A 140823-nucleotide genomic window follows, 5' to 3' on the forward strand; every position below is an offset into this window, starting at 1 on the left:
TAAGTTCTGTGCGTTTGGGATGCTTTTTCCTAGAGAGGCAAGGGAATAGCAGAGTGTGCTACCCCAGTGCCCACCAAGCAGCTTCAGCTCTGCCCCAGAGGCCCTCCTGGAGGAGAATGTGTGATTGTTTACCCTCAACCAGAGCTATCAAATCTGTTAGCATGGACCTTGCAGAGCCTGAGGGATTTGGGCACCCAACCACTAGGGAGTAAAATGTGCTGCTTTGACTTCAGTGGAAAAGGTCACGCATCACAGGCTACTGCCAGCTAATGAGAAATGAGTCTGGACAATTAATCAATACACAATCTCCTCCGCTAATCATATTGATGGAAGATGAGCTCCATCCCCCAGGAAGGGCAAAGGCCATTGAGCTAAGCCATTTAGCAGCATTTATTTATATCCTTGGTTCAATAATTTGAGTCTTGCCCAAAAGCATCAGGCTCCTGAGGGCTGGGTAATATTGTCCAGCTGGAAAAAAAACCACAACACAACAGGTATTAGCAGAAAAATAGCCTTTTAATGGAAATGAACACCTTTAAGGGAAAATGCATTCCTTTTCTCTACATTTCAACCACACATGTACATACCAAAGAAATTCTGAAATATTCTATGTAAATGGTCATAAAAATATTTTCTAGGGGGAATACTTAAAAGAGTTCTCAAGGTCTCAGGACATATATTACTCTCAGTTGCACCAGCATGCCTTTCTGTAGAAGCCTACCTATTCTATTAAAATAGAATTTGTCCCCCACTCATGAATCCTAAAACCTTTCTTCTGGCAGGCACAACCCATTTTGTAAGAATGCTGGCCCCGTAGGTAAGGTGAGTTCACACTTGTGTAACTAAAGCCTATGTTGAAACACACATACACACCGAGGGACAAAGATGATGTCACGGCACAGCTGTTTCTGCAACACAGCTGGTTGTCTGGCTTCCCTATACAAATCCTGCTCCTTCTGAGCTGCACTGAAGCCGGTGGTAAAACTGTCAATTGGAAGTTGCAGCTTGTCCCTGCCTGGTGTGTGGTGCTTAGGCTGTCCCTGCAAAAGCTGACAGAGCCCTTCCGCTGCACTACGTAAACTGTGGAGAAAGGCACTGGTGCTCCCAAAGAAGCTGTTTACTTACACAGTTGCCTGCTGGTACTTATTTACAGAGTCCTACTGACAGCCACCAAGTCTGCTTGTATAGCTCTGGAGACAGTTCAAACTCTCTGTTCCCAGGCAAGTGATTAATGGTGTATGGAGAGAAATTGTGACTGAGGATAAAACTGAGCTTTCAAAACAAGAGCCTCTGATCTCAAACTGAACAAACATTTCCCCTTGCCTGTGTCAGCTAGTTTGATTTCCAACAAAAGAGCAGATTGCTTGGGAAACCACAGTCACGCCAGTGAATTACTTTCCTACAAGCCAGAGAATTCTCTCAAGCACCCTGCCCGGCTCTCTCAAATCAGGTTGAAGGCAGAGCTCCCTCTGCAAGCAGCTAGTGCAAATGACGCTCAGAGGAAGGTGTCCCAGCTCAGATCTTGTAAGGAACAAGACAAAACTCTTCAGAGCCCCACCTCCTTATTAACCCTTAACTTATAAATAGCCATAGGGCAAACTCATGCTTGGAAGATGCACCCAATCCTGCCAGCAGCAGATCCAAACATGAAGGCGTCAAGGGAACAGTTAAATCACCCTCTGAAAGGACTGCAGAAGCCAGAACAGTATTTTCTCACAGTTTCAAAACATCTCTGAACAGGAAAGAATTACTGGCATTGGCAAAGAGGTGCTCCATACAAACAGGTCTGTGGCAGCAAAACAGAGAGCGCTGCGATAGCAGGAGCCCAAGGCACAGTGTCTGGATGGCTTGGTCAGATAAGGCCAGCCTTGCCCTGTGCCCCATCCACAGAAAGTATGAAATGTGCTGGGTGATTAAAAACAGCTCTGAAAGCCCGTGGGTTTTAGCCTACATGTACAGAGCACACATGCAATATAGACTCATATATGTGCACGCACACACACACACACACACACACACACCATTACTCGTGCTGTGGAAAGTGCATCCAGCCCGAAGCCATTGCTCAGGCTCTGCCAGTAACTGATGGGATCTTGCTGAAAAGTGCTCTAAGCACAGGTTTAACTCTGTGTGAGCCTCTTCCAGCTGAGCCCATGGAGAACGCCGCTATTGTGAGGGCCAGAGCTTCCTGCCATGCCAGCACACGCAAAGGCTGACGTTTCATAAGCCGCCTGCCATGGGGAGGACAAAGTCCCGTTGAGTGGGCATTGGCTCTGCCTCCCCTAGCAGATAGCAAGGGATCAGCTGAACTCGAGTTTGGCAGCCTCCCATGGTATGGCACAAAGCTAGCCAAGCATGTGAGGCAGAGCCATTATCAGTGCCCTGTTCCTAACAAAGTGAAGACATTCTCTTTCATCTCAAACTAATATTTGTCCCTGTTCTTTCCAAGTAGAGGAAAAAAGACAAACGCTGTGCCAGATCCCCTGCTGTGATACATATCTCCTAATCTCTGGCTTGTATGGTTACAGGGAGGCTGCAGGCATGGGAAAACACTTAAACATCCGAATCCAGAATAACATCCTGAAATCAAGGTGTACAGTAGAAACAATAAATAAAGGTTCTTTGGGAAGGAGGGAAGACAAAATTACTAAATTCCTTGTGTTTTCCCACCACAATGGCTAAGGAAGTTAAAGTTTACAGAGGACAAGTGAAGAAGGCTGGTCCAGTCCCTTTTGGGAGAAAGAAGGTCCTGACTGCCCAGATTCCATATCCTGCTATCTCCTCAGTTGCCTTTATTACCAGAGGCAGGAAAGATGAAGTTCTAAGACTTTTCTCAGCACTTTAGTCCTGATTTAGGGGACAGACAAGTCAGCCTCATGAGTTTGCCAAGATACTGAGTGCTGAAGGAACTTATTTCTGCAGAGAGTAATCCTGATTTTGCATGACCATTGTGTATTTTCTTTATAACTTGAACTAGATTCACTTGAATTTCTACTTAAAAATAATCCACCTGTAAACACCGACTTAGAGCTAAGCTGAACCTAAGTGATGTGACATAAACTAGAGACAGACACCCTGTTACTGCTAGGATGCTGAATATTTTACACAGAGCTCTTCTGGGAAGCTGCTTGCATATCTATTGGCCATGATGTAGTGGAGATGCTGAGTCCATAAGCACTGAGTTGCAAGGTCCTGGTTCTAGGCAGGCAAAACAGGATACCTGATTACAGAGGGGTGTCTGTTCCTCTGCAAAGGGTAGACCAAGACTCCAATAAGCAGGGAGGCAGGAGAGAGGCACAGCTCAGGGGGTCACTGGGAACTAGTTCAGAATGACCTGAGGATGATGAGACTGCCCTCATGTCTTCAACCATGTGAGCCCTCAAGGAATCCCAATGGAGAAGGCACTAGAGAAGATTTTGCTCTGTGTGATTGCAGCTCCCTGAGTCAGCCAGTTGTGGAAATAGAGAACTAATGTTCATTCAACACATTTTGCAGTTAGCTCTTGTCCAGAACCAGTTGATGACACATGGCCTCTGAACTGTGCAGAGTGGCAGAGAGAAAAAGAGATGAAAGCTCCTGTATGGCTCATGCCAGCAGTAAGCATACATAAATGGACTACAGATACCAAGAGACAGGTTTCAAATCAGTCTCAGGTCTTTTGCACCTATGTCTCCCCTGAACTGGAGCTATTTCACATCCAGCCAACTCAGAGCACAGGCAAGGAGGTGGGCTTTGCCCCCACTGCCTGTGGAAGCATGTGCCCTTGCTTGCTTCAGGAAAGAATGAAAGTATGCAGTGAGCCTGAAGCAGGGCAGACTTTCCGCTGTGGTTTTTATTCATGTCCAGGCTTCCCCAGTCTTTGCAGATATGGGCCTCTTCATACCATCTCCCTGTGGTGCTGGCTGGAGGAGGGGATGGGGAGCAGAGTGACAGAGAGCTGGTGATAAAATGGACCATACAGCCCTGGAGTGCCGGGTGCCCTTTACTCACCAGCTTTCCTTTCCCTTAGGAGCCTGCTAAACTTTTGATCTTTGCAGGTTACTACAGACCTGTGACACAGCACCTGCACCCCTGAAGCAAAGGCAGCGTTGGCTGGGTGACTCTGGAGATGTGAGCAGGTTCCTGGTCAAAGGGATACATCAGGAATGCAGAGATACCCAGCACCACACAGGGGACAAAGACCAACATCACAGCCAAGAGGTTACAGGGCAGGCTGGGCAGCTGTGTGCAGCCTGTGGGGTCACTCCTCAGTCTATTCCAGGCACTCCTTCTGCATCCGGGAGACAAGGGTCACTGCAGTCCTTTCGCAGGGTGCCAGTGAAGCAGTAGGGAAAGAGCCAAGGTAAACTCTTGAAGAAAAGCAAAATCCATCACAAACACAACTGACTGAGCCCAGCAGGAGCAGGCGTGTGCTCGCTCTTGTCCTTTTAAACAACATTCAGCGACGTAGTGTTACAAACCAGTGGCTGCCTCCCAGGAGGCAGGAGTCCTGGCTGCTATGGCCAGCCGTGCCAGCCCCTTTGCTTTTTGGCTTTGCCTAGGCCACATGACCTCTATGTTTCTGTTTCCCTGCTATTACAGCATGTGGCAAAGCAGAGGGACTCCTTCCAAAACCTTTGCCCTCTTTGAGAGGACCAGCAAAGGACCAATTCAACTTGGCACTGGCCAGCGAAGACAGGGACAGCAAAACGCCAGTGTCAAGTATGCAGGCTGCCTGCAGAAGTGCTTGGAGCACAGATCCTCAGGAATTAAATCCCCAGGGAAACAGTCACTGTTGCCCATCTATTTACTTCCAGCCACAGAGCTCTGCCTCCACAGGGCCAATATGCCGAGTGCTGAAAGGCAGAGACTTGGGCATCTGTCTCTACATGGTACCTGGACGTGCTGGACACAAGCCAAATATCTAAGATACACCTGAGACCTATGGCCTGACCCACCCTCTGCCAGTATCTCAGCTTCCATCCCTCAGCCAGGGCAATTCTGCAGCTGGTGGAGCCCCATCTGCTGGGGTCTTAGCCCATGCACCCTTTTTATCACAGCACATGCCCTTCATGAGCCTCCTGTGTCTGCCAGGCTGAGCAGCCACAGAGGAGAAACCCTCTGTGTAAGAGAAAAAGCTTCAGAAAGGCTTCACAGCAGAGAAACCAGACTGGCTCTCTTCTACCCCCTCACAGAGCTGAGATGACCAGCTATTTCAGCTAAGGGGACCCTTCCCTGGGTGGCTGGCACCTGGGGATCTCACCTGTAAGTCTTCATTTTTTCCTGTGTGTCAGTCAAGTGAAATTATTCACAGATGTTTTTTAAAGTCCTGGATGCTATCTTACCAGAGACTGTCTTCTTTAATTGTGTTCCTGGTTGACAGCCTGCCAGGGCCTCTGCACCATGTCCAGGAGTCAATATTTTATCTAGAAGTTCAAGGGAAGCTTGGTGAAAATTGTGCTAGCCTTGAAATGCCAAAGGTAACTCGTAAATATTTCCTTCCTCTCCTTCCTGAAATGTTGCTAGTAGAAATGTATTTTCTGAAAGGAAATGGCTCCAGACCTAGGCTAACAGCTGGGGAGATTTTTCATGGAAATCAGTGCCCTGAGGCTCTGTATCACTTTCATCTGTCTTTCCAAAATTCCCCACCTTTATGGAGACCAAATGCATCACTCTTCCAGGGAGGTGAAGGGAGAGCAGCTCTCCAGCAGAGGAAAATGTGCTCATCCTGAAAAGGTTTCTTTGTTCTCATTGCACGGGATCGTTTTTCTCCTGTGCAGCAGACTTATGTGAGGAACAGCAGTGGCACAGGGCATAATGATTCCATTTTGTTTAATAATTAACTCACATGGTCTCCGGGTGCCACGCGTTCCAGCAGACGCTGCAAGGCTGTGCCAGTGAGAGAGCCAAGCAGCAGGTGGGCAATAAGGAAAAACCCATTTCTCCTGCTCACTGATGTTGTGCCCTGAGCAGTTCTGGGGTCGTGTTACCTGAAGTGTGCTGTCCCAACAGCTCTTAGAACTATGCAGGCTCAGAGTATTTTACCAAAACAACCGATACTGCAGTGAATTTTTTCAATGGGGAACATACAGCAACTAATTCAAAGAGCAAAGCCAAACTATGCAGTAGGAGTGAATGGAAGCCAAAATTCATCTCACTGCTTTTTTCCCAATTTTCCAGCTGCCATCAAGAAGCTCTGTCTTTCAACCCATCTCTGCTTGGTTTGCAAATGGCCAGGAAATGCTTTACAGTGAAAAGATACATGCTTCAGGAGAATTTGCTGAAAACTTTTCACCAGACTTTTCTCAAATGTACTGCTGGTTCCTCAGAACCAGATAATTTTCGGAGAAAGATGTTTTCAAAGAACTTGTCAGCTTGAGATACTGCTGAGGGAACCCCTTTTTTAAGTATCATAACATTTAAATTTGTTTTAAAGAAAAGAAATTACTACAGATATACAATACTTAGTTGTCAGTACAATAATACTTAGTTGTTAAAAACCATAAGGCTAGATATAGTAAGATGGTTCTAAAAAGGTTCACTTTAAGGTTACTGAAATGAAATATTGCAAAAAGTGCTTCCTTTCCCCTAAAAATATATCAATTATTTTAAATATTAGAGATCTAAACTTTTTCTCCAAATATAAGGTAGACCTCTTTCCACAATATCTTAAACATTTGGGAAAGGGGAAATCTGTTTCAGCTCAGCTTGGCTTTTAAAAAAACAGAAAACAATAAAGTAGAATGGGCTGGAAAACCCCAAAAATCTCAACCAGAATCCTTTCCTTGAGTGAAAGGAACCCTAAGGTTATGAGACACTCTTGCAGTCAAGGCTGAGGCAGCTGTAGTTTTAGCAGCACTTCCCTTCCTGACCAAACGCCTGAGATGCCATCAAGTCCACATTGCCTGGGACCCGAATTCTGTTCCTTTATCTCTGTCTATTTTAAGGCATATCCCATACACGGTCCTTTCAGCTCCTCACAGTCAGGAATGTGGCTCTTCCTGGAAACCACCTGCTCAGGGAGACAGCTGGGCTTTTCCTGAGGGCCGGATCTACGCCGCAGCCCTCCCGGGTGGGTCAAGGTGTCCTCCTCGCAGGGTTTCACAGCCTCAGCGCTCGGGGCAGACCAACAAATGTGGGAGGCGCTTTGGTTTACACAGTTACAACTTGTCACCAGCCTTCAGGCATGAGATCATGGTACAGGTACAACCTGGCACCCGCATTCTCCCCACCTGCTCAACACGAGTTTCCTTTGCAGGCCTCCTCTGCCCTCTGCACTCATCAGGCTGTGAGTCCTGCTGATCGCTGGTGCCAGGTGACTGCTGCTCCATGGCCTGTGGAGGCTGCCAGCCAAGCTTTGTCACCCTGCCTCTCCAATGGTCTGAAATGACCTTCAAGAGATTGGCTGCAAGGTGAAAGTACACTAGCAGGTTGAAGCTGGTCACTCAACATCCAGGGATTAGCATAAATGAGCAAACAAAGCTGGTTTGATTTGTCTGCAAGACATTCTCATCTAAAATTCAGAGCTGCAAGCCCCAAAGCAGAAGCTAAGAAGAGCCAAAGGCCAAGGTAACTCAAATTCAGAGGGCTGAAGGACTCTTGACTGGGCTACCTGGGACAAGGATGAGAGCCAGTGAGAAGTGGGAGAATATTACTGCAGACCATGTTTAACTGGGTAAACAGGGTACTGAAGTCTGGATGTCAGTCAGTGCCCTATCTTCTCTTCTACAGTCAGCCCCATGGAAATTCTGTATGATGGCATCATCCTTGGTTCAAAGAGGGAGAGAAAAAGTCCAAACCACCTCAGTAATGGACAAGTTCCAGAGCAAATCCTTGAAAATTCTCCCCCAGCTGAATGTCCTAGTAATGTTCCAGTGGTTCCTGAGAGCCCTCATACAGATTTTATCTGCCCCGTGACTGCTGAATTGGATCATGTTACTTACCCTCTGAGTACCCAGCCAAGAACAGACTCGCTGGGGGGATGCACAAATGCACATTGGCACCACAAGATCAGGTAGTTTCTTAATTCCTTCAGAGGAGGGTTGAGTGATCTGGGAAGAGGAAAGTGTGGAGGATCTCAAGAAACTTCAAATCCCTGCTTTTTTGCTCAGCAGCACCACATACCTCCTGTGATGCCAGGTCTGTAAAGCTGGTGCCCAAGCTCAGGGCATAGTGAGGAATTATAGCTAAAGTTCTCCCTCTTCAGTCCTTGAACATGCAAAGGGTGGCTCCACAATTCCTCCCAGGGCCATCCAGCTCAATGATGTGTGACTAACTCTTTCATTGACCAAAGACCAACCACTTCCCTCATGTGACCTTACATAACTGTTCATCTATTCCGTTAATGAATGGAGCTTGAGAAAATTTCCATTGCCCAAGGCCCTTAGGGGAAAATGCGTGAGCACTGTCTCCACCTTTTGTGTGCCGATGTGGGATTTTCCTATGGATTAACTGAGTACAGTAGTATTATTTTTTGGTTGCTGTCATTGGTGACTGAAATGGTAAGCTAACTGTTGAGTGCCAAGGGGGTGGGGGAAAAAAAAAAAAAAAGGAGTCTCTGCCTGAGCCAGAGGAAACAGGAGACTCCCCCTGCTAGGAGGAGCAACAGGGACGTCATTGCATCACCAGTGTGGTCAGGGACTGCAGCTATTCCCAGGCAAAAGCTGCTCTGTTTATTCAGCCCTGAACGGAGCCAAAACACTTCCCAGCTTCTCCTCACTCCCTGCAGAGATCCAGCAGCGCCAGCCTGCTGGCATCCTAGGGGCCAGACCCAGTCCTGGGGCTGGCAAACATTCTCCCTGGCCTGCCATAGTCAGGATGCAGCAGTCTGATGCTGGTAGCAGCAGAGAGATCCTCATGGGTATATTGGCATGTCAGAGGTACCCACCCCAGCATTTACAGCAGGTAGGAACCGGCAGGGAGATGGGAATACTCCAGTATTTCTAAAAGCCCCTACCAATGCTTCAGATTTCCCCATTTTTACCACATCACTGTGGTGCTGCCTAAGATAGAAATTATTTCTACATAAAAGTCCTTCTGCCAGTGGAAGACTGGGTAGGGGAGAGCTCAATCTCTCCCCAAGCAGTGTCATGCATGCAAAAGTGCTTGCAAGTGCTAGCGACACATGATTTTCAGAAATAGGATTCATGTTTTTCTTCAGAAATAGGATTCATGTTTTTCTCTGAGGATGTACTTTGGAACCAAGGAATATTTTGGATGTGCAGTGTGGCCTCCCCATGGTGTGGGCTACAAATTTCAGGTTTTAGGAATGTTGCTGAAGCTAACAAAGGTGGCTAGCTTGAGCAGGACATGACTGGACTACCATGATGGATGGGAGTGGCAGCACTGAAATTATGGAGGATGCTCCTTTTTCAGTTTATGGGGAGAAAATGCAAATGTTGCTCAGGCTCCTGTAATGCCTGGTCCATGCGCAATGGTAAGTAAATATTTAACTGCAGAAAGAACATTGCCTTCCAGAGACTGAAGCACTCAAGTTAATCAGTTCCAGACTATATTCAAGTCATGGGTGTCAAGAGGACAATGCAGGTTCAAAAGCCTTGAGGATGTTCAAAGTCTGCTATTACACCTCAGCAATTGCCATATCTTCCCTGGGATGCTAAAAAGGAGGATATTTTCACCTGCTGAGAAGGCAGGATGATGAACTCACTCAAAGACATGCTTCATAGGGTGGGGGAAGGGCTGAAGATATGGCAAACAGGAGTTTGATGATCGTCTTGTTGCATCCAGATGGTGCTTCAGAAGCTTGGGAGAGGAGGCTGCTGCAGCAGCTGGACTGGGAAAGCCCTCAGGCAGGTCTGGAGACATTCCCTGCCCTGGCAGCCCATGGGATGTTCACCATCAGAAATTACAGAAGTTGCCACTGGTAGGAGTTCTCAGGCTTTGGAAAGTGCTCAGTTTCTGCCAGACCCTCCTCTTACACAACATATTTCCAGTTGTTCTTTTATGCAAGTATAGTTTGTTCTCATCTGTCTTTCCCTTACAAAGCCAGTTCATTTCCTTCAGAGATTATGCACAGAAGGTTGTTAGTACTCATGTCTCTAATAAAACAAGTTTCTACAGATATGATGTAGTTCATATTTTCATATAATGTCTGTAGGGCTTGTGCTTCACTCTTGGAGCATTGGAAAGAGGCTTGGCTTTCAGCACCCTTTGTCCCACCAGTATGACAGTTGATGAGCTGGGATCTTGGCTGCTCTTGGCTGCTAATTCACCTCTGACTTCTGCTGCTGCTTTGGAGTTGAGACATCTCTGTGGAGAAAAAAAAACGCTTCAAGAATATATTTATCTTTGGGTCCATCTGTCCTCTGATGTATTCCCCACAAAACCCCTTGAGGTTCAAGGCACATATTTTCAGTCTCCTGTTCCAGACACTATTCTCTAGAGCCCATTTTGCTTTAAAGGGCCTCATTTAAAGTTGGGAGGAGAAAGGAGGAAAGGGATTCAGTGTCCTAGTCCATTTGGATGACTGTACATCTCTTAAGTGCTTCAGCCAAAGCACTCATCATTTACTATTTGGAGTGCTTTTTTTTAACAGTCAAGAGTCATGTATTTTTTCATGAAATTGCAGTGTTTGTGTATTATTCAAAGCTCAACACCTCCTAGAGAAATGACAAATCAGAATAATGGTAAACTGAATTCAGGTCACAAAACAAAAAAGCAAAAGTCTGTGTTGCTGTTTCTCACTTTGGATTTAAATCCTCTGGACTGAACAGCCCTTACCAGGCACTGTGTAAAGTTTTTTCCTAAAATAAGATGACAGGGGTCAGGGGCCCAAGCTAAGCTGATTAGCACAGCTAAAGCCGTATCACATTGCTACAGTGGGGTCATATGATTGATCACTGGGATAAATATTTAGGAAGCTTCCCAAGGGAAGGGAAGGGACTGGCCACAGAAACCAGACAAAATGGGCAACAGGATGGGTCTGATACCATTCACCTGCCATAAAACAGATCAAAAAAGCAGGGGTAGTTCTGCCATGGGCATTACCCCTGCCCTCAGCTTCTCCTTTGAACACGTGTTCTGCCGCACAGGACTCTGCATCCCCTTCACTGACAGGCAGCTTCTTCAGCAGGCAGGACAGAGAGATGTCACTCTGAGCCACACAGCCCCCATCCCGCCAGGCTTTGGTGGCTCAGGTCCCTCCTGCTCCCCTGTCCCTGCAGCCAGGGACAGCCCAGTGCTCGCTGCGTGCTCCCAGCAGGGCAAGTGGCCTTTCTGTGGGCTCTGACCTTCCGTAGGCAGCAAGGGATCCTCCGTGAAGGGCAGGCGGGCCAGGAAGCTCCAAAGGGGCTCTGGCAGCCCCCAAACCATGACAGTATGTGGACAGTGTGTGGGGGAGAGTGGAACTGAGCTCCACTCAGCCCCTGGCTCCTCCTCTAGGGCCAGGTTGTGCCCCTGGTGGTGCTGGGCCTCTGTTAGGAGCCTGCTGCTGTGCTGGCCTCAGGGACCAGAGAGGCCTCTGGGCCCCCTCTTTCTACCATAAAATGGGCAACATTTTACAGCTTTACAGCAACATTTTACAGCTTACAGCTGAGTCAGACCCTGGCTGTGCTTTTGGAGGCCCAGGCCACCATAAGCGCAGCCAGGGTCTGACTCAGCTGTAAACCTGCTCACCATGAGGCACTCAGAGCCCTGACATGAAAAGTTTCCCAAGCTCCCTCCATAACTCGCAGCAACCAAAATTGTCACTGGGAGGGCTGAGATACAGGAAGGAGGGAGGTGCTGCCCCAGTGACCACCTTGGGGCCCTGCTGCAGCCCCCAGGAAGGCTCCTAAATCCTGCTGAGACCTGGGTGCCTAAAAGACACTGGAGCAAGGCACAGGAATTTAGAAGGATAAACATGAAAACAAGGAGGTTGTGGGCAATGGAAAGTGAGCACACAGCCATCCTGGAGAACCTGTATTATTAAACAGGTGTGAATGCCAGCTGCCAGCTGCTCTGGAGGGGATGGAGGACATTTGTTTTCCATGCATGTGGTGCTTTTACAAAACCTTTCCCCCATCAAACTTAAAAAATGAAGCTGCCAGAAGTTAACCTTCTCCTCTAACCCCAGTTTTACCAGCTCTCATTTCTTCACTGTTTTCCTTTCCTGCCTTGTTGCAGACTGAGGTTGTTTGCCAGAAAATAAGACAAAGGCTTGTTGCTGCCAGAATCTGCCCTTCCAACAACAAGGAATAGCAGTAAGTGAGCAAGTAGGAACACACAGAGCTGTACAGAGAGCAGAAGAGAATGGCTCCTATTATTTTGGTAAGTTGCTGTTGACTTTGAGGCAGGACTCTCAGGGAAAGGTAACAGCTGGTGTTAGATAAATGATACAGCTAGAAAAAACAGAAGAGCTTTTAGACACATAAATCCTTCTTCTGAGTTGAAGCAAAAGGTTGCAAACATCAGCCTAAGCACAGATTGGAAAAGTTTCCTCTAAGTCTCTTTGGGGAAAAAGGAGGCTTCACAGGGAAGGAACTTGCCTTTCTTCAGGGAGCAAAATGGGCTGGATCCTCGATCCCAGCTCTTCTGCATTGGGATGGTGCTTCCCCACCTGTAGAAAGCATGGCTGTTGCTGAATCCACCAAACAAAACCTGTTAAGCTACTCCAATAGCACCCCCAGTACTTGTGCATCATTGGCAGATGCTCTGCCCCATTGCATCGCTGCACACGAGCAGTTTGCAAGTGCCACTCAGGCACAGACTTGTGAAGTTGAGCTGTGATTTACACTGGCCCCAGACATTTCAGGTCAGCTTATGCAATTGCCTAATTCAGTCTTTGGTGCAAACATTCATTGTATTTTACAAAAAAAAACAACAGAAAAGAGCCATTTTTAGGGAGAAGAACCAGGGCTGAGCACAGCTCAGGAACTTTATTTGCACTAGAAGAAGCAGGTGAATTAAGGAGGCTCAGCATAAAAATGCTTTTGAGCTGAGATGTGATGATAGTCAAAGAAGCAAATATGCTCTGCCAGATTGCAGGGTCAAGCAGCAGTAGTAAACTGACTAATGTCAAAATGGCCAAAGGACTGGTCTCAGGAACAGCAGAAAGTTCTGGGATCTGTACATCTGCTTGGTTTAAACTGCAGCACCATTTGTCCTTGGGCACATGCCTTGGCTTTGACACAGTGCAGTGGGGATCACACAGGAGACTGCACTCAAGTATAATCACGTTGTGTGCCACGGGAGAAACCCAGCAGCCTGTGGGTAGCAAACTCTGTCCCTGGTGCTCAGCCACACAATTTTCCTGTTGCACAGCACGGACACTTTCTGACTTGCTGTCTCAGACCTGCCTCACCTTCTGCTTTCCCTCTGTCACAAAACTCTGGAGATGCTTCTCCAGCGACAACACTATTTTGTTCAGGAGGGAAAAACCTAGGTCTGATCCACCCTGCTATCAACAAGCAGGTGTCTCAGATAGTAACAAAAGAACCAGCATCAATAATGGAGAGGGGAGAGAGAGATAGAGGTGCAATGAAGTGGAGAGAGGGAAGCCAATCAACCTAATGAAATAAGGTACAAGGTTAGTGAAGGGCTATTTATAGACTCCAACTGGTTCAGCCTCGTGCACTTAGAGGCTGGTTCAAACTGGCTTCTTAACAGCAGTAATAATCATTACCGAAAGAAAGAGAAAAAAAAAGTGAAAGCTTGGAAAATTCACTGCCGGAGGTAAAGCTTTAGAGCTGGGTCTGGCTGGAGTCAGAAGTAACTGCATTACTGAGAGATTGAAAGGTTAATAGGAAACCAGCTGACACTGAAAGGGAACAATTAGAGAGGTTAAGGGGCTTAATATTAGATTAATGGTTGCCTGGAGGAGCAAAAGCAGAGATTTCAGGAAAATGGGAGAATGGTGTGCAGAAAACTGTTTTTTTTCACAGATGAAGAGCCCCAGGTCTGCTCCTGCCACTCTCTGGATAAACTGGGAGAAGGTGGCTCTGTCATTCCTTGCCTGTCTTGCTCAGACTCCTGTTTCCATCTTTCTTCCTCTTCTCCTATCTATTTGTCTTCTGAAGTCTTTTTGGGTTTGTTCTCCCCAACGTAAGCACCATCTGTGTGGTCTTATCCTAGCATTTTTCTTGTGTTCCTCCTCTGTCCTCACTCTGTCTCCATAATAACATAATGCTTATTATTCCCACAGCCCTTCATTCCTCTCCAGTGTGCTGCTCTCCAGAGGCAGGGGTGCTGTGAACTGACACTTTTATTTGCATTGCCTCTAACCAGGACTCAAGGCTTTATAAGAGAAGAAAAGAAAAAAAAAAGGGTGGACAAAGATCAGATGATATATCTGTTCCCCAGCATATTCTCCATAACTAGAAGGACAATAATAATGCTGGTGAGGTCCCTGATATATAAGGTGAGCTGTTCTCCCCTCCTCTTCATTATGAGATGAGTAGCAAAGGATTTGGGATGGACTCCTTGCACCTGTTCAGTGCAGACTCCCCAGCCGTAACATGTCCTGTCCCATTTCCCCACGGTCACTGCAGGGACACAGTCCCTGTACCTCAGTGCCACGAGAGCCTTGTCACATAGCACCACCATCTGCTGCTTAGGACCATGCTGGGAGCACTGAACTCCCTGCACCACCCTGAGGGACTCCTGTGGCACAGGGAGATTCTTCCCTCCTGCACCTGTGGTGGCTGCTGCACTCAAGGACCTTCCCAAATGCATGTGCTCCTCCCACAGGATAGGGAGAACTTTCCCCAAGTGCCTGGCCTTTGATGGCTGCTTCTGCAGTCAAACAAGTGCAAACTGGCTGGATCCATTTTAATCTTCCACTGCTTCCCAAAGTACAGCCTCCCCTTTGAAAACCTCTGCTGCAAGATTAGAAAGCAATGCTCTCAGGACTTCCTTCTACGGAAGTGTAAAAGCCAGGCTGGCACTCCAACACTTTGCAAGCACCCGACAGAAAAGTTTCCTCATTTGTGGTAATGACAGAAAATGTCCCAGCCTAGAGAAGTTATGGTTATTCATGGAATATTAGCCCCAAAGACTTGAAATGCAATGTTCTGGCTTAATGCAAACCCATGGGGTCCCGAAGAGAAAAGACCAAGGAAGCTCTGGTTGGCATCAGAAGGCAACTCAAGCTGTTTGCTTCTTATATCCATGACAGCTGAGCACTGACTTCTTACCAGCTGGGACACTGCTAATCAACACAGAGACCAGGAAGATGGCTACAGAAGCATTCACTGAATGGGTTTATGCTCAAGTCCCTCTTTCAAGCAGCCTCATCTGCTTAAAAGAAATGAGCCTGAAGGGACAGGTCCTCCTTGTCACCTTCCCATTCTACATAGGAGCACAGCCACATCCCTGGAGATGCATGTCTGCTCCAAAAGATGTGATATACTCTGAGTACTGGCCTCTGCCAGAGCCTGGGGGTACCCATCACCTGCAGCCTGAAATGCCCCAGAGTTCAAAGCAGATTTCAGCTAAGGATCTTGAAGTGCTGTACAAACAGCCATTAATCCTCAAACCATCCCTGGGAACCAGGCCTGTAATTATTTAGCACACCATTTATCTCTGGAACTCTCTGTGCCCGTTCTCCCAGCCTGGGGATGAAGAGAGGTAAAACAATACCTACCATTTCATAACAAACTGCAAATTAAATCGACCGCAGCTCAGCCGTTAAGGGAAATGTTACCTTTTCCATAATCACCTCCTGCAGGCAAGTGCAACAGCTATTCTTTAACAGCTAGGTAAACTTTGACAAAAAAAAAAATGACAAGCTCTGAGTGAGACAGCCAACAAGTGGCAAAAGATTTCCAAGAGCAGAAATCAGGAATCCTATCTCTTGGTTTCTTGATTTATCAACTGAATTGTCTCTGCTCCACCCCTCGCCCCCCTTAAAGATGACCTCCAAAAAAAAAAAAAATGCTGCCTATGCCCTTTATGTGACTTTGTAATAGATTCAGGAGCCTGTAGGATTTCAGTCCAATGGAAAAAGATTAAGAGTTTTTCCACTTGTTTTCTTACATTACAAATGCAGGTCTTCTGGAGCCTAGAAGTCTCCAGTCTGTCTAGATCATGAAAAAACTAGGACCAAACAAAGACAAGAGGGCGAGAACGGGGTGGAGAAGAGGAGAGGGGAGAGGAGATCAAGCCAAACGCACAACGTGCTGTTTGCAAGCAACAACTGCATAAACACAGTAACAAAATGACGCACAAAATATCAGTAAGAAATTACGTGCTATTCAAGAGTTGATTTTCCTGCAGCTCCAGACAGGGTGTGAGAATCCACAGAGGTCAAACTCTGAGTACCCCAGGAGATCTGCAGAGCAACAAGAAGAGGGAAAAAAAGAAACAGATCCTCGCACCTCTGTTTTTCCTTCTCAAGCAGAAGCCTTAAGTGGCCTGAGATTTCAAAGAAGACAGACCTAACATAGAGGAATGAGGAGAACTGGGTAAGAAAAGCAGATCAATGGCTGTCCTTTCTCTGCCTGCTGTGTTGGCCAGATTCATGTAGAGGAATCCCTGGAGAGAAGTTGAAGGGAAGGAGCATGGGCACGGGTGGAGTAAACCAGTAAAACAAAAGGCAATTAAAAAGTGAAGCGGAGATGGAGAAAGCGACAGAAGGACAGGGCTGGAGCAAATGTCAGCACACAGAGGAAATGGTCCCACTTCAATCCAAAAAGCAGAAAGGTCACTCAGATGGTGACAAAGCTGCCTCTTCTCTGCCCTCTTCCTACACAGCTCCCTCCCCTCTCTGTTCCAGGGAGGCAGCAGGATCCCTGCTCTGGTCTAATCCCAGAAGGCAGTAAAGGAAAAATTCAGTCAGTTCCAGCTGTACCTGTTTAAACTACCTCTGCAGATGGGAGGTTTAATTAGAGCTAGTCTGCAGTATTCAGGCTTTGCACTGCTTTAACAGGCTGGGATCAGAACCTGTGTGACCAGAGGATGGAGGGAAGGGCAGTGAGGGGCGGAAGCGGGGCACAGGGTGCTGGGGGATGTTGCTGCTGTATTGAAAGAAGTGCAGTTGAACAGGTCCTGTCTAGATGTGGCTAAGGAGTACACAGACCACGTTTGCACAAGGGCATTTTGTTGTAAGCCACTGAGTATTTCAGGGGCTTAAATCCAATTCAGGAAGCAGAAGCCTTTCCTCAGGAAATCTGTTTTTCCAGTTCTTTGCAGATAGCTCCTCCAGAAACCTCCAAGCACAGAGCATTAAATAATAATCTGTTAAAATTACGTCCCTCTTGTCCAACTACCTGCCAGCAATGCCTAATTGCTATCTCTATGTGTCCTGAAACCCAGAAGTCCAAGAACTGCCTGCAGTAACCAAGTGTAAATCTTGTGGCAACCCCTTCCCTATGTCAGGGAGCAGGTAAATACACTCCAGACTGGTGCCTTGAGCTATCAGGTCCCCCATTAGAGGAACCTGGAAGGGATTGTGACGGCTCTTCGTCGAATGCCACAGCAGCCAAGCAATTGCTGATCTTAGAGCGGTGCCTGCTGGCCAGTCATATCAGAAGCACTTGGAAATATTTCCACAGTGGACAAAATTGCAGTCAAGTTCAGGAAACCATTTCTAGGGAAGAGGAGCATGTCCAGCTCTGCTGTGCTTCTGCCAGAATCTGCCATCCAAGTTCCCACATGCTGCAAACAAGCTGTCCTAATTCACAAAATTAGGTCTGGTATTTACTTCTATCAGATCTCCATCCCCACACTGTTTCTTCTCTTTACAGTTTTATGATTTTCAAGCCAATCACAATGTAATTGATGACTTTTTATTATTTTTTGTATAACTGATGTATCTTGATAATGCAATTCCCCGTAAAAGTTCAGCTTCTCAACAGTGTCATCTCAACAAGATCCTTAACCTGTTTGGTGTTGGATGCTGAGAACAAAAGGCACTTCGCATCACTTAGGCCTTTTGAAAAGGCCAAAATTTTACAGACCATTGCCATACAGAAACATGCTCAAAACAGCAACAATGCCACTTGCGTAGGCTGAGTGAAACAGAAGAAACTGGATGTTATCTGTACATCTGTTTGAGCTCCCCCATGCTGTACATAAACCAAAACTTTCAGCTGAATATGTATTTAAGGTAAACACTGGCCAAATGTCTGTGGTGAATTGACAACTGCACAAATTTGAGCTGTCCTACTGTCTCAGAAGATGAAAGGACCCTCTCGCCACATCCCCACTCCAGCTTGGGAAATGGTCAGAGGCTATGATGTGGACCTTATAACTCAAAAACATCTGAAAGAAAGTGACTTACTTAAAAATGCATCTGGGGTTTGCACAAAAGCTTGTGGGTTACACAAAGTAAATGTAAAAAAATCAAATGAAATCTTGAAGCAGATAATTCTTCTATCAACAACAGGAATCTGCTGAAAATAAAAGTCTATTTTGGGAACTGGAACAATAAGGGAAGACTGCAGAAAATACTGAATTCAGCAATCTCTAGTCTTTCAGTGTTTGACTTCGCCACTGCATCGAACTTCTGTCCTAATTTATTTGGCTTCAGAAAGACAGAAGTGAAAAACAACAGATAATGAATAATTATTAATGTGGAGCATATTACTAGTGATTACAATGTTCCAAATCACCATACGCATGTTACCACTGTGACGCTGTAGTGATTAGAAAAAGCATATTATGAATTCAGGTTAATATATTCCAAAGTTGACCAGAGGGCTTTCATACTTAATCAGTGCCGTTCTGCAAAACTTATAGTTCAGAGCCATGATGGAGCCTGAGAACTGTAGTCTGACTGCATTCCATACGGTTGTTTACTTAGAGATCATGTAACAGTGATCCCAAATTAGGTATTGTTTCCCATGACCTTTTTTGCCTGTTAGGTTGGCCACAGGAACCAAGCAGGTCCACACCACTGGAAGCTAGTGCAGCTTTTCCCAGGACCCTGGCGCACTTCAGAGTAGATATAAAGGGAGATGTGATCTGCTGCATCCCTGAGTCAAAACATCTTTTCAGAGGGAACGAGTCTCCCATCCCTGTGGGCTGGCTCTCAACCTCAAAGTCCCACAGCCAGCTCCTTACAGTTTTCTTATTAAATGCTTTGGCCCATCATGCCTGCTGGCTTTGCTTTACCCTAAATCCTGTTTAGGTTGGTGAGATCAATTCCCCACACATACAGGCCCCTCTTTCAGATGTCCTAAAGATAAGTTAAAATATTGAATGTCTCACCAATTTCTAATTTCTCTAGGAAAAAAACCAACTATATTGGCCCTTGAAAACATCTACAACCAACCATCCCACTTGGCAAATCACCCCCAGTGTCACCAAATGCCCATTGAGTAAGTGGGCAGCAACCTGCCTCCTACAGCTCTTAATGCAAAACAGCTAATCCATAGGTGATTAATCTCAAGGAGCCTTTTTCTCTCCCTCTGAATCAATAGCCTTCCTTGGGAAGCTTCACACTCCACACAGCAGAGGGAAGCTGGGAATAATTTCCTGCACTGCTGGATCTAAGTCCTACCCCAGCAGAGCAATGTCACCCAGACACACAGAACTTCAGGCTGCCATTCTGGCACTTAAATCTTCTTGCCTCTTTTTCAAGCGTTGTCTTTCTGAGACACCACCATCAAGGTGATTAGTTTAGTTAAATTAGTTGTTTAGTTTAGCTTAACATTTACTTAAAACTGAGCACTTGCAACTGGAAGTGAAACATCTGAAAATGTGATTCTCAATTGGACCTAGAGGAAAATGCCGATATCAGTGGAAAATGCCGATATCTGTTGCCAGGACTGCAAGACACAGCTTATTGCAGTACAAGGCCAGCACTAAAAAAGGTTATTCTGGAATTAATTTATGTTTGTAGCCCTAAAATTGTCTATTTTGCGTTACTCTGCACAGAATTTCTGGACCTTTTTTGCACTTACCCCCACCAATCACTGATTGTTCTGTTCACTTACATTCCATCTTTCTGCTCCAACTCTACACTCTCTTCTCCCCTCTCTTCCCCAGGAAGCAAAAGAGAATCCAAACTACATACTTGAAGTGCACTGATACTCCCCAGTGAAAAGCAATATAAAGACAAATGTAACTGGTATATGATAGAAGAGCAAAACACATTTTATATTGGAAAGAAACTTGCCATTTATAAGGCTAGGAATTATTTTTTTTCTAGGTAGAGAGGCACAGCTGATAGAAAAGGTTGATAAGCTTTGTGACCCACAAGCATATTCTCAGATATCCAACAGGGATGAAGAAGCAGCTGCATTTTTCATATGAAACTTCATAGATAAGAAATTTAAATGTGTCCTTGAGCACAGGATACACTGGTTTCTCCCATGACTGTACTTGTTAAGCCACACTGGCCAACATGGTGCCCCACAATTAACCCTACTCACCACCTTTTAAGGAGGAAAATTCCCTTGAGGTCATGCCTAAGGCAAAGTTCCTCAGAATTTTGCTACATGCTCCTTTGGGTCCCTAGAAATGTTTCATGTCCTTGTACCTGCCCCACAGTTCAAACTGCACACAGATGTGGTCAAGCACACATGCCCACCTCGCCCTTTTGCTTTGGGTGTCCCTAAATTAGGCTGCTACTGCTTGAAGATGATTGCAAACCTGTGTTCCAGCAGCAGGATGCCACACATGGCGTGTGTCACCTCCTTGCAGTTTGCCAGGCATAATCAGTCCCTGGATTTAAGGCACAGATACAAGTCAGCTCACAAGGCAGCCACGCTGCCTGCTGGTGTTCCTGCTGTCCCAAGCTTTTGCTGCAGTCCTGCTCCTGGAAGCCAACCCTCTCATCTCTGCTTGTGCAGCTCCATATGAAGCTATCTCTTAGGCACCGATGAAGGCTGTCTCAACTCACAGGACTGCTTTCACACTGGAATCTGTAAGAGATTGTTCCCAACGTTTGCACAGCCAGTCTGATGCATGAGATGCAACTTTTCAACCAGCACAGAGAGATCCAGCACAGTGTGTTTGCAAACAACTGAAAGTTGGGCATGTCAGCACAACACGAAGCTGCCTGCACAACTGTGGCATGCGTTTTGTGACCAAAATCCACACTTCCAGCTCTACAGCAGATATTGAGCTCTGATCTCATTTATTCTGGGATTAATTAGGAACAACATCTCCTGTAGTCACTGCTTTCAAAGGTTAAAGCTGGCATAAAGCAAGGAGAGTCAGGACCAAGGAATCAGTCAGGCTATGACTTATGAGCACAAGTACTTAACAGCAGCCTCTACACACTCTGAGTTTGCTTATTAACAAACACAGGTCTTACTACCAGCATCAAGGATGCTGGAGGGCAGGCTCAGTTCCTGAAATACAGTCAGCATTTCCTGGGTTCAAGTTTTTCACAGGCCAGAAGTAACTGTGTTCCAAGTGAGCTTCTACTCTCTGCTATTGAAAACTGCCTGTTTTTCCATTCACTGTCAAGTAAGATTGGACAGAAGCTTTTCACAGCAAAACAAAGTTTATTCTTCTTTAGTTACTGTGAGGACAATTGAAGAGAACGCAGGAAATGGCACTGCAAATACTGTCACCAAAACCAGCAGGAAATCAGGTGAATTTATTCTCACAAATGTATGACTTCACATCCTTATAGGAAAAAAACCCCAAAATCTACCCCTCATAAAACCAAAGAAACAACAAGAGTAATTAACAAAAAAGCTTCACTGTTGCTTTGAAAACTGTGGTTTGCTGTTCTACCAGAAGTTTCTCATGCACAGAAGAACCTGTGCAAGGTAAAAGGGTGAAAGCTGGCAGTGAGAGACTGTAGGGCCTGTAGTTCTTGGTCTTATGTCAGCCTGCCATGTAAATGGGTTTTTCTACTTCTGATCAAGCTCCAAAATTCCACAAACTATTCTGAAGACTTCCAGCAACTGAGGTTAATTAACCACAACTGCCTACTATTTTTGAAGACTGTTCTTCTTGCTTTGGAAACAATGTCAGTTATACCAGCTGTCAAAGACTTTTCAAAACCACACTATAATGAGACCTTTCTGTGTTGTTTAGTATGAAATTGCATGGGATGAATGGAGACCATGACACAAACTGGTATAGTTTCTGGAACTAGTTTCAGCCAGTTCTACCAACATTTTTTACTATAATTTCTCACATTAATAACAGAAAAGAAGGCTTTGCCCAAGCAGGCAAACAAGCTACAGGTTTTACCATGATAACCACAACAAAGGATATATTTGTGTGGAGACTTGTTAAAAAGTTATTGAGAAGCAGACAGCATTATCCTGATAAATTTATTGAAGGTGGAATGGATAAGGACACTTGGATCAGGAACAGTGATCTCCAAAACCCAGCAATCAAACAAAAAAAAAAAACAAACCTGTATAAAATACATCGTTTTGGTTGTGGATCAGTTAGTAACTTTTAAGGTTAAATAAAAAAATGCATGCATATATTACAAAAAGACAAGACAAGGTTTTTTTACATCTTAAATATTTTTTTATAAATTACATTTACAGAGAACAGTAGACATAAAAGGTCTAGTCCTACCAAAAGAGACTTTTGAACATTTGTACAGTTTACAGTATACAAGCTGTACACTCATGCAGTACAGCTGCAAATAGAAGAAGAAGCTGTGGGAGTGGAAAGGACAAAAGTCAAAACAAGGGGAAAGCTGAAGATTCTGATCTTCAGTTACCAGTGTCAAACCTTCATGATTCTTTACACATACCATGTTCAAAATGAACCAAACTGGCTTTCAAATTTCTTAAACAGTCAGCATGTAAACATAATGAAAAACACTCCATAGCTTGATGTTCTGAAGATACTAATGCATGGCATTTTTCTTTTTGATTCCTTCTAAACTTCATTACATAACACAACTTCAGTTTTCAAGTTTTTGTTCTAGTCTCAAGCAACTTAAAAACATACTATTATTTCCTAGGAGTGAGATGAAATTCTTAGAAAAATATGAAAAGTCCTAAAAGTTCAAAAAATATAAAAAGCTTTAAGAAAAGCCCAAACCTGTTGTTAATAACATCTTTGTTCCAGTGCACCAAGCTGAAATGTAGTTTTATCACAGAATGAACCACTGTCAGGAGATGATCCATTTACCAGGCACCTGGGAAATCTAGGACATAGTTTTGTCCAGAACCAAGACTAGAAAATGCAAACTTCCCAGTGCAAACCCATCTGGCCTGCTGAATGATGAAGTTTTTTTTCTGACTGTAAAAAGGCACTGATAAAAAAAGTGAAAACCAATCATTTTTTGATTTGACAACATTCATGCAAATATATAAAACTTTGTGAATCTCTAAATATTAACTACAAAGAGGTTTTAGTGTGTTAGTAAAAAAAAAAACCATAAAACACACTATATAACAAACCATAACAAAACATATGGCTTGTTAAAACCATACATAAAATAATTCAAAAGATTTTGTCCATGATTTATGCTATTTGTCTTCACATAGTAACACTAGGAAAGGAGGCTGTCTTTCCTGAAGAAGAAAAATAGACACTGGAAACAGTTCAGCCTGTCTTCAAGGGGCTTATTGATGCAGCTCTGACAACTTCATTGCTTGTGGAAGCCCTTCAAGTGAAAAGGTAGCACCTACTTCATCACTGAATTCTACCACTTTTCTTCCATATTTGTTTGAGCAACAAAGCAATTATTTGCTTATGCTTTAAGATCTGAAACAAAAGAATAGGAAAAGCACACGGGTAAATTACTAGGTCTTCTAGAAACTGAACTACATGAGAATACTGCAGGCTTTAGATACTAACGAGGTGTTGTGAAGATGCACCAAGACACTGTCACATGACTCATAACAATCCAGTCAGAGCAGGTACATGACCAATGGTATCTGATGGCCCCTAAACATTTTACCCAAATTACCTCTTTATAATTAGGTACATTCCAACTGGACCACTTTTAGAACATTTATTACTTACTACCAGCCACCTGCTAAGCAGCTGGTAACCTGTGAAGTTGTTCTGACTCCATGACTTTGGATCACATAATCAGGCAATTGAGACACCACTTCCTTTCAAATGTTTTATGTCTATAATCTCAATATCAGCTGTGCATCACGTATGCATATGTTGCTGCTGCTATTTCTTCCACACAATAATTCCAGGTGCTTTTGGAGTTCTCTTTTGAAGATTGAAAATACAGCTCTTATTTGACAGGAATACTGAAGGCCAAGGGAAGTTACAGTGTAGGAAGTTCAAGACTACATGCCCAGCCTAACTCATCACATGAAACATGCATCAGCCTCTAACCAGGCTGGTTTCCAGCAAAGCACCCACAAGCCCACTTACACTGGTGTTGCACACATAGCAACTCTACAAGGGGAGCCACCTGGATGAGCCAGGACACCATGCTCTTTGGTCCCATTTTGATAGCACTTCCTGTCCCTTCAACTAATCTCTAGCTCAGCATCACTCCAGGACAAGATGTCAGGAGATGGTCTAGGAGAGCAGAGTATGGTGACATATGGTACACAACTCTGTAGGTGATAACAAAAAGAAAGCTGTCCCTAGCCTGATTTTCATAAGGTCCCTGGGTAGGCTTGAAGTATTTTTATGATTCATGTGTTTAAAATCCAAGCAGGTTTACTGCTTTACCTTAGTGATGATACTAAAGAACACGATCAAAAAGCCAGTTATGTCTGTGCGTGTTTGTTTGCTATTTTCTCATGTCTGTGCAGTGAGAGGGTCTGAATATGAAATAGGGTTCTGTCACTTTATAGCTTGAGGGATAAGCATCAGTTTTCATTACCCCACCTACCGCCAGAACACACGAAATGTTCTGTTCTCACACAGTTTGCAAACAGAACTGAAGCAAGCACAGCTGCATCTGGTGCCTCCGCATGACATAACAACCAGACCAGCTTCAGATGTTAAACCTTTAAGGGTGATGCAGGAGCACAGTTGGTTAGCCCAGCAAAGCAGCACATCATGTGGCCCAGGAATAATACACTGAGTTACTTCATTTGGCTTTCAGTATTACTCATTGTCAACTAACAGGATCTGACTCAGTTCATACGACACACCACACCTTCCTCTGCAGCTCTGCAGACTGTTCCATGTCCGTTTCCTGGTTTCATGACAGGTTCATCAGCAGTTTTGTCTGCATCACAGAGTCAGGTTTTTTATACTCAGCCCTAACTCTCTCCCACCTTCCCACTCATCCATGTTTTCTCATATTCGGAGATTTTTTCACCCCTCTTTTCAGCATTATCTTCAGCAAATACCAGAATTTATAGACACAATTGCTTGGTTGGTAATTCAACAGAAGTGGCAAACTTGGTAAAACAAAAAACTGCAGCAGTAAGGTGCCACTTGCTTTCACACTGCTGTGCATTTTGAGAACGTTTAAATTGATTATCTGCACCAGCAGACTCGAAAGAGGATGTGCACAAGGCAGTCCATTAAAAACATAATTCTGCAGCAGTAATAAAATTTTAAAAATAAAAGTACTATTTACTTCATCATTATAATTTTTAAATTTTTATTTTATGCATATTTTATAATGTACGCCATACTTGAATAGGGTAATAATTATATATAACTTATAAATACACATAAATTTGGTGTGCATGTTTGAAGTATTTTACTGATGTGGTAGACAATCACAAAAGGATTGGTGACCACTTACCTGCAATACAAAAATCAGAAATTAGTATGGGAGGCCCACAGTTACACCACTCAAGTAAGGACTGTATAACAGACAAAATGACATTTTTCCCTTTTTTTTTCCAAGAAAGGAACATCAATTCAGTCAGCCTCTGTGTCAGTCAGCACACTCTCCCAGGACAGAGAGCTTCACCCTCACATACCTTCTTCAGTGCAGCTAGAAGAGTTGACCGGGTGCCCCCCATTTTCACCTTCTGCCTCCTGGGTCACTTCTGCAAGGACAAAGGCAATACTCAGACAATCCTGGACTTCACAACACTCTGCCTCTCTGCCCCAGATGCATCAAGAACACTGACTGGGATTTGGACCATTTGTTTGGCAACAATAGTAACCCTGACCAACATGCCTCACTCCCATGGGATCACCATCCAACACCTCCCTTCTCTCCTCCACTCCTGATCTGCACTATCTTCACAATCCCTCACCCACCCTGTAAAGGCCAAGCACAGGCTGTGCACAAGCACTCAGTGCCCGGGGTGCCATCCATTAGGTGGCATTAGGCAAAAGTCACACTGAACAAAGAGTGTTCCGCAGTCCAGGCACTTACCTCCTTCATTCATATCATGGCCATCTGCACGGTTACTGCGTGCATACACAATATAGAAAGGCTCCTGGAAAGCATCCAAAGGAGGGCCATGAGGATGGTGAAGGGTCTGGAGGGGAAGCCTTTTTGAGGAGGGGCTGAGGTCACTTGTTCTGTTCAGCCTTGAGGAGACTGGAGAGAGACCTCACCACAGTCCACAACTTCCTCGTGTGGGGAAGAGGAGAGACAGGTACGATCTCCTCATCTCATGACCAGTTACAGTACTAGAGGAAGCTGAGTCAGGGGAGGTTTAGGCCAGATATCAAGAAAAGGTTCTTTCTCCCAGAGGCTGCTTGGGCACTGGAACGGGCTCCCCAGGAAAGTGGTCACAGCACCAAGCCTAACAGAATTCAAGGAGCATTTGAACAACACTCTCAAGGGATATGGTGTGATTTTTCGGGTGTCATCTGAAGGGCAGGAACTGGAGTCAATCCTGATGTGTCCTTTCCAACTCACCAGATTTTATGATTCTATGAAGGGATCATGGCCAGTTTTCCTGCAGGGTCAGTAACACTGACTGCTCCATAGAACAGGCACTTACCTTCCTGATTTACACCATTCTTAACTATCTGCTTGTCTTTCAGGGTCCTGTCATTCTCATTCAATACTCTGTCTGAAAAGAGATCAGAGAACAACTGCAGTCCTCAGGAGCACAGCCCATTGCTTCTGCCCCTCCCCAGCACAGGCCACTGCTCTGTGCAGCCCAGAGCTCAGAGCACACCTTCCCCTCTGCACGTTAAGTACTGCTGTGCTACCAGCAAAAGTCCTGCTTGAAATTGCTTTGCACACACGTTTCAGAGGACATCATAGCCTTGTCTGCTATTTCCCATCCCTAGAGCAGTGGCTGCCTGTTCCCCAGGTGCTGCTGGCTGCCCTGCACAGAGGTGCACTAACTCCCCTGTCTGATGTTCCCATTCTATTCTGCATCTCATGTCCAAATACACAACCTTTATCTATGGACCTGATTTCTCTCTTGCCTGAACTGTGTGTTTCCCTCCTTTCTACTTTAACTCAGGTGAAAAATAAGCCTCCTTTTCCTATACCCATGTCTATGTATATGGAAACAGTTACACAAGTGATGACACAGTCCTGCAGTGCACCACACCTTCTCCATCAGCTACACAATCCCTGTTTCTTCAGATGAAAGAAAGCTGTTCCATACCCATTACAAGCCATGCAGGGAGAATAAACAGCAAACCCTAGGGGCTTCTGATTTTTTTTGAGTTTCTTTTTCCTTATTGTCATAATTGGTGATTTTTTTCCTTTATAGGAAAGACTTCTGCCTTCTCCCATCCCTTATTATTAGCCACTTGTGGAAATGGTGGAAGAGTTAGTGAGTGAATGAATCACTAGTGCAAAAGACTGGAGAAAAAACCGCCATTTGTTCTCGAGTTGAACAATAATGTTGAATTTCACTAGCCCTTTGGAGTTAAAAGAACTTCTAGAAAAAATACAGGTCCCAGAACTTCCTTGAAATTTGCACTGACTGGACTAAGAAAACAAAACTGGAGCTTTGCTTAACTGACTGATGAATGCAGTCAATAGACTTTCCTAAAGCATAAAGCAAATGGAAGATACAGCAGGCTTTGTTCCATAGAGAAGCACATTTCTGAATTAAGTGTCTCCCAAATATGAATTTTGCAAGCTGGTAAGTATCCCATCTCTAAATTGGTGATGAGGCTCTTATCTTTCCTCCATGTTTAGTTTTTTCCCCACAGATGGCAAAAGCAGCATCATTCTCATCATATCAAGAGGGAAGATAAAGCCCCAAGAAGGTGTTGCTCTGGTTGATTACCAAACACAGCCTCCAGGTCTTTCTGATTTGTCCTCTACTGATCTACACATCAACATCTACCGTTCCTAAAGCAACAGGTTCTTCTAGGCCAGCAAGGGAATGGCAAACTCTGTATGCCATGACATGCTAACATGGCCTGGACTACAGAAGGCCATCTGCAAAATTACTTTTCCCCTTCATACTCCTCTGGTTTAGGGCTCCATCTCACTTGTTACCTGCTTCAGGGTTTTCATTCTCACATTGAACAGTGTGTGAAAACGCAGCTGCAAGAAAACAGAAATCCTTTTCCAGAAACATGTATGGACGTGGCACAATAGTCTGCAAAATATGCAACTCAGCCTTAAAGTGATAACTTCATCATAACACTTTTTAAAGATATTCCTGAGAACCACTATGTTATGCCACTTTAAGGACTCACAATTAATTTCAACTTCAACTTCCCTCCAGCAACCACTTAAGGTCCAGACCATGACAACATTGTTTATATTTATGCCTACAACTTTACAAAAGTCTTGCCAATGTAGATCTATTGGTAAAGCTGCACAGATCTGCCATAAAGAGCCAGAGATAGCTGAGAAGAGAATGTGCATCTACTTTTTTTACTTCATCTGTGTTGCACTAACACTGTAACTTTCAACCCTTGCTCTTTGCAGACCTTAAAGAATCTTTAATAGAACCATTCTAAAGCAAATTTAAGTGCAGTATCAAAATTAGGTTTTTTGGGGGATTTAATGGGGTTTTTTTTCCCTACCCATACTCCTAATTTTCTCACTTTCAGATTCACCCATAGTCTCAACTTCAGCAGGCTCTCTGAACCATGGGCTAGAAACCAGAGTTTTAACAAATGTAAGGTACCAGACTGAGCACCCACATGAAGGCACTGTGAGCTCAACACCAGAACAGTCCAAGAGGCCACTGAGCCTCCCACCTGATGGCAGGAGCTCTGGCCATCCCCCACTGAAAAACTGTTTGGTCTGGTAACAGAACATTTCTTAAGAATCTTCCCCTGCTCTCCCCAGTCTGCTTGACTGCCTTGGGGGTTAATTTTGTTTGGTTCCTAAAAACAGACCACAATCTTGGCAAAAAAAATTCATATATGTCAAAGCTAGAATATGATAGCCAAATTCACCCCTATGAAAGGGGCACAGACGAAAGGAGTTGCCCCCTTCCTTAGCTGCTCACTATATGGAGTGATTTCCACACCCCAACACACGAGAAGCCAGAAAACAGCGCAATCTTGCTGCAAATTAAGGAAGTAAAAAAACCTCAAAACACTCCAACAAAATAATAAGAAAAAAACAAGACAAAAAATCCACAGCCAAATAAACAAAAACCCCCAAAAAACAAAACAAACAAACAACCTCCCCCCCCCCCGCCAAAAAAAAACCACCTCAGTACAGATTAGAATGGAGAGCAGAAGCCCAGGTAGAGATCTGGAGAGGAAGAGAGGAACGACAGATTGCCCTACAGTGTGCACTTTTCCAGCCCTCATCCTGAGGCCAGCCCCAGTTCTCCATTGTATTTCTATGTATATATACATAGAAAGGTATTTCACCTCCAAAGACAGCTCCTGACCAGGAAAATCTCAGGCCATTCACTGTCAGTATCTTTGCCAGCCCCACCAACACATTCACTAGGTGCAGGTCCCTATAATCATCCAATACTGGACCTCAAGTGAGATTTTGATTCTGCATGTGCACACTTTGAAAACCAATTCAAAAGCTCAGACCCTGCAAAAAAGGGTCGGAACAAATCAGACTCCCTGCTCCAACCAAGAGCAGGTGTTTAGAAACATTAATACCCCAATACAGGTTTCTTACCTCCCTCTGAATTAGATTGTTGTTGGCTGTTCCCAGGGAAAAGTTGCTCATGTTCTCCTATAAAGAAATTTATTTGTTTTAGAAAGTATGTATTAATGACCTGGAAAAAATAACTACACTCACAGAAAACTTACTCCTTTACCTCTCCAATGAAAGATTACACTGACACAGAATAGAAACTGACAAGCCCAGACCAAGCACCAGCCTGATTTCCACACATTTCTGACACTATCTTACCTGAGCCATTCACTGGACTGTTATTCTGAGCAGTCCTTCTTTTTATTCCACATTTAATTATACCTGCACACAAATAGAATAATTGGAGAAATTACTCAGAAACAGTTTCGCACCTTTGGAAACTTGCTGACAGCCTCCATCCATTCCATCCCCCTCTTCAACCCCCAAACCAAAAAATAATACACTTCACTGAAAACATGAAACTGAATACTTGACTTGGAAGAAGAACAAAAAATGAAATACTTTTTAGGGAAAGACAGTCAGTGAGAGATCAACAGAAAGGGTCTCCTGTGACAGCAAGTCAGAACACATATAATCAAATCTAAGGTGGAGCTTAATAATTTCTGATTATATGTCTTGTACTTAAAACAGCAAACTTCTGCTGTTTGGTTATACCTGTGCCATGTTTATCCTACCACGGTATAACAGGTTTGTTTTCTTGCATGTTCAGACCCTTATTGTTTCAAGGGAATTAACTGAATTGTTTTGATTCTAACTGATGGTCAGTTTTGAGTGACATTCTTTGTGTGTTAATACCAAGAGCAGTGTTGTTTAACACCACCAACTTAAACAAGGACACAGAAGGCACTTTCAGAAAGTTTGCACATGATATCAAACTGGGGAGAGTAAGGGACATGCTGGAAAGCAGGCTTGCCACTCAAACTGACTTCAACAACCTAGAGAAACATGCTGGCAGAAAAGCAAATTCCTGAATCTTTTAAGTCACCCCATGGACCATTACGGGCTGGGCTCTGCCTGGCTAGGAAACAGCTCTGCAGGAAAGGACCTGAAAGCATGAACAAGCTCAACATTACACAGAAAAATGTGCCCTTGCAGTAGAAGGCTTCCAAATACTGGGCTGTGTTAGCAGAATCGCAGTCAGCCCATCAACACAAATAATTCCTCATCTCTATTTGATATTTGGGACACCACATGTGGAGTACTCTCTCCAGTTTTAGTCTGCCAATTAATGTAAAAACACCATCTTTCTGAAGTTAGTCCAGCAAATGTCCACCAAGCTGTCTAGGGGCAGGAGCTGAGCAAGGAGGTGCTGAGAGAACTGGGTTTGTTCAGCCTCAAGAAGAAGGATAAGAGGATGACGGCTGACTGCAGTCTACAACTAACTACAGAAGACAAAGGAAACCCCTCTCAGAAAAAAACAGCAGGCAATGTCTATCAGTTGCCAAAGGGCAATCCCTAACAGAAATAAGGAAAATACCCTTCCCTACAAGAGTGATTCGCATTTAAACACGTGCTGAAACAGGCTGGGAAAATCCCAGCCTTGGAACTATTCAAAGTTTGACTGGACAAGGCCTTAAGCAACCTGATCTAGCTTTGAAGTTGGTCATGCTTTGAGCAGCAAGTTGGATGAAACTTCCAGAGATATCTTCCCACCTAGTTTATTTTATGATTCCATGCCAAAAGAAACTAAATGGACAATGAACAGGAAAGCAAAAGGTCCACATGCAATATGTATCTATTTATGTCCTGATCAGAATATCATCAATTAGTCCTTCCCAGATGGGAGATGTCCCCAGTACTCTTCCCCCTGCAGCCACCTCCAAGTGGTGACCCCATCTGGAAGTCAACATGAATTTTCCATGCGGAGCAGGCATAGGGTGAAGAAATATATTCCTGTTTGGGACTCTCTCCAACACAAGGAGAAAAGTTGTTGTGCCACTCTTTTTCAAATCAGAAGACAATTTAACATAGAAATCCAAAAACGTGGCAGAAAAAGATACAGTGACAGCCTATAATTACTATTTCTGATTAAACGGTCAGATTTACAAAAAAGATACTTGAATTCAGTGTAGGCATGGATCGAAAAACAAATACAGAACTCCAAGATGATGGCAACACAAGCTGTCAGGAGGCACAGAAGGTTCCATTTATCACTTGACCACACTGAGTTGTCAGATTGGACTCAGCAGATGATATTCAGATCTGGTAGAAGCCTGGCCCAACAGTAAATGTGATCTTGAGGCCAGCTTTATAATGCTCTTAAAAAAGGCTGTGAAAACACACTCAGGTAAGAATGGGAGAAGCTACAAATACTTGGTAAGTAGAAACACACTGTAAATCAAACATCCAGTCTGAAGGAGAACTAGGCAAATGCAAACTGCAGTGTTTCCTAGTGATAGAATGTAACAAAGTCCAGTACATTATTTCCTTCAAATCTATTCATTTTTGCCTAAATTGGATTTGTTTCTTCTACTGATTTTACAAAACACTTGATGGTCAGAAATTTTCACACATTCTACAGAACATGAGATGAGTATAATCTGGAAGCACATAAAGCTCAGTTAGGAAGTGTTATGCATACCTTTCCTGCGCAGGAATTCTAGGATTACCACTAGGATAACAAATGCAATAAAGAGGGAAATAAGAATACTTCTGTGTCGTTTGTGAGAACTGTCTCCTTTAAAAAAAAAAAAAAAAAAAAAAAAAAAAGAAATCATACCGGTTAGTTAGAAAGCAACTGTATTATACACTAGTCCAGGAGAGCTACAACCCCAAATATGCTTTATAGCTATTTTTAAAAAAGTAAGCTCAATAAATTAATGCACCAAAGTCAGTTATTAGCAAAACCCTGAGCCATCTCCAGGACAGTTACATGTTAAGTACCTCATTTCAGTGAGGGCACATCACCACTTGAAAGGTAATGGCTATTCCAGTTCTTGGCCTGTGAAAGGCTGAGCCAGATTTCAAACAAATGAAATTTCAGCAAATATCTTGTATCGGGTTTGCACTGAAAGGTTTTGATGGTTTCTGTGTGAAGGTACCAGAAGCTGGCCCCATGTCAGACAGAGCTAATGCCAAGCTGGATCTGCTGCTGGTCAAGGCAGAGCCCATCAGTGACTGCGTGACTAGTGTCTCTGGGATAACACTTCTAAGAAAAGGGAAAAACTGCTGGGCAACAACAGCAAGGGTGAGAGGGGAGTGACAATATGTGAGGGAATCTGCCCAACAGACACCAAGGTCAGTGTGGAAGGAGATGCAGGTGCTGGAGCAAGGATTCCCCTTCAGCCCATGGAGGTCCCCACATCAGAACATGTGGGTGCCCAAAGGAGGCTGTGACCTCATGGGAAGCCCACAGTGGAGCAGCCTCCTGGCAGGACCTGTGGCCTCATGGAGAGAGGAACCCACACTGGACACCTTTTCTGGCAGGACTTGTGACCCTGTGGAGAAGCCACACTGGAACAGCTCATGAAGAACTGTGGGAAGGACTCATATTGGAGAAGTTCATGGAGACTGTCTCCTGTGGGAGGGACCCCACACTGGCTCAGGGGAGAGTGTGAGGAGGCCTGCCCCTGAGGAGGAAGGACACGTATAATGAGCTGACTCAAGCCCCATTCCCCATCCCCCTGTGCTGCTCAGGGAGATCTGCTCAGGTAATGATATTGGGAACGAAGTTGAGTCTGGGAAGAAAGGAGGGGTTTTCAGGGAGGTGTTTTAGATTGGCTCTTGTTTCTCATCATGCTGCTCTAATTTTGACTGGCAATAAATTAAACTCATTTTCCCAAAGTCGAGTCTGTTTTGCCTGCGATGGGAATGGCCAAATGATCTCTCTCTGTCCTTGCCTCCTCAACCTATAAGCCTTTTATCACATTTTATCTTTCCTGCCCCACAGAGGAGGGGAAGTGACAGATTAGTCTGAAGGGCACCTGGCAACCAGCCATGGTCAACCTGCCACATGCCTCACATCTAACAAGTTTCTCCAGTAAAGGAAGAATTCTGCAATAGTAAATCATGACAATTACTTTTGCACAGAAATGAGAACTTTTGTCAGTTAGGGACTGCCTTAGGCACCCTACAAACCAGATGGTTCCAAATATATTCTCACTTTCTGTTTAAAGAAACCCTAAAAATTCAAGCCTCAAGCTGAAGGCTGTCCCAAAGCAATAAGCAACAGGAGGAAAATTGTCTTTTCTATCTTATACCTCTCCATGAAGGAGAAAGGAACTATGCTTATTGACTCACGTACATGCTAGATGAGAAATTATTTGATCTTATGGCTGCTAGATGACTCACTTGAAATGGCTGAACAGTTTCACTCCAATTCATGGAGAGCAGTACAAAAAGGACAAGTTCCTAGCATTAATTACATAAGACCTTCTAATCTTTATTATTACTCAATCAAGTCACGGCTAAAGGTTTTGTTCTGTGGAGATCCCTGCAAAAAGTATCTCTCTGGGGGGATCAAACTGTCATCCTTATACTTTTCATAAACTTTATACACACTTTTAGCTGACAAATCACTTCTGATGCTTTTTACTCTTTAAATTCAATTTCCTGGGAAGTCAGGAGAAACCTTACAAAGGCCATGCTGCTTCCCAAACAAACCTCTCAGACCTGTGTTTGCAATGTGACACATTTGTTACCTTTTTCTTCTGGAAGGCATTGCATCAAAGAGATTTCAGAGCTCCTTTCCGTTTGTGAATATTTAATGATACATGTAGCATTGGTGGTAATATCAACATTCTGCAAAGGGATGGAAAGCTCCTGGTTCGGATAACTCTGTGGATTGTTATTGAGCTTCCAAGTGTAATTCAGAAGCCACGGGAAATTTGCTGTACAGTTTAATACAAGTTTACCATCACTGGTGTTGCAACTTATTTTAGGTTCTGGAAGGGAATCTAGAAAGAGAGAAAACATTCTGTATTACTTTAGTTTCTAAATTCCTTTTACTAGTTTCTAAAACATTCTAATTACTTTAGTTATTACTTTATAAACTATATAGAATTTCAGCACAGGACAAGGGCTGGAGCAACAAAAGCAGCAGGAGAGTGCATAGACAAAAGTGTGGGGGTAAGTGCACACATGCCTGAAGAGAGATAGGTATTTCTGAAAGTGACCTGTAAACCACCTGTTTGTGGTTCTCCCATTCCTAGTCCAAGAGTCCCTGTGGTCCACCATCCACAGGACTAACAGACACACTGGTCACATATATTTCCCAAAGACTACAGGTGAGGTTGAGTAGATCTGCACAGGATGATGCCACGGATGTTCAGGCATGTGTAATACGCCCACAGGAATATCTTTAATAGCCATATAATGCCTGGGATTACCTGGTCAGCTTGCTCAAAAAGTTTCATTGTCTACCTGAAAGTGCAGTTTGCCACCTACACATGTTCTAGAAGCCATCCCAAGGTCAGTAATGATGGGCACACAAATGAGATGCCACCTTTGAAAATTTGTTCACAGTGACTAAGCAACTTAAAAACAAAGAACAGCCCCCTCTGTTTCTGTTTGCTTCCTTGACAAATACACAATGCCCTTTCTAGACATTTTAAAGTGAATAGTGGTTCACATTTTTTATGCAGTTCTTCCAGTACTTACCTAACACATTGAGTTTGAAGTTTAACTGGTGATCTTCCACATTTACTCGGTACACTAACTCATATGTGCCAGCATCATCCTTCTTCAAGTTAACTATAGTCAAGGATCCATTCTCCATAAGTACACTCCTGTCGAGGAGATGACCAAAATATGTCGGTTTGTTATGCTCTTCCCATTCAGCCACTTTATCCTTGTTTTTCTTCCAGACAATTTCCACTATTTTTCGGTCTATTTGTACTGGAAAAGTAAAATTCTCTCCCATGATGCCAACTACTTCCTCACTGTCCTCATGTGCTATAGGGGGTAAAAAAAGAAAAAGTTACTTCAACAATTGTTTTATAAAACACACCTTGATGCCCTATTCAACATCAGATACATTCAAGTTTAGGCTAGAAGCACAACAAAGTCGCAAACTAAGGAACACATCACTTAAGAATTACCCAAACCCAGGCTGTCAACACAATTGTATGACAGGCACAGCAAAGGAATCCAGTTTCCACATTCTGGTCCCAGGCAGAATAATTGCCCCAATGATCTTCCCTATCCTAAGCCACTCTTAGGAGTACTTTCCTCAGTACTTTCCCTCTGTTCACTTGAATTAGGCTTCCTGCCCATGATCTGGTGAAAAATAGTAAAAGAAGAATTGTCACCACCAAAATCTGTTTTAGCATCTTGCTGCAGAACAGCCAGACTGAAGTTCCTGCTGATCAAATAAAGTGTATTTTTTCTAGTATGAATATTCACAGTTAGTAAAAAGCACACTTCTGACGCAAAACTGTTACTGAGTTCAAAGCTCTGAAGTCATGGGGGTATTAGGGATTTCCCTTGAAATGTCACTTAAGCAAGTTTATTTCACAGCCAGTATGTGTGAAACAACATCCCATCCTCTGAGATCTTGCAGAGCTGTCAGCAAGAATGAAGCTGTTCAGAAACCCCCACTGCTCTCAGCTTTGAATCAACTACATTCTGCTAAAAATGCCCAGACATTCAATATAAATAAGTAAACCACAACAGAAGAGAGATAAGAGATTTTCCCTAATTTTCAGTGAAAACAGTTACATTTGAGAGAAAAAACACCTCCTCATACTGATCTAACAGACAAAATCCTGCTGTAAGGAAGGGACCACAACCTTTAAACCATCAGCATCTCTGTGTCTCTGCTTCAGATTTCAGCAATCACCTCCCACTTCTAAACAGCTCCAAATGGCTATAGAACAATTGCAAGGTCACTGATCACTGCCGTGGCAGACAGGAACATAGACAAAAACACTCTGGTATTGAGTTCAAGTTACACTTGCATGTAGGAATCAATTTTGATCCACAGTAGCTGGTTACTTTTATCTTCTATATTGAAGGAAGGGCATGGTTAAGATACACATGAGGTCTCACGTTAAGGCAGGATTCCCAATATGCACATGTAAAACTTCCCTTTAAAGAGCTGCTATGCATGGTGAAACAAATATTTCAGATGTCTACTTCTCAAGCCAACTGTTCCAAGTGACAGCTAGTATTCTGGGTTTTATCTTTTATTTATTCCTAAATGCCATCAGTTTAAGGACCCACCAATTCCTATATCCTGGCAGACAGAATGTCAGCTAGGCCTTCCTTTCCCACTGCCAAAGGACAGTGCTCCTCAGCTCTTCTGCCACACCACAGAAACACAGACTTTCTCTGACAGCACAAATGAACACAAGCAATACAAACGCACTTCCGTGTGCTTGGCTAGAGAACTGCACACACGTCTCCTTCATGCCTTACTTTCTATGGAATTTGTTTGCAATTTACCCATGAAAGCACTCTTCTTAACACCATTCGAGTTGCAACTTCTTGTTGTCTGCACCTACACGGTCACCTTTTCCAGGCACAGGGATTGTAGAAGTAATCAGGGTAAGCTATAAACTCCCACATCTTGTCAATGCAACCTACCTGCTTTCTTTGTATTCTACCCTGTTCAGGTAGAATTTTACTTGAGTATCTCTTTCCTCCTACCTCAATTAATGATTTCCAGGAGAAAAAAGAACTCAGAAACTCCAGACTTTGTGTCTGGAGACCACAAGATTGCAAGGTGCTGGGTAGGGTGGAACACTATTTTGATCCGACAAAGCCTGGAGTCTTGTTTGAGACCTTTGTTTCACAAAGACAATTCCCAGGAGTGCATATTCCTCAAGAAGTCATCCCTTACTGCCTAAGGACCTGTGGTATTCCTAGTATGGAGAAAAACTCCCTGCTCTTCCCACTGGGAAATTCTACCTCTAGTAGCTTTGGCTCACAGACACAACCAGGCTGTGGTGACTTGACATCAGCATAAGCCAAACTATAGTGGCTGTTCATAGGATTCTTCAGCAAGGACAGCAGCTGCTTGCTGAAGCAAGGCCAGCCACCACTGCTCAGCCAACCACTCAAAACCTCCTGCATTTGGGTGTTGATCCAGGTAAATGCTCCATGTCTTTACTTTCTTTCAGTTAGTCATAAGTGCTAGGCTGGAGAGCAAAGTTACTGCTTCTTCAAGCACAGGAGTGAGACTGAAGGAAAGCAGAGCTGAAAAAACCACACAATTTCTCTCCACAGGTTCTGCATGGCACAGGGAGCAGTTCTGTCTTCAGCACATTCTCTTCTTGCTGGCTGGTGGGACAAAGGCTTGACAGCAAGGAGCTGATGAGCTCCTCCCAAGGGCATTCAGGGCTCCCAGCAGCAGGACAAGGAAAAGGTTATTTCTGAAGGATAACAGTCATCTCCTCCCACCTTAGAACTCCAGTCTCTGGGTTTATTTTCGTGTTTCACTGGTCTAGTGAAAATGTGAAGAAGTCTCCCACTCAGTGTCATCAGCTTCCTTTTTTCAAAGAAATCATACAAAAATATTGCATAAGCTCATAACCACACATCTCTGAACTTCTGGAATAGCATGTATCATCATGTTTTCTAAATTCCTGAGAAACCCTTCCCCATCTTTTCTACTTCATTTTATACGGGAACATATTTCCTATTCCACACTGGTGAGCAAAGAGGGAGAAGTGACAAACACTCTGTCATACACTCTTTTTGGAAGGCTAGAACTGCCTTTTCTTTAATTTCTCCGCTTTCTCCCTCTATTCTTGTTGCAGCCCATTATTCTCAGATGAAGTTCACACAACAAAATAGTGCTGTGCTAAGGCCTCCAGTAGTCTCTGCAGAAACCATCAGATTACCTGCTCCTGTATCTCCTAAAACCCATTCCAAATTCCTTCTTATGCCAAGTCTTTATGTTCTTTCCTTCCAGTCGAATCACTTGCTTAAAGTGGCACAGATAAAGAGGAGCTAACATTGAGTGGGCAAAGCCTCTTCTGCAAACCTACCATCTCACCTTGTCTACATCATCTTCTGCTCTCACTTCTCCAGCAGCCAGACCCACACAACTCAGTGCTGTACTCGAGTTTTAATACTCCCCAGACTAATTCTGACTCTTTCAGCATTTTAGCAGGCTAAAGGCATCCACATAGTTCAGACTAAGTAGACTTAATACTCCATTTACCAGCAATAAATGCTTCATTACTGTTTTTGCCTACCTGGTTTGACTTGCTTCTCTCTTTTTCTTAGAGCTGACATAAAGCCTAGTTATTTTGGAGAACATCTGTAAGCTAAGCCCTTTTTATTTTTAATGCTATCATTAATATTTTTGGTTTCAAATACCTATTTGATATGCATACAGGTATACATTAGGTCTATACAGGCAGCAGCTTGGTTCTCCTATTACCATTAAGACACTAACGTTCCACCTGCTGAAAATGGGTGGATAAGTCTTTAGTAAGTAGTTTACGGCACAGAACTATTTGCTTCAGGAGTATGACTTTCTAAAGAGTAGATTTTCCTTTTAATTGTTGTAACTTCCCAACTACCCCCTCTCTTCAGCTTTTTCAGAATTTTGAAATCCCCCAGCAACTGTAACAGACAATTATGCTCCCTCCTAACCCTGAAAACCACCAGGTGCAGAAGACCCTGAAATAAATGTTCAGTCCAGAAGGACTATGAGAATATTCACCAACCATAGTCCTCTGAATTCCTCCACAGGCCATACACACAACCCACTTCCCAAACTCCAGAAAGAAAGCACTTAGAGCCATGGTGTAAGAGCACAGGCAAAAGCCACAGCCAGGAGAGAGAGAACACAGATGACCATAACCCGTAGCAGCAGCACAGGCTGTTGCAAGATAAAATCAGATTTGTGCAGGAATGAATGCAAATCACAGGTAACATCCCACTCAGAGGTGTTCTCCTGCACACTGCAGCATGTTCAGAGACGTGTGTGTCGTTCTTCTGGACAATGTGGGTCTGCATCTACAGAGCTCTACACACCAGCAAAGGCAGGACCCAAGAGTGGCACATACAAACAGGCCTGGGTCCCTCCCTACCACGAAATCCATTCCTTCAGTCATATCCCTCAGCAAGAGCCCAAAAACAGGCAGCATTCCCATGCAGAAGCTATCCAGTAATTTTTAAACTATGCTGGTGACCAAAAGCATGGGGATGATTTCCAGTTCCTCCTCCTCCCTTTTTTATCTGCCTATTCCTGCAGTGGAATAGGCAAGCAAGAGTACAATCTGCTGACAGATTGTACTTCATGCACATCCCCGCTCCAACTAAAGAAACAACAAAAAAACCCACAGAAGGACTGTAATTCCCGGCTGTGACTCACTGTGGGAACACCAGTGCTCATGGCATGGAATGGAGCAGATGCGAGCAAAATGTGGAAGAATGAGAGTGAAAGCATAGAGGAGGGGCAAGCACTGATGTCTTCTTTGTGGTGACCAGTGACAGGACCCAAGAGAATGGCTTGAAGTTGCATCAGGGGAGGTTTAGGTGTGATATTAGAAAAAGGTTCTTCACCCAGAGGGCAGCTGGGCACTGGAACGAGCCAGGGAGGGAGAGGACTGGAATCGCCACTTTTAGCACTGGTAAACTATTACAAAGGATCGTTGAGTCCTGCAGATTATTGATTATTTACAGTCCCTAGGCTTTGCTGAGGGACAGAACTGACTTGCATTTAAGCCTGCCTGGAACTATAAAAAAAAGCAGCTGTTTGAAAGCTGTCCAGACACCGGCACAGGTTTCCCAGAGAATGGATGCTCCATCCCTGGCAGTGTTCAAGGCCAGTCTCAATGGCACTCCGAGCAATCTGGTCTAGTGGAAGATGTCCCTGCCCATGGCAGAGGGTTGGAACTGGATGATCATTAAGGTCTCTTCCAACCCAAACCATTCTATGATTCCAAATCCTCTGGTCACTTATTCCCAGCATGCAGACAGCAGCACTTCCTATGCTGTACAACCACATGTTCAGGTAGGCTCCGTGATCAACAGCACTGGGAAAATAATCTGTCTTGGTAACTCTTTCCTTCAATCAGGGTCATTCTTAGCCAGATCATCTTTGCAGTTCTACTTATAAAGGATGGCACAAACTGATGCCATAGACAGGAACTGTTCTCAACCTGTGGCAACACCAGCTTGAACAGACTCTTTTAACTAAATGCAACCTCTGTCTCTCACAAACCCTGTATCACCCAGCCAGCCACTGTCACACCACCCTGAACACGGCCAAAAGGCTCTGCTGAGGCTGAAAACAGATAGGAGGACCAGTAAGGAAAAAAACAAAAGTAAACAAACCTACACCCATTTTTTATGAACACCTTTAAAACACCCGGGATCAAAGGAGTCTGTGTATGCAATCCAGAGATTATCTTGATCTTGGTCTATTCAGTTCAAACTAAGTAGAACTTAATATTCCATTTACCAGCAATAAAAGCTTTATTACTGTATTTGTCTACCTGGTTTGGCTTGCTTCACTATTTTTCTTAGAGCTGATGTAAAGCCTAGTTATTTTGGAGAACATCTGTAAGCTAAGCCCTTTTTATTTTTAATGCTATCATTAATATTTTTGGTCTCAAATATCTATTTGATATGCATATAGGTATATATTAGATCTCTACAGGTCTAATTTGGCTTTTTAAAATCTAAGACCATTAATTATATTAAGGCAAGAAACTATGAGAACAGTTTTTCACTCTGTTCATCATATACTGTTAAATAGCAATGGCAAAAATATTGTTTCATTTTGGTTTTAATATCACATAACCTCAGCTCTTGTCAAGAGCTTTTAAGCAGAGGGCAAAGGTTTTGTTGGACTTTTTCCCCCTCTTTGTGAGGAATTTATAACTGATTATAATTCCTCTGTTTATTCAGGAAGATTCAAGAGTAAGGGGGCAGGACAACACAGGAAGGTGTCAGCTTCACAGTGCTGAAAACTTATTTTTCCATTTATTTTATTTAATATTGTGTTTGATATTTCTATTAGCAATACACAAAATAACCACATTCCACAAACAACCTGAATTTGTTAAGAGTCCAGATTTTCCCACATTCATCACCATGGCTGGTAGTGTAGTTCCTATGACACCTCTCATGGAGTAGAAAGACACAGAAGAAACATTAAGCAACCCCAGCGTTTTTCTGATTTTCAAAATGTGGAAAGGAACATATATTTATGTGTACAGAGAAAAAAAAAAGACAGGAAATTAAAAAATAATAATAAAAAAGGAAGCCCAAACTTGTTGAACTACCTAATGACGCAGACACAAAAATCCACATTAAGGGAAGTTTGGTTTTTATGCTGATCACTCTCAGAAGAGGTCTGAAAGAAAAATCATTTTTATCAGCTTACATAAAGCAAGGTAAAGCCAGAGGAAGTTACAACACACTCAGTTACTCATGCCTTAGTCACACTCATCGAGATCTCAGCAGAAGCGCTGCTGGTTAAGATAAGGAATTGCAGCTAATGCTTAACACGGGCAGACTCATGCAAGTGCTCAGTGTCCTGGCTTCTCCCCGGTCCTCCCTGCACACCGGGACCCCCAACGCTGTCTTACAGAGCAGGAACTCTCCATATCAATTAAATAAAGCAAATTGAAGACCTCAGGAATAGTATGAGGAGGAAATCACGGGGAGCTTCTCGGAACTCTCAGCAGCAGAGAAGTTCCTTTTTAACCAGGGGGATACAATAGCTCCTATTTTAGGCACATTCATGAAACTTCCAAAGGAAAAAAAACCCCAAAAAAAAAAACCCCAGTAACAAAAAACCCCAAGTCAGAAGCAATCCCTTAGAATAGAGGAATGATAAGGTCTTCATAGATTAAATCATGCTTTTTGGCCCATCTAGCAATAGCAGCTCGCTCTGATGACAACAAGAAAGTTTGCACATCCATCATCCATTTCAAAAATGAACAGATTTGGTTTATACTCCTCATGTTCACAGCCCAGTGCAAGGGCTGTGCGCCTGAGGCACAGCGGTGGCATTTGGATTAAGGAGGCCTTTGGCTAGTATTTCAGCAGCAGTTAATGGCAATCATTTACTTACACCACTTGTACCCACATCCCCACCGCAATTTTCCCGTTCACACAAGTTTGAAACAAGCGGGGCACAGGAGCCTGCCGACAGCGGCGAGGGGAGCTCGGAAGGTGCGGGGGCCGACGCACAGCCCCGGTCTGAGGCGCGGGTCGGAAGCGCCGCCCGGCCGTGCCCGCCGCCCCGGGCAGGCAGCGAGCGAGCCCGGGGACGCCCGTCCGGACAGGGAGCCACCGCCCCAGGGCTCGGGAGGGGCTGGGGCTCCTGGGGCAGCTCCCCGGGCACCGCGGGACCCCCGGCTCTCCCAAATCCCGGCCCCGCCACACGTGCCCGTCCGAATGCCGGGGAGGCGGGCGTGGCCGCCCCGCTCCCGCTGCCCCGGGCGGCGCGGAGACAGGGAGGAAGGAAAGGGAAGGAGTCGGGAAGGGTCCCCACCGGCCTCTCACAGCTTACCCAGGAGGAGCGGAAGGTACAGGAGACAAACCAGCCGCCGCATGGATGCCCCACACTATCTCGGTGGAGGCAAAAACCAAAATCCCCCCAGCCGCGCCCCGTCCCGCCCCAGCCCGGCCCAGCTTCCGCTGGGAGGGCCCGAAGGCGCTTCTTCTGGGAATTCCGGGAGCGCGAGGGAACTTCAGCCTCCCGTGCGTCCTGGGCGGTGTCGGGTGCCGAGCCTGGCCTTGGAGTGCCAGCGAAGGGGTTTGTGGTGCGTGGGGCGCAGCTCCAGGAAGTGCTGGCGACAGAAGTTGTCGTGTTGCTCCTACATCAGGGAGGTTCAGCTGTGATAATTGAAAAGCTGAAAGTAAATGAATTTAGCGTGGATGGGAGCCACGCAGATTGGGTGAAGAACGAATTTCAGTAGGCGGTACGCACCTTGGCACCTCAGAAAATGATCACAGAATAGTTCCAACCTCTCTGCCATGGGCAGGGACAGCTCTGGCTCCTAATGCTCCCTGGAGCCTGGTGTTTGACCACTCTCGTGCTCCCAAAAACCACTGTTCTCTTCGAGGGAATATCTCCTTTTGAGGGGTGGGCTCAAGGCTAAGCCTGGCCAGGCTCTCCTGTTCCACCCAAGGTGAGGTCGATCTCTGAGGGAGGTGAGGGAAGGAAACGAAATAGAACAGAAACCGACTCTGACTTCTAGGGGTTTTCTTTGACTCCATCTGGTCAGCAGCCCATTCACAAAACTCAAACACACTTAGATTCCCTTTCATGAATGGATGACTGGCCTCTTGACAGTACTGAGTGGTTTTGAGGAAGAAAGGGAAAATCACAACAGTTTGGAAAACATAAGTACTTGGCAACTACTGAAAAATTGCTGCTCTGACAAATATTCTGGAGGCAGCTGTGAGTCGGGTTTCCTCTCATGGCAGTCAGTTGCTGTGAGTGGATGCTTCAACCTCCTTCACCTGCATCCCACTCTCAGTGTATTACCCTGGCTTTGAAGAGTCCAGGTGCAGACCTTACAGCCCCAAAGCACGCTCAGCTCCCAGCAGCTTGTCTGTCTGTCCTGGGAAACACCAGCACGGCACAGTGCTGTGAGAGAGGCTCTCACCACAGGTTTATCTCTCAGCTGGATTTCTCCCAGTACACCTGGCCCCCACACTCCCCCATGAGCAGCTGTGTCGGACTATTCACTGCCCCTTTGAGAGACCTCAGCTTTGCACTTCACACCACACAATCACAAAAAGAAATTGGCAGCCATGTGGATATCTCTTAAGCAGAGGTCCCGCCAGAGTAAACAAGTTATTCCACCTCTGAGGAATTTTTTTCTCCCTTCATTTTCATAATGTAAGCTGCTCTGACTCGTCACTGAAGGCTGCAGCATGAGCTGGAACAGTACTGCATCTTGGTGTCACATTCAGTTCTTACAAAAACAGGATAATACTGATCCTTTCTCCAGAGCTGTGTTGGAATGCCCTGACATGGAACTCACAAATGGAGACAGGCCCATCCCATAAATCCCTTCTGCTCAGTGACAGAAACCCACATGGAACCTTTCTCTCCCTCATGTACATTTTCCCCTCTGTTCTTAATCTCTGACAAGTGTCAAAGGGAGCTTCCTACCCTGTAAAGGCTCCAAGTCACAGTGTTTACACCAGAAATGTAACATGGCCGTCTGATGCTGACTCATCCTCATGTCTGGAAAAATGTCCTCCCAAGATGTCGGAGGCTTTGGAATGAACCTTGGTGCGGGGAGGATGCTTGCACACTACAGCTTTCCTGTAGGTCATGAAACCTTTGAGGTTAGGAGAGAGAAATCTGAAACAAACAGTTTCACTTTGAGACAGGTTATTTTAGGGTGGAAGGAACCACATGCACTTAAGGCAGGCCTGTGTTCTTCCTACTGAACTGCTCCACGTTGTAGAAGATGATTAGGGCTTCACAGGGCAGACAAACTGAGAGAGAAACTTGAACCTAGAGGCTGGTGCCCTCACCTAGGCACTTCTACTTGGTGATACATGGTAAGGATGCATTCTCCCTTATGCATACTTATACAGGCATACCTGGTGGAAGGTCAGAAAGCGCTCAAAAAAGGCTCAGATGGTTGGTTTTCCTCCTTTTCTGGCAGAGTACCCAAGCAGACTTGCCCTTCCTCAGTTGCCAAGACAATCTTTGATGTTTACTTCCTGCTCTGTCATTGCTGGGACAATGAAAAACGGGGAGGTCAAATTGCTTTTTGCTGAGATGACAACTAATCCTGGTTCCTCTGTCAATCCTGGGAGAAATACACAGGAGTCTGCATGCTTAACACAGAGCCACAGTTTCTACTTTCACAGACAAATGACAGAAAATACAGGAGCTCTGAGACTAAGTATTCCAGCAGTAGGGGGGATCCAGAACAATAAGCTAAGCTCTGGGTGTATTTCATGCCCTTCTTTGAGTGCAAACCTCTCTCCACAGGGAGAGGTTTTAAACAGTCATCATTTGCTTAGCTAACACTTGGTTTCCCACAAGGTCTGGTGCTGCTACCCTAACTACATTGTTTCCAGTATCAAAAATTAGTTTTCCAGGCTAAGTGAATTTTCCTGTGATCAGATTTCCTTGACCATTGGGTATTTGCAGTGCTGATATTCCTCTGCCAGCTGTTGCTTTGTGGGTGGGGACTCAACACTTTCAGCTGAGTTGGGTGCTTTCAGCATTGGCTTGAATGTGCAGACAGCACATTTTTAAAATTTTCTTTTTAATTAAAAGAATTTGTGCATAAAATCAAGTTTGTTTGCTTTCACTATCCCTGGCATTCTCAAGCAAATCACACTGTGCTTCATGACTGTGTGCTGTAAGGGACTGTTAAGAGAAATCTGAAGTGATTTGTAAGTCTTTGCAATAGTGCTCCCATTGCCATCATAATCACTTCCATTGGGAAGCAAAATAAGTGGCATTAAGTTTCTGAATTAATATAACTGTAATTACTCTGTAATTAAGTTCACAAGCAATAAAAAGAAAACCCTTTATACCAAAATAGCTTTACTAGTAAGAGCATTTTAAGCACAGAGCAACTTGAGTAGCTTTTGCTGTTTGCATAAGGAATTGGCACAGTGTGCTGCTATAATTAAAAAAAAAATCCCAGGAATTAGTAAATCTGAGAATTCAGATTTAGTAGACAATTTAAAAGACATTTCTTTTTTAAAAAACACCAGTTTTGTGCATTTACAAAATTGTTAAACACCAGGATGTTGTTTGACAGCTCAGCAAATACACAAAATAAAACCAGATCTGCAAAACTTGGCCAAAGTTATGTTTAACTCCAGGGCTGTAATACTGGTGCCTGCTTTATATTACAAGTAATTTCAAAATTTCCATAGGACTTGGCAAAGAAGGAATGGGCCCATTGGAGTGCACAGGCTTTATCTTACAATCTGAGAATTGTAAGATAAAATAAGATTAATCGGATGCTGGGGATGGAAAGATGAAGCATTGCCTGGAAGCCAGGAGATGGCTATTGGCATTGCAGTTTTCAGTCTTGGAAAATTGATTGGGTTGACAAACTCAGGCGCGTATTTGTGAGACACTGAGGACCTGCTTCTCTGACAATAAGCCAGACGATCCTGGAGGCAAGTATTTCAGGGTCAGAAGGTATCTCTGTATGTATCTCTGGAGGATGCAGCTGGAGTGGGGTGCAATAGTCCTCCAGGCCAGGCAGCTGAGGCTGCCTAAATTTCAGTGAAAACTGGAGAAATTTATCTCAGAAGATTTGGAAATAAGATGAACGTCTGCCTAAAACAGCCCCAAAGCCTTCAGCTGGAACAAACTGGGGTAAGGAAATCATTGCTATCACCAATAGCTCTAAAGAAAAGTACTGTCTGTTGCTTTTTGAAATGTATTTGGTTATCTTCCTGATCAGACTGAAGAAATTTCTTCATTTTGTCGTTCAGCTAAGCCACTGTAGATTAGTACCTGGACAGGGAACTTTGCTTGTTACCCTTCCTGCCATTTAGCACGGCAAAGCTGCCTTGTCCAGCACGACAGACCAACACAGAGGATACAGGTGTGTCCTTACCTGAAAGTCCATCTCAGCCAGGGATATGGGACCTCCACATCACCAATGTCATGTTACACATCTGGGTGTGCACTTCTGCTTCTCCATCTATATACATCAAAGTGGAAAAGTTTTTTATTCAAAGGTCTTTTTGAAGTATTTGCATGCTTATGATGCTGGTGCATTACTGAAGGGTGCCCTCACCCTAAAAACTGTAGTCTGGGCATGTTATGGTGACATGACCACCAGTTACATTTTAGCCTGCCTTTCCCTCACTTTTCAGATGTAATCCACTGTTTTGCCTTATTTAGACTGTTACAGGTATCTGACCAAAAGCAGAAATACAGGAAAGACAGCAATGCAGCAGGAAAATACGATGCAAGGCTGATATGAATCTTCCTGGCATGGACTCACTGTGAAGCCTTGTGATAAACCAGCATCCCTAATGAGAATTTGGCAGAAAGGCCTAGGTAGCAAGGATAAAGCACTGTAACTCTATCGCTTGCTGGGATTGGTTTCACTGGCTGATTTCTGAAGTGAGAAGTTTCCTCTGAGGAAAGGGAGGTAGGGAGGAAAGGAAGATCAACATCTCCTTTAACCAAAAAGTCAGTGAAGCCTCTGCTTCAAATTTTGACTAATGGTTAAATAAAAGCAAAGGTAATTTCTCAAAATCCAAATTAGGTCATTTTCCCAAAAGTGCACAGGCTGATTGATCATTACAGAGTCAAGCTGATCATTAACCACAGTTGTTTTTCCCCTGCACAATCCTTATACTTGTGTTGGACGAACAGGAAGATGGTTGAAGATCCGAAGAGAAAACTGCTCATGGTTCTTGCTCTCCTCTTGCTGCCCAGCTCAGCACAAACAGGTAAGAAAAACATGAGTGACGGGCAAGGGATTGAAGGTTTTACAGAGAAGGATCTGAATTCAATTTTCCCTAAACAAGCTGTATGTCAAGAAGTCCTGGCAATAACCTTGTTAGGTGCGGGGGAGAAAAAGTAGTACAAGAATGGTCCTTTCTTCTCTTATGTTTTGATTCAATCACTCTCAGTGACTTAATTCCCTTTACCTGATTTACAAGAACGATCCAGGTTTGCCTTGAAGTGTAAGGATGCAGAAAAGGGACCACTTGGCCTCTGGCAGTGGCATCTTTTACACATTGCTTCAAAAGGTGAGCAAGTGTGATCTGCAGTAGCTGAGAGAAAAATAAACAAATGCCACACTTCCATTTCTTTCCTTAATCATACTGTCAATGAGACTGCCTTAGTGATCACATCTACAGTCCCACGTCAGGTGCAGCTTCACTGCAGTGCACCTCCTGCCCTTCCTTTCCTCACTATCCCCCTCATCTTATGCCATTTCTCACTCACTGTGCTGGCACTGGAACCACTTTTGCTACTTAGACTGATTCATGACCTGCATTTTTTCCAAGCTGATCACTAAAATATCTCTTTCTTCCTTGTCAGTGCACAGGAAGACCAAAATAAACAATAGTGAGGGATAGTCACATCCTTCTAGAGGAATCTCAATATTGAATCTCACCCCTTTGTGCTGACCTGTAGGCTGTGTTTTGTCTAGCTGGTGTAAAGTATCTTCAGAGGGAAATTGGAAAGCTGGTTGTTTGATTTAAAAGTACATAAATGAATAATTATTTCATCGTATATCAGATTCAAGTCCTCCTCCGGTCCAGAAAGGGAAGGTGCACGTATTGTCATTGCAGCAAGATGCCACTATGCCAGCTCTAAAAGTAACACTGCTAGTGACACATACTGCTGAACTTCTGTGCTTATTGTCTAGCCTAAATTTGCTCAGATGCTTTACTAGCTACAGGTTGGGTGTTTATTTTTTTCTGCCTAGGTCAAAGAGCCTTCCAGCAGCAACCTTTTCCTTCTCATAAAGCATTTTCATCAACTAAATGAATCAAATGTGAAATTATCAGTGACATATTTTTTCATCAGCATTCTCATACTTATTTCTGGATTTTTGATGCAATTGTCAGTTAGACTTGTACCTTCTACTAAGCCTACCAGAATTTGAATATAAATATCCCCATTCGGTAGTGCCTACCTGACAGCAACCATTTTTTTAAAGATCTAACAGCCACCTCATAAATGTACTTAGTACCTGGTGTAGGTGGCCAATTTGCTTAAAAAACCAGCAAAATATCATTCACTTCGTGGTAAAACAACTCTCAGAAGTCAAAGCTGGTATTATATCCATGGTTATTTTCCCAGACAGAACTGGTATTTCAGCCAAGGACAGAAACAACTTTATCAGTTGGGTTGAGTTTCCAGATTTGTATCATTTTAATTTATGCTAGATACTTTTAATCTTTATCAACAGAAGTGAAATTGCTACCTTCCTTTTCCTGATGAATTAGAATAAGGGGTGTTTTTTTTCCCATTGCACAGACCCAGACTAAATGTGCCACTCCCTCCATCCTGTGCAGGGAATACAGACAGGCTCTCAGAGCATCACTGCACAGATTTCCAGAGAGCCAGCTTTCTACGGGGCAGAAAACTTCAGGTCCAGTTTCTTCTGTTCACTTCCTTGAGCCCCAGCTGTGGAGAGCTGATCTCAGCTGATGATGGCATCGAGAACTGCAGCTTCAACAGCAGCCTGGAAACCAAAATCATCATCCATGGCTTCAGGTGAGAGAAAGAAGAGCACTGTGACTAAGTTTTCACTGGTAAATTAAACACTGTACGAGCATTCCCAAACACCAGGTGGGCTGGCGTGGAACTCTCCTGCTTGTGTCACCTTCTTGTCTCCCCAGCAGAGTTGCTGCATGAAAAACAGCTCCAAAGAGCAGAGACTGGAATTCTCAGCCCTAAACTGGACCCAGGAATTTTCTGGGGGCCTGTTGGTGGAAAATGCTGCTGACACCCCATATTACAGCATAACTTGAAATCCTTTAGTTTGTGACCAGTTGCCTTTTCTTGTGTGTGCTTCACACCCTTTGGAGCCTAAAAAAAAAAAGTTAGAAATTAGTATAAATTCCTTCCTTCCTTCCTTCCTTCCTTCCTTCCTTCCTTCCTTCCTTCCTTCCTTCCTTCCTTCCTTCCTTCCTTCCTTCCTTCCTTCCTTCCTTCCTTCCTTCCTTCCTTCCTTCCTTCCTTCCTTCCTTCCTTCCTTCCTTCCTTCCTTCCTTCCTTCCTTCCTTCCTTTTTTCAACATTTTTAGTTAAGAAGTCTTTTCTTTAAGATTCTTGTCCCATTAAATTGTCTCCTTGGATTTCATGCCAAATAACCTGGGTTAATAAGCCATTTAGAACCACAAGGAGACTGATTATCCTTCTGTTCTTGAAAGTGTTGGGATGGGAGCTGGGTTTTTTTTTAACTGCCATCATTCTGCAAACTTTTGTGCCATTTTTTAGTCAGGTGTGACCATATAATATTTTTTTGTTTTGAAGTACAAATGCCTGAATAGAAAGTGAATAGAAAACCAGGATGAAACCACAAGGTCTTCTCAGAAAACCAGCCTTTGATCATTCAAGTGAGATAGCACACTCTTCAGCAGATGGCATTAGGGGAACTGGGTAGAACAGAGCCTCCTTGGTTTTCCTGGAATTCTTTGGAGTAGATTGTCTAGAGATAAGAAAATGTAGCAATGAAAGACCAGGTGATCTGCCAATGGCAGCAGAGAAGGATCCAGGTGTTCCCAGTCACCTCATTTACTCCAGGTGGGCTCTGTGGTGGCTAAATGAATCACCACAGAGAGAGTGAGATGTCAGCCTGAGCTGTGCAAATGTTCTTTCATTCATTAAAATATCTGGTTCCCTCACAAATCAGAACATTCTGGAAAGTGTTATTACACCACCACAAAAAAAAAAAAAAATCCAGGTGTGGGTGTCTGGCTCCAAAAATAACTTCCAGCCACTGCCAGGCAGCCTCCTCTGAGACATGTGAAGCTCCAGCACCAGTGAACAACACGGTGGCACATGGCCTGTTTGAGGAACAGCTAACATGCTTGTCTCTGGTGACTCCTCAGGGCTTTGGGTACCAAACCTTCCTGGATTGAAGGGCTTGTCCAAGCCATACTGCACACCAGCCAGGTGAATGTGGTCGCAGTAGACTGGATTTATGGATCTACAGGAGCCTATCCCTCTGCAGTGGAAAATGTCACACAGCTGGCCCTTGCCATCTCACAGTTCATCAGCAAGCTCCTGGTAAGCTACTGTGCATTCCCAGTGCAGGGAACATGGTTGGGGAGCTGCTCCCAACCTGCTGTATCCAGGAGTTGGACAAGTGGATTTTTTTATTCCAGATTTTTCCTTTTTCCCTCTTTCAATTCAGGCTTGAGCATGCCACCATTTTTCTTCTTCCTTTGGAGTTTTTGAGTTTTGACTCAAAAAATCCCAGCTAACAACTGGGATTTTCTGGAAAAAATCCCAGTTGTTAGCTGCCTCTCTGGTTCAGAACAAACCTAAAGTCTGCCTTGGGTCTTCTCAGATCCATATTCACTGGACACTCTTCTTCTTCTTCTTCTGCTGAGAAATTTTGTCCAGGAAGCTAGGGGGAGTGAGATTTGAGGCTATATTATATTTGCTCTGGCCTTTAGATAAACTTCCCAGTAGGTGGAAATATCCAGAAATGTCCTGTCCTTTCTGTTCGTGCAAAGCACAGCTGAACAAAACTTCTGCAATCAGGGTCATGAATCCTTGTGTTAACCATCTAAATATAAACTGTCCATGAAATGTTTGCAGTGCTGACCAACCTGTTTAGGGCTAGGTTTGCATCCATGGACCTGAAGAAAGGCCCTGAAAAACATGAAGTGCAATACCCATCATTTCCTTAAGTATTTGGTTTCCCACTGTACGCCTCAAAAGCAATCCTACATTAGGAGAGTTATAGAGCTGCTGTGTGGGCTGGGACAGGATATTTCACCTTTCTGCTACAGAAGCAGTAATTTGTGTTACTGTCACCCTGCAGGCCCTGGGAGTCTCAGGGACATCTATCCACATCATTGGGGTGAGCCTGGGAGCACATGTCGGGGGCCTGGTGGGGCACTTCCACGGCGGCCGCCTGGGACGGATAACAGGTATCACCCCCTGAGTCTGGGGTCCTCACCTGCCCTTCAGGAGAGAGAATGAAAGGGCAAGAAAGGGGAGGCATTCAGAGCGGTCTTTTAATTCCATAAGGGCTCGCTAGATCCAAGCTTATGGGCTTCTCCCTAGATTCTGACAGCGCCTTTCCAACATCAGGCCCCTCCATGCTGCCAAAAGAACACAAGTATTTGCAAAAAGGTCCTTCCTCCTCTGCTACACTATTCAAACTGATGACAGCTTAGCAAAATATGAGCCCTCATGACTAGTGAAAGCCCACAACACTCATAAGCTTTGCTTCCAAATGATAGCATGTACATGTGGTTCTTAGAATTTAGCCCACAATGCAATTGTGGGGGGAGCAGCAGGAGTGAGCTGTTCTGCAAAAAAACGTGAGCTGAGAGCCAAGGGGACAGTAACATGGGCAGTGGCCTCGCAGACAAGAGATACAGTCCTACTGTGTCTGGGCAAGAAGAGCAGAGCAGGTCCAGTGACAGGAACCAGGGTCATGCACAGTCTATTTGTAGTGATGAGGAAAGCCCAAGATGAAGCTGGGAAGTCAAGTCAGGACCAAGCAGGGCCAACAAGGCAAAGGCCAGGGCATGGCATCCCTACCACACAGCTCAGGCAAAGAACAAATGCAAGAGCCTGAGCCAATGTTGGGAGGACCCAGATGAGGCTCCTTGCTGTTCTCCCCCACAAGTTGGCTGTCCTCACAGTAGGCTGGTCTAATGCCACCAAACTGTACCAAATCAGAGCTGACCTTCAACACAGCCAGACTCCTGGGTGTGAGGAAGAGGCTCCACTGGGGGAATTGCAGAGCAAAATGGTTATAGGCTGATCCTGTCATTTAGAGGTTTTGGTGCACTGAGGACTTGTTCAGCATTTAGGTGTGAAGCATGAAAAAAGTCACAGAATCATTTAGGTAAGAAGAAACTTTGGAAGGTCTCTAGTCTACATACCACCACCACCACCATCACCCCTCCTCAAAGTGGGGCTGAATTTTATATCAGATTGCCAAGTGTTTTACTACATTCTGGGTATCCCCATCCAGAGAGATTCATTTTGATAGGAGGGGAATGCTACTAAGAAGGAACAGACAGTCTCCAGCAGTCTGGCCTCAGGTCCTGCTGCCTCAGCCCATGCTGGTCTGTCCACAGAGGTATCCTCAGGAAGGGTCTCACTCCACGCTTGGCTGGGCAGTCTAGAAAAACGTTAGTTCAGTTTTCACAGCTACCCATGGTGCATGAAACACAGGCATTTCTTAACAGGAAGTGAATTTCATGTTGAGCCCTTGTTAAAGCTGTGAATCAAAGTTTACATTAGGAGAAAATTAGAGTAGCCTCTGTTCTGCACTAGAATTTTATGATCAGTGATGTCTTCAGATGAGCAGAAGCAGACACATTTTCATGAAACCATGGTAATTAACTTCAGAGTTAAGCTCTCTTTCCCTTTATGTTGTCTACATGTAATAGAAGCTCTGTAGATTTTTGTATTGCATTTTAAACTCTGCTAGAATACAATCCCTTTTCTACATTCTTGTTTGTCCTGTGATTTCATAGGCACACTGGGCACTGCAGATTCCAGTTCAGATTTAGGAGCCTGAAGACAGGTTGGGTTAGACCCAAGATATGCCTGATCTCATTTCCTGCCTCCTCACAAATTCCTCACACAGGAATTTGACCCCAGAGCCACAATTTGCTGAAGTGTATGTTATATTAAGTTTCTGCCTCTCACTAAGAATTTTATGCCACACTAAATAACAATTTTCAGTGTCTTTTAAAGCTTTTAACTACAATGTGGTCTGTGGAAGTAGGTGGGGAACCTCTCAGCTTTTTGAGTTTACCAAGATTAAAGAGCACTGAAGTCTTATTTTTAGCTTTTATTTACAGAAAGAACAGAAAATAAGATTTTTTTTCCTTCTTTTCCTCCTTCCCTCTCCCCTCACAAATGCAGACATGCCCATTTGTATATTGTTGGTACTGCCTTCTCCATACAGAATTAATGAGAATGAGTCCAAAGCTGTGAAACCAGCCAGCTCCAAGGTTAATTGGCATGTGGAGCAGACCTGCTTCCTAAACTATTGTTGCCTGGGGAGTAAAAAAAAAAAAAAATAAAGTCTTGTGAGGTTACTTTTCTATAAAACGAGAACAGGACAAACCTCAGGAAAAAAAAATTAATCTGCTTCTTGGTATTGCCAAGGACACTTTTCTATGTTCCTTTGAGTCCACAGAAGTTGCTCTAGGAGCAAATTTTAGGCAAAAATGTAGATGATTGCTAAAGACTCAATTTTATTTGTGGGGAAAGGGCTCATAAGCCTCTTTGGTTTAAAACTGTTAGGTAGTATGAAACTTCTGTAATTCCTGAGTTGGTTAATGTCTGGGGTGCTGAATTCACCAAGTAACTGCTGATCTGCAGTGACATTTCTCAGACTGTAGTGCTAACACACATGACAGTACAATTTGGGAAAGCATTAAAAAGTTTGATTCTCTTTCACCAAAACTTCAAGAGACAATATGCACCCTCTCTGTTAGAGCTATTTAAGGCTCAGTCATGGCATTACAGCATAAAACCTTTAGTTAAAACACTGCCAAAGTGTGTGGAACAGTGGGAACAATGCAAGGAAGCTGTAGTGGAAGTTGTCTCTAGCAGAAACTATTCTGGAGCTTACTTGCTGAGACCTGGGAATAATTTATTATATCTGCCTAGCACTATTTTTAAAGTCCTAGATAAAGTAACTGGTCCAGAAATAAGAAAGAGAGGGGCTGAAGAGTACTTGTTGAGGTGTTTGATTTTGTTACAGCCCTGGATCCTGCAGGCCCTAAGTACACCAGAGCCAGCCCCGAGGAACGTCTGGATCCTGGGGATGCCCTCTTTGTGGAAGCCATTCATACTGATGCTGACAGTAAGCTGGCTCTTCCTCCACTGGCCTTCTGTTCCTCCTGGTATCATTATTGCTAAGGAGTCTGTAGGTCATTGTCCCTTTTTTTGCCAAACTACTATGAGTTCAAGTTCAGTCTGAGGAAATTTCTTGTTAAGAAAGGCTTTGATGATGAATTCATACCCCAGAGCACTTCAAACAACAGACAGGCGGAGATTGCTACAGCAGAGTGAGTTTATGCAGAATCAGCTCAGCATGACTTTTACTGCCTGAAGAGAATTTATAGGTCTAACCTCACTTTGTTTTTTCCTGCCTGATGTAAGAAAGGTGCCACCCAGAGTGCTGTTGGAAAGTAACAGAGTCAAACCAACAGCTGGTGCAACAACAGAGTAACTTCTCTAAAGCACTGAGGTTCCACATAGGCAGAACCTCTCCTAAGGAATAATGTGGTGCCTTTGAGTCACACCTTTTGCCTGGAGACCATGAAAACCTCTACCAACACAACTCTCAATTATCCTTCATAATCCCACATTAAGGCTGTGGTCAGTTTAGCTCTCCTTTACATAGAACCAAGAACTAGAGTTGCTGAGCTGGTGGTTAAGACACAGTTTCCAGTCATTTTGGTGGCAGGGCCTGGAGCATTTTCTGCTCCATGCATCAAACATGCACATGTAGAAGCAGGAAATCTGGCCTTGATGTCTCCAGCATTAGAGCTGGCTCCAGTACTACCAATGCTCAACCAATTATTGGGACCTGTCATCAGCATGTAGGGTAAAACCTAACAGAAGAGCCAAGCCTGAGAATGAAGTGGCATTTCACCTCCTTTCAGATTTTGGGATCCGGATTCCTGTAGGCCACATAGATTATTTTGTCAATGGAGGCAAAGATCAGCCAGGATGCCCCCGATTCATCTCTGCAGGTAAGAACACTCTCTGGCCAAGCAAAGAGCTTTCATGGCCATTTAGCAGACTGGGGAAATGCTGTTGCAAGCAGCTCTTGCTACAGCCATGGCAGTCAGCAAAGTGAGACAAACATATTCACAGCCCACATCTCTTCTCAGCAGTACAAGAAACAGTGAAATTAAAATCACATACTGATCAAGTGTCTTGGTGGCACTGCTGTCAAGAGATGTGATGTTGGTGATGCTTCTCTTTGACACAAAACCCTAGCTTCAGCAGAGATGACACTTTGCTAGAAAGGCTCTTAGGTAGCACTAACAAAAGCTGCTTTTTGTTTTCATGGTGGAAGTTGTGTCTACTTAGAGAGAGAGTTTGTGCAACTACTGTCCTTTTCTTCTAGAGAAAAGGACTTTCCACAGTAAACTGTGTGGACTCACTAACATTTAAATATGTTCTGTATGAGTCAGGTGCATTGAGGGTCAGCTTTCCTGAGATACCTATGGTACCTCATTTCCCATAGCTGGGGTTTCAGTGCAGGTGGGAGTCAAAGATGCTGCACCCCCTAACAGAGAGCTTGATTGATGGCCTGATTGATGGAACACTGACAGAAACCTTACAGTCCTGTGGTCCCTCTCTTCCAAGGGACTCAGTCTGAGAGATAGACACATTTCTAACTTCCCGCAGGACTTTTCTTGCAGTGGGATGTGGGCTTGTAGCCACAGAAATGCCCTGGAAAATGTTATTAATGGGAATGCGATCACTGCAGTAACACTGTTCCTTCACTCCCAGTTCCTGGGAATGAGCAAAAAGCCTGAAGCTGACAGGAAGACTCATGGCTGCTTTTCTCTGGTTTATTTTTTCCTTGCAGGCTATAACTTCTTGATCTGCGATCACATGAGGGCTGTGCATCTCTACATCAGTGCCTTGAGCCACCCCTGTCCCATCGTGGGGTTCCCCTGCACAAGTCATCAAGATTTCCTAAATGGTCACTGCCTGGACTGTGAAAAACCCTTCCTGTCCTCCTGTCCCAGAATAGGTACGGTACCAGCATGAGATGTGCCCGGAGCAGATGACAATACATTCCTGATGGTGTCAGTGCAGAGCACAGGATGCAGCCCAGATTTCTCTGAGCAGGATTTGCTTTGGATCTGTTTGGGAAGAGTGACAAACTGTTTTGTTTTATGGCTTATGTAGATACATTATAAAAACTCATCTATTGACCAGGGTTGAACAGCAAAATCTTGAACATTTCTGATCTTTAAACATTTCCTAGGGCCCAGATATGTGTTGAAAGAAAGTTTCCAGAATCCCCTGCCCGAATGAGTAGGCAATCAGTAAAAAAAAATTTTGTTTAGAGAAGCAGCTGGAAATTTTAGTTCAAGCCTGAAGTCCCAGTCTTCTACACTATTCAGGGTTGCTGAGTCACTTCCTTTTCATAAATTTCTCCAAAGATTAACTCCTTAGACTGGGAGAAGGTAATAGGTGGCTCTTTTAGGCTTCTGAAACTGGGCTGTGGAATGAGGAAAGGAAGTGTCCTCTGCTGCTATTTGCAGTATGGTGCCAGAGGAGCATAAAGAGAGGCCTTTTTTGGCACAGGTTCTCTCAGATCAGCCACCTCTCGCTCATCTCACCAAACCATTTTGCCAGCTATTCAACAATGCAGACCATGAGTTGTGGTGGTTTCCTAATTTGACCAAGGAATTCAATTTCCCTTGTGTTTGCACTGTCATTTACATCTGCACTAAGTTTCCTGACTTGGTACTCTTTAGTCTTGCTCATTTTGCACAGATGCAGCTAACAACAAAGTGTGTTAGCAGAGGAAAAGAAAGCCAATAAATGAAATATTGAAAGAAAGCAGTAAAGGAAAAGAGGGTCTCTGGTGATGATTACCTGGGGTAGCCAAGTGAGGGAACGTTAACCTGTCAGACACCACAAACTTGTACTTGCTCTGATTTGCACTGGTATAAGAAAGGGACCTGTTCTCCAAGACAGGGGAGTCAGGCAGGGTGAAAAGGAGGTGACTGATATGTACTATATTTCTGTTATATTTCTTACTTATATTTCTATTCTGTCATTCATGGCTTTCCCTGCACTGACTTTATTTCTCCCTGCAGGTCTGCTGGAGCAGGCAGGTGTCAACATGAGCAGGCTGCCCCAGGAAGTGAAAGTTTTTTTAATGACCAGTCCTTCAGCCCCATTCTGTGGTAAGTAGCATGACAGAAAAATGAGTCAGAGGGTGTTGGCCAATGGGGCAGACTCTCTGAGGACCCCAGGATGGATCACAGCACTCTACCCCATCAGAGTCAGCTTCTGTGGGCCTTGGGGTCTGAGACACACCACTGAAGAGAAATAACCTTGCACATCTCCTCCATAAAGCCCTTTCCAACAGATTTGTTAGTGTGGGCACAGCCCTGAACTAACACGGCCACACATGTTTCAGGGCTGAAGTACAAGGGGTTGAAAATGCATGTTGGTTCACACTGGGCTGTGCAGACATGGCCTCTGTGCCTCACATAGCACAAAGACTTGATTCTTTCTTATGTCTGTTCAATCTTTTCTGCTGGTGGGGACAGTGAATGAGTGCTAGAGCCCCTCTTTTGTCATGGGCAGGTCCTACAGATAGTACGTGTCCTCACACCCCCATTCTTCTTGCTCAGTCCACCACAGCCTGGTTGAGTTCCAGTTGCAGAAGAAAAGAAACAGAGTCACCAGCATTGAAATCAGTTTCAGCAGCAACAGCACCAAGGACACAGCAAAGATCACCATGTGAGTGACAGTGCATGCTTCTGGCCTGCTTTTCCCAGCTCCATGAGTAAGGATGTTTATCCTAGTCCAGAAAAAGCACAACAACAGTGTATTTCCCTGAAGAACCACAACCTTGTTTCTTGAGTCCCACCACATTTTCCTTAAATGCTTTCAAGAATCAGGCATGTGATACCATTACTCAGTAACCCTGACTGGGTCCGTGTCTTTCCCAAGTGCACAAAGCATTAGGAACACCTTGGGAGCCCCTGATTTGCATACTTTTGTGTGGCTGCACCAGTTCCTTTTCCACACCATACCCTGACCTGACTCCACTTCAAACTGCAATCACTGTCAGATAGAATAGCCCTGCTCTGGCAGACAGGGGTGGCTTACAGCAGGACCCCAATCCACCAGAGGCTCCAGAGGGATGGGCTTGGTGGCTTTGACATTTCTCTTGATGCCCAAGAGTGGCAAAGAGGAGACAAGTGCACCTCAGCATAGCCAGAAATGTGTTAGTACTTGTTGTCTCTGCAGTAACACAGCAATGCTCTCACTCCCATTGCAGGCAAAAGCAAGGGGCAGGGGACCAAGACCCACTGTGTAGACAGAAAGATGCCTCTTGAAAACACCACCCTCCACCACAATGTGTCTGATTAAAAGATCAGACTCCACAGCTTCCACAGCTCTTGCCACCAGGGGATTTCCCCACCACAACAAGTTCCGCAGAGTCTTCCTTACTTCTCCCTACTCCTTGCCCATTGCTCTGGACTGGGAACCACAATGCAGCTAACACATGCTGCTGGCTGCCTCAGGAAGCAGGAAAGCAGCCTGCTAAAGAGTCCCAGTCAGCCCTCCTGGGATCACAGGGGTTCCAGTGCTGGGTCCCACACAGTCCTTACTGCTAAGCCAAAATACTGTGCCCTGGGGCTCCTTGTGTTGCTGATTCAGTCGTGGGCACCAGGAGTTAGGGGGCAGAAATGGGGAAGGAGAAGCCACACTCTAGGGTACTTTCCAGAGTGACGTAGATGCTTGGTCACAGATTTCCAGCCAGGCACCACAATTTGGGTTTGTACTCCAGCCTGGTGGAGCTCAGTCTGTTCAACTATTCCTGGTTTGGAATCCGAATCTGCCTTTTCCACGGATGCAGGAGGGAAGAAATAGTAATGCCCAGGTCAAACCAGGACCCGTGCGGCACTTCCACTGGCACTTGTCGGACGCTAGGTTTGGTGGGAGTCCAGCAGGAGGCATGTGAGCGCTGGAGGGAAAGGAAGTGAGCTAGGCAGGCAATCCCGAGGCTTTGCTGTACCCTCCGGTTTTAATGAGACAGTGGAGTTAGAGCAGGGTAACCGAGCCAGAAATGCCCTGCGGGGGGAAGCAGCAGCTGTGTTTCTTTTAAATGCCTTTCTTAGAAGCTCAAAGCTAAACTGAAACATTTGCTTACAGCAATAAACCTACAGATTTGAGAGTATAAAATTGAAGATGTCCATTTTATTTCCCACTAGTAGCAAAGGGAAAATTTCTCTGCTGTAGGCAAAGCTCAGCCTTCCAGTGCAGTCAAGTTCAGAGTATCAAATGGGCATCTAAACATAGATCCTCACATCACAGTTGAGACACTGATCGATCAGTGACTTATCTCAGATGATCTGTCATGTATACCACCCTGCAGTTTCCCAGAAGTGCAGAGGGACTTACTTGGGAGTGTTCAGCTAGTCTCAGATCTTCAGCAAAGGACTTACATGGTTGTGTCTTGCCTCAAACTGCCCTTCTTGTCTCCTCTCCCAAATATCCATTCCAACCTTACTGCTCCCCACATGTTGCTCAGAATGCCCCAAGAGAGATGTCCCCAAGCTTCAGTAGCTGATATGGGGCTGATGAGTGAGGAGTTTGTTACACAGGACTCTTCCCAGCTGCACTGCTGTGTGCTTACACATCACATGACATCATCCCCCATATCCAAGAAAACATACCTCTGAAGCCAGCCAAGTCTCATAAATCCATCCAAACGTTGTGCAGGATTAGACCAAGTGTCAGTCCCAGGAGTGGCTCTTTCAACATGGTTAGCCATTCTGTGTTCCTCCTCCAACATGCCATAGAGAGATGGCCTCCATTCACTATCCATTATTCACTTTTATGACCACAATTTTGCCATGATTCTTTTTTTTTTTTAGCAGCTTCAAGCCAGACACAGACATACAAAACCTAGCAACTACTGCTGCAGTCTAAAGGAGGGACTGGGTGTGCTGGTGTGGGTTGGCTGCTGTGAGTGCTGCCGTCAGCCTGTGCCTGAGAGTTACTTTGGTTAGCAGAATTGTAGGCTCTTCCTGACCCTTTTATCACCTCTCCCCTTTCCCTGCCATCATGTTTCTGATCAGACAGTCACCCAGGTGCCTCTGGGACTGTGCCAAGCCAGCTGCACACAACATTCTTCATGAGCACAAGGAAATCAATTATCTCCATGCTCTAGGAGGTGCCAAATAGATGAAGTGCAAGGACTCCTGGATGGACTCCATAGAAGGAACTTAAAATACCTGGGAAGCACAGATCTGTGGCACACAACTCACTGGGCTGTGGTCATTGGCTCATTACCAAAATCTCTGTCATTTCTCAGTTCACATTGCCTGGATAAGAGCACAGGGATGGACAAAGGTCCCTCTATCCAAACATCCCACCTTCAACATGATCAAAAGCAAGTAGCTACAGAAGAGTATAAAAAAAAATCTCTCTATAAGCATGTAGCAATACTTCCCCAAAAAGTTTCCCTGTGTCTAGTTACATCTCAGGGACTTTCAGAGCCAAATATGAGATCATTATCCTTACTAGCTTTTGTATTCCACAAACCTGTCCAGTCCTCCTCCCTTGACTCGTACAGTCGTATAAACTTCCAGGCATTCCCAACATCTCAAAGCAAGGACTTTAACAGCTTGAAAGGAGTGGTACTCTGTGCAGGGGACATTCTTTTTGAGCCTGACACTTCATAGCTTTCTTTGAGGACCCCAGTTTGTATACTGATCCCCACTGATCCCTATCCATGCCATTCACCATTTCACAGATGTTGACTTATCTACTACTTACCTGTTATATTATCTCCTTGAGCCAGGTCTCATGAGCTCTCAGAGAAATATAACACACCCGAGATAGCCCAGCTACCTCAATGGCATAAAATCAGCAGGATGGCTTCTGAGGTAGTGTTGGTAACATAAAGTTTTAATAAAAGGCAAAATAACAAAGCCATTTACAGAGAAAAACCTAAGTTAGGGGCAAAAAAACACCCCACAAAAGCGATTAGTTCTTTTGTTCTCTTCTTTTCCTCCTAAATTGCTTAGGGGAGACTTTTTTGTTTCTGTCCAATTGAGTATCCTTAAATTTGAGGTGAGGTCCCTAAAGTCTTATGAAGTGTCTTTTTACCAAACTGAGGAAAGAAACTTCTAAGCTTTTTCCTTTTTAAGGAGACAAAAGATAATTTAGCCACTCCATCAACAAGAAACACATTCCTACACTTACCTCTCTGTGGCAAGCTGAGCAGTGTTTCAATCAATATGATACAGTAAGAAGAGTTGGTGATGGAAAGAAGGCTATTTATACAGCAATATTCCTGAATACAGAGGTAAAACACGGAGAGACAGTCTGTAAGATGCTCATGCAATGCCTTGTTTTGACAGACGAGTCTTCTCACTCCATTTTGTTATGTGAGGGCTTCACAATACTACTGCAGATTCCTCCAGTGCTTCCATGGATCTGCATGTGGACTGTATCTGCAGGTTGACTGAGCACATCCCTCACGTCTCTCACCCTGCCTTGCAGACCCCAGGACCAGGAGACAGGCAAAAGGCTGCTGGCCCACCGAGTTCCCCTCTGCCAGATAAACAGCGTGACCCTGAAGTATATCCCCAAGAATCTTTTTTGGAGCAAGGATGAGCCATCCATTGTTGGCAAGTTCTGTGTAGCACCACTGCCTCTCAATAGCAGGTAAGCCTCAGGAATGTCATACAGGGATGCACTGAGCCTATGGATGCAGCCTGTGGTTTGAAGCAATGCATTTTTCCTCCTATTTAGGGAAAAACTTAAAAGAGGTCTTTTCCATCACCTCTGTGTCCCTATGTAACTCATTTTGTATTTGTGAAAGAGAAAAGCTACACAGGTGGTTTTCTAGGAGTTTTCTAAAATTCTTCCCCCAGGATAAAAGTGTTGTGCCATGGAAGGAATAGGGCTGCAACTCACATCACCTTGAAGATACTTAAGTCACAAACCATAGCAAAAGCTTGTACTAACTAGAATTTATTCTTTTGTCCTGGTTTGCCCTCTCCATCTTCCCCTGTCTACAATGGGCCCCCATCTAAAACATGACAGATGAACATTTTTCAGGATGAGAAAACAGAAGACAAATAACATATTTCTGTGTCTTACACAGCAAGGTTTATAAAGCACTAAGGCTACAGACAACCATTTTGGCATTTTCTAGGTCAGACATGGTAGAGTACATACCTTTAGCCATAGTTACCTTTCCCAGAGTAAAAGGAGCCAAGTCCTTCTCATTCTGAGAGAGATAATTGTCTTCTCCAAAATACAATATTCTTGACAGGAGTTTTGCAGATCCAAAGGTCTTGCAGGCAGACAAAACAGCTAGGTTTATACTGACAAATTAAACTGTCCATCCACGTTGCTTCTGAAATGCTGGCTCAAGGCTGAAGCAAGCTAGTGAATATTTCAAAGCAGGTTCAAATTCTGTTTTGATGGACAGTAAGGAGGCTGAAGTTCTAGGCAGTAAAAATATATCCAGTAGACCCAGACTGGGGAAGAAAAAAGGCAATTCTATAGAAATACCAGGTAGTCCCTTGAGTATAAGGACTACTCCTTACTAGCATGTTTTGCACTCCAGAGTTGGGATGGATGTGTTTTTATCACTTATGAATGGGACAGCAAGGCACATTGCCTGCAAGAGGTGCTAACCTGCACCCCTGGAAGCACTGAACTTGGCTATGATACAGATAGCAAGCTGTAGAGTTGCACAGGCTCACAACTGTGCTCCTGTCACTATGCTGGGAGCGCTCAGAGCAGCAGTGGTGCTGCACAGGTCAAGGAAAGGTGAAGGACACAAGCCTGTGCATGTCCTTCCAGCCAGTTCATCCCAGCCAGGGCACAGCACCCCATTCCCTACCCCTTGCAAAGCAGTGCAGGGTCCAGCAGTTTGCTTGCTTTTGTGTTAGGATAGCAACCTCCACCTGCCCAGCCTGATCTCTCTGTGCTCTTCCCACAGCAGGACCATGTCATGTCTGCCCTGGAGCCTCACCCTCCCCAGCAAAACAGACATCTCGTATGACCTGCCTGCTGCTTGTGCCTAGCTCTGCCTTCAGGATACACAGAACCAGAAAGGAGTCCTAAACCTATTGCTGCTCTCTTCTCCCAGATGATACTTTCACCATAAAACTGGATGGGTTTTTTTCTCCCTGCATAAAGGGCAAGATGTAAAGGGAAAGAAGTGCATGGCAGATTGATAAATACAAGGTTAACTGGTTACAGCAAAATCTTCCAGTTAAAAGACTGGATTGACACTTTTGTCTCACAGGTTCTGTACCCAGCTCTCAAAGTGAGACAGGAAAGTCATTTAAGGCTTGAATCTGTATGAATGAAGGAGAGGATAATATCACTCTTTTTATAGTGGGAGCATTAGTATAATTCATTAGTGTTTTATATATAAACTGTTCTGTAATCTTCATATTAAAGGTGAGAGGTATTATTTACCTCAGCAAGGGAAACTGTGTGGTCCAGGTTTGGCACATGAAGGAGCCATTCTTAGCCAGAGCTCCAATGGGAAACTCACTAGTTCCCATCTACAAGATGCTTTCAGAGGGGATTTCACAGCACGTAAATCTCTCTGAAGCTCACATGAAGTGAAGCAAGCACCAGGAGCAGCACAGAGCTCTCACATCCAATTTTGCACTGCTTCCACCATCTGCCCAGAAGAGAAGGTAGTAGGAGAATGGAGCGCTGTAGCCACAGGGCCACCTACCACAAATTAATCCCAGGAACTCAGCACAGCCCTTCAGACCTGAAAAAGTAGTTGAAGTCTGGAAATAATTGGTGGAAGATTGCAGTGGGATGCATGACCACAGAAACAACACACCCACACCTTTTCCATACCACTATACATATGCAAATTAAAGAGGTGACAAGATTTTCATAATTTCTGCCCACAAATCATGTCTTCTGTTGACCATTTTGTCTGGTTCCCTGTACTGGCTTCACTGAGCGATGGAAAAGTGCACCAGGAATTCCATGATCAGGGGTGAGGGACATGCTAAAAGAAGAATTTTCTCAAGTCATTTGCCATGAGCTGTCACTCCTTATTCACTAGACAGTGTCACAGCAGAATTAGCTCCTGCTTTCAGTTCACATCCAAGATTTTGGGCCCTGCCTTATGACTGGAAGGACAGCTAACAAACACCATCTCCAATACACGCCTGGGAGGGGGATAGAGCTGGACTCTGACAACCTGAGAGAGATCGAGGTTAGTTGGCACCATGATTGAAAAGTTTCCTGGGATCTTGTTGGAATATAAGCTCAGCAGACAACTGTGAAGGGCAGTGTGTAATTCAGCCCAGGAACTGCTTCAGGCAGGTGCATGAAGCACCTTGACAGATGGACCCAGTACCACTGCACATTTCAGCTCCTTTGCAGAAGAGACCCCGGCAGCTCCCGTGTCAATCTGCTGCAGACATTTCCGAGCTGTGAAAGGCAGTGGGGTCAGGCTGAAGCACCAATGTATTGACAGAGCACGGTAGCAACCATGAGCAGGATGATTCCCAGGCCTGGGGCAGCCCCATTCTCCTGCCCTGGTGTCGCAGCAAAGGCAAGCACTGCAGGGAGCTGTGTACATCACAGATCCCACATACCCACCATTCCAGAGGCAGGAGTGCCAGATCCCAAGGGCACAGGTTTTGCCCAGCTGAGACTTGCAAGACAGGCCAAACCAGAGGCTGGGCCACAGCCCCTGTGTCAGCAGGGCAGGGCAGGTGGGGCTGCCTCCACCAGCCCAGGGCTGACACAAAGCCAGCCCCACGGGCAGAATGGCAGTGCGCCAGCATGTCTGTACCAAGGGGCACTGAAGGACACCCTTCCCTGGGGTAAGGGAAGGACCAACATTCCTTGCTCTTTCCCTGAATAACTGACCTGGAGAGGCTCTTACTCCCACTGCTCAACTTGATTGCACCAGGCTCTGTGAGACAGAGGATTCTTCCACAGGTACTTCCAATTCTCTGACTGAGGAAATGGCTGGGGAAGCTCATGAGACAAATCCTGTTGCAGCTGAGCTTGGAAGAGGCCTTCCATCTCTACACAATTTTCATTAAGGCATTGTCCTTCCTACCAATGGCTGCTCTCTTCACAGATGTTTTGTATCCATTACTCTCTTCATTTGATTTTTGTGCACCCTGAGGTCACACTCACCTTGAGCACACACAAAAAAAGTGTTCTTTCCTACACCTGTTCCCAATCTCAATTCCTTCTCTTTCTTATTTCAAGAATCAATGCAAAAAAACCAACCAGAAGTCTTTTTTCACCAGCTTCTTTGAGAAGTTATGCTTGTCATAAATGAGAAATCCTAACTCCTGGAAAAGTAATTTCTGGTCTTACTAGAGTGGATGCCCAGTGAGATGCACAGCATCGAACTCTCCATCGCAAGCCCTTTACCAAAGCTGTCAGGTGGCCCATTTCCCCTTGCCCTATCCACTCTGTGCCTTGAGATCACCTCAAGTGATCTCTCTCTTCAAATCCTCCCTCCCTCCAGCTGTTTTCTCCCTCTTCAAATCCTCAAACACCAGTGGTTTCATCTCTGACTTTAATGGGAATCATTGAATCAAAGGGAACACAGATTCTGCAAGCAGGCTGGTATAGCTTGCAGGATATTGGTGCACTTTGGTGACAGAGCTGCTGACAACCTCAGAGAGGCAGGACTAGAAAACGGACCATGGAAGCACGCTGGGGAAGGCAGCTCTGGTGAACAGCCATGGGGTGGGAGGTGCTGGAGTGTCACACTGCAGTCTTAAGCATGTGCTTCATGTGCTCCTGAGTGTAGATATCTGCTGGCAGACGTCTCTGCATGCTAAAGAGTGTCTCTGGTCAAAAACCTCTGTGAGCATCTGCTCCCTTGGAGGGGCTTTGGGATGAAAACAGCCTGTTGTTCCCTAGAGTTCGGGGGTCTGAGTGGGAGCCAGAGGGGCTCGTCCTTTGCAGAAAGGTTGAGAACTCTGGAGATGGTTTTCAGAGGCTGCAGAAGGAATGAGTAGAGAAGGGAGGAAAAGGGAGCAAGGGAAGAGAGGGAGGAGGGAGAGAGAGAGAGAGAGAGAGAAAGAGAGCACACCATTACTATCATGCTTTCAAACTTTTCCAAGACACAAACCTCATGGAGCCCACCATTACCTGTTCTTCTCCTCTCCCCTCCTAAATGAGTGTGAAAAACTATGTAATTCCTCAACAACTGATAAATTGGGAAACAGGGTTATGCACCCATTCTGAGATAGCAAAAACAAACCCTTCCAAAGTGCCTTCTGTGATACTGGTTAAACAAAACCCACAGCTCCTTTGCTTTTTCTCTCAAAGCAGGTACAAAACGTTAACTACTAACTTAGATACTGAGTTACAGACGATCAAGCATCCATCCCCCTATCTCACCCACCAAATAAAAAGGCAGCCCCAAGATGTAACTGTGAAAAAACAGGTAGCAGCAGCTACACATCCTGCAAGCACTTGATAGCAAGAAACTAGAACAAATGCAATGTGAACAGGAGAAAAAGCAGGTTGTTCTTGGTTGTTTAAATTTCTGGGCAAGGGATAAAGCTTAGTTTCCTCTGGAGAACTGAGCTATACTATACAGTTAAAGCAAGTAGTGAACAGAACCTTTGAACCTGCCTCCTTCAAAGAGGCAGCATCCTCCTTAGAGAATGAATGTGCTCATCAGTGGGATATCACAGTCCATCTTACTCATAAGCAGACTAGAAACGCTTTCAAGGAACTAGATTGCATGAGCAGTAGGCAAATAAGTCTTCCATCAATATTTTATTGTGTATGGCCTTTGTAGCACTTTGGGCATTCAGGAATTGCCCCCCCTGAACCACAGCGTTGCAAGGTGGCTGTTGTAGTGACAGAAAAGGAAAAGGAACGTCACCCACAGAAGCACTTCAGCACAGGGAATTTAGAGAGCTGCAAGGTGATTACCCACGTGGGGAGTTACTGGGGAAGGAGATGACACCACAGACCAGGGGAAAGCCCCAGGGGATCTCTGACCTCAGGGACTTACTTTGAAGAATGACACTGCAGGAAATTTCCCTGTTTATTACAGATGTAGGGAAAAGTTAGGAAAGTGCTTCACCTGAGCCATGGCACACACTGCTTGGATTATTTGCTGAGCTGTGACAAGTGTTTGGACAGAGGGAAAACCTGCAGCCCCTCTGTATCACTAGTTTTTGTGGTGAGGCACTCAAGTCGCTCTGGAATATTGTCCAGATGTGACAACTGCTGTTGTGATGTGGGAGGTGCTGTGATATTATGTGGTTAGGACACACAAGTGCCAAGGTGGGTAACAAGGAAGCTCTCATTCCACCACTATAAGCACACTAAACAGAGTTTTTGATTCCTTGTCTAATTACCTTAAAAATTAAAATACCACACTGTCTGTTGTCTCCAGACTGATGGACACGGAAGATCATCTTCCTCTCCCACCTCAAATACAAGCCTCTAAACATCTGGCTTTTATTGCAGTCTCTGCTGCCAGTAGCAGCACTCCTGGATACTGTCTCTGTCACAAGATCTAGAAAGACAAGAGCTTCCAGCTCACAACAGGACTGCGTGAAAGCAAGAATAGCTTTTTGCTGTGTAGCAAAGTTTTGCCCAACACACATACCTCTTATGTGTGTGTTCACAGTATTGCCCCACTGCCAAAAATCGGTGGAAATTTTTCAAAAAAGCTACAATGTTACTTGCCTCCTTCCTTTTTTATTGCATTTGAAATTCTAGTTTTATTGAGCCTGATCAACCAGGAGAATTCTACCAGTGATCTGAGAATGGATATCCTCCTTCTGAGAAGACAAAATAGAATCAAAGCACAGGCAAAGTGACTTTGCTGTGCTCACAACACTACTTGCATTCACTTGTGATTGCATGTTTTCACAGACACTCCAGGAGCTAGGAGCATGGATGTCTCATAAGTGATTCAGTGTTCCTGCCTCTCCAAGTAAGGACTGAAAAAGCTGCAAATTCATATCTCCAGCAGCCTACCAGCAAAACCAGGGGCTTCACATTCCTAGAACAAATGTGGATTTTTTTCTCTCTCTCTGCCTCCTTAAAAAAGAAAACAACAACCAACTATACAAAACCAAACAACCCAAACAACAAAACCCCAATCAAAACTCTTGCTAACTCTTTTATCTGATTCAGCCACAAACAAATACACTTGTTCTTTCCCTGGTCACTTTCTTCATACCCAGATAATATGAAGAATACTGCAGACTTGTCAGGGCTCATGCCAGGAGTCAATGCTCTCTGCCACTGGGTCCACAGCACATGTAGAAGTAGACCCAAGCAGGCACAGAGAAGAGCAGGGTGCAATGTGGCTGTGTTCGAGGCTGCCTGATGGAAGGCAGCCACCCCAGCTGCAGCCCAGCCCCGCAACTTCCTTCCTGCTGTGCAGACCCAACCAAGACACATGCAGGGATCACTTCTAGGACAGAAATCCCAGTCCCAAGCTTGGTGCCTGGCAGCTGGATTACTGTGTGTGGCAGCAGGAATGCACATTTTGGGGTCTGCAGCTGGTGTGTAGCAGCTGGCATGCAGCGGCTAGCTAAAAGTAGCTCAGGGTGGAATTTCTCTCTTGGCCACTTGGATTTGAATTTCAAACACAAGCCACTATCTCATCTATTTCTGTTTGCCTGCATTGTTCCTCTGCCCCAACAGCCACCAGGCACAAGAATGTTTTTCCCTTGTGGAGTAAAGAGCTGGCATTTTGAAAGAGAGCATCTCATTCCCACTCACTGGAAAGCAGAGTTCGGGGCATCTTAAAACAATGCTTAGCCTGTCAGTCCACCTAGGGTGACTGGAGGAAAGATCTATACCACCCAGGGCAGACTTTTCAATATCTTACTGATCTGGCAGAGGTGAATCTCTGCAGAAACAAGGAGAACAGATCAAATGCTGGGATGAGCTGTGGTGGGCAGGGAGAGGAAGGACTCTGAGCTTTGTTCTCCTGCCCAGACTGAGCACTTGCAGGGTTTATAGCAACTCCTTGCTACCAGTCTGCTATAAACCCTGGAGCTGTTTCTAGTCCTCTTGGCATCTCCTGGAATATGGGCTTTCTCCTCTGCAGAACTCTCATTCAGCTCAGCTCAATTCTGGAGCATCTTCTGGCATTGCTCTACCTCATGGTCTCAGTGACCACTCTGTACCACCTGCTAGCCTGGACACCATTTCTGTGTTTCTGCCTCTCTTCAGGGATGGGGAGTGAACTGGGCAGGGAAGAGCTTTCTATGTCCAGGTTACTGGCCCTTCTACCCCACAGTACAGCTGGTGCCTGGAGTCAAGCCTCTACCCTGCTGCTTTTCCTTAGGAAAACCATATAGCTTGAGCCCATCTTCTGGGATTCCTTGGGGCAGAGGGCCAAAAAACACTGCAGAGGCGCAAACCCATGGCAAATGGGGTCCAGTGCTCTGTCCAGGCAGATGCACCACGGGAAAGACTTGCTCTGCAAGTGGGTACTTACGCGAGGGTCCCACACAGGGTGAGGTGTGCCCGTGCCAGGAGTGCCCTCACTTCATATACTCCCCTTCGCTCACATAGTCCATAAAAGACCCCGGCAACTCAGCAAAATCTTCCAAGACAAGACTGGTGGAGTCCTCACCCAGCAGATCACTGTCGGGCCGGGATGCCCGGGGCCGTGGAGCTGGCGGTGGCGGCGGTGGCGGCTGCGGCGGTGGCTCAGAGACGCTGGCCTGGCCAGAGCCTGGCAGCAACTCCTCACAGTCCTCCGACTCCCCCTCGGAGGAGGCCGGCCCGAGGACGTGGTAGAGGCTGGGCAAGCGGATGTCGAAGCGAAGGCCAAACTTGGCGAAGAGCTTCTCGTTGAGGGAGTAAAGCTTCTCCGAGATGTCATAGCCCAGGTGGGAGGAGAAGAGCCGGGCGATGTAGCGGTCCTTCCTCAGGAGGAGGTACAGCTTCTTCCTCGGCCAGGTGATGTAGCTGCAGTCGGTCTCGGCTGTCAGCGTGACCTGTGGGGCAGGGAGTGAGTGCATTAAGTCCTGCTGCCTGGGCGGGATCACCCACCTTGCAGCCATGTGCTTCACTCCAGGCCCTCAGCCCCTTTGAGTGCTACTCTCCTTGGAGATGGAGGGGCTGGAGAGACAGATTGTTCTGGTTGAATGACTGGATAAATCCTTACCTGTTCCTGTTTCCTCTCCCTAAGGAGGCAAAGACCCCATTTTCCTATGCAATTAGTAGCATGTCCTCATTTAACCCAGCCACATGGATGGCTATGATTCACCCTGTTGCTTTCAGATGATGCTCCCTATTGACATCTGAGGGATGTAGCTGAAATGAACAGGGCAGCACAGACACCCCTACCCCTATCCCTCAGAAATGCTACAGAGGGGGCTATTTTTGCAAGCCCAGTCAGTCTGAGTTGTCAGCAAGGAGCCCTGGGGGAGGCTGCTGACCCATTCTGCTACTGGATTGCACAGCCCCACACGCCCTGCTCCAGGAAGGTCCTGGAAGGACCACCTGAAAGGCTTGCCTGGTCGTCCTGTCATCCCGTCTCAGCAGTTCTGCTAGAGTCTGTAGGGCTGAATGGCCTTGAAGAACATTGCAGCACAGTTCAGTGAGAGAGGAAATGAAAAGCTTTTATTGCGTTTGTGTATATGAAGAAAACTCATGAGGATTTTTTGGATTGATTTAAGAGAATGTTTCATTTTCCTTCTGGTTTTGCCAGCGTAAAGAGAGACCTTTTCCCCCTAAGTGTAGGACAAGAACAATTTCAGTCAAAAACATTATATAGTATGTAAGTATATATTATAATAAATAATAATAATAAAGACAAGAAATGCAGGAAGGGTCAAACTGCCCTGGGCCAAAGAAGAACATCCGAGTGTAATGGAGACACTGGCATGCAAGCAAGTGCCGGAACCAAAATATCCCGGGGGCTCCCTTTCACTCTGTGCCCAGGGGTCTCCTTGGTCAGCCGCCATGGCAGAGGGCCACTGGGAAGCTGAACATGGCTTGGCTGCATGTGTGTGTCCTTGGGTTTGATATTTAATGCCATTGCCCTGCAAACAGCTGTCTGATGAAAGAAATATAGGAGATAAAACCTGAGAACTTTCCCAGGCCAGGCAAGCAAAAAGAAGGGTCACACAGAAATTGAAATAACTGGAATCTCATTTTCTTAATCAACCTCTGGCAAAGTGATCAAAAGTGATCCCTCCTTGTGAGGGATTGAGATGCAATAAGCAAACCTGCCACCAAACCAGGACAGCAAGACAGATTTCATTCCTGAATCCCCCCTGACACAAGTGCGCCAGCATCAGCAAGAGCCTGTAATTCAGCCTTCTGGGGGAAAGTGCCAGCCCTGAAACCAAACTCCTTCAGGCACTGGGACCCAACAGTCCTGTGGGAAGCACACAGCCAAAGCAGAAAGCTCAAGGAAGGCACCTATTCTCGTAGACTAAGTCATGCTTCTGCCATTTTTCAGTGGGCTCAGAATTGAAATAGTTCAATTCATGGCTCCAGAGAGCCATGGGGCAAGGAAAACCTTCCATGCCTTCCTCCAGCAAAGACCCAGGGTCCAACATGCACTTTTTGAACCAAATTATTGTGTTGTTAAGACAAGGTTGAGATAAGTTACAGAGTTTTATTAACTACTCAGAGTGAGAGGGACTAGTGGGTCAAACAGCTGCCAAAAGCAGCACATCACCACGGTTCAGCATGTCCATCAAGAGTAAGGTCCTTCCAGGTACAGGACTGGTCAAGTGACACCTGATGACTGCTGGTCTCACACAGCTGCTACTTCTTCATGCTCCTCCGCAAGCACACGTGGGATTTAGGCATTTCCAGCATATGGCCTTCCCTACCTAGGAATCTACCTCTCCATCCTGATGCCAGGCATAGCTGACCTCACTGACCAGCCCTGTCTTGCAGAGCAGGAGAGGTGCCAGAGCATGGTGCTGGCAGGACTGGCATAGCCTGGCCCCAGCCTGCTCCCAAGTTGTCTCACACCACAGATGAAGACCCTCAGGAAGTCGGGAACATTTATTTCCACGGAAATCAGCTCAGAAAATGCTGTGGATGTCTTTGCAGGTTACATGCCTGCAGTCAGCCATTGCAGTCAGCCATTTCACTGCCCATAGCCCATCACTCTCCCTGCTTGATTCTTGGGCAAATACAGCCCAGGAGCTAGCAGCAGTCTGCTGCCAGACTGAAGACCTGTGCAAAACATTAAATACCTCCAGCCCTAGCATAGCCATGCTGTTTTTACCTCTTCTACTTCATTATCTTGGTCCAACATCCCTATTTCTGCTCACCATCTGTAGCCCTGTGCCAGTCACATAGCCAGTATCTCCTGCAACCATAATCACTGGTGATGGCACTGTTTTCAGGAGCAATTACCATGACCCTTTCACATATGACCCAAATTCAGACTCTAGGAAAGCAGATTTGGAGAGCTGCCCTTGTTTAACCAAGTCTGCTTGGAGCTACCTTCATGAGAAAGCATAATTTCCTCATGACCCTCCCATGATCCCAAGGGATTAGCAAAATCCCTCTTCATATGCCCTAATTGACATAATGAGGATTGACATCCTGACAGGTATCAGGCCATCCTGGGATGTGCACTAAAGACAGAAGGATGTAGGCTTAAGTCATCTTCTCCAGAAGGAAAGCCAAAGAAACACTCTGCGGTGTTGACAGCAAGGCCAAAATCCTTTCAGTTACTGCAAATGAGAATTGGCCTGGCCTCTCAGCAGGAGATCTTTCTGCTCAGAAAGAACCATATTTGGGTGTGAATCATCCTTTCTGCTTCTCCACCCAAAACACATGACCATCAGAAACTTCTGTGAGGAACGGGATGTTTATGGATTTACATCACTGCTGCACATTGCCACGGCTGCCATCCTGATGCTAGGACAATGCATCCTGCTAGCAGCATGCAGGGCAAATGAATCAGTACAGGTACTAGAGAACACACTAAGGGAAGAGAGCTGGCAGTCTGACACCTCGATTCCCTGATAAACAGGAAGGAGTCCCACCCTCCTTGCTATCAGCAGATAGTAGAAGCATGCCCTGAGGTCTTCAGAACAAGGCAAGAAAAAAGGTTAAATAGCTGATCAGACAATCCTGTGCTGGCTAAACCACCAGGAAGGGGAGGAAAGTTTTCCTGAAAAGTATTCCTGGTGCTTTGAATGGCACAATGAGGACTCTCCACCTCCTTCTCAGACATGCAGCAAAGCACCAAGGAGTGGAGCTGAGCTGTGGTTACCTGGAAAGTTCCTTCCTCAGAAGGTCGCAGCGACTCCCACTCTGGAGAGTCCAGGAACTGGTATGGAAAGACGTAGTGAAGGAATTGTCCATCCTGGCACACTCGGATCCTGCAGAGGACAGGTGAGGCAGACAGGCTTAGGCCACAAAACAGATGTCACACAAATCTGATAGCTCAAACAGTGTATCCCACCAGGGAGGAAAGAAATAATTGTCTCACATATGTCGTACCCTCCTGGGACAGCTTCAGATGCTTTAGTGATGAGGCTATCCCTCCTTTCTCTGTGGGATTTGCTGCCACTTCCCCGTACTCCATCTGTGTCCTGTTTCTTGCTACACAGACAGCCCTCGCAGGTGCAATGCTTGATCCTAACCCAGGACTTCTCAGCCCACAGGACTGCTGCTTTCTAGGTACTTCTAAGCCAGCCTGTGGCTCTTTGTACTTGTACCTTCCTCCTGTCTCCAGGATTGCATGAGGGCATTCCCAGTCTTGGTACTAGGAAGTCACTACACTCAGGATCCTCCAAAATCCCGCTGCCATGGTTCCTCACAGATCACCCCGATGGCTCATAGTTTGCTGTGCATTACCACTCACTTTCTCTTGGCCTTTTAAGTATCCCTTTCATCTACTTTTGCCACAATTCCCTGCCAGGATCAAGGTCAAACGTGCACTGAGTTCTGCTGTGGAACAGAGAAGGATCTGCACAGGCCTGAGGCAAGGACAATGCCAGGGCACTCTGGAGTTCTATTCATAGCTCTGCATCACCAGACTTGGGGCCTCTTGCTTTCCTGTCACCATGTACCCCTGTTGTATGATGCACAAAGGCAATTCCTGCCTTCAGGAGTTAAAAGACTGTTCACATTTGGTTTCTAATCAGCTGGCAGTGCTGCCTGGAAGGGTCAGGGATTGCAAGGCACATTTCCTGATCCAGGAATACTCTGTATTTCCAAGACCCCACTTGCTCATTTTAGGAAAGAGCACCATAACAGCAATGCTCTGCTGGGTCAGCAAGGACCTCACAAGGCAATAGAGTGGGTACTAGGAAATGTAAATCCATTCCCATCTCCATGGAGCATCCTTTACCAGCCAAGATGCATGTTTCCCACTGCAAAAGAGAGCCCAACAATTACCCACGGTCACCATCTTACTGTCTGTTGCAGCACTTTCATGCCCACAGAGTAGCATCACATTATCCAGTGCAGGTCAAGATAGCACAGACTCTTCCCCATCAATATTATTTACTGATACAGTAAACTTCAGAGCCAGCTGCTCACCAGAGATGTTTGGTAAGGTGAAACGCTACTGGAAACACACATAACAAATTTCCCTCCAGTGCTTTGCCATTCAACATCCTGGTGGACCCAGAGTGCTCTTAACACATCTTAGAAAAGGGACCGACACCAAAAAAAGGAAGGTCAGCCATTCTTCTTTGCAAACTCCCTCACCAGAGAGGATTGGCCACTGCAGTAAAACAGGAGGCCCAGGTGCTGCTTTGTATTCCCAAAGGAAATTCCTTGTGAGACACACCTCCTGCAGCCCAGCACTGCTCCTATTTAGAGATCTTCTTCCTTTCCCATTCTTATGTAACATTAGTGCCAACTTCCTGGCAGCGGACTGGAAGCCAACACTATTGCTATTTGTATGCATCTGGATTTTGCAAATCGTTAAGTGGATATGCTGCTAAAGGCATGCCACAGGATCTCAGGTGAACAAATGCCAGTACTTGATCAGCACAGTTCATTCAATCAAATCTCCAGTGTGACTCTCTACAGGTCCCTGAGGCTCTCCTTGGTGGTCCAGAAGAAGGAATATTACAAATGCTTGACAGCACAGGGAAAGAAAGACACCTGATTAGGCAGGATCCACCAAGGGAAAATACTCTCTCTTTTGAGAAAATGGTGCTCATAGTGAAAAATGTCAAAGCCCCTAGGGTTGGGGTGTCAGGAACAGGAACGTCCCCCTGAACACTGCTGGCCAGGGAGAGCAGGTGAACTGAAGCCTCTGCACACAGCTCTTCACATCACAGAAGTGTGCCTGGTACACCCAGAGACCACAGGTCCAGACACACTGCTCTCCTGCCTTGAGAAACACATTCTCATAGCCAGTCTGCTCCCATCAGAAATAAGATCACTTCAAAATGACAGACAAAGGGGTAAGGATTCATCAAAAGTACCACAGCTAAGGCTGAACTAGCCATTTCATTGCCCATAGCTTGAATCTGCAAACCATTCCCTGAAATACTCTTAAGTTAGAAAAACAAAACTAACATCCCAAAAAGCAAATTTCCCCCTTCCCCAACAAACTGATGCATAACTCAGATCCTTTTCAGAGGGAGGAAACAATCCTCACCCCAGTTTCTACAGAGGGTGATAACACAACAATAAGCCACAGTGGTTTGCAGTCAGATTTTGTTTAGGAATGGGGGAGCCTTTACCTGCCGGAGAGCAGCAGCGAGAGGCGGTCAATGGGCGTCTTGCCCTCCACAGCATAATTCTGGTCTCTGACTAGCAACTGGACCTGCTCTTCACAGCATTTCACGATTTCTTTGTAGACTTCCAGGGGCACCTGCAAGGGCAGGTACATGGTCTTGTAGAGGAGGTCAAACTCTTCTGGGATGGTGTTTCTGCGGAGCCGGTAAGCCAGGTGAGCCAGCTGAAGCAAGCAGGCGAGGACCAGCAGCATGTTCCAGATGAAGATGTCCAGCCCACAAGCGCTCAGCCAGCCCCACAGAGCGTAGCAGAAGTAGCCTGGGGCCAGGAGGCCAAAGATATAGAGGGACCCAAAGATGCCACTTCCCCCCATGTAACCCAGGAGGACAATGCAGCTGGCCAGCTGGTAGGCTGCTTCCTCCATAATCTCCTTCCAAGCATCACACACTGGAGGCTGGAGAACAGCCTGGTCCCAAGAGCGGCTGTTTGTGCTCATCCTGTCCAACTCCCAACCCTCCCCAGCCGTCCTGCGCTCAAAATGAATTGTCATACACAAAGGGTGCTGCAGAGTTTGGAAACCAGAGCTGCTGGGTAGCTGTTCCTCCTCCTCTTCCTCTTGTACACGGTCTGGTCCCACAGCAATGTTTCAAAGTAACATGCTAAAAAGTGCTGCCGAGTGTTTTTGCACCCGAAAAATTCCAAAAGCATTCGCTTCTCCTCTTTGTGGCTCACAAAGCGTCAGCTGGCCCCCTCCTTAGCCACAACAGTGAGAAAAGAAGCTGGCAAATGTGGGGCCAAAAGAGCTCGGTCAGAAAAAGAGTCGAGGCCATTAGCTGGAAAACTCACAGACAGGACAGAGATCTCCTTGCACTGCCTGTCTCGCCTGCGCTGCAGCAAATGGAATAGCGACCGTGAGAGAGCAGCAGAGGGAGCTGGTGTTGAGTGTGGAATGTGTATCTCTTGGCAGTGGAACGGAGAGAGACCCCAAATGGATAACCATGTTTGGAATTGAAATCCAAGGAGCAAAAGCAGCGAGGAGAACAGAGAGCAAGCATGCACCCGCTACTTAACATAACTCAGGCGGCCAGATAAGCCCAGTGCAGCGCGAGGAGGGGAAAGGAGAAGGGAAAACAACCAGCTTATCGTGGCGAGCTCCAGTCACACATCAGGCTCTCCACTGCTCTGCACTCCTGCGAGAGAGTGACTTTCATGCAGCACAAAAAAGGAAAAAGGTCACCCCCTTTCCCCACTGTGGTTGGTAACTGTGGCAGGGACTTGGCAAAAAAAGAGAGGTTGGCTCTCAGTTAATACTTTCCAGGTCCATTACAGCCTCTCCTTACTCCAGGGAGCTTCCTCTCTGGGGTGTTTTAGATCAAGTGGCACAAGGAAAAGCTTTGCACAGTCTGAGAACTGTGAAGGCATGGGATAAAACTAGAGCAAACAGGAGTCTGGTACCCAGTTTCATCTATCATGAAGATGACGCTATCCCGCCCGCCAAAAGCTTTGTGAGTGTGTAACACTTGGAAGCACATTTTGTGGGGAAATCCTAGTTGAGGGATTACAGGCTCTGCTGGGAATCACCCTTGAGAAACATCATCTCACACTCTCATTTTTCTAATAGTTATTTAGAATCTGTCCCAGCCAACACTTGTCACTCAGGTAACCCAGGACATAGGCACAAGAGGGAGCCTTTGAGGTCAGTCCTCCATGGTCAGCTACATAAAACATGCATAAATGCAATTCCTCCCCTGCTTCAAGTAACACATTATCAGTCACACAGGCAGGATCTGCCCCACTGCCAGGATGCAGTTACATTTCAGGCATTGACGCAACCCACGTGGTCTCCCATCACAGTATGAAGTCAGCCTGCATGGGTCAGTGGGGTAGAGATAGGGTTTCAAGGGTGGTCGTGTTTCAGGCTGAGCTTGCAGCTGCCCTGCCTAACATGCCATTCCCATTGGCACCATCCAGTTAAAGACACACTGATCACCTCTCCGAACTAATAGTCCTCTGGAATAACACTGTCTCCCAGGCAAGGCTGCAGCAATGCTTTATGGCAACCTTCAAGAATTCACTGTGGTTTTGGCCAGCACAATCTTATTTCTGCAATGATGAGGCCACGTGCAATACAGAGCTGCATGGCTCCTAAGAGCCATCTTGGCAGGCTGACATGTGGGAAGGAAAGAAGACAAATTAAGCCTTGCACAGGGTGAGCACAGTCCATTCAGAAAGCTGCTTTCTGTTAAGGGTAAAGTGAAACAGGGAACCTTGTCTTCAGAGACCCCTTAACTAAGTGAAGAAATAAATCCTAGCTACTGAAGCAGAACAACACTCATCTGCAAGAGTTATGAGGAAATTAAGAACTTCCTCTTGACCTTCTCTCCAAAGCAAGACAGATAATCTTATAGGTAAAGCACCACAATAAAAATCTTGGGATCCAGCTTCTGTTTTTCATACCATTGCCATATACTCGCTATATGATCCCAACAACAACTTGTTGTCCTTGTTGTCCTACCTTTAGGCCTCTGCAAAAAATCTGTAAGGAGCCCTCTCTCCAAGATACGCTGACATCAGATAAAATGGGGAGTTGCGATATCAAGATTGTGAACACTTAAGAAAAAGATACTTACATAAGATCCGTGAGTCAAAACTGAACTGCTATGAGAAGAAATGTAGAACTGCATTAGAGGAAGCATCCTGAGAAGCACCATGGCAATTTCTCCTATCTTTTCATACTACCAAAACACTTTTGTAGGGCATCAAAGAAAGTGGGAAAAAAAAGGAAGTTAATAATTTCATTCTTCAGTTAGGTAAATTCCTGAGTAAAAAATAAACTAGAACACAGTGTTAATGACTCATTAGGACAATGAGTTTATGTTCTGACATCTTCTAGAACATAAATAGTGGTGTTGCAGTGATGCTGAAGCCAGCACTGTGGGTGAGGATGACCTGTTATGATTTCTCCCTGAAAGGCAGACAGGAAGCTTTTAACCCACAGCAATAACAGCACAAAGATCTCCTTAGAAATGACACAACTTTTCTGCTGGGTCCCAATGTGACACTGTAGAGAGAATGATATAGCACTTTAAAAGGTAGATCTTGGAGCACACACCAGAGATTAGCTTAGTGTTTTCAGACTCAAATTTCTAAAAGGAAGATTTATAAAGTGATTGAAAGGAAGACTAAATCTTCCTTTCTCCCTTGACAGTACCATGGCCATACAGATCATCTTCACAGCACTTTCAGTTTTCTACCCAGCAAAAGTAAAAAACCCTCTTATTACCAAAGAGACATTTTATTTTCATGCCTTACTTTGGATTGAATGCCCTTCATCCAGGGACACTGGTTCATCCAAGACAAGTGTTCAAAAGCCAATACTGATTCAATGGGAAAGGGACATACCAAGTTGAAAACAATTTGGAAGAAGATGGCAAGTTCATAGAAAACACCTGAGCAACATTAACACCCTTCCCTGGAAGTAAACACATAACCATTACTACAAAATGTGTTTGTGAAAAACAGACATGTTGAGCTTTTCAGCACTGAAACAGGCAGTGTGGAAACAGGTATTTCACTGATTTCCCCACTTAAAATGGACTCAACCAGTAGCACTTAATATTTAGCTGCATGTGATGATGCAACACAGGTACAGCCTGCACTATGTTTGGCAAATAAATCCTCTGTCCTTGAGAGCCACACAACACAGAGATTATCAGTCCCAAATCTCACAGCAGCTGCATGACTGGTTATTTTGCCCATCCTTTAGGAAGTCAACAGGTTCACTACTGATCCCATAAGCTGAAAACCAGTTCAATCACCTGAGTTGAGACACTAACACCTTGGTGGCTTGAAGTCAGAGAGGGCATAATCAAACACCTCTTTTTTGATTTATTACCTAGTGCACTGCTGGCATTAGTCTGTAGAACTGTTACTTACACATGAATAAACAGTGTAGTTCCAAAATATACACATTTGATTTACAACTGCTGGGAAAGGTTTCAAGCCTACTCCAGACAGGCTCACAGTGAATTACAAAGGTTCAGAGATGGCATGTACTGTATCTAGTTGTGCTGCTCTATAGTTTAGTTAAGTTTCCTTCTACTGCTGTGTTTCAGACCCTCAAGGTACACACCACCCTGTGCAGGGCAGTGTTTGTCACCAACACTGTCAGTAAGTATTAACACAGGAACTCCCACTCCCTGAATGAAACACTGAATCCACTCCACAGGAATACCACAGTAAGAAATGAAGTCACTCAGCAAGGAATTTGAAGTGACTACAAGGTTCTCCCATTGTTGCTTTAAGTGTAGAGTTGTCCAGTATCCTTTCAGTACTTGTTGCACACAGGTACATCAGCATCCCACTCATTTCCAAAAACTTTCTGAAGTACTTGCCACACCTTTACCCTCATGGAGGTCTAAACATCCCAATTCTTAAGTGAACAGAATTTGTGTAAAATTGTGCAGGAATATGTTTTTTCCTTTTCTTGACCTGATATAAGCAGCACTCTGCTCTCATTTGGCCACTTCCTGCCCTGCTCTATTCTGCAGCACCATTTTCACAGTTTACCCAGACCATGCTACCATAAAGCTGGTGCTCATCCACCTCTCAGCATTCTCTTCAGTTCATGCTCTGACACACAATGGTTCAACAGGTTCCTACCTCAAGGTAATAATAAACACCAAGAAGAGCACCAGGTCCTGCTCCTCACACAGCTACAGTGCCACAAGCAGCTTTGAATGCTTTCTGCCAGAGGCAAACCTGCATCCCTACTCTGAGGCTGAAAGGCAGCATGGACAGAACTCTTGCCTCAAGGCAGGACCTTCAGAAAACATTCCAAGAGGAAAAGTCTAAACTCTCCTCATGCAACTTGTGAGTCTCAGCTGAGGTAGCACCAAGTGTCACATACTAAATGTTCACAGCCAAAAACCACTGCTAGCTCAGGATACGCAGGGCTCAGCAGGCAGAGAAACAATCACGACCGCACTCACCCCTGCAGCAGGATCAAAGCCAGGAGAAATATCAAGACAAAACACAAGTTTTGTCTCTTCAGTTTCTGAAAACTCATCAGGAGAAGAAGTAATTAGCGATACCATATTCAGGAAAGTCAACTCACCACTGGAAGAGTAACATTAGGATTGCACAATTACATACTATGGAGCCAGAAAAACCCCACCTGTAACAAGCCAGAAATTGCACCCAATGTTTCTCTAGATTGTAAGAAGGAATCAAAGGCAACAACTACCTTTCCACCATCATCTCATACAAGCAAAAGCAGCCAGAAAACAAAAGCCCATGCATGCATAGCACAAGACCAACACAAACAAAAAAAAACAAACAAAAAAACAAAACAAAAAAAAAAACCCCTCAGGAAAAAAACCCCTTTACTTTCAAGCAAGTAACCTGTACATAAAAGTCACTTGCAGTAACAGAGAGCAGCAGTCCCCTGCTCCCTTTCTGTTGCATAACTACTGGCTCAAGCAAGTTTTGAGACGGAAAGTACCTAATTTTTCATTATAAAGAATGAAGCTCAGGTAACGGTATTCAAAAGCCATTGGAAGAATGTGAACATGGAGAAATCAAATACAGTTTTGACTCTAAGGAAGTTCATTTCATAAGACTGTGGTCGCTTTTGTACAAACATAGTTACAGCTACTGTCACAAACAGCACTGCAAGCTTCAGCACGACTGCTGAAAGCTGCAAGAGCGCAATATGATTTCACAATTTGCATCAGTGGGAAAACCCACCAAAGTCCTCTCTGTTCAACCACATCACCACAGTAATCAGTAGGAAGAAAGAGATCCTATGTTAATGATTAAACACACTTTTCTCATTCTCTCATTCCTGCAGCACGCTGTTTTCAGTAAGGACGGCACTGTCATCTCTTTTCTTAAAAAGAAACAGAAGTCAGGAACACTGGTCATTTTCAGGGTTTTATTAAGAGGAAAAAATATATTTTCTATAGCAGTGGTCAAGAGCAAGCAGTGGAAAAGCTACAGATGTGATGCATACTGTATCATTAAAGACTCTTCATAAATAGACTCTGTTTTTATTAGTTCTTTGAAGTAACTTGCAGAAATAATTTATTTTGCAGCTTTCCAGAACAGTCACACCAAAGACATCATCTAGAAGAGAAAGGAAACACAGCTTCACAAAACATGGATTTCCACTGGATATTGAGCAACAGTTCAACAATCAACAAAAAAACCCCAGCACAAACCCACAAAAACCACCTCCCATGTGCCCTAGCACCAGAAATCTAAACTGAGGTTTGGATCTCTTAGCAGACGACAGAGGCAGCACCATTCTCTACTGCTGAAGGGTGACTCACAGAGGCTGTGTGCTGCCAAGAGCTTCACCACCCTCACAGGACAGCAATGTTGGCTGTAATGTCAATGAGGATTGCTCTGCCTTCTCTTTCATAAGGCAACACCATCATGAACACAACTCTGGGCCTTCCAGTGGCACCAGCTGAGGTGCCAGGGCACTTCAGAGGCAGAGGTCCTGAAGGCTGTACTCACCCCACTCAGTCCTGCTCATCTCACTCATATCTTGAAGCCCAGAGCTCTCATACACTCTTTGTGAGCTTCAATTAGGTGCCCACAATTTTCTTCTCCCTTCTCAATAATGCTGCAAAACAAAAAGATTTCCAGGGTTCAGCAATGAAATGTTCACTTACTTTTAGTTAAAGAAACAGAACTGACAAACTCTTGGGGACAATTAAAAATCCCTATTAGGATCCAGAGATACTTTTTTTTCCTATCCTGTCAAGGGCACTGCTGTTCCAGACAGTATAAAACCATCCCAAAAAGTTTCCCAAGTGTGGAGCTGTGCACTTAAAGCTCTGACAACAGGCGTAACAGAACTTCCTGTTAACAGGCCAGCGTCTATTCTGGGCAAGTCCGGATGGGGATTTGTTATACAACACAAGGCTGTCACATCATCAAGTATGCTGAGCTGGCCAGTTTCAAATTATTCAGTAGGGAAGCAACAAAATTCCTCCAGTAAGAGAACAATATAGAACAGGTTAATCAGTAAATGATATTTTAGTCCAACTTCAGTTGCAACTAAAGGACCCTGAAGCAAAAAGCAAAATAAAACACAGCACCTATCCAGCAATTGCTGAAAAAATGATACACCATATATGGTAACTTTTGATGTTACTCATCTATCCAAGTAAGAGCCTCTCACTGTTGGTATATCAGGTACACCACAAAAGAAGTTCAGACTTGCTTTTTGACTGAATGACAGAGCTGTTTAGTTTTGTTCTTAGGTTTTTTCTACAAAAACATGGACACGTCCCCTGGCTGCCCAGGGCAACTCCAACTGACCAGTAACATCCATCCTATCATCCTTTTCTTAGGGGGTCCTGGATTCACCTCTACTCTACCATGTAATTAGACATGCTCCCCTAAACCTAGCAAAACCAGTGTTCAGTATTATGTCACCTACCATCTATACCATCAACAAAGTAAAAAAAAGAGAGACAACTTGGTCATCAGATTAAAATTTTTTAAACCTTAAAGATTCACTGTCAAAGGAGCTCTATTTTGAGGATGCACTTTATACAATTTAATAGGTCCTATGATCATGACTAAGCCTATTATTACCAAAGCAGCTATACAGGTCACTGTCGAATTTTGAACTTTTCTGGGAAATGTCATCCTCTGAGACTCAAAAAAACCCCCAGAGTATTTTGCTTTATATAAAAGAGAATGTAAGTTATACTCAGGTGAACAATAAAGAAGCTATGACCTGCCGGTACGTGTTGCTTCAATCAACAACAGTGAAGATTTAAAAGCTGATCTTTGAAACCTGTTTTAAAACACGGACAACTAGGTTTTAAACTCTTCATTTCTAAAGTATCCTTTTAAGACCGTTTCCTCTCCTTATTCATACTCTCCCTCCTCCCTCGGATGCTCCAGCAGCCTCCGTCCGGGACGGGGATCGCCCCCAGAGCGCCGGGCGCACGCTGGCAGGGGCACGCAGCCCTGCACGGGAGGGAACCCAGGGGCAGGGCGCACTCGCGGGGGCCGGGGGAAGGCCCGGGGCCGGTCCCTACCAGGCGTCCCGCGCCTTCTTGGTCTCGGGGCAGGCGCAGCAGGCCTTCAGCGGCTTCTTCTCCTCCCGCGCCTCCCCCGCGCCCTTGCCGTCGCAGCTGGCGGCGGCCACCGAGGACATGGCGGGCAGTTCCCGGCTCGCTCAGCCCGCGGGGAGAACGGGCCGGTGGCGGCCCTGCGAGCGCGGCTGGTTCCGGGAAGCTCGCCCGCCCCTTCCCGGCCCGCGGCCTGCTGGGAGGGGGAGCGCGGCCCGCCGCCCGCCCCGCCTCCTCCTGGCCGTCACCCCGAGCGGCGGGGCGAAAGCGACGTGTTCCAGGGACACGCAGTACTGAACGAGCCCGAAGGGGAAGGAGGGAGCTGGCAGCGGGGAGGACAAATGGCCTCGTCAGGCGAGAGCGGCTGGCTCCCGCCGCAGTCAGCAAGAGCAGCAAGTGACGCCCGCGGCTCTGCCAGCGCCGGGCTCCACCCTGAAAGTTGTGGCCAGCCACCTAAACCGCTTTCTTCCTACCCAGCCGGTGGGGAAAACAGGATCACTTCATTGTGGGGGTGGCTACACGGACACAGCACAGTCACCACCACTGGGATCGCTAATGTCACGGTTTCGTGGCAGCGGCCCAGCAGGGCCGGCCCTTGGCATTGCTGCAAAAGGATGTGCTCTGATGCTTGATCTTCCATACTTTCAAGCCTAAACAACAAGAAGGGATATTTAGTTTGTGAAACAGAGAGCAACTAACGAGCTCCAAGTGCTGTCCATGCTTGACATGCTTCGGTGATCTCAGACCTTGCGAGGGAGTAACAAATCTTGGAAAGAAGAATGTGCACTGATACTGGACACAAAGAAGGCAGAATTTAGAGGCCAGAAGGACATCTGGCAGAACTCCCAAGATGAGGAAGAAAGTAATAAAGCCAACTCAGCCATTGTGTTAAAATAGCTCAAACTGAGTAAAAGTTAATTCTGATGGGGGAGATGGTGACCACCAACTGAGGTACCACTGACTTCAGAAACACACTGACTCAAGTAGAACACTGAGCATGCAGACTATATAGCATGAAAAGTGAGAATATAGTTAACCAATAGAAGATAGAATACTAATTTATAAAAGAACTATGTAACTTGTAGCGAATGAACACAAATGCCTTTGTTTGCTAAAATGTGTACATAGTAAAAAGTTTTGATAGTTGGTGTGCTTGATCTGTGGAATACCACAGAACACCCAGGCTTGCACAACTCCAAAATAATCAATGTCTACCTTGAGTGTGTAATTACTGGGTTGTTGCACACCAGGCAGAGTTCGACTTTTGTGGACAACAGCTTGGGCAATAAGGGACAAGATACAGAGCTGCTTTTCCTTTGTAGTCTGTCCCAAACCAAGGCAAGAGTAGCCACTCTTGCCTTTTAGATCTCTGCCACGTACAAGCCACAGCTTGACTCTTAGGCCATAGTCTGTCACCTCCCAGTGCTACATTTGTGTTTGCCACCCGTCCTGACCTCCAGCCTGATACACACACTAGACTGGCAGGCACACTGCAGACCAAAGGGATACCCCACACAGGCAGTGGGGGAAGGGCAGGACAGCAGTGGACGTGACACTGCTGAGATCTTGCAAATTGAAAAGATTAATATGCCCATGGGGATGCAGCTGCTGTGTCTTTTAGTGAGATGTTGCAAGAGTCAAAAAAGAACTGGTAGTTTCTATAATGTACTAAAGGGATCCAAAATCGTAGGAACACTGACAAGAACAAGGAGGAACAGAAAGTGTCATGTAACACTCACTCACTCACTCACTCACTCACTCACTCACTCACTCACTCACTCACTCACTCACTCACCTATCACCACTGAATTATCCATGGATCTCTGCTCAGTAGCCTGTTCCTCACCATGCCATTTCTCTGACAAGGTTGTTCAGGTGACCTGCACCCACACAGCTTCCTGGTTCAGCACACGTGCATTGTGAGGCCATGCAGCCAGGTGTGATGATCTGGAACATATACAGGTTGCACTTGTTGACCAAAATATGATTTTCCCAAATTCACACAAACACGCTGCAAGATAAAACCTGAGATTGCAACATCCATCAAAAACACTCATCAGTTCTCCAAAGCAGTGTCTTGTCCTTGTGTTTGTTAAACATACTAAGCATGTTTTCCTTTAAAATTAAATAGCTTTGTCTTTCCTTCCTAAAACTTTATCTGCTGGCCACTTTCCAAAGGCCTAGCAAAGGGCTGTTGATAGCTCTATCTAACACAAACTCCGAGGGAAAGACTGTAATAAAACCTCCAAGAGGATTTCTCAAGTTTGCAGTTGAATAGTATCTATTATTTAGCTTTTTTTAATATTAAAAATAAAGTTTGAAAGACATTGATTTGGCCTGTAGAAATAAGGGAGACACAAACCAAAATACATTTTATACTCTGGCCCAAGTTATGGAATGCCAAGGGCAGAGGGAGGTTAAAATTTAGTCATCTTGAGAGATGACTTCAGATAGGCCTGCACAAAGGTATGGCCTCGAAGACTAAACATCTCTGGGAGAAACATTCCACTCTAGCAGCCTTCCAAACAGATTAAGGAGGAACACTGCTATTTTGGCCATGCTCCTTGCAGGGTAACAGTTTGTAAAAGAATTGCCCCAGAAGAAGGAATCATTTATTGGTGGGATGAAAGTACAGAGGCTGGAAGGGAAGAGAATACCCATTAAAGCATGGTTAACACATTTTGATACTGATTGCACCAATTTGGAGTACAAATTTGTGTACTCTCTCAGAGGTGAGACCACAGCCATTTCTCTTCTGACATTGCATTGTGCATAAGAATTGATTGTTAACTCAGTGATTTTTGTTTTCCATTTGTCCTCTTCCTGCTGACAGTGGCAGAAGAATTATGTTAGAGAGCTATGTGTCAGAATGAACAGATTTATCTAGCAGACAAGAAGGAATAGCTAAGAGCATGCTACTGAGATGAGACTGGAACAAGTACCCAGGAAAAAAGATCCAGTGAAAATCTGAGTCTCTGAAAGAGCTAATGAGAAAAGACCCTCCCTCAAGTTGCCATATAATTTGCCAAATTATATGTGAGAGTACAAGGACTGCAGGTAGCACTGGACATTTACAGTTCTTGACTTAGAGGACTAATGGGTGAAATAGCAAGAGACTACTACTGTCATGGGTTTCCAAATTATTTCCCCTGTACAGCCTTTTATCAGAATTGAAGAACATACAGCAGGGGCTCATAATGTGTGAATATCAAAGCAGCATTGCAGTCATTGCCGTTGGCTTCCTGTGTCTTCAGTTTCACCTACTAAAAGAATGATTGCCCAAAAAAATATCTACTTGTCTCCAATGGACAGATTTTGCAAGGAACCTCAAAAATGTATTTATATTCATTGTTACTGTTAGGTTGGGTAAGCCCCTATCAATGTCAGTTGAAAGTAAGAGTCTGGGGTAGTCTGGGGTTTTCCAGATTTTTACACTTCTGATATACATGATAGAAGATACATTAAGCAGTGGAAATTTTGTGTGATGAAACCGAGCTGAAGGTATTTTGATATTTTCCATGTAGTGCCTATTCTGGGAACCACTTTATCATCTTGAAAAAAGAAACCTGTTCAATATAGTCTAAAGAAGTATTTTTGGTTTTGACTGAGTATAAACATAAGACAGCCAATGCTCCAGCAGCCCAGTCAACCATATGCTGTGTTTTACTGTCAAAAAAGTTGTTTGTGGTTTGTGTCAATGCTTAGATAACATGAAAATAAAGGATTTCAAAGCTCTGAGCAAGATGTCTTGTCAAGACCCTGTTGCCTCTTATATTAACTGCCCAAGAACAGGATAGAGTTTCTCTTTCTGATCAGAGTTGCAGATCTGCAATTACCAAATGCTATCATTCAGTAGTGGGACCAGAGAGAGAATGAATGCTGGGATAGAAGGGCTTATGCTCCAGTCTAGTACAATGGAAGAGACTCTAAGGTCATTATTTACACCCCCTCTAAGCTTCAACTCCACCTTTAGGTGAAGGCAAGGGGTACAAACACTGGACTGATATCACTTCAAGAAGCAGTGCACCAGTCCCTTCCCAGAAAGAAGAGGCAAATTCTCATGTTTCAGGACTACAGCATGAATTCTGTACACAAGGATTCTGTACCACAGGACTGAACCATCCCCTTCCTGGGAGACCACCTTGGAAGTTAGTATGGAGGAAGTCTCTTTGCACTGGCAAGCAAGCCCTTAAAAACACAAGAGCAGAATCAAGATTACTTTAAAAGCTTTTGTGTCTCTTGAATGCTCTACAAAGCCAGTCCTGCAAGAACTCCTGTCTTGCCAAAAACACAGCCAAATCTTCAGAGCATCAGCGTGGAGGTGGAAGGCAGTTTGAAAGGATGAAGTCACTTTCCAGTTTAAAACCAGAACTGCTGTCTCTAACAGCAATACTCGGCCCACAACATCCCAGACATTCTGGGGTCTCATGCTGGGACCAGGACTCTGGTCCCACCCTCCCCGGTAAAGAAGACAGTGACCCTCCTACAAGCTTTGGTATAAACCTAAAAGGTATTAATGCCTTCCTCACATTGTTTTCTGCACATCTCTCACCAGTTTGTGCTAGGATTAGGGCTATCATCACTTTCATACTATGCCCCTTCTTGTCACTGTTCATTGAAAGCATACCCAAACATACAAGTAAAGATTAGGAATTTGCCATGCATGCAGCACTGCAAAATCTGGATCAGTGAGTTCAGCGTGCCATCTCCCTGGCAATAAGGCAAAAGAAGGAAGCTGGTATTTTGTTCTGTGCCACAAAATAACCTGCCTGCCCCACATATGTTAGAAGCAGGAACTATGAGCCTTTAGACACAAGACATGTGGCAGCTTTTCCACAATGCAGATATGCAGCAGCTGATGTTCAATGTGCATTTAAAGGCTGGTCAGGCTTATTTCAGTACTTGCTGGGGTGACTGACCAGCTGTTCCCTTTTGTGGAGGGAACACGCATAAAAAACTGAGCATTTTGGTATAAATCTTATGCACAGACTCATGGGAAGGACAGGTGTTTGCACTCAGATGGCTGCATCTGTTACCAACACAACAAAAGAGCATGACAGAAGACAACTGTCTGTTGATAGTCTCTACACATACTAACTTAGACAATTTTAATCTGCACCTGGGAAATAACATCACTAGTCCTCCAAAAGACATGAATCTGCAAAGGACTGTCCCTATACTGCAGTCAGGCTCACTATTTTTGGATAAAAATCAGAAAAAAATAGCCCAGGTTTAAAAGCACTTAGGCATGAAGCAGATACATTATTCACCCATGGGGAAATTTTTCTTTTTCCCAATATTGCAGAATTACCCAAGACAGTGGCCTATAAAGATCTTTTCAAAGAGGAAATCTCTTCCATTCTCAGTTCTCATTATTTGAAAGAGCAGGTTTTTCAAACTTCTGCAAAAATACCTATATGAATTGTCAGAACTGAGCAGAATCAGACAGCTGAGCCACTGTTAATATAAACCACTACATGCATGCATCTCCAATTAGTCACCTCACAAAAAACAAATGCAGACCCAAAGGTCTGTTCTTGTACATCACAGCAAACCTCATTCAGAGCCCAAGTCCAGGAGCCTGTATACTAAAGAAAAAAACATCTCACTGCAGTTCCATAAAATCCTCCATAATACAAACTTTTAACCTTGATCCAGTCCAGTTCTGCTGCAAGACAGGTAGTGTTTCTGCAACTCTCCTGAATGGTGTTAAGCTGTCAGTCAATTGAGAAGCAGCAAAATTGTAGGTCCACTTCTTTTCCACTGCACACATCAATTTGTCCTTTTTTTTTTCCCTGTAAGTTTTGCTGCTATTAACAATTTTATTCTGCTTGATGGCAGGACATTTTGATGCCTGTGTCAGTGGTAAACCTGGCTTGTTTGAATCTATTCAAGTCTCTCACTGTCATATTTTATGAAATGTGAAGCTCCACTACAGAAAATGGTTTAACATTCTCAATGAACTGCAGGACCTGACTGGAAGCCTGGAAAGAATCATTAGTATTTACAAATACATGAGTCATTCCATATTTGGGATGTCACTGACTGCAGCTTCATACTTCTATGTACTCACATTCCAGCATCTCACTTCTTTTAAATGTTGCATCAAGACACATGCTGTGCAGTGCTGCAAACTGCTTATAAAGAGCCTGCAACATCACATGCCTTCTGAATCCATCCAGAATCCCCACAGCTGTTTTTCACAAAGTTACTAGCTGATGTGGAAAGTTCAGTCACTCTGAAGCCGTTTCTTTCACATCAATGGTCATTCTAGATTTCAGCTTTGAACACCTCATTCATTTGCACTTGTTTTCTTCTGCTTTTCTTCTTGCTGAGCTTCTTCTCAAGGATCTTTAGAATCCTAGGTCCCACCAAAATCAAAGGGACTTGACTATTAAGTGCTTAACAGTCAGATTTTAACAAGCATTAGGACATCTCCATATGCAGGTGGAGAGATTCTCAAGAGAGCCTAGTTACACTGCCATCTTCCTTAATACATTATGAATCTGGAGTACAATTATTTTTTTAGAAGTGACATGGGAACCTATGTCATCTACATGGCAGAAAATTTAATCTAAACACTGAGCTCAAGCCCACATCCTGACTATTTTGCCCTGACCTTCAATATGTTGTGCAGTGTTTTATCTAAGCACTGTCTTATGTTGGTACTTAATCTGTATAAGTCTACATTTTAATCCATGCTTCCTGTATGGTCTGGCATTAACTGTCCTAGTCCCTTATTTAAAATGATAATGGATTCTTCAAGGTCTGGTTCTCTTCTAGGGATCCATGCATACAAAGACTTTGTATCAAAGAGAGGATGTTTCCAGATCAACATACTAGAGGCTGAGCTCTTATCACGTTCTCAGAGTTGGTATGTCAAGACAATGGGGATGTGCCCTAGATCCTGTTTGGCTCAGTCTCCACCATGTGAGACTGGGAAGTGATGAGGGAAGGACTGTGTGTGTGCAGGCAAAGACAGAGGGGAAAGATAGGGGAACTTTAAAGACTGAAGAGAGTGCAGACTGTGTTCTCTTACATGAGGGAAGTGATACTTCTACATCCTTTCCCAGTCCTTGAAAAGGGCTGTGTTGAGACCCCATCCAATTCTAGCTTTTTTCTGTCACTGGCGCCAATGTTCTGTCACTGTTTCCTCACCTTTTTGTCTCTGGTAGGTCTGAACCCCTGGGCCCCTGGATGTATGCTAGCCCTCACCTGGTCTTCATCTGGTGGATTGCAATTAAAGCTGAAAGACGATAAGAAAATGCTGAAAGCTTTAATAGATTGTATTAAGATTATGTTGCACTAATTGTTTAAGAGTAAATAGGAGTGTAATATTTGGAAGAGTTTATACTGTGTCATAATAAGCTGAAATTCATCTCTGCAGCACTTCTGTCCAGATATTTAATTTCTGTGAAAGGAGTGGCTAAAATAATCACAGAAAATCAGGAGTTTCTAATGCTTGCTTCAGATCAGGGAAGCACAAAAATTCAGTCCCCAGAAAAGTGTCTTAATACACTGAAACTTGAACCTGCAAGCTAACACAATGGTATTGGCATTTAATCCTCTGAATATTACATGAGAGGAGTGAGAACATTAGAAATTCACTAGTTCCCTAAGGAGTTCAATCCAAGATCCTTTTTCTCCTGAGGCAAGACAACATGCCTGACTACAGCCCTGCAAATCATCCAAGTGTCAGCTCTATTCTTTAAGAATAATAATTTAAGAAGATGACCCAATCCAAGTGAAGTATATAAGTGTCCTCCAGACGATGCCTTAAATGTTGGTAAAATTTGGATTTTGTCACAATTTGAACCATAGGTTGAAAATGTCCTTAATTCTTCCTTCTTTAAAAAAAAAAATTAAAGTGCTATCAAAATCATTACAAAAGTCTTTTAGCAGGCTTTGAAGTGAATTCGTTAACTGTGATGACAAAGTACTACTACTTCACTTCCTTTGAACTTCGAATTTTTAGGCTATCCTCATCTGTGTATTGCTTTTATTACAGAAAATGTGCCCACAGTCATACTGAGAAAAAGAAGGCAAGAGAGAACAGGTCTCCTATAAACACTTTCATCTATTTTTTTTTTCATTTCAGTTGTTGTATGAGAAGATGCCTCTCTTACCACGGCTCTTAGTAAAACCAGCACAAATTAACTACAGACTTCACCTTAGTGAAGCTCCATTTACCACAATCAGTACTACAAGGCCATTTCTCCATAAAATGTCACGAGTTATAAGTGAGGTATTCCACAGTGGTTACCATGCCTTACTATAGCCAAAGGTCAACCCAGAGACAAGGTCTCAATCCACAAAGCAGTAGATGTCACAGCATCTGTCTCCTCACATTTTTTGACACTTACCCCTGCTTTCTGATGAGAACAGTGACCACATATGCCTCCTCCTTTTTGCTTTGGAAGGAAGGCTCCCTTATTCTGGATTAAAAACTTAGCAATGACATTGACTGCAGCCTTGTGCTGCTGCTTTTCTTTTGAATCACACCCCTGGAAAAGATGTTTATTATATACAGAGAGTGAATTGTGTGGAATGGACATGGAACAAACAGGAATCCAAGGGATTACTATGGATGGGTCTGAATCTATTTTACATCAATTCACATTTGGATACAACAGCTGAACTGGTGGCACCCAGGTTAGAGCCTGTGATGGGCAGGACCATACATGGAGGAATTGTGACATCCTGTGGCAAAAATGGGAAATGAAACTTCCGGATATCAAAGCCTCAACAGTGCTTTTAGGGCTAGAACTTTGTTTCCTGTAGCTTAGATTTATTTATTTTTTAATAACTAGAAAATGTTGCCACGAAGCATCACAGGCATCCAGCACCATGACAGTGCTGTCATTTGGCCCCTGCTAAGAGCAGAAGATGACCATCTACAGAATGAAACTTAAAGCTAGATAAATGACATCTTGCCAGGGATTTCACAGATTGTCATGGACTGCAGGATAAAATTCACATTCAAGAAACCCAGGCTTTGGAGGACAGAAGGAAAACAGACTAGAGACTCATCATCTGTTTAGCTCAACTTCTTTGCTTTATCCTCCCTAATCCTGCCTTTCCACACCCTTCCTCACTTTTTCAGCTCCTCACCTAGGTCTCCCATTTTCTTGTCCAAACCTCTTCAGTTCTGCTCTACTGGCTGCTCACCCTGTCTCTCCCTTCTCCCTGTGCCATTCTGGTTCTCTCCCACCCACTCTCCTACTATTTGTTCTTTGCTTAGCCAGCCAAGTTTCCCCTCTAAAATCATGCACTCATGTCCAATCCATCTTGTCTTTGTTCAGCTACTGCTCTGCTCCCAACTAGTGCCTAATCCTACCCTGCTAAATTTTCTACTTTCCCCTGTCTGATTTTACAGTTCAAACACATCAGCAAGTCATCACAGCATAACAAGTCCATCAACAGAGTAGCAGTAATTCATCTTGCAGAAAATTACAGCATCTTATCTCAAGGTTAATGTGAGGTAAAATTAATTTGCCTCAGCCTTTGTCACAGGCAGCTAAACTAGTGCACTTTTCTGCCATTTTGCAACATGCAAAGTTAATCCACTCAGACATTGCAGCAGTAACTCTCAAGGGTGTGGACAGTTTACTCATACATCTGAGCACCTGGTGTGCCCTGCAGCAAAGTGGCTGTAAAAAAATGTCCAGATAGACAACACCCCAGCTCACCAATACAGTCTTGTTCTGGAAAAGTCATTAATGAAAAAACGCCACCAAAAAACCAAACCCCAACCCCATGGCCTACAGATCTAAGCAGAAAGCTCATCAGTCATAGGAAATAGGAATCTTTTTTGATTGCTTACAGTTCAGTAAACTAGCATTCAAAGTTGACTGCAGCTCACTTTCACCAGAGCAACAGGATATGTCCTTGATCTTGATACACAGATCAAGCTTCCAGATAAGCTTCGAGTACTTTTCCAAAGTACTGATCATAGAGAAGATTGCCAAAGTTTAATGTCTGGGATCAAATATTTCCTCAGAGCCTTTTCTTCAGAAATGTATGGTTTAAATTAAAACCAGATAAATAAATAAATAAACAAGATCCATTCAGACCAAACCTCACCTCTCAGCCCTCACAGTGCATTCCACAGCACACAGCAGTGTGCTACGGGCCCTGGTCAGGTCTCACACAGCTTCAGGTCCAGAAGAATATGGAGATTTCAGGCAAAGAACACTCAATATAGGAACAATCAACATAACTTTTAACACTTGTAAGGCTGTCCACTGTTTATACCTGTAGTTCACACAGATTTCTTAGAAATATAGTTAAATATTAGCTAATATTTTACCCCCACACACACTCTAATCAAAGCAAGTTCCATGAACCATAACCTTGAGCTTTATCACTCAGCCACATATACCTGTCACCTCCCATGAGTGAATATCACTCTTCAGGCAACTAAGCAGTGACCTAAAAACTTTTATCTTTTATTTTTTGACAAGTTAGTTTTCAGCCACATCAGTCTCCAGAGTTGGTTCCCTACATAGTCTTTCAGGTGCCAGCACTCAACAGATCAGAGGCAGCAGGGCCAGGCAGCTCATGGTGAACAAAGGAAAATGTGGCAACATCTCACATTTAGTCCAATTTAATGCAGTAAAAGTTAAAAATGGGACTGTACCTTTTGGGCTGTACATGACTCCAGAGAGTACTTATCTGTTTGGCTATGCCCTGGTCTCCTGTAGGACTCTCAAGAACCCATTTAATTATTCCATTGTTCCTTCTCAACTTGGTTTCCATCTGGATCCATTCTACATAAGAAAAAAAGAAGTCCAGGCCGCCTGTATTTAGTCATCTCTGAAAACCTTAAAGTGGAAAAATATCAGAGGGTGGAGCCAACAAAGAATAATTTTTTGGCCAAAGTACAGTTTACACACCTCATTACCCCAAGGCAGATGTTCAGCATGGAAAAATTTCAGCTTGGAAATCATGATACAAGAAAGGAAAACTGAACTTGATAATGAGAAATGCCAGGGAACTCTTGAAAAGTGGCTTTTGCCTCATCAAAAATTATAATAAGGTATCACACTGTAAACCTCTTTAGTAAAATGAGGGTCTTTACAGCCTGCTGGGTATCTTTAGGGCATGGATCAATCCATTGTGGGAAGTCACATCCTAGAAATGTACAGATGTAGATGATGTCTGTCAGAAAAAAAGCTGTGACAGCATTTCTTAGTTCAGACACATCTTCAGTTGACCTACTAACCTAAAAATGTTGTTGCTTCAGGGAAGGGATGGGCCTTTAAGAAAGCAAACTAGCATTCAATGTTAAATTGTCTACAAGTAAATTCACAGTGCCAAGGAATTTGGAACTACAGTCCTAAAGTTGCTTTCCTGTAATGAGGTACTGAGGGGCCAGCATTATGTCAGATGTAACAAGCTGTGACTAACCCTTTGATATACAGTTTTATACACAAAATAACTAACATAAGGGACTTGCTTCAAGATTATAGACAGAGGGCCCATTTTCAATTTCTCTGGGTTTTGTGTCCTATTCCTAGGCAGCGTTGCCTGCAAATCTCCTTATGTTCACAAGAGCATTAGCCTTTTCTGGTTTTAACATTTAGCATGAAGAAGCTTCCAACTTAGTTTCTTATAGAAAAGGATGGCCCCCTCCTTGAGGAAACAGCAATGTTTTGCAAAGCATGATGTGATATTTATTTGTAACACTTTTTACAGGCCTCTTGAGATGCTCTACAGATGAAAAAAACCCTGCAGCCTCTCTGGGCAGTATGTACCAAGCCTATTTTCAAAAAAGCAGAGAAGCAATTAGGTTGGAAAAAAGACCTCTGAGATCACTGAGTTCAACCTATGACCAAACACCATGGTCAAACAGACCATGGCACTGAGCACCACGTCCAGTCTTTCCTTGAGCACCTTCACCGACAGTGACGCTATCACCTCCCCGTGCAGTCCATCCCAATGTCCAGTTCCTGCTAATGTCCAATCTAAACCTCCTCTGGCACATCTTAGAGGCTGTGTCCTCTTGTCTTGTCACAGGTTGCCTGGGAGAAGAGGCCAATCTCCAGCTGGCTACACCTTCCTTTCAAGGAATTCTAGAGAGAGATAAAGTCACCAGGGCTCCTTTTCCCCAGGCTAAACAGCCCCAGCTCCCTCAGCCACTCCTCGAAGGACTTGGGCTCCAGACCCTTCATCAGCTCCCTTGCCCTCCTCTGGACTCACTTTCACCACTTTACAGCTGCAGAAGTCCTAGGTGACAACAAGCGAAGCCAAGAATAAGAATATCCAGCCTTGAATCCTGTCCCTAACCGAAACTGCTAAACCAGATTTCCTAAGAACTAAGCGAGGGTCCCGGGAGCACCACATGAAACAACTCCAGCAGCAGCTGCTGAAAAGCAGAAACACGCGTGTCCTTCCTTTCCCGGCCTCGCCCGTGCCCTGTCCTCCTCAGAGTCCTGCCACATCCCCGCGCCAGCGCCGCTCTCCCGGAGGCGGCACAAGATGGAGGCGGCAGGGCGAAGCCTTAGGGGGCTGCACGGAGCAGCAGCACGCCGGGAGCGGCACGGCAAAACCCCGAGCAGCGCGTTCGCCCCCGGTAGAGTCACGATCAGCCCCCCCAGGGCCGGGCAGGGCAGGGTCCGGCCCGCAGGGGAGGGACATTCCCGGCCCCGCCCGCCCGCCCGCCGTGGCCATGGGAACGGCGACCGTGCTGAAGCCGCTCGGCGGGGACGGGCGCCCGGCCGGACCTTGGGCTGCTCCTTCGGCACCGGGCCCGGCCGGGACGGCAGCGCTCTGCCCGCGGCCCCGTCCCGCTGCAGCCCCGGTGCGGCCGAGGCCGAGCCCTTCGGCGGGCGCGGGGCCGGGAGTTGGGCGGGACGGGCCGTGAGGCCTCCCCGCCCCCGGGACCCCCGCCCCGGGGCCGCGGGGCCCTCGCCGAGCTCGGCACGAGGTGGGTGCCGCCCGAGCAGCGGGCAAGCGATGGGGCTGGCGGCTCCAGCGGGGCTGGGACCATGAAACATTAGCTGAAGCGAAGCCAGCTCTGTGTCCCAGAGGGAAGCATCGTGTACAGTATGGTATTTCCACTGATTATCGTTGCACCATGCCTTCGTTTTAATGTTTCATGTCATCACATTTTGTGTTTAAGTTGATGGTGCCTCCAAAGAAAGCAGATTTTTCTACTAGATTTTTCACCTGTATGTTCCACAGAACAGTAGGATTTCAGCTCTGAGGCTCATTTGCATGATGGTGACATCTGTTTGATACAGAGACATATATTTCAGGTCTTTCTTCCTAGTTTGTTTTATACTCTCTCTTATAGACAGACTTTTAAAGAAGGAAGTGGAGCCTGATGATTCATGCTGATTCCTCAAATATGATACTAGTTACGTTTGTTCACTTGTCTTTCAGACCCTCTGTACACACTGTGAAGTGAGAAGGACCCTCCAAAGTCAAATGTCCATGCTCAGCTTGGTGATAGACTGGTAGGTATTGGCCAAAGACAGCTCACATGTTCGCCTTGTCTTTTTCTGCATACACATGGGTAGAACCTCTGTCTCAGTCCTTAGCTGCTCTCTTAAAACAGTAAAATACAAAGCAGAGGAAGAAGTTTTCTCTAAAACAAGACAACACAGGGAGTAGCCATGATTGCTGGCCTATGGTGACTCTGTAACACCAGCCTAGAAATACCCAGCTTCATGTTCTGAGTAATTTCCTAAGCTGTGTGTCAGTATTTTTAATAGTCTATCTTCAAATGCTGTTAATTATAGCATGTATAAGTCACTTAGATCTAATAAAATAAGTGGGCAGCTGCTGGGCTGTTGTTCAAGCAGAGCTGTCATTTCACACAGTTCCTTACTTACCTTGGGAGATACTTACACTATGGATCAATGTAGCCTACTTAGACTGAAATGAAATATCTAGCAACATCTAAGCAGCCAATAAAGACATGCAAATCCATGCTGGTTCTTCATACAGAATTAGCAGAGTTTAACTACCTAGCTAGCCTTACCTAGCTAGGTAGGCTAGCTAGGTAGTTAAATCCTTACCTAGCTAGCCCATGCTTAGCTTCCTACTGTATTTGCTCCCCTACTGTCAGTATTCCCCTTAGCTAGTTTAAAACCAGCTAGGGTGTGCCTATGGGGGTTGCAGTCACACCTTCAGACAGCAGTGATTGATAGCTGCACAGGATGTATACGGGTAGAATGCTAGAGGAAAATAGACTTGGTGCAACTGCACAATGAATTGGATTTTAAACAGAATCCTCCAGAAGCCAGGCATGTGACTGAGGCTGCAAGACAGATATTCTGAACTCAGACTTCATTGCTGTATAGCAAGGAGAAAAGCCCTGAGCAGCTTTCCAATAATGGAGTCAAGGAACTTTTTTTTTTTTTTAAAGAATGTTGCTGGATATCTCTTACTCTGTTATCTCAGAATATTTCTTATATCTACACGAAAACAAAAAAGTATTTGTCTGCCTATGCCCAGAGAGACAGAGCTGGGAACATTGCCTGTCATCAGTGAGACCCATGCAACAATGTGGCTGTGCTAACAGTTCAGTCCAGATGAAGTAAACAGGCATCCTGTCACTAAAGTTGTCATGTCGCAGGTGTCATGGTTCAGATGGGTGTGGTGGCAGACTCTTGCATAAAACATGTTTTAGAATCAATCAGCAAGTGTATAATGTGCAATTCAAAACCCTACATCCTTGAATTCTTAATCTGTAGCTTCACAATTTGGGATGGACAGAGGTTGCGATAGCATTAGTTCATAGGGTATTCCAAACGCTCAAAAGTTGAACTCCTTTTGAAGACAAATGGAACAAAAATGCAGTTTGGTGCACAGCAAGCAGCTACTTGGGTAGGGTGCCTAGATCTTCATCAACCGACACTGTCTTACATTCTGGTGAGTATTCTTGAAATGTCACCTGTATGCATTTGAGTTAGCACCTGCTGAAATGAAAGGGGCAATTCACAAGTCAGTTCTGACACAGAAGCTCAAGCCAATAGAGCTACATCACTTAAAATTGCAAAGATTTATTGGCAACCATAAATTTAGCAATTTAAGGCATATCTACCCAGGGAAATTAGTCCTTAAAAGGAAGGGTGTAGATGTTTAATGTGATCATTTTTGTATGCTAGCTCCCTTTGAGTTATTTTTAACAAATGCTAAAATCGTTCCAGTATAAAATAATGTAACTTTACCCTGCAAGTGGAATATGTTACTTAATTTCTAGAGCACTAGAAATAGGAGGGAGTTACATGGGGTAATGTGCTAGAAGTTCACATTGCTGCACATTCACAGTTACTGCACACTAACTTCTTTATGTAACAAACCGTTAGACCTTTTGGTTTTCAGTACAAGTTTAGCACTGGAAAACAGCCAGAAGACAAATCTGTGCATCTGCTGCTAGTCTGGTATGCTCCACATCTTGAGAAGAACCATCTAACTAGCTGACATCATTAGCATACATATGCCGCCTTCTTTCCCCATCCCAAATGTGCAGTCCCGTAAATCACCGCAGGCTGGAATTCTGCTCTCTTTAATGCTGTTTGAAGTGGCTAAATTACAGCCTCTCTTCTTTGTGTCCACACAAATGCTAGGTGAAGGCACCGATATTCTGAAGCATGGCCACTGGACTGATTCATTTTCCAGCCTGCAGTTTGTGTTTCAAGGGTGAAGATCCAGTGCCTGCATATATTGGGCAAAGATGGAGGGCTCAGCAGCGCCTGGAGGCTCTTCAGCAGCTCGCTGTGTAAGTGTTCTATGGTTGGACAATTTAAAATGAACATACAAACAAAACCAACAAAAAGCCATGCACGCTGGAGTGGAGATGACTGCAATTTGCTCCTACTTATATTTCCCTTGAAATTAAGAGATTGCAGCTGTTGTGGAGTATGGTTACCCATCTGTTTCTTACAGGGTGGATGTTGCACATTCCTTCATCCCTGTGCTATCTGCTTTGCAGCGGTTGCCATGAAAAAGAAGAGAGTTATTTCAATCTCTTACAGATCAGATGAGTTATGAAGACTTCAGTGACTCATGTGTGTTACTTCAGTGGGAGCTCTTTGATTTTAGTCCCGTGCAATTGCAGCTGGTTAGATTGCTTTTGCTGCTCCTTCCAGGGTCCCTGGGGCCTGAACCAGGGCACCACATTTTTAGTGCAGGGGTTTCTTGGCTGAGCTTTCTCCTGGTGTCACAATTTGGCTTCTGATTCAGCTGATATTAAAAAAAAAAGTTTATGTATTTTGCCACACCATAGGTTTTTTTAACTCCTCTTGTAGGTGTATCCAAGGCTGCAGGCAGCAGCCTAGGTTTTTGTCTTCAAAGGTTCTTTCTGCTTTAAGCAACTGACTTTAGGCCGTGGGCTTTTCACATAGTGCTTGCTCTGAGGTTGCTGGCACATGCCAGAAAATAATCAAAGGTGCTCAAGAGTGATACAGTGGATTTCACACCTGGTTTTGTTCAGTTTCAAAGGCATATTCTTCTCATTTTCATAATAAAAACCATAAATTTGGAGTATTTTTTTCTTAATACTATTTTTAGTGTTTCAAACTGTCCCTAGTGCATGAACACCTCAGTGGCTTCTTACATTTTGTCTGCAGTTCTGTAACAACTTGACACCTGTACTGCTTTAAAGTTAATTTACATTTCAACAACATGTATTTGCAAAATGTCTTGCAATTAACAAAAAATGAGAGCTACATCCCCCTGTTTCAACCTGCACTGATTGACGGTGCTGCTGATACGAAAGACCGAATATTTCCCAGCTGTCTTCTCAGTAGTTGCATTGCCTCTGCAAGGTTACTGGGAATAAATGCTCATTTATTTCAGCAAAGTCAGCAGATATAAGTCAAGGACATGCAAGAGGCAGGATCTGTGGAATAAAAAGGGCTATTTCCCTGGGTTCCCATTGTGCCTATAACTATACCATAACAGGATGAACGGTTTATGCTAATAAAGTTAGATCATAAGAATAAGTGCCCACCTGTGCTGAATGAAACACAAATCCATCTGGATGGAGCGACAGTCTGATATGTAAAGAGTCAGCTAATGGAACTAGCCATCAGCTCAATTAACTCATTTGAATTACAAACACAACTTCACAATAATAGGTTGATTAGTGCTGAGCAAGTATATCAGATTACGACATTGCATCTCAAAATATTCCCTTCTCTTCTCTTATGGGATGTGACTGAAAGCCCTGGGAAGAGATGACTTTAAACTTACCTTGGCAGTAAATTGTGTGTCACAGGAGGTTAATGAAGCATCTCGCTCCAAGCTTTCCTGTGGCAGGTAGCTATACTGGGCCTCCCCAGATTCCACAGCACAGTTTGCAGGAATTAGATGAGGGCTTGGAAGACAACAGGTCTCAGCATGTAATCCTCTGTTTTGATCTCAGCTGTTGAGCAATGTTAAGTATTGTTAATTGTATCTCTGTAAATATACCTTTGTAATTAAAATCAGGCATCAGCAACCATCCCCAATACCCACAAGCCCATATATCTTGAGGTCGGAATTCATATAAGGTGCCCAAATGGTCTTACAGAAAACCTGGCTTTCAGAACTTGCCTTATACATAGCTGCAAGAAATAAAATCATCATAGAATCATAGAATGGCCTGGGATGGATGGGACCTTAAAGATCATGTAGTTCCAATCCCCTTGCCATGGGCAGGGATATCTTTCACTCAGAGTTCCATCCACCATGGTCTCAAACACTTTCAGGGAGGGGGCATCCACAGCTTCTCTGGGAAGAATTTCTATTTTTTGTCTTTAACAACTGTGCAGCTTGAGAAGAGTAAGACTGGAGTATCAAGTAGTTGTGAAATCAAATAGGAATCCTGATTAATAACTTTGAAATTTCTCAGTTCTACCTATTATCTCAACTGACTGCCTTAATGAGGTTTTCCACATGATATTTCAAAGCCTTCAAGAAGACTCTTCAACATGTTATAGTCAAAAATTTCAACCATCTGCCTAATTTAAATTCAAAATGGGAGGAAAATAAAAAAAGAGTTCTTGCAAAATATATGGTTGTTCCAGCATAGATTTTCAAACATTCCCATGATTGTCCTAATTTTTCTCCTTTACTGGAGGACTCAAATTAAAATTGCTGATTCTAAATTTTTAAACATTTGCTCAAAATCTCTTTGCCTGCTTTTCAAAGGTAGAAAGCATCTTCTCCCTTGCTCATTCTGAGTCTTTACACATATTTGGAAAGTGTTTCACTCTTAAGATAAGAAACTTGCTCCCCACACTTCCAATAGAAGTGGTTTCCTTTACAAAGTCAAGCATGTACAAGTGGTTAATCCTTTTCATAACAAGCTCATAAGAAAGTTTTAATAAAGGCAGCAAAGACCATTTCTTGACCACACATTGTGGGAAGTAAACATGAAGTGTCAAATTGTTTTGCTACATAGGTAAATGTGGAAAAACCAAAATATAATTGCTTGTATAAGTGTGAGGCTTGGGGGGAATTTGTGAGCATGTTGGATAGTGCAGCCAGAGGGGAGAGAGAGAGGAAAAAAAAAAGGCATAAGGAAAAAGGATAACTGCTCTGAATGTACTTTTTAAATTATGTCCTGTATTTTGGCTTTCAGAGGTCAGTCTTCTCTTCAGATACCTCGGGTTGTGTATGAAGATCCTGAAGTTAATGGAAGGAATCGCTACAAATATTTTACACAGTAAGGAATTAACTAATTTGAAATAGGGTTCAGCTTCTTTCTGTGCATTTTCAAGAGCACCTAAGTAAAGGCCAGAGCATTATTTTTTCTGTATTTTCTGTTAGTTCTTTGATCAGTTCTTTGATAAAATAGAAAATTTTAATAGTAACCAGGTCTTAAAACAAGGTCTTTCTAAATTCACACTATGACAGATTTTTCAGTTATGAGTTACCATATAAGCAAATATGTCAGATATTCTGTGCTTAATAAGAAAGCTTTGGGCTGTAGATCATCCTGTGCAAAGGAAGAAGATATTTACAAAGCCAATGTGATTCTCCAGACCCCTAGAAAGCGGTTGTCTTAAGAAGGAGCCTTTTAACTCCCAGTTTCTGCCAGGAGCAGAAAGGGAGCAAAGGGAAGCCTTGATTAACTTTTCATCCACATCCCCTACTGCAGAACTGCTCTGCTCTTCCACAAAGACACTGTAGGTCAGCAATGCACTCAAGATCTGAACCAACAGCTACCATATAAACATTCTTGGCTTAGTCACATACACTTTGAATTGCATTTTACTCAGCAGCTATTGGCCCCTATATCCACTTTAAATATAAAAAAATTGCTATGTTTAATAAGTTGAAGTCTATTATGACTCCTTTATCAACACACAGTTTTAAAGGAACAAAGATGATGTTATCTTCTGCAATATGAAATTAAGCTTCAAAGTCTCCCAAAGGCTAAGGGAAATTGATAGAGAACTGCAATATGCAAACTATACGCATGCTTAGGATGGAATTATTAATATGTAGTTGAGTGCAAATAATTTTCAAGATACCTCATAAAGTATTGCAAAAAAATGAAACAATAAAATTAGATAAGTCCAAAGCAGCTTATCAGCTAATTGTAGAAATGAATTTCAGGATTTCAAGCCGTTATTAAAAAAATCCACTACTCTTTCAAAAAAGTGAAAGTGAAGTAAAAAAAGTAAGGTAATTAGTGAAACATACACAAAATATTGGGAACACACTCAAAACTAATAATTGTCTTCTTTTGCAACTCCACTTTCTACTTTGATTTATAAGAAAAATACTCAGTTCTGGTGTTTACTGGTGAAACTTCCTCTGTTCCTCCTTAGCTATGAAAGAGTTCTTTAATATTTAGGCACAATTCTTAAACATGCAGCTAACAGAACCACAGTTGTGGAAAATCAGCATTAGTGGACTGCGGTTTTTCTGAACCATAATCTTTTAGGCTCATCCTTGTTGTCTTACTTTCATTCTCTCTCTTCAGACCTCTCAGGCCTTCTAAGCTGCCCCCAGCAGCTGTTCCAGAAACTGTTCCTGATACAAAGACAGAGTAAGTAGTGACTTTTGGAAAATTACTGCTGTAATGGGTAACACCTCACCAGAAAAAGATCAGGAAACTATTTAGCTTGTGACACTATTTTTCATAATGAACCAACAGGAAAAGCTCATTAAGAGGTAAGGTGCTGCTCTCATCATTGAGAATTCTAGAGGAAATAGATGATGGACTGTTTCAGAATTTGTTTGCAGTATATAAGTAGTGCTTTGTGAGTAAAGGATGTGCCTCTAGTGTAAGATTGTGATGCTTGAAACAGAAAGCTAGGTGTCCCTGAATTCTAGAAGAGATACCATTGCAAAGAAAATTCTCTAGTAGAGCAATGTTATTGGAAAGTCTTTTGATATTTTATTACAATCTCTGTGATAGATGCAATGCTGCTCAGACATGTAGAGCATCAGTAATGTAGTCTAATGTGGTTTTCAGAGAGTATAAAATTTTGAGGTCACATAATAAAATTCACTTCCTGGTAGAGTTAATGGAAATTGCATGTGCTTATATCAGAATTAAATTTTTATTCTGGGATTGTTGGAAAGAGAAACATGTAAACTAAATTGAAGCAGTCCTACTTCATGTTACTTCAGTGATTTTGTGTCCATTAAATGCAATGCTTTGGACTGGATAGGTAGGGAAGATTTGTACATAATAATCATTAGAGCTGAAGCTAGAAGATTTATGGATTATTTACTTAAGGAGGGTGTTTCAGATTCAGTGTAGCCTCAGTCTGCTTTTACCAAAGATAGTGGAGTTAACATCCATGGGAGTAATGTTAAGATAAACTGAAACACGTTTAAGACTCCCACCTTTAACTGATGTGTTTCTGGTTTGCTTGCTTGGAGGTTTTTTTAGTGAATGTGACCAGTCTTCCATCTTGCATCAGAATGTGACCAATCTTCCACCTCTTTTTAGGACAGAGTCGCGTGTCCTGTCAGCTGCAGGAGACAGCCAGGTCTTTGGCCTCTTGTTCCGAACTCTGGGGACACAGACAGATTACAGGGATGGTGAAGCACAGACAGATCCCTATTCTCCTGAATACATAGTCCGCAGTGGCTCAGTCCCTGAAATTCTGACACTTGCTACACTCACTTGGGGTGAGTTGTGAAATTAAGATAAATTGTAATAAACATGTTGTCTCTTTAGCAGGATGTTCTTTTCTTTTCAATGTCAGGTTTCAAGTCTATTGCCAGCTTTGGTGGTCTTTTTTGTGTGCATTTAGGACAATTATTTTACCTGTTTCTAAAATAAGTATGATATTTCACTACTTAATGGTGCTGTTCTGGGGTATTTCATGAAGGGTTTTGAGGACCATTGAGTATAAAAAGGTCATGTTACACAAATGGGAACTGGGAGGAGTTTTTCCATTTACCCACTGTTCTTCTGCTCTGAGTTTTGAACATCCTTAAAAAAACCAGTGTGAAGACTGCTGCCCCAGAACATACCTGTGATCCTCATCTCCCAGTGTCTCACCTGTAACAACGATGGGCACTGCACATGCCAAAAAAAGTGCTCATTCTCAGAACGTATTTTCCTAGAAAAGCTTTTCTCCCTCTGCAGCCTGCAGTAGAAGAATGAAGTGCCAGTGTTAGCGTACACTGAACTGTGGCAACTGCGGGTCCTGCCATGCCTCATACTGTAGAATCTCGCTGGCCTGAGAAGTATTTACTTCTGGCTTTTGACAGTTCTACTTGTGTTTACAACATGGTCCTGTACCCATCTAGCCCTCTCATACGTTTTGGTGGCAGCTATTTGTAGGATTTGCCAGTCTCCCAAAGAGCTAATGTTTCTTGTCCCTGTAAGGTCGGGGGCTGCCAGCAGGACAAGCTGAGATGGAGATTATTGACCGCATCCGGGAAAAACGCGCTTGGGAAGCAGCTCTGCCACCCATGGACAGTCCCTCAAACATTGCAAAGAGGTTGAAGATGATGGAAGCTATGGAAAGGAAGGAATGGGCCTATAGGGAAGAGGAAATCGATAAGTAGGAGTTCACTTTTACACTTTTATTTCTTTTAATTATTGAATAGAGGAGGAGCAAGAAGGTTTAGGGGGTTGGCTGAAGGGTACAACAAGCCTTCTAATTCTGTGAAAATACCCTGATTTTGGGAAGGGATATTTATCCTAAATTTAGTCTCCAGGTCTGCCACCACAATATATTTTACCAGTGCTTAATTCCCTTTTTAAAATGAAAGATTGAATATGAGAAATGCAATATGAGCTATTTGTAAAGGTATGTAGCATTTGATGGTGACAGCGTTGCAGAGAACACTGCTGAGTACACTCAATACTGTCTGACCTTTTCTTTCCTTGCAGGTTGCAGAAGGTTCAAATGGAAGTCTTTAAGAAGCTGCTGCAGAGGCGAGAGGAGAATCAGAATGAGCTGAATGCCATGCGCTTGAACAACCACTGGCAAAATCATCAGAAGGCTAAAGAAGAGAAAATAGGAAAAATTCAGCATGACTGTGCACTGAGTAAGTCTGAAAGACAGGAAGAGAGGGGTATGAGACGGTTTTCAGACAAGCCATTTCTATTTTCACAAGGTTACCATCTATTCAAAATTAAATAGGTTGCATCCAAAATATCAGTGTTCATGGCTAGCATTTGGTCTATCATGTTTTTATTTTATCTAGCAAAAGCTCTTGTGAATTTACAAAGATATGGCTTTTATAGAACTATTTGTGTGAACCATCTCACGTTTGTATTTCCTTTTCAGTGCTCAGGAAACTGATAGCTAAGAGGAAGAATAGGATGGGAAAGCTGGAGAGACGAGATATCATCAGAGAGTACAATGACTTTGCATCACAAACATATGCTCCTTTGTCTCGAATTGGTTTTTTCCCAGACAACAATTCTGACTACTATGCGGTAAAAAACTACTATCTTAACACCTTTGCAGGTAAGGCATTTTGGAAGACTTAGTTGTGGGAGGTGCTTACTTGAGATACTACCAAAATTAAGTTTCCCTCCCCATCACTCCACTACTTAACCACTGTTTGTATTAAAATCCTTGTATATATTATAATCTTTCTTCATATTATAATCTTAGGATTGTGTGAACTGGAAAAATCTATCCCGTCTTCTGTCTTCCCACTCAAGATCAAAGCTCCAAAACCTAAATGCATTATCACTAAGACTGGCTATATTAAAAGATCAGGAAGACTAGAGGTAGTCCTGGCACAAGTTCACCAGGTATGACACTGCATCCAGCAGCATGTCAGTTCCTCTTAGATTTGAACTGCTCATTAATGCAATTGGGAAGATGTGTAAGCTTCTTCCCAATTTCCTGTGCTGAATTCTTATTCTGTAAAACAGCTTCTACGACAGAAAGAATCAAACATGCAGATTGTTGTAGGCTTCACCAGTACTGCTCTGATACTCACCCCATCAGTACTCTCACTCCTGCTTCTACCCCAATCCTATAGACAACAAGTATCAACAAATCTGTCTTCCTACAGATCAGGTATTTGGATTGGAACATATTATGTCAATTTGAAATTCTCACCCTTTTCTCATTCTCATTGCTCCATTTTATAATACACTACTGGCTACACTATCAGGCTTCCAGTAATTAAAGAAAGCAAATCTGGATTCATATTCTAAAATTTTTGTAGATTTAAAAAGTAAATTTTAAGTACATATTGTAAAAACATCTGTAGCAAAGCATGATTAAAATGACCCCACTCATAAAATCAGGTCACCATGGTGGATGCATATCACTGTTATTCCCTAAGAACAGCATCTGATTTGCAAACAAGTTAATAGCAACTGTTCATGCACATGAGGTGTCCATACATGCAATTAACGACCAAAGAAAGTAGTGCCTCATTTGCACCTGCAATCACAATATTTGTAAATTACATGTACTTTTAAGTACACGTCTTGTGATGCTGTTGAAGGTTACCTTTGTGCAAAATCAGGAATATTCTCGGCTGGCTGCTGTATCTTTGGAAAATAGTGACTGTAATTTGTAAACTTTGGCAAATTTCACTTAGTTTATATATATGTGTGTGTATATATATATATATACCTCTTTTGTTTTGGTGTAATAATAATTTCAAAGCAGACAGTAACCTGCTATTGCTGAATTTTAAATTGAAATTTTGCTCTGAAAAATCAATCATATTATCTCAAATTTAAATTCTGCTGGATCTTGTAAAGATGAGATATTGCATCTCATTATTATCCAGAAAGAAACTTTTCAAATAAAATCTTGAGTGCTACAGGAATTGCTGAAGAGTAAGGACAAAACTTGTAGTTTTAAAGACAAGAAGTGTTGAAGGGGTTTGAGTTTGGATGGGTTTTCGTAAAATTCAAAAAGTAATTGTGTAATCTGCATCATAACACAGTTCTCATTGTCAGCAGAATGTTAGTTCAAGCTTTTGGAGCTGAATTCCAGTTACAGCACTTGTATTCTGTTTCTTTAAAATGCTCCTCATGGATTGAAAGACTGTGGTGAAGTGTCTAAACTGTAGCCACAGAAAAGAAGTGTGAGCGGCCAAATGCTGGCTGCTCACACAATAATGTCTCTTCAAAGAAAAACTGGTGGACAAAGGGAGACAGAATGCAGAACAGATGCAGACAATTCTGTACATTTTCTTTCTTAAATCAGTGTAGATCCCTTGGTTGGCATTGTTTTATAGCAACTGAGAGGCTAACATAAATAATACTCATTTCCCCACCACAAAAATGCCAAATGTATATTCTTTTAAAATCACAAACCATTTCCTTTGCAGGCAAAAATGATTAAAAAAATCCATTATACAAAATTTAGCTGCTGCTTTTAGATTTACAGAAAGACACCAGACTGGTTGGTCCAGAAAAGCAGAAAGTACTGACACTGTGAAACACCCAGACTGCCTCCACTGTTACATTTAAACAAACTTGCTGTTCAGAGAATCAAGAAATGACTGCTCCAATTAGCTCTTGAGCTCTCGGCTGCTGTTCCTGGTCACTTCTTCCATCAGAGGCTTTTGCATCTGAAGTTCAATGGCTGTAGCATGTTCTGGCTTAGCAGAGCCTTGCTGACAGGTCCAACTCAAATGCTGCTGGAGCTGTCAAAAACAGAGCAGTAAAGCATGCAGAGTACTTGCATTAATAGAATTTAGGACAATCCTCCCTGAGAGGAGCTCTCTGACCACTTGGAATAAGCAGTCCCAATTGTGCCAACAAACCTCCCATCACACACAGTAGAAAAGAAGTTTAAAGCAGGTAATTAGGGATCATCTTACAAGGGCACTGTGTTGCTTTGCCTTATTTCTATAGCTGAGTAGCCAGATCAGTTTTCTGTTCTAAAGCTTTATTTTAATGCTCTCCTAGCACACTTAATCCATAAATTCTCTCCCATAGTCCTAGAAATAAAGTGGAATCCTAGAAAATTCAGAGAGTACATGGAGATCTAGCTCTACAATGATTTTTTAAATTTTTTCCTGGATTATCTAGAAGCAAGTGACAAATATAGGAGAAATGCTACTGGCCTCGGAAGTAATTAGTTTTAATAAAGGAAGTTGCCAAGGCTTGCTTCGCTGGCCAAATGTGAGGAAAGATGAATGAGTTCTCCTCATTATATTGCTTTTTGCTTGCCATACTTAGGGTATTCCTAAGCTTAAAGCTTTTTAGAAGGGATAAGCAATAATCCAAGTAACTACAAAAAGGATCTGTGTCCTCCTGAGAATGAGAGCTGCTTCTTTCAGACATTAAACTAAGCCAAAAAGAAGTGATTTTAGAAGCAAACTTTTTTAGGACCCTCCTGAAACCTTTTGCAGAAGTATTATGTACACTCAGTAGTCTTTGAATAATTCTCTAAAATAAGAAAACATGACAGAAACAGGAGTGATCCAAAATTTACAGTAAAAACAAAAATCTTTATCTTAAGCCAGGTCAGTAAAAGGACAGAGAAAGATAGTTCCTAGCCAGCACAGCTAACAGTGCTTTAAGGAGTGCAAGTGAGCCATTATATAGGCAGCCTAGTATGAAAATCCAAGGCATTAAGGATGTAACATCCCAATACAGATAACTACTGCCGGGAGTAAATGCATGCAGCTAGGTAAGTGAATACACCAAGGAGTGCAGGAGGTGGTAGAACACATCCCAGTGTGGAACAATACATGACTTTAGGCAGACCCTCTATGCTCTGGTGACTCAAGAGGGATGAAGCATCAGGTGGTTTCAAAGTATTGTATCAAGATGAGGTCAGAACCAGAAACTTCTCACCTCAGCATTAAGTGCAATTCTCACCATGTCTGTTTTCCTTCATCCAGTTGCTGGAAAGAGGTAGAGATGTAGAGGAGCCAAGAATGTCTCTGGAGAAAATCTCTGCCAACTTCAAAGCATAGGAAAGGCAGTTTAAGCAGTTATTTCTTCAAGAACGGATCTCCACACAGTGTTGGTTGGCTCATGCTCAGACAGGCTCTGGGAGCTTTTATGTCAGTCTTGATCAGCCAAGATGCAGCAGCCACGCTGCATTGCTAAGCAAGTTGGCAGCCTGTCCTCAGTAATCCTACCTGAAAGGAGGCTGCAGCCAGGTGGAGGCTGGCCTCTTCTCCCAGGCAGCCAGTGACAGGAAAGAGGGCACAGTCTTAAACTGCACCAGGAGAGGTTGAGATTGGAATTAGGAGGAATTTCTTCACAGATTAGACATTGGAATGGGCTGCTTAGGGAGTGGTGGAGTCCCGATCCCTGGAAGTGTTTAAAGAAAGACTGGACATGAAAAAAAAAAGACAGACCTAGTGCCATGGTCTGCTTGCCATGGTGGTGTTCAGTTATAGGTTTGACTCAATGATCTCAGAGATCTTTTCCAACCTTATTGATTCTGTGATTCTCTAATCCCACAATTATCATTTGTGAGCAAAAAGGAAGAAGGAGAACCACAACTGTGTACTTTGTGCTGTACATGAAAAGTACCTAGAATCTTGTGGGATGGAGAGGATCACAGAGAAGATAAGGGAGGAATCTGAAGAATGGATTGAATGATTTCTTTGAATGGAGAGTTGCTTCTTAAGCCATTATCCTGTCAAGAGTCCTGCTTCTTTCAGAAGCTGGCTGAGAAGCCAAGGTGTATGGTGAAAAGCATGAGTGCCATTTGCTGTTCACTGCATTTGCCAGGAGAATGGAAAAGAGATGACTTTTGTTCTTTCACTGTCCAATCCATTCAGATCCTGCCTTGACTCTGAACCTGCTACCTGAATAAAAGAATGTAGTCTGTATCAGGAAAATTGGAGTATGATATGTAGACAATAACATTTGGTATATGTTGCTCAGAAATTTAGCACTTTTATCTTTTAAAATCAAGTATTTTTGTAGTCATTCTTGAGTCATGGTGTCTCTGTTTCCAAAAATGAGAACTTGTTAAGCTGAGCAGAACCAGTTTAGGCAAAATCCCTATATTTTCTTTTTCTTTTCTTACATTAAAATCTTAAAATAATTTAAAGCATCAAATTAGAGAAAGCAAATGGTAAGCTTTTTTTTCACTTAGTAAAGGTAGTCAAGCAGGCACTAGATAGTGCTGACATGAAAACATAAAGCCACTTCTAAGAATTGCAGTATATCTCAAATCTACATTAATAAGGATTCCCTCTTGTCCAAATTAATCATGAATTTTTCTGTCTTTAAAAGTTGTTAGTCTGATGGTATTTTGTTATTCTGGTTAACAGGAAACATTTTTTGGAGGCCACAGTTGTATTAGGAAAATTCTTATGAATGCGAGATTGTACTAATAAACATAGTAGCCATTGTTTTCAAGAGAGTCACAACTTCAGCAGCTTTTTCTTTCTGCTTCCCTTGCCCTGCCATGCAAATCTCCTTATAAATCTCTGTTATAATCTTCATGCTAGAGAGCTCTAAGGTCTTCACATACAAAACACAGTTCAGAAAATCTCTTAACATTTTTCAGCTATAACCATTTCACATGGCTGAAAAGCAGTTTATAGGCTCTGATTCTTCCATTATTAACATGGACCATTTAAGAAGCTTTCAGTAGGAAAGTATTTTATCCCCTCCACCTAGAAACCTCTCTCCTTTTCTGGAGCAATTCATTATCTAACCTGAAAGATCAGATCTTACATGCAAGAAGGGTTTTTGTACAATGACTACTGGAGTTTCAAAACTTCATTAGTTTCACAATTAAATTCTGTGCAAATGCCATCACTTTCCTGCTACTGGAAAGCTAAATTCGGTGTTGAACTTTTTTTCTGAAGTTTTTCTTTTGATTTCCCTCCCTGGTGAAATACTGTATTTGAACATTTGCAAGAGAGAGAGTGAAAAAAGGAAAATGCACACTTTCCCTTGCTGAAATATGATCTTTTAATAATAAAGACTAAACTCCAACCCATACAGTAGTAGGATTATAGTTTTGAAGGAGCTTTAAATGGATATACTCCCTTTCCTTTCTGTGCAAGACAAAGTGTCATGTCCTGCAGCAGGCAAGCATTGTCATGCTTATCTGGAATATGCTTATCTGCATATCTAGTTCTAAGGGGCTGGTGGTGGGAAATTAGCAGGACTTGGGCTTTTTAAACAGTTTGAAAATGTCTTGAAAGAGCTGAGGATGTGGTGGCACTTCCACTCTAGTCTGCCGACAAAGTGTGGCACCTGCCACCAATCAGCTGCAAGCAAGATAAACCCACTCTTAATGGGCTTTTGCATTTTCTTGGTAGAAGGAAGTTTTTGGACAAGACAGTTTCTCTTTTGCCCCCAGTCCACCCATACAGTTGCAGTGGATGCCACAGGGCTGCTGGACAGTTGTAGATGAGCAGAACAGAGTTCCAAAACATATTTTGCTAGGAAGGTGTCATTTGTTCAATCTTGTGCAGTAATAGCTTATCATACAAAGACATTCAGCTGTCACAGAACAGTGACAATACCCTCTTCAAGTGAACCCTTCCTAAAACGCCTCCTGACTGCACAACATTTCTAAACCGCATTACCTATCATTAAAGGCAAAGAGTTGTAGCATTCCTAGAAAATTAATTACTTGGGAATTAGAGATGAAGTTCATACCCATTTTAGATTAATTTTAGTTGACTCAGAAGTGCTGATGACTTATTAGTAAATACAGTAAAATGACTCCTGCTTCCTTCTTACATAGGATTTTGACATTCCCATCAATGTCTTCTGACCAACCTATAACCTCATCTACTGACCATACTGAGTTTTTCTGTTGATCTGCAGTAAGAAATAGAAGCCACAAGCCTGCAAAGCTTTCAGCTCCCTGTAGTCAGTGTAGTGAGCAACAGTCAGCATCTAGAGCACTGGCCTTGTTATATTGTTCTATCTACCCATGCATGTTCTTATTAAATTGGATGTCTTTTGCAGTCAATACTGGAGGAGAAGAATAAAGCCAAGGAGCCAAAGAAGCCTCCTCCTGTCTGTGAAAAAGTAGAAAGCCCTGTTCCTAAGCCACCCACTCTAATCCTGGAAAAACCATCAATTGTAAGTGAGCTGGTTTTAGCACTTTTTTCCCTGTTGATCTCTCATTGTTTCCTACACAGTTGTTAAAGGAATGCCCAGGGAATGAAAGGAGGGAGCTTTATCCTTTTTGTGTGCATCCATGTTAAAAATAGCCATCATTATTTCTTAAGACTCTCTTAGTCTCTATTCTATAAGGATACTAGCAGCCAAAGATTTGAAAATAATTTACAGTATCTGTTGTCCAAATCTTGAAGTAAACTTTGTTTTATAAAGACCAAAATTACTAGACATGTTAATCCTTTGTTTTTGGGGGACAAAAAGGCATCATCATAATCTTCATCACTGTTATTATTATCATTATTATTATTATTATCACTGTTATCCAGTAGCTTCCAACCTTCTGATCTGACAACACTATCATAATCCAGTGAGGCAATTAAGTTTAGACTTATTGAAGTCAGAGAGACATTGGCTGCTTAGCACTGAGCGTGCACTTCATTAATTTTCTGGAGTGAAGCTCTTGTCATCATGCAGGATGCAGTGTTTGATGAGCATGCACTAGTTCACAGATAATGATTCTCCTGCAGAGATTGAAACAGCAGTAATGATGTGTCATGGGGGCTGTGATATGCTGTAGGAAAAAATTACTTTTTAGGGGAGCTGCAACTTCCTTTCCTTTCTTAAAGTAACATACTTAAGAGCTGTTTGCCCCAGTGGACTGTTTTGTCTTCTTACTAACACCATTTTCATTATGTACTAAGAATCTGATAGAATTACCATTTAAACTTGTGAATTTAAGAGTAACACAACCATGAAAGTGAAGAGAGAAAGTCTTATTAAATCATCCATGCTGCTGTGTTCGTTTGTACAGTATGATATTCTATGTTTTATGCAGTCTATTTTAAAATGACTGGAACAAGAATTTTTTATCTCCTTGCGGAGAGCTTTCCACAGCTTTACCAACTTCTAAGCATTAGATACTGTATTGCAGTGGTGGGTTTACACTGTTTAGGCTTACCAGTTTGGCAGATTTTTAAGTACTTTGAGGTAACCTGTAAAGAAATCAGAAAAAAATTTTCTACCACTTGTAGTCATTCTTGAGTGTGTTCACAGATTATAGTTGGGTGTTTTTTAAAAAGTTACAATACAGTAGAATTCCATCTTCATGAATTTTATCAACATTTGGTTTATTTTCAAGAATTTTTATGTGTGAACACATAGAAGATGGAGCTCTCCAGTGAAGCTCCATCTGTAAAATCAGCTCACTTGAGCCACTGAAGAGCAGCACTAACATCTCCTGCCTTGCCAAATCTAAGTAAGGTTTCTCCTACCAGGTGGCTGTGAGGAGCAGTGAAAACAAGGCTCTTCTCTTTTGTTAATGCTTCTCTTCCTGCCACACACCTATGAGTACCAGCTGCTAAATACTTCCCGCTGGAACTGAGGGTCTTGGAAAGAAACTGTGCCAGAAGAAAGTGGAGAGAATGGAGGCACTACTGCAAGCATCCTCAGCTTCTCTCTCCTGGTTATTCCTAATGGACTTAATAGCCACAGCAAGCTCACAGAGCACCTCTGAATTTCTTCATTACTTTATAAGTTTCTGCCAGCCTCCTCTAGTTTTCAGCCATCTCCTAGATTCTTCTATACCCTTAATTTTTCTTGTTTTCCTGTAGGGCATGAGAGGCTTTTCATCTCCCTTCATTCTTTCCTGCTGGTCTGTAGCAGGCAGATGGACAAGCTGATGATTACCCTTGCTAAGGCATCATTTGCAGCATTCAAAAACAGAAGTACAGAAAAATGCTCCTCATAAAAATTCAAACCTAATCTTAGTTAATATCACACCAAGCAGTTTGGCTTACCAGTATGTGTGCCATCACCATCTCCAAAACTGTCCTGAAGGGATTTCACACTGTAGCCAGGTGATGTGGTAGAGTTCAGCTCTCTAGGACTGGAAATTCATTGCTCCTTTCCAGACAAGAAGAACATACCAAATCACAAGTCCTCTTGCTAGTTCTGCTTTGCTCCTCCTGGGTGCTGGTGTGGAAAGGCAGGAATGCTTCCTTTTGCATTTGGAAAACTCAATCTTCAACACCTAAGAAAAAACAGATAACTAAGATTCAAGCCCACACAGCTTCTCTCATCCCACACTCTTCCCTGTTTTTCCAGCACTTCTTAAATACCACATGTCAATGCAGACCTCATAGATTCTTTATTAAAAAAAACATGCTTCCAATTTTAAGATTTCTTTTTATCTTTCCCAGGCGCCCAATGAACTTTTTTCTTTTCCTACTGTCAACTCCAAACTAGAAAACCCCTCACCTAGAAAAAATGCTGCCGTCTGTGCTTTGTCTACTTTCTCTGTTCCTTTTTTTACCTTCGGTGGTCATGTTCCCTTTCCCACCATGCTCCATCATTCTTCCAAGTTGTTATCGATCACAGAAGGCTAGGTCAGTAAAGTTCTCAGAGAGACAAATCACAATGGACTGAGGAAAATTTTACTTCTAAACTATCACTTTATGAGTGTTAAAATTACTGAGTTACTCTGATAAAGATCACCACTGGAATAAATATCAAAAGAAAAATTGTAAATGTTCCCTTTTAATTTAGAACCCTTTTTTATGGTTACCAGCTCTCTTGGAGATATTCTGTCCTCTTAGTGTGTTGACTTGTTAAATTAATGTAGCTGATGCTTTTTTTGCAAACTTAGATTCAGTCAAGCTACAAATAGTACTTAAAATGCATACAGTAATTTTCTCCATCAACATCCCCTTATCATAAGGTTCTCATCTCTAAAGACCCTCTAAAATTTCAAATAGAATCTAATTATACAACCTTTCTTCCCCATCCCTTGTAAAACATGAAAGTACATGTTATTCTGACTCACGTTCCTTTCCCTGGAAATTAGAAGAATGGTGTTCAGAAACAACCAAGAAAAGACAGGATATGAGTTAGACTGTTTAACAGTTAGATAGATAATCTAAAGAAATCCCAGTCTCCAAAGAAACAGTTGATGATTGTGTGGATATTTGTTATGTTTTGGCAGGAGGAAGAGGAAATAGACCTGGCAGTGATCTGTTTGCAGAAGCTGCTCCGAGGCAGGGCTCTTCAGAACATGGTATGCTGTCTCTTTGTTTATGTCAGTCTTCAGAATGATGGTGGGAATGACTGATTGCAAAGTGTGTTTGCAATCTTTCTTCCTGCATTAATCAGGGGTAGTGAGGCTCTTCACAGCAGAATTACTCAAATGGCAAATTCTAGACTAGATCTGGACCATGAGTACGTTCTGCTATGATTATGGCAAGGTGCCAGGCACAAGAAACCTCCCACATCCCAGGAGGGCAGCTTGTATTTCATACCATCTTTCTGGTTTCCACTGGTGGTGAGCTGAACCCCAGATGAGGAGGGACTGAAGCCTACCACCATGATGTGCAGGAGCCATCATTCTGCTTTCAGGGGAACAGAAGGGGGTCTCACTAAAAATTAATTCAGTAGCCATGCCTCATGGGCTTTATATTAATCAAGTCTGTCACTTGTGATCAAACCAGTCTTGAAGGTTTGGTTTTGTGCCCCAAAAAGTACAATTGATACTCTCTCTTGCAGTAGGTATTTAATGTTTTGAAGTGTTCCCATGCAGGTCCCTGAGCTTTAGCAAACCATACAATATTGTGGAAGTGGCTTGAGGTGGAATATAGAGTTCCCAAGTGTTCTCCAGTTGTGTGATGATCTGTGAGAAGGATGGTTGAGGCCACTGAAGGATTGTTGACTTTCAAAGCATGAAATGTCCCACCATTTTAGGAATCTTCTTCCATCTACTGCTGGATCAGAAATACATTACTGACTTGGAGAATGACACGAGCAGGGTTGAGTGATCTTTTGTTGCTCTTGGAAGTCCTGTTGGAAGAGAGTGGGATTGAAAGTAAAATAGTGTCAGGGAGGGCTGGGACACATAACCCCATAACAGGAATGGCAGCAGTTTCAGCAATCTCCCCACCAGTTTATGTGTTTGGGCTGTTGCTGGGCTCCCTCAAAATGAAGGTCAGAGAACGTGAGATGTTGAAACACTGTGAAGCTTTGACATTGTGGCTAATATAACAGAGTATGCAGAAGACCATAACCCTTTTGACATAGGTGGTGGTGTTCCACATTCTAGGGGTTTGAGTTTGGGTAAAGCCAAACAGAAAAATAAGAATAATGAATTTAAAATATAAAATAAAAAAGTAGCAGATTTACCTGACAGCTGTAGGGTTTGCCTAAATGCAACCACAAATTTTTTAAAGAGAACTAGGTTTTATAACAGCTGACCTTGCAACTTAAAGAAGAAGGGTGTGTTTTGCTGGCAAAAACATGTTGCTCTGTATTCTCCATTTAATACGCTCAGTTGTTCACCTTTATATTAAAGATATTTGAAGGGAAGGAGAGGCACCTGGATCTGATCCAAGAGCTGCGCACCACTCACGCGCTGCAGGAGGATGGACAGCTGCTCTTGAAGGCACAGAAGCAAATGACACTGTCTTTACAGCGACAGCATGACTCACAAATGAAGCAGGTTTGCTTGAATAGATGGGAAGGTTCACAGCTCTATCCTGACCACACACGCTGTGCTTGCAGTACCACAACACTTTCACATTTAATTTTTTATGTTTTCTATTATCCACAGCACAGAAGGCACCCCAATAGCAATAAAGCTCTCCTAGCACAGGCCATGAACCGAATGCCTGAGGTGCTAAAATTGCTCTCTCACTGCTCTGGAGGCTCTGGGGAATCTCAGAAACAGACTGAGGCACCCTGACCACAGCTGCTATGCAGCCTGTGTTTGCTTTGTTTGCAGACAGAGCACTTATTTATATTTACAGGGCTTTGAACAAACTGCAGTGTCAGATGACCCTCAGTTTTCCCACATTTCAATCCATTTGACTGGTACTATGACCTGGTATCACAATACGTGCTTGTCGCTCACATCTGTTGGATGTTTTCCTGAGTGTTTGTTACTGCTCTGTCATTTTCCTGTCCCTTTTCTAGCTTGGCACCCTCCCAGGCTCCTCCTCACACATAAGACCTCACAAAGGCAGCCAAAGCCAACTTATTTGTAAATCCTGCTGGGCTCAAGATTTCTGGAACCTTGGCAATGGTGACACATTGAGGTACCTGCCTGCCACTGTATGCAGAGCAAAGAAATTTTGGGCTCCATTCTCTGCCAAGGATCTAGTGAGAGCCAGGGATGCAAATTCCCGTCCTGTTTCCTTACAGTGCCCCAACCTTCCAGAGGAAAGTGAGTGAAATGGCAGATGCTGGTCAGGAGTGGATCATAAAGAAGTTTTGTCCAGAGTTCAGTACATTTCAGAGAATGTAGTATCTATCACATTCCTGCAAATTTTCTTGTAATTTTTACTACTCTGCTGTTTTTTTCAACGAGCAGCTATGAGGCAATTTGGCAGCTTCCATATTGCAATAACAGCATCCACTGGCAAATTGACCTGGTAGAGATAAAGCCAGACCACTCTTTCCTGCTCGTTGGGCAGCAACAAAATTTCCCCTCAGATCTCAGTAAAAATTGAATCAGGTGACTGTGCTTTATCATTTACCATTTAGCACTTCCAGATACTCCCTCATGCACAGGAAACCCAGGTGTGGAATGCAGGAATACAGAATATTTCTGCTGAGAAATTTAGAGAAAAATAAAAGCCTTAGGCATTAGAAATTTGCAGTACTCCATTTCTTCTGGAAGCCCAGGTGAGAGTGAAGGAGAAAGCAGTTCAAACACCATGACATTCATAGAGGACAGAGAGCAAATGGTAAAGATACTGACCTCTGATCTCAGGATTTCCTTTGTGGAGAGCCACTATCCCCCTCTGCTGGTATCTGTTTCCTCTCACTTTTTTTTTTAACTGTCTCTGAAGGTTCACAGTCCAGGACTCAGGTTTTCAAACGTGTAGAACTTCAAAACTCTCTGGAATGCATGTGCAGGAGTTTTCTATGTGTGTGGCTAGTTCAGGAAGTCACGGATGACTCTCTGTTCTATAGGATTTGGCGGTCACAGGTTTTTTCAGGTTTTTGACCATTTTAGTGTAAAATAAATGCTTCCTGCCTAAAGAGGATGAAAACTCCACACAAAACAGTCAAAGATGAGGACCTGAAAATTTTGGACTCATATATATCAAAAGTCTAACAAAAGAGTGTTCCTGAGTTGTTTTCCTCCATTTCACACTAGTTTTATATACAGCACCTGGAGCAATAAAGAGGAGGGAGCACTTTAGTTCCATGTTATCTCTCCCTGTGGGGTGGTGCAGTTACTGCATCTCCATCTTCCATCTGAAACACCTGTGGGCTAAGTGCTGTCACTTCTAGATGTGTGCAACATTGACAATCCCACTTCCTTTGAAACACTGCCTGGGCAAATGGCACAGCTGTATAAGAAAGCTGATTTATTATTACTTGTCTGGGATATTTCAGCTCCACTTCAACTTTTATGTTTAGGTCTATTCTGTAATTGCCTGTTTATTTCAACAGAACACAGCATCCCAGCCAGTTTCAGACATTCCCTCCTGCCAAGGCCTGTGGCTTCAGAGTCCATTCTGGAGATAATGAACTCCCCATAGATCTTTTCTCTTTCTGTAGTGCAATCACATGTACCCAGCCCATAGAACAGGATGTGCCTGGAACAAGGAGTGAATGGCACAGTAATGCTGAACACCTGGAATCTTGTCTCAACTCTGTCACAGACTTTCTGATTTTCCATTACCCGGAATTTTGAGGTCTCATTTGCACTTCTGCAAACTTCATGTAATTACTGTCAATTTGAATTTGTCAGCAGTTAGTAACTTGTACAATTTTAGGTTCAGCGCCTGAAGCTGCAGGTACTCATGGTTGCACTGTGCAGAAACCAGTCAGGGCATGTAGCACATGAAGAGTGCCAAACTCCTGGGACTGTCCCATGGCTGGTCTGAGTGGATGCTGCAGAGCTGTCTCACATGCCTGTGGTAGTCCTGGGACTTCGTACAACATTCCTGGGGTTTGTAACACAATTCTTTGCATTTTTCTTTTGAAAGCTGTCAGCACTGGAAAGAGACTTGGCCACGGTAGAAGGAAGGGCACTGGCGAACATGCTTGATTTTCTGTCCAAAGAGCTGGTGAGGCTGCAAGAAGAGCAGAAGATCCATGCTTTGCTCATGCTGGCTGAGAGGCAGAGGCGGATGCGGGAGGCAGAGGAGAGCGGACGGCGGCAGCTGGAGGAGAGCCGGCGGCAGGAGGAAGATGAGCTTTTCAGACAGGCAAGAGAGGGAGACTGTTGGGACTGTAGGCAGTTTGTAGGAGCTGCCTTCTTGTGGGAAGGTCCAGATGGGTGGGAGCTGCTTTAGATGGCTGAGGGGGAAAGCTTTGCGAAGAGAGGGTGATTCCTTCCTGAGAGAGTCATGTCCATTAAACGAAGGAAGATCTGAATACCCCTACAGACAGTCCTGTTAGGCCTGTCATGAATGGGTGTAGGTTTCTAAATGTCTCCAGTAAACACCTATGGAGAACAGATGTACCTAGATCATCTCTAGGGATGATGTTTTGTCAGCCCTTGTTCTGCCCAGCAGAACTGGTATGTGCTTTTCTAGGAAGGATGCCTTTAAGCAAGGGTTTGGAAAGGTTTTGCCCCTCCCCCCCGGCCCAAGTGGACTGCAAATAACAAGAGGTACAATAAGTACAATGAAGTAACAATAATAGATAAAATAACCTTGAAATCAAGAAAAAATACTGAATTACCATATTCCATAACTATTCTATAGTCCTGTTCCTATTTCCTTGCTCTTGACTGCATGAAGCATATTTCTCCCTGTTGAAAGACATGAGTGGGAGTCTAATTGACTAAACTAATAATTTTCAAACCTTGTGGGAGGTGGTTAATACCAAAAGGGTCTGGCATCATGTTTTGTTTTTTTTTTTTAATTTTAGCTTCTCATCTTTTATGTATTTCTGAGTGATAAGCAGGTACGGCCAAGGTGCCATAAGCCTATGCCCTGCAGATTAGCAGATGAAAAACACCCATTTCTAGAATCTGATCTCTACAACCATTATAAAAAAACCCAATAATTTTATCTTGACTGGGTTGATGGAACTTTCTCCTTTAGGGTTTGCTTGAATGAAAGCTGATTTATTTACTGAAGTCAATATCCATGATTATTACTTGGCAATTGTTGCTCAGGGGACCGTGAGAACTGTGGGAGCAACTGCCATTGCATTCACAGGACTAACCTGCTGCACCAGAATTGGATCTGTGAATTGGTTTTCTTTCACCTGCACTTGTGCAATCAGTTCTCAGAAAGAATTACTAAAAAATAAATTTTTACAGAAAGCATCTCTGAAAACAAATCTCAGGTTGGCCTGCCTGAAACAGAGTCTTGTGAAAATCTGTTGCTCATGCTTCTCTGGAAATCTCCCACTATGTTCCTGGCACGGCAGTAGGCAGAGGAACAATATCTTGGTGTTTTGTTCTAGGTGGTGGATGTTCAGGACAGAACTATTGACACCTACTTGGAAGATGTTATCCTGAGTAGCATGGAGAGGACTGCTGAAGAACAAGCCAGGGAAGAGATTCAGAAAAGGGCTGTAGAAATCAATGACCTTGCTTACGAAATGGAGAGTCGGTAGGTTATTAAACAGCACGTGAGGGGCTGTTCACAGCAGCTGAGAACCTGCCTGACCGTGTGCATCTGTGGCTGTGTGCATCACCGAGCCATGGGAAGGGCAGAGCACTGCTGCTCGTGGTCACTTCATTAGTGTGGCTGCTGTATGGGAACCACGCTGCTCCTACCTGCTGCACACTTATAAATCCATCAGAGCCTTATTTCCATACAGCATGTGCCAGGTTCCCTTTGCAAATCACTTGTGTGATCTGTGAATCACCCTTTTTAGATTTCTCCACACCAGTGTGAGGCTGTGACTGAGCTTTAAGTGAATCTGGGAACTGCCTAAAGCAATACCCATTCATACTGATCTTTTCATTTATTTACACTACTACAGAAAATCCATTTGAAAGAGATCCTAAAAGATACAGCTATACACAGCCTTTCATTCTGGGGTGGCTGTTCTTTAAGGAGCTGCCAATTTCCATGGAGGTCACTCATATTGATGGCTGCCTGACAAGGCACTTGGAGTAAAGTAAGTTGTTGAGAACACCACAGTCTGTGTTTGGCTGGGGTATCAGCTGTGAATACTTCTTAGGACCTGCCAAACCCCCGCTTCAGTTTCTGTGCCCTTTTTTTGGTACTGAGCCATAAAAATCCCAATGACACAGTGACTCTCCTATGGTAGAGCAGCTGTGTATTTTGTATCTGGATGAATACAAGCAGAACGCTGGAATCCTTGGGGGAATGAAGCATAGATAATGCATGCAGCCCCTGAGCCAACTGGGAACCCACCAAACACTGGCATGGAAAAGAGCACGGGGGCCAGCCAAGTGCAGAGTCACAAAAGGGAAGAATTTAGCAAACTCAGCAATGGACCAAAGACTGAACTGACAAAGACACAAACCCTCAGCGATAGCTGTGTGCCTAACTCAGTTTGTCATCAGAGGGAACTGAGCTTCCCAGTACCTTTGAGGATAAGGAATGTAGGGTGATCCTGCCTTCCAATGCACTGTTGAACACACTGGCAGTGCAAAGGGCAATAGTCACACTGTCACCTATTTGTAGGATAAAGAGAGACCCAGCTGACAACTGCTGCCATGACAATGCACTCCCTTGGAAAGAGTGAGGATATTTACAAGGGAGACCTGTTTTTGCAGAGGTGGTCTGCAGAGAAAATTTAAATACTAATACCACTGTGTATCTGTCCTGTAGTCGAACTCGCCTACAGTCAGAAGAGATTGTAGCAGAGCTGGTTTATAATTTCCTGATCCCAGAAGCTGAGAAAAACTTTATGAGAGAAAGAGGTAAGGAGTCCAGTAACTTTATTTTCTTTGTGAACTGGTTCAGTCTCCTTGTTCTGGTTCCCTGAAAGGAATGATGCAGCCAAGAGTTGTCTCAGTTCCCTGAGATTCCTTTTTGGCACTCTGCAGGTAGAAAATTAAGCTCTTTCACTCTTTTTTCTCCAGTTTCTCATGAGCTTTAGTCTTTTTAAATGGTGACGGAAATTCAGACCTGCTGTAAGATCTGACATATGCTTTTGCCAAGAAAGTTTAGATCAAATAATCTTTGAGGTACCTTCCAACCTGGCTTGCTATGATAAATTTGGTGTATCTGCAATAATAAAACTGCATGAAAAGAAGCAGCCCATTGCACATTCAGATCCAAACTACTAAAAATCCTTAAGTAGCACAGCTGTAAATTGTGTTACTATATGGCAATTTCTAAAACTGCAGAAGACTTTAACAAGCAAATTATTTAAATATGTGTCACATATAGAAGGAAGGTTATACACTTTCCTATGCTTCCCTCTCCTCCCCAGTGGGCTGAGAGCAAGAGGTAAAGTTTTTAGGTTGGCTGTAGTGGCATCATGTTTTAAGAAGATAACCTTGCAGTTGTAAAGGATGTTTCTGTTTAACAAAAATAGAATAGCACCTGTCATCTACAGAGGGGAAGACACAGGAAAGCTGTGTATTACAATAAGTAATGTCATGAGTAAGTGGCTGTTCCTGACTGGGATGTTTCCACTGACCAGCACAGGTGGAAGACCTTTACTAAAGCAGTCACCCACAGAAAGTGAATATTACCTAAGCAAAGCAACTGCATCACAATACAGCTTGAAAGAGTCCTTGCTGCAGTGCTCTTCTCTGCCTTGAGAACAAAGGCACTCAGTTCATTGCCTCTTTTATTGCATTGTGAATGAGAACACAAACCCTGAGTACGCAGTTTGTGGTCTCTGAATTGTGCAAACTTTCTTCTTCCTATCGTGTGTATTGCCACAACAACAGGACCTGTTCTGCAGCTGGCATTTCTGCACAAGCTTAAATCAGCTCCCTTCACTCCAGCACTGCTTCTGCCAGCCTTCCAGAGCAGGTGATGTAATGGTAGTCAGTGAAGCCTGCAGCCCAGGCACTAACACACACAGGTTAGCCTGTCTCAGAAAGGACAGCAGAAAGAAGACCTGGAGATGGCTTAGGATTCTGGACATACTGAGGACATACATCAAGGCCCAAAATACATACTGGGCTTAAATGCAACAGCAGCTAATGAACAAAGCACCTCAGATGCACTCTCAAACAACAGAAGGAAAAAATCTTCAGAATCTGTGATAGCTACAGTGAATTTGCCTGGAAAGCAGAGCTAGACCAAATTAAAAACTAAAGTGGATGCTGGTGGAATAGAGCAGCAGGCAATTTAGTAAGAGAGCTCCTTCTAATGTGATCAGGAGAAATTTGTCACAATATTCTTGTGACGGCAGAAATCAAATGTCAGGAAGAGACCTGGCTCATACTCTCTTCTGCTTTTGCTTCAAGGGGTGGAGGGGCTCCATTCACTTAAAACAGCTGAATTTTACCTGATGTACACTCTGATGAACACACCTTGCTGTAAACGTCCTGCAGAGTGATACTTTCAGGGAAGCAGAATCATTAACTATTTCATGGAAATCCAAAGGAAATAGTATCAAAGAATGGCATTAGATCTCAAAAACACATTAGTGCATTGCATTTCTGTGGTGTCTTTTAAAGCTTTCCCTACAGTGAGCCAAATTATTCATTATGAAACTGTGTTTTAGCAACCTGGCCCATGTTTGAGCATTCACCTTCCTTGAAGCTATCAGGAAGTGATCTAAGAGTACAGTTGTCTGGCCTGTCAAAGGAGCAAATCCATTTGTAGAGCAACAGTTTGAGCGCTGCAGGTTCAGTCTTTGCCTACACTTTAGCTTCCCCTTAAACAACTGTTTTGCCATTACCTTGTTTGGGATTTTTTTTCCTCCTCATTTTGTTGCATTTTGATGCATAAAAGCAGGGATTATCCAATACTGGCTCACCCTGAAAAACCTCTGCACCTCGATTCTGAACCCTGCCTCAGTGGAAGTTGAAGTCACTGTGCTGGTATCAGAAACCTGGCTTGGAAAAGGACAGTCACTCTGCCCTTTAGATGGAATTCACTGTGGATGGAGAAAGGGACTGCAGCAATTCCAGGGGAGTATTCCTAGTATAGCTGATGCAGTTGATGCAAACAGGATTGAAGCCAAAATGCCTTGGGTGGAGAAGCCTCTCCTGGGAATGAGGGCTGGCTGGTGGAGGTCAGCTTTTCAAATGCAAGTGAGATCCAGTTGCATTCATTGTTGACAAAGTGGACCTGGGAGATGGATAAACATAAACAGGGCGGGTTGGTAGCACTGAGTGACTGAGACAGGGACAGCAGAACTGTGTGCTGGCATGCAGGACACCAGTGCTTCAGATTCACTCAGCCTTGGAACAGGGCAAAGTCTTGGACTTCTGTAGGGAAGTGACAGGATGAGAGCCATGCCTTGTTCCTGCATCATTCTTCACACCCTCCATAAGGCACACGGTCCTTCAGTCCCTGGGCGTGCAATAAAGAGGGAAAGGGCAAACAAGGAATAGTGAGGAGCATAAAGAGAGCTGTAGGGTGAGCACTTAGGCTTGGGTAATTATTTCCCAGGTGGTGGGTTGGAAATACATGCAAATGACTTTGGATGAAAGGAGCAGTAGCTGAGGGGACGTGATAAGGTGTGTCAGTTGTGGCTCCAAGTCTTACTTGGAACTCAGTAAGAGTTTCTCAGTGCAGGTCAAATCCTGGCACAGGAGATGGCAGATTTCAGCTGGATTCTTCCAGAGGCTTGCTGCAATTAACAGACACTGAAGGAGAAGTTATTTTAAAGCCTAATCATATATCCTGGCCAGTTGTTTCCAAAGCTAGAAAGGAGAATGCTTTGGCTGTGCTTCCCACTGTGGGGGCCAGTCTTCAAAGTGAAATGCAAAGTTGGTTGCTGCTATTAGGTGGCAGTAGAACGCTTTCAGCCAGAGTTAGAAGGGCATGATATTTTTTCATGAGAGAGTTTTCCACAGCTGCAGGATTGCTAAAAGCTACTCCTCCCTTCTCCCCTACAGAGAACACTTTGCTGTACATTTCCAAGTAAAAGCCTTACCTCTTTTTGTTGCACAGTGAGGCAGTCCCAAAGAAAACACATCTACGCTGCTCATTGGATCATCCACGGGGGCACAGAGAGGGCTCTGGCTGATCTGGCACAGCATCAGGACACATCTGCCACCGAGAGAAAGGAGGATTCTCCTGCTGGGACCCCCGGCACAGCTCTGAGTGGGACAGCTGCTGAACCAAGTGCAGCTGACAGCACTCATCCTGCCACAGTTGCACATGAAGTTGGACAAGGCGTCCACAAGGATCCCACAGCCTCCTAGGACAGAAGATGAGTGAGGTGGGTTTCCCTTCCCCTCTATGATTTGAGTTGGGAGCATGGTGAGGGAGAGGGAAGCACATTATATTTACTTTTTCAGGGTGCCCTGGATGGAAAACCCTCTCTCTCCCTTGGGCTATCCCTTCTGCTGCCTGCCAGCAGTGTTGTCCTGGAATCATTCTGTGTACATTTTGGTGTGGCAGCTACCTCCACTCCCTCCCCAACTTGCTTTGGACTTCATTAGCTAATTTTTCTGTTCTAATTATTTAGAGAAGCTTGAATGAGAAAGCAGTGTTAGCATTCCTTGTTTGTTTTCCTGGCACAGACAAATAAAAATCTGCACCTGGGCTTTTGGTGGTATTTCTTTGCTTCAATAACATTAAATGAAAAAATAGTCCGTAAGTGGAAAATTTTGAGTTGAGACCATCCACAGACAAGTGTGTCCCACTGATTTCTTTAGTGGTTTAAGGCCCAGGGGCTTCCTGCATTAGCACTGCTATTAATAAAGCATAGGAGCTGAACAAAACCACTCAGATCATCTTTTTACATTATTAGTCCTTGGAGAAAGAAGAGGTGCCCCTGACCTCAGCAGGGTGGTTTCTGACAAGCAGGCAGTGTCTGGCACAAACTTGGGTGATAGCAGGATGACACGGGCATGGTGGGGCTGATGCATTTTCCAGAAGTGTTCCTCTTTGAGCTGACTGCTTCTTGCTTTTATCACTGCAAAGAGCAATTCTGGCAAGAATCTGTTTTTGCTTGGAACAGTGTTAGTCCCTCTGGCTCTCCAGCTCCGAGGGCTACACAGAAAGGATGCTGGCTTTGCTGTGTGCTGGCTTTGCCGTGTTTGCAGGCACGGGGGTGCTCCAGCTCCAGATGTCGGGAAGCAGCGGGCTCAGACAGGCGCAGTGCATCTGCCACAGAGCTCAAGGCTTGCTCAGCTCTCCAGCACTCACGTGTCAGAATTCCCGAGGGCTGTGGCCTTAGCGCATAAAGGGACATTTACACCAAGCTCCGCATTTTGGAGGGGCGGACACAGCCACACCACCACACCCAAAATGCTCATTCATTGATGGCTCCAGCTTACACGGCCGGCAGCAGTACTGGTCCTCAGTGCTACAGTGGTAGCAGGCTGATCTCTCCCTGCTGCCATCATTTCTCCCTGTGGATCATCTTTTCCTTGTGCTGGGTCTGTAAAGCTCAGGAGTGGTTTGGCTAATCCCAGCCATAGTGCCTCTCCTACACAAACCAGCAGCTGGTCAAAAATGGTGCTCATTAATGCATTCCTGTAAAAATTCCGCCTCGGATCTTTGTTTTGTGGGTTAGGCTGGGGCAGGGTACAGGAAAAGGAATTTACAGGGAGGGAAGAGGGAGGAGAAAGGAGTCTGGATACCCCTGTATTCCACTGGGGAGTAAATAACAGCTGGAGAGAGGAAAAAGAGCTGCACCAAATCACTGCTGGTCTCCAGGTTACTGAAGCAGGGACACCAGGGGACTGCTGGGGTCAGGCAGCCTCTGTAAGTGCTGCAACGTCTGGCAGGAGTCAGAGAGGGGTGACCAGCTTTGGTGAGGGCTCTGTAAGGATGATCCCATCAGGGACTGGGGATTTGGAGCAATTCTCATGGTATTCATAGCTAGTCAGTAAAAGGGAAGGTTGCAAATACAAAAATACAGAACAAAACACTCTGCACAGTGTGGGAGGAGAAGCTGTGCAGGCATCGGCTCTGTAGCCTCAGGCCACCTTGGACAAATTTAGCCTGGTTAAAAGAGGGGGGAATAACGTGAATCACAAGATCCAATGTAATAGGAGAGACATGGAAAACTTGATGCAGCAGAACAGTGGAACAGGAAGACCCATCCATTGAGGCATTTGCTGTATTTCTGAAGATGGTCTGGCAAAATAAATGTTCTGCATGTTGGCTCATTGTACAATTTGATGTGGTTTTATAAAGATAAGCATTCCAACAGGTGTGGGAATGGACAGAGGTTGCAGCACTTTGGTCTTCTGTAGGGATACAGCCTTGCATGACAGTGAGGGGGCAGGGGACTCCAGATGCTGTGCACAGGCTGAGCTATAAATGTCTCAGCTTCTATTATGATTTAAGGGACACCATCAGTGTAAAGCCATCTTTTCCACATGACATTGCCTGGCATGTAAACTGCAGGCCACGGCAGGATTACTGCAGTAAACTCTTCTGTAGAAACTGCTTTCAATTGTCATGTGGGGTTTTTTTCTCAAGCTTTGCAGAATGTACTTTGAGAAAGAAAATGAGCGCAGTGAGAGGGAATTGGGATCATAAATCAACAGCATAAGAATGCAGCATTCCCTCTCCTAGCAGGAGGCAGAACAACCCTGGGGAGGAGCCCATACCCGAAACAAACACAGCAGATGCCTCCAGGGCTGCACCAATACAGTGCAAACACAGGGAAAATGCAGCTTGTCCCTTTTCTTTCACCAGCTGCCCACAGGGAGGGAGCCTGGCTGTGCTGCTCTGCTGGCTCCTGTCTCCTGGCAGGTGGGGAAGACAAGGCTGAGCTAAACGGGCCTCTGGGGTCACTGTGCCCTGAGAATGGTGAAACATTCGTCTCTGCAGTAAATGAATGAATGCAAATTGTCCCAGGGCTTCCCTGCCAATACAGCTCTGGTGGTGTGGGAGGAGAAAATCCTGTGGCACCAAGAACAGTTCAGCAAAAAGGACTTGGGGCCCTTCTTTACTGGAAACATACAGTGTCTGCATTTCTGTCAACAGAAAACCACACCAAACCCACAGTCCCCCATCTCTCCTGCCTCCCTTAAAAGCAATATGACCATCACAAAAGCTGCAGCCATAGACCTGGGTGTGGTGCTGCTCAAAGAGTTCCTGCCACTTTCTGAACACAGCTGTTCCCTCTGCTCCTGGCCTTGCAAGTGTACAGGATTTGCCTCATACTTCATTGGGCTCAATTCAGCCCTCACACAATTTTTTTCATTTTTTAGGAGAGTGGGATTAACCCTACAAGTATGGTCCTCACGTGCTCAAGGCTTTTAACAAGGCCCAGTTGCATTATTAGTGACTATCTCCTCCAAGTCCTGTTTCCCTGCTTTCACTGAAGTCCTGCTCATGCAACTTTTCCTGTGTTTTAATGATTGGTGAATCAGTGTTGTGCTGGCATCCAGCCTCCTCACCACAGTGCCCTCCAGAATTGGGCCTGGGCTTGGATGGGGAGCTGTTCTTTCCCGTGCCTGCCTTCCATCCCACCAGAGAGGTGGGAATTGGTTTGAACACCTGCCAAAACTGCCAACTCCCCGAGACAGAATGTGTACACCTGGATTACTAAATTCAATTTTCCCGGGACCACCCTGGACCAAGGCTCCCACCTCTCCTCCCAGCCACTGCCTGGAGCAGAACTGGCAAGGAAAGCATCTCAGCAGCCACTGTTTGCACGAGACAGAAAACGCCAGCAGGCCGAGGGCAAGGGTGTGCGCTGAAACCCACGGAGCAGGGCAGCTCCAGCTCTCTGCTCTGATCATATCATTCATTCCTCTCATTCCTCCTTTTCTCCCACACGCTGCATCAACCCCACACACCTTTTCCTCCACTTCTGGCTGGAGCCAAGGCCACTTCTCTTGGCCTCCTCCTATGCGCCACATCCCAGTCCTTCAAGTAGCACTTGGAAGCGATGTCCTATTCCCCTTTCCTTCCTGCAGGGCTGCTTGCCTGTACCCACATGCACTGCCTGGCTCAGCACAGCATCCCCAATGGACTTGAGAGCTGTGGCTGCTCCTGCCAGCACCCACTGTTGCAGCTGCCCACTGCAGAGCCTGGCCAGATGGGATTTATCCCCTGCAGTTCCCCCCGTGGGGAGCTTGCATGGCAGCTGCACTCCTGGCCATCCTGGAGCTCCTCAGTCAGTGCTGGGGATGTCGGTCCTTGTCCTTGGGAGTGGCCGGGAGCGTGCAGTGCCCCTGAGGTGCCCATTTGCAGTGAGACAAAGGTGGTAGAGACTTGGAAGCTGCATCTGCTGCTCTCTCCATGGGTTACTGCAGGATTGATCCTAAGAATCTGCCTTTTGTTTGTTACTGAGCCAGTAAGAGCCTCTTGCAAACACCCTGTTGGTTCCTTACCTGTTGAATTGAAGCCTCGCTCTGCCTGCCAACATAATTTTTCTGCCTCCAGCCAAATGCAAACCATTTTTTCATTGTTGTGCAGGCCCCAAATCTGTTGTCTCCAGCAGAAACAGCTTCCATTGACCAACCTCTTCCTAGGCCTGGTGCTGTGAAACTAAAATCCTAAAAGAGGTGTAACTGAGATGGTCCAAAGAGTGCCCAGCTGGGCAGTCCCTTTTTCCAAAGCTGCTAACTTATGGCAGCATTCCAAACAACGTCAATGATCTCCTTGAGTAAAAACGCTCTCAAACTACCTGGTTTTTTCCAGTAAGCACCATCTTCCTCCTGAGCACTCTGGCTTGGCAAAGGATTTGGTTACAGGAATGAGCTGCAGAGGGAGGAGGAGGGCATGGCTGCTGTTACGCCAGAAGAAACAATTATAGAATTGTTTAGGCTGTAGAGGACATCTAAAGTCACCAAGTCCAACCATTAACCCAGCACTGCCAGTCCACCACTAAACCATGTCCCCAGGTGCCACATCTTTTTAGGTATCTCCAGGGACAGTGGGTGACTTCCCTGGGCAGCCTGCTCCAGGGCTTGACAACCCTTTCCATGAAGAATTTTTTTTCCTAATATCCAGTGTAAACCTTTCCTGGTGCAACTCGAGACCATTTCCTCTTGTCCTCTCGCTTGTTACCTGGGAGAGGAGACCAACCCCCACCTGGCTGCAGCAGGGGAGTTCTGGAAAGTGATGATGGGATCTGGTGAGGGGGTGGGAATGCCCTTTGCTTCCTCTCAAGCTCCCGTGCTGCTCCCACCACACACCTGACCCTGCCTCGCTCCCTGCAGCCCCCGTGTCCCTCTGGCAGGACCTGCCACACGTCCCCCTGTCAGCAGCAGGTGTCTGGACCCTGTGACTGCTCAGCACTTGGAGGTGAGGTAAAGCACAGGGAGGTCAAGCAGCCACTGACAAGGAACAGCCCTGCTTCAACTCCTGCCGCCCTCCAGTTTTTAGAAACTTAGGGGAAAAAAACCCCAACGAATGTCTCTGCTTAGCAATCCATTTCATTCTCAGTTCCCTGGGCCTGAGGCTCCTCTGCTGGGACAGATGCTTGTGCTCTGCCGGCAGCTCTGCCTGGGGACAGGGCTTGTTTGCCCACAGCCACATTTTCTCACTCTGCAGCAAGCAGGGGGACTCTGCAGCCAGCCCTGGCCTTGGCACACTGCCCCGCTGCTCTCAGGGCACAGCCACCCCAGTTTCTCAGGTCAGAAATGCCCTGCTGCAGCCACGCACAGCTTCCACAAAGGAGGAGGTTGTTAATTCCCCACTTGTCCTGCAGGATCCAGCCTTACCTCTGGAGTATGTGAGCAGTGAGGGGTGATGCAGAGAGCAGGGAATTCCTGGAAGAGAAGGCTTTAACTCCACTGACTGCATGGGACACCTACCCGACTGCAAGAAGACTCAGGGAGCAGTAAGATACACAAAGAAATATCTGTGCCAGATATTTAGCTGGGTGTGCAGCAAGATCCAGGTTGCATTCCTGCACTGGCCAAAGCTGTAAAGTCCAGCTCTCCCTTACAGCCCTGAGCACTCACCTGTACTCTCACCTGAGATGAGCTCCAGCAGGAGTTTGTTTTGGGGGTCAGAGACCAGAGCCCCAAAGCCTCACATCGTACAACACTCACACCCAGACAGAGCCCGGCTTTCCTGTCGTGCCCAGTGGGGCATTGACACCTACACACCTTCCTTTCCTACCAGAGCTTGGATTTGGGAGCATTTGGGCCTTGCAGCCTTTGTGCACAGCTGGTTTAGCAAAGCCACAGCACCACCCTTCAAGACTAGAAAAGGATGACAGGACAAGGGCCCAGCCAAGCCCTTCCAGAGCCCAGGGAGGGAAGTGAGGTTCCAGGCTGGCTGGTGAGGTTGGTACCATCTGCTGGGCTCGCCGTCTCCAAGCAACTGGACGTGGTGCCTCAGACAAACTGCAGTGCTCTTCTCTCCCCTCTGCAGCTTGCGGCTCGCTTCCCTCCTCCTCCTTCTTTGTGGCTCTTCTCACACAGAAAGCCACTTGGACCTTCCCACCAGCAGCCCAAAAGCTGCCACCTTCCAGATAACAAATGGTGCCAGGAGCCTTGACACCGACTTTTAATTCCAACGCAGATGGCTGGCAGCTCGCTCGATAAAGACAAAGCACATCAGTGGAGCAGACTCTTGTTCTGCATTCAGCTCGGTGCTGCTTTGCTCTCGGATTAGCATTTTAAATCATCCCAAAGCGTTGGTGACCGACAGCTAAGTGGATTTGACCCTGGTTTGCAGATGGGTCTCAAAAAGTGTTTTCCCACAGAGTGACAGAATGATGCTCCCTGGAAGGTTGTGCAAGGACAGGCTCTTGATGCTAAGGTGTTTCATTACATCTTTTAGAAGGATGGTTGGAACACAATACGAAACTGCAACAGTCCCACAGGCAATGCTTGCAGGAGTTACAATGGGAGGGCAAGCTGGATAAACTGGACAGCTGCAGCCTCCGTGCAGAAGGGTGAATGCAATCCTCAGGTAAGGAGACAGACAGGTAGCAGCTACCACGTGCTCTCCAGTGCCTTCATTGATGCTGGGGAGAAAACTGTAGGGAACCTCTGGCTGCTTTTGGTACTGCAGCTTAAAGAGGGTGTTCAAAACAACTGTAGAGGAGATATAATTGGAAACATCACAAAGCTGTGAAGGAGCTGAAGATCCCCTTCCAGTCAGCTTAGCAGGAAGTTATGAGGTGCTCGAGTTCTGTTCATTTTGCTCTGACATTCAGAAAAGAGACCTGAGACTGCAGCTGAGAGTTCCCATGCAAAGACAGTGCATAAAGAGAGCCCACAACTTGCATTCCAGGTGAGGGAAGGTCACAAGAGGCAGGAGGTCCCAGTGCACGTCCATCCAGAGAAGTGCCCAAGGATCACTGACCACCACCCCAAATCACCAGGGATTGTGATGAACTCCCAGCAGAGGCAAGCTTTAAATGAATTAACTCACCCAGAGAGGCGCTGTAATTTTGGCAGCAATGCGTTTGCAGGTCCAAGTGGCCACCCTGAATGCCAGGGCCAGACTGGCCGAGGAGAGCAGTCCCAGTCTCAGCACGAGTTGGATGCATCCAGAATCCTGGTGACCTTGTGGGACAGACTTAAGTCCACTTAAGTGGACAGCAGCCTCCACTCAGTGTGTTGCTTCTGGGGCAGCCAGGCTGGGTGCCCACGTGGCCCTGTCACCCCCAGAGCTGCACAACCCAAGCTCCAAGGTGCTCAGGGAGCCGGGGCGTAGCGGCACCTGCTCCCAGGGGCACAGCTCCAGCAGCCAGGGGGGCCAGAACAGCCCCCAGACACACACTTGGCAATCAGGAGCGGATCAAAGGGATCCTGACTCAGCACTCACCGTGTGGACCCAGCAGGAGCCCCTTCCCACCCTGCTCCCACTTGTCCTGGAGGGCCTCCAGAGGGGAGGCTCCAGCCCGGTTTCATGGGAACACCCGCGGCTCGTGGCACACAAACAAAGCAAGAGGAGTCTCTTTGCAATATAAATTTGTTTTTATTGAAGCAGCAGTCACATGACCTCGCATCTAGCCTTTAGGATAGCGACAGAATGGATTCGGCCAGGTCAGCCAGCCCAAAAAAGGATTTTTATTTTTTTTTTCTTTTTTCTTTTTGCGCTAATAGACATGTCATGTTTAATACATACATTATCCAGTACCGGAAACCCAACTCAGAGATAGCTATGTGCTGATTTGCTGGAGGAACGGTCCACTGGACGTGGTCTCGACAAACTTTACAGATCACCACCAAATAACATTACTAATGGGATCCAATGATTTAAAAAAAAACAACCCAAACAACCATGAGTGCAGGATTCAAAGCCAGCAGTTTACACAGGTTCTTAAGTTTGTATCTATAGGTGGACGGTAAAGGAAGATTGGTTGGTTTCAATTTGAAATATTTATGTCCCAGGGTTCCTCTCTCCATCAAATCAAACGGTATCATAGACAAGCTGGCATCTCTTTAAAAATAGCATGGAATAACACAGCTCATTTAAGAAAACATGCTCATTTCTTGAGTTTTTTCTTTATTATTACAAAGATTCACGTCCACCTATTCTCGCAGAGTGGAAAGAGGCATGAGGGTGAGGAACAAGGGTCAGAGAAGGGAGAGAGGAGGAGGGAAGAATAGGGCAATTTTTTTGAAATAAAGACCACACACTTGGTATTTTTTAAATTTCATTTCCAGGCTAACCTACTTTTTATTTAATGCAAATTACAGTACCAGTTAACTATTTCCGAACCGAGTCACACAGAACAAAACGTATTTACAAGGGGAATGGGGCGGGGGAAATAATAAAACATTAAGCATACTTTCCACAAAAAAAGTTTATATTTAAAATGAAAAAAAAATCAGTCACAGAGGCATTCAAGTAGTAATAATGTTATACAGGTTTTGCTTTTCCTTTAAATCAAGACAGATTTGCACAAGTGTATGCAATAGTTTGTATACAACCCACAGTCCTTAATATATATATATTTAGATTTCTGTTTTTAAGATGGAAGTGGTCACGCTAATTGGTGTGTACAGGCCCAAGTGATCCATCAGCAACACATTAATGAACGCAAATTTTACAGGCAAGCAAATTATATATATATAAATATATTTTATATATATATATTAAAAATAAATTGAGAAAGACCAACACAAGGAAGCTACTTTTCTCGAGCTAACCCCTTAGGTACTGTTTTCCTTTCCTGTCGTTTTGCCATTATTGCAGTGTTGCAAAACGAAGCCAACTACGACCAGAACCGGCCGAGAGCCCCGTGGAAATCAGCTGCCACCCCAGGGGTACCCGCTGGCAGTCTCCGGAAGGCAGAGCCCGGACCGAATACCCTACTGTGCTTTTCCTCATCGGCTTTTCCTTTTTCTCCGCGGTTGCTGAGGTTCCTAGTACAGGAGTACGAGTCTGACAGGCTGCTTGACTTCTGCTTTTCCAAGTACTGAAAACTGGGGGGGAATTTTAGGTTGCAAGTCGTAGGCACCTGCCATTATTTTAGGTAAAGCTTGGCTTCGAAATAAGGGGACAGAGTGTTCAGGGGTCTTCTACCAGTCAATTTTCTTTTGCAGGTAATTTTTTTTCTTTTTCCCTAGCAAGGTAGATAAGTTTAATAGTAAAGAACACCAGTGTCCTGATGGAGCGTCCATCGGGGGAGACAGACTGCGATCCAGCCCGGCCCAGGGACCCACTACGGCAGGGCGGATGTAAAGGACACATCAAGAGCACACTGGGTTAAAAAAGAAGCCCAAAAGAGTGTAAAAGAAGAGAAGGACAGCTCTGAGCAGATACTGTCGCCAACAGCTTGGCATCACTGACCTTCGTGTCACCAGAAAGAAAGTGCAGCCTCTGCTTCACTGGAATGAACACGAGATGCTTCGAAATAAAACAGCAACCTTTGGTTTGGTAAAGAGTTACGTGTTTTCCCATTCAAGACAATCTTATGTGGAATACTAACAAGGTAGTAAAACACAAGCAAACTAGTTTTAGAAACAAGGCCTTCGTGCTGGGCACAAGAAATCAAGAGTCATGTTAAACTTATCTCAAGAAAACAAAAGTGACTTCGGGGAAGGATGTGGGGGAAAAAAACAGGGAGAAGAAAGGGAACAAAGTCCTCCCGGCAGAAAAAACCACCGCAGCAGTCTCCTACAGCGATGCCCCCGCTCCCACCGCAGCCCAAGGGCTGGAGCACAGCAACCCTGCAGGATGTGGGGATTTCCCTCCCTGGGGGCCCTTTCCGCTGCCCCCGGCACAGCCGCAGGGAGGGTGGGAGACACGAGCAAAATCTAAGCGGGCTGCTAGGGCAAGGGTCCGAATGAAACCAGCTGCTGCTAGCGGGAGGAGGAGGGCAGCGTGGGCACCTTGGAGACTCCCAGAACAAAGCCGCGGCTCCAGTGAAGTGAATGACGGTGGAGACGGTTTCTTTTCGTTCCGCTACTGATCAGGGTTATCACCGAAACCTTACAGCACTCAAAGAGTTAGAAAGCGGGGTGGGGAGGGGGGAGCAAAGATGCGGGTTTGGGGTAGGAGACATTGTTAATAAAGAAGGAGGAGAAAAAAATAAAAGGGAAATAAAATTCAAAAAATCATGGAAGCGAAGGCACTCCAAACTATATAGATACACTATACATCGCTAGAGTTATTGTTACAATAATACAGGCCGGTACCTACTGTACAGAGTTAAAACTATATGGCTTTAAAAAGCTCGTCTACATTTTGTCTGATTATTAAACAGAATCACTGCCCTGAACGGTAACTTTTTGCTCATTAATAACAGTTCCTGGGTCCACATATTTACATACAAAACAATAAAACTCAAAATTCAAAAACAATCAAAAATAATAATGTACAAGCTTGAATTTGGTGAGGAGCTTTGTTTTTTGTTGTTATTTTTCTGTGTTTTTTCTTTTTTTTTTTTTTCTTATTTACAAAAAAAGGTTGTCCAAAGACCTGGATCTAACTTGTATAAAAGAGTGTGTGATCCTGCTATGATCCTTGAAAACAGAAATAAAACCAGAGGGGCACCCCGACCCTCCCCCCAGCCTAACACACACACGAGACACACACAGACGCCGGCACAGCCACAAAACCAGAGAGAAACGCTCTGACTCCCCTCCACCAGTCTTTAACAAAAAAAATGAAAAAGAAAAGCCACATGTCCTGGCACAAGCAGCATTTTTTCTTCGATATATGTTTATTACTTTTTTTTTTTTAAAGACTCTGTAATTTACTGCCTCCAAATAACAGCGCCCGTGGCCAATGCTTCAGCAGTCTTGTCTATACAGCAGATCCATACCCTGCCACTGTCCTACTTTTTGAGTCTCCTGCATGAATTTGGATCACTGGGTCAACCAAGCCCCTTCACTTACCTTTCAGGACACTGACTAGCCGAGCGCACGCATTAAGACGCTCTTCAGCCCTTTCTATTAAGTTGCAGGTAAGGATTTGGAAAGCCTTGTTTCTCAACGTGGGTGTGCTTTCCTTTGCAGCCAGCCAGAATGCAAAAAAGCTTTAAAACTTCTTTTTTTTTTTTTTTTGTGTGTGCCCAACAGCAAATCGCTGAGGGGTATAACTTGAGGGTTTATTGGTTTCATGGTAGGTGGTCACTCACCTCTTCAATCAGCCTCTGCGTCCCCAAACCCACCGCGTGCCAGGCAGGAGGGAGAGGGCAGAGCTTTTATCAGTTCTGGGGCTGCTAAGAGACAGTTTCCAAAAAATCCCACGTCAACAGCATAAAAGGTACAAGAAGAAACACACCGAGCTCGTGACCAAGCCCCTGCCGCCCCTGCGGCGGCCGAGCTTCCAAAGCCGCTACTGCCGGTTCCCCCCGGGCCACACGAGGTTCCGCGTGTTCCCGAAAAGCAACTGCTTGCCTTAGAGATCCGCAGGTCGAGGAACGGCTCGGTAAGCACCAAAGGTGACTACAGTTTCTCTGAAGAAGGATAAGGCTGGAGCGGACACCAACCGCAAGCCTACCACAAGATCAGGTCTCCGAAATTCTCGATGCCGCGCCGGGGCTGCATCCGGCCGCTCACCTGACCCATTCGCAAGGAATATTGCTTTGACTTCAGGAAGAGAGACGTGGATGCTCGCACCGCACGCCGTCGCAGGGAGGAAACCTGGACCCTGAACTGATGGACTAGAACAAGCATTCACCTCACGCTTCAGTCAGACTGATTCAAGATCGTCGACAAAATAAAAAAAGCAGTATTGTATCTATGTATACATGTATATATTTATATAATATATATACACACACACTCATATAGAGCCAGCTTTCCTACAAGTCAGCAGGTACAAATTACCATCAAGAGCATTCGGATGTGTATTTTAACATTCTACCAATGTAAAGACATAATGGCGACGTGGCAACACGCATCAATAAATAGAGATCAAAAAAAAAAGAAAAAGCAAGAGGTTAAAAAAGATGAAAATTAAATACAGATTCTACCTGTGGATTTAAAATCAGAACTATCAGAGAATTGTGGCATCCTGCAAGTTAAAACTGCAGTTAAAAAAAAAGTATTACAAAATAAACCAGTAGCCTGTTACAGTTCACATTATAAACCCTGGTGTCCTTTTCCTGTATGCACCTTAGGAAAGGGAAAAGTCTGTTCAAATCAAGAGCCAAGGAGGGGTGGGGTGAGAAAAAAACCCAACCAAACACACTTTCACAGTGACCACTTCCCAAAAAGTCCCTTAACATCCATCCACCAGCTGGGCCCCTGCCCCTGCCGAGGATTTTGTTCGTCCGCTCTTCTCTGCTGAAGCTGGGAGCCGGCCCGAGACACGGAAAGCAGGAGCTGGGCAAAGGGGATGCCTCGGCAGAGCCGACTGCTGCTGTCCGTGCATGTGTGTGTATTATATTATATATCACCCACTCGGGCAAGACTTTCCCCACATGAAGCTGCAGATTTCCTCATCACTAGCACTGATTTTTAAAATGAAAGGCTTCCGCTAGCGGTTCAAGCCTTAGACACATGGCAAACCCTCCCCCCAACCCCATGGCAAACTATTTTCCTACCACGTCGCCCGCTCCCGGTGCTGAGCCAGGGCAGTTCTTCAGATAACCTGGGAAATGGATTTGCTGACAAGAAACGCTGAGCTCTGTTGAATGACCCCTGCTAAGCTCCCGACCAAATTCAAGCTGTGCACTACATCAAAGTCCGAAACTTCACTTAAAAAGAAAATAAAAAAAGAGGGTAAAAAAAAAAAAGAGAACTTCAGCAGAGAATGAGGTTTGGGATTTGTTTGTTTCGTTTTTTTCCTTCTTTCTGTTGTGGGAGGGGGTATGAGGCAAGAGTCCTGGTTCTGAAGTACACAACAGCAAACTTCCAACATGAAGAGATTGTCGAGGGGAGACATTGGTGTATTGTATTGCTCCGCTTTCCCTCCTCCCCCCACCTAGTCCCCTGCCCCGGACACCCTGCAGAGTGAGAATACAATGAAACTGGTTTGTATTTATAGATATTTTACAAGGTTAAATAAGAACAACAATAATAATAATAAAAAATTGAACACTAAAATGAACAGGTTGGTTGGTTTGTTGTTTTGTTGGATTTTTTTTTCCTCTTTTTAATTTTCTTTCCAAATGTGACCAGTGTTGCTGAGCAAGACTCAAATTACTGGTGATTTTTCCTGTGCAGCTGGCTGCTTGGTACTGGTTCA

General features: G+C 44.4%; 6 protein-coding genes and 4 long non-coding RNA genes across 20 annotated transcripts in view; 3 read left to right on the plus strand and 7 right to left on the minus strand.

Moving 5' to 3' along the window:
* Window positions 1-346: 346 nt before the first annotated feature.
* LOC135294684 (uncharacterized) lies at window positions 347-11501 on the minus strand. Of its 2 annotated transcripts, none has more exons than XR_010356765.1 (3): window positions 11229-11501; window positions 7923-10248; window positions 347-7360 (listed from the first exon to the last, which is right to left on the minus strand). It is a non-coding gene; the product is annotated as an uncharacterized LOC135294684 (long non-coding RNA). The 2 variants fall into 2 exon arrangements; XR_010356767.1 differs by having other exon boundaries at window positions 372-5405.
* Window positions 11187-28888, plus strand: LOC135294683 (uncharacterized). Its single transcript, XR_010356764.1, has 3 exons — window positions 11187-11314; window positions 12103-12246; window positions 14120-28888. It is a non-coding gene; the product is annotated as an uncharacterized LOC135294683 (long non-coding RNA).
* CD58 (CD58 molecule) lies at window positions 21084-43307 on the minus strand. Of its 3 annotated transcripts, XM_064410279.1 has the most exons (10): window positions 43158-43307; window positions 35336-35629; window positions 34378-34632; window positions 32319-32414; window positions 29996-30058; window positions 29759-29815; window positions 28154-28201; window positions 26685-26756; window positions 25704-25772; window positions 21084-23553 (listed from the first exon to the last, which is right to left on the minus strand). In XM_064410279.1, exons 1-10 carry the CDS (start codon window positions 43198-43200, stop codon window positions 23540-23542), a joined length of 1011 nt encoding a protein of 336 aa, XP_064266349.1. In that variant the 5' UTR covers window positions 43201-43307; the 3' UTR covers window positions 21084-23539. The 3 variants fall into 3 exon arrangements, with proteins under 3 accessions (XP_064266349.1, XP_064266351.1, XP_064266350.1); XM_064410281.1 differs by lacking the exon at window positions 32319-32414; XM_064410280.1 differs by lacking the exon at window positions 28154-28201.
* A 96-nt stretch (window positions 43308-43403) lies between these two features.
* PLA1A (phospholipase A1 member A) lies at window positions 43404-65638 on the plus strand. Of its 2 annotated transcripts, XM_064410272.1 has the most exons (12): window positions 43404-46961; window positions 47976-48052; window positions 49634-49835; window positions 51175-51352; window positions 52116-52224; window positions 55032-55133; window positions 55939-56028; window positions 56877-57044; window positions 58123-58212; window positions 58666-58774; window positions 62555-62719; window positions 64008-65638. In XM_064410272.1, exons 2-12 carry the CDS (start codon window positions 47980-47982, stop codon window positions 64090-64092), a joined length of 1371 nt encoding a protein of 456 aa, XP_064266342.1. In that variant the 5' UTR covers window positions 43404-46961; window positions 47976-47979; the 3' UTR covers window positions 64093-65638. The 2 variants fall into 2 exon arrangements, with proteins under 2 accessions (XP_064266342.1, XP_064266343.1); XM_064410273.1 differs by lacking the exon at window positions 43404-46961 and having other exon boundaries at window positions 46975-48052; window positions 64011-65638.
* Window positions 65639-66573: 935 nt separating this feature from the next.
* POPDC2 (popeye domain containing 2) lies at window positions 66574-78573 on the minus strand. 2 transcript variants are annotated; one of them, XM_064410278.1, is made up of 4 exons: window positions 76693-78573; window positions 74259-74367; window positions 70638-71004; window positions 66574-67016 (listed from the first exon to the last, which is right to left on the minus strand). In XM_064410278.1, exons 1-4 carry the CDS (start codon window positions 77235-77237, stop codon window positions 66934-66936), a joined length of 1104 nt encoding a protein of 367 aa, XP_064266348.1. In that variant the 5' UTR covers window positions 77238-78573; the 3' UTR covers window positions 66574-66933. The 2 variants fall into 2 exon arrangements, with proteins under 2 accessions (XP_064266348.1, XP_064266347.1); XM_064410277.1 differs by having other exon boundaries at window positions 70500-71004.
* Window positions 78574-82608: 4035 nt separating this feature from the next.
* LOC135294682 (cytochrome c oxidase copper chaperone) lies at window positions 82609-84993 on the minus strand. Its single transcript, XM_064410282.1, has 3 exons — window positions 84751-84993; window positions 83210-83318; window positions 82609-82813 (listed from the first exon to the last, which is right to left on the minus strand). The coding sequence occupies exons 1-2, from the start codon at window positions 84867-84869 to the stop codon at window positions 83234-83236; spliced, it is 204 nt and encodes a 67-aa protein (XP_064266352.1). The 5' UTR covers window positions 84870-84993; the 3' UTR covers window positions 82609-82813; window positions 83210-83233.
* Window positions 84994-97252: 12259 nt separating this feature from the next.
* Window positions 97253-138673, plus strand: CFAP91 (cilia and flagella associated protein 91). Of its 5 annotated transcripts, none has more exons than XM_064410269.1 (18): window positions 97253-97357; window positions 98170-98243; window positions 100362-100513; window positions 103361-103444; window positions 104711-104776; window positions 105689-105870; window positions 106577-106754; window positions 107087-107244; window positions 107487-107669; window positions 107820-107962; window positions 114083-114199; window positions 117219-117290; window positions 118575-118721; window positions 121222-121443; window positions 122654-122802; window positions 123997-124088; window positions 127252-127522; window positions 127602-138673. In XM_064410269.1, the coding sequence occupies exons 3-17, from the start codon at window positions 100386-100388 to the stop codon at window positions 127503-127505; spliced, it is 2175 nt and encodes a 724-aa protein (XP_064266339.1). In that variant the 5' UTR covers window positions 97253-97357; window positions 98170-98243; window positions 100362-100385; the 3' UTR covers window positions 127506-127522; window positions 127602-138673. The 5 variants fall into 5 exon arrangements, with proteins under 5 accessions (XP_064266339.1, XP_064266341.1, XP_064266337.1 ...); XM_064410267.1 differs by lacking the exon at window positions 97253-97357 and adding an exon at window positions 97565-97711; XM_064410268.1 differs by lacking the exon at window positions 97253-97357 and adding an exon at window positions 97696-97835.
* Window positions 100844-105742, minus strand: LOC135294685 (uncharacterized). Its single transcript, XR_010356768.1, has 3 exons — window positions 105583-105742; window positions 101989-102160; window positions 100844-100977 (listed from the first exon to the last, which is right to left on the minus strand). It is a non-coding gene; the product is annotated as an uncharacterized LOC135294685 (long non-coding RNA).
* LOC135294688 (uncharacterized) lies at window positions 109069-116226 on the minus strand. The gene is made up of 3 exons (XR_010356771.1): window positions 116035-116226; window positions 115197-115230; window positions 109069-109824 (listed from the first exon to the last, which is right to left on the minus strand). It is a non-coding gene; the product is annotated as an uncharacterized LOC135294688 (long non-coding RNA).
* GSK3B (glycogen synthase kinase 3 beta) overlaps window positions 135130-140823 on the minus strand; it is a 149412-nt gene continuing 143718 nt past the window's right edge. For both annotated transcript variants that reach the window (XM_064410275.1, XM_064410274.1), the window contains one exon: window positions 135130-140823. This exon is cut by the window's right edge and continues 65 nt beyond it. In XM_064410275.1, coding sequence (XP_064266345.1) covers window positions 140821-140823 — 3 coding nt within the window. In that variant the 3' untranslated portion in view covers window positions 135130-140820.

This window comes from Passer domesticus, chromosome 2 (genome assembly GCF_036417665.1).
Source record: "Passer domesticus isolate bPasDom1 chromosome 2, bPasDom1.hap1, whole genome shotgun sequence".
In the NCBI taxonomy this organism is placed as follows: domain Eukaryota; kingdom Metazoa; phylum Chordata; class Aves; order Passeriformes; family Passeridae; genus Passer; species Passer domesticus.

What these genes read in the sequence shown, in the direction of transcription:
- POPDC2 (XM_064410277.1), bottom strand. Translation starts at nt 77,237, where the DNA reads ATGACAATTCATTTTGAGCGCAGGACGGCTGGGGAGGGTTGGGAGTTG. An exon ending in TCGCTGCTGCTCTCCGGCAG is followed by an intron (nt 74,368 to 76,692) that starts GTAAAGGCTCCC and finishes TGTCCTCTGCAG; the next exon opens with GATCCGAGTGTGCCAGGATG. An exon ending in CTGAGGAAGGAACTTTCCAG is followed by an intron (nt 71,005 to 74,258) that starts GTAACCACAGCT and finishes CCTGCCCCACAG; the next exon opens with GTCACGCTGACAGCCGAGAC.
- CD58 (XM_064410279.1), bottom strand. Translation starts at nt 43,200, where the DNA reads ATGCGGCGGCTGGTTTGTCTCCTGTACCTTCCGCTCCTCCTGG. An exon ending in AGAATTCCTGCGCAGGAAAG is followed by an intron (nt 30,059 to 32,318) that starts GTATGCATAACA and finishes ATTTGTGTGCAG; the next exon opens with GTATAATTAAATGTGGAATA. An exon ending in GAATGAAAACCCTGAAGCAG is followed by an intron (nt 26,757 to 28,153) that starts GTAACAAGTGAG and finishes ATCTCTTTTCAG; the next exon opens with ACAGAGTATTGAATGAGAAT.
- PLA1A (XM_064410272.1), top strand. Translation starts at nt 47,980, where the DNA reads ATGGTTGAAGATCCGAAGAGAAAACTGCTCATGGTTCTTGCTCTCCTC. An exon ending in GCCCAGCTCAGCACAAACAG is followed by an intron (nt 48,053 to 49,633) that starts GTAAGAAAAACA and finishes CATCCTGTGCAG; the next exon opens with GGAATACAGACAGGCTCTCA. An exon ending in CCACTGCCTCTCAATAGCAG is followed by an intron (nt 62,720 to 64,007) that starts GTAAGCCTCAGG and finishes CTCTTCCCACAG; the next exon opens with CAGGACCATGTCATGTCTGC.
- CFAP91 (XM_064410269.1), top strand. Translation starts at nt 100,386, where the DNA reads ATGGCCACTGGACTGATTCATTTTCCAGCCTGCAGTTTGTGTTTCAAG. An exon ending in CGCTACAAATATTTTACACA is followed by an intron (nt 103,445 to 104,710) that starts GTAAGGAATTAA and finishes CTCTCTCTTCAG; the next exon opens with ACCTCTCAGGCCTTCTAAGC. An exon ending in CTATCTTAACACCTTTGCAG is followed by an intron (nt 107,670 to 107,819) that starts GTAAGGCATTTT and finishes TTATAATCTTAG; the next exon opens with GATTGTGTGAACTGGAAAAA.
- LOC135294682 (XM_064410282.1), bottom strand. Translation starts at nt 84,869, where the DNA reads ATGTCCTCGGTGGCCGCCGCCAGCTGCGACGGCAAGGGCGCGGGGGAG. An exon ending in AAGAAGGCGCGGGACGCCTG is followed by an intron (nt 83,319 to 84,750) that starts GTAGGGACCGGC and finishes TTTGTTTTGCAG; the next exon opens with CATTATTGAGAAGGGAGAAG.